The 141,404-nt window shown below is 42.6% G+C and overlaps 11 protein-coding genes and 1 non-coding gene across 19 annotated transcripts in view; 8 read left to right on the top strand and 4 right to left on the bottom strand.

Annotated features, from left to right (window-relative positions):
* Nucleotides 1-1,298, top strand: part of xkr6b (XK, Kell blood group complex subunit-related family, member 6b) — a 37,989-nt gene extending 36,691 nt beyond the window's left edge. Inside the window, exon 3 of the mRNA XM_053445511.1 lies at nt 328-1,298. Within this exon, the coding sequence (XP_053301486.1) occupies nt 328-1,298 (971 nt within the window). The remainder of the gene's footprint in view (nt 1-327) is intronic.
* Nucleotides 1,299-8,438: 7,140 nt separating this feature from the next.
* ccm2 (CCM2 scaffold protein) lies at nt 8,439-16,217 on the top strand. Of its 2 annotated transcripts, none has more exons than XM_053445602.1 (10): nt 8,439-8,845; nt 12,126-12,302; nt 12,459-12,542; nt 12,805-12,988; nt 13,458-13,594; nt 13,682-13,817; nt 14,053-14,110; nt 14,216-14,351; nt 14,443-14,581; nt 14,932-16,217. In XM_053445602.1, the coding sequence occupies exons 1-10, from the start codon at nt 8,816-8,818 to the stop codon at nt 15,234-15,236; spliced, it is 1,386 nt and encodes a 461-aa protein (XP_053301577.1). In that variant the 5' UTR covers nt 8,439-8,815; the 3' UTR covers nt 15,237-16,217. The 2 variants fall into 2 exon arrangements, with proteins under 2 accessions (XP_053301577.1, XP_053301578.1); XM_053445603.1 differs by lacking the exon at nt 8,439-8,845 and adding an exon at nt 11,066-11,321.
* Nucleotides 16,218-21,641: 5,424 nt separating this feature from the next.
* Nucleotides 21,642-27,101, bottom strand: fam167ab (family with sequence similarity 167 member Ab). Its single transcript, XM_053445554.1, has 3 exons — nt 26,993-27,101; nt 23,478-24,009; nt 21,642-21,905 (listed from the first exon to the last, which is right to left on the bottom strand). Exons 2-3 carry the CDS (start codon nt 23,832-23,834, stop codon nt 21,642-21,644), a joined length of 621 nt encoding a protein of 206 aa, XP_053301529.1. The 5' UTR covers nt 23,835-24,009; nt 26,993-27,101.
* Nucleotides 27,102-27,265: 164 nt separating this feature from the next.
* Nucleotides 27,266-33,836, bottom strand: lca5 (lebercilin LCA5). 2 transcript variants are annotated; one of them, XM_053445163.1, is made up of 10 exons: nt 33,703-33,836; nt 32,941-33,033; nt 31,353-31,773; nt 30,948-31,189; nt 30,520-30,825; nt 30,160-30,297; nt 29,951-30,047; nt 29,701-29,837; nt 29,430-29,601; nt 27,266-29,342 (listed from the first exon to the last, which is right to left on the bottom strand). In XM_053445163.1, exons 3-10 carry the CDS (start codon nt 31,738-31,740, stop codon nt 28,420-28,422), a joined length of 2,403 nt encoding a protein of 800 aa, XP_053301138.1. In that variant the 5' UTR covers nt 31,741-31,773; nt 32,941-33,033; nt 33,703-33,836; the 3' UTR covers nt 27,266-28,419. The 2 variants fall into 2 exon arrangements, with proteins under 2 accessions (XP_053301138.1, XP_053301136.1); XM_053445161.1 differs by having other exon boundaries at nt 31,353-31,747.
* Nucleotides 33,837-35,691: 1,855 nt separating this feature from the next.
* Nucleotides 35,692-42,804, top strand: sh3bgrl2 (SH3 domain binding glutamate-rich protein like 2). The gene is made up of 4 exons (XM_053445963.1): nt 35,692-35,945; nt 39,120-39,305; nt 39,771-39,851; nt 40,961-42,804. Exons 1-4 carry the CDS (start codon nt 35,901-35,903, stop codon nt 40,973-40,975), a joined length of 327 nt encoding a protein of 108 aa, XP_053301938.1. The 5' UTR covers nt 35,692-35,900; the 3' UTR covers nt 40,976-42,804.
* Nucleotides 42,805-44,041: 1,237 nt separating this feature from the next.
* On the top strand, nt 44,042-55,249 carry LOC128460694 (deleted in malignant brain tumors 1 protein). Of its 4 annotated transcripts, none has more exons than XM_053445960.1 (17): nt 44,042-44,160; nt 46,681-46,758; nt 47,072-47,098; nt 47,257-47,568; nt 47,939-48,232; nt 48,430-48,744; nt 49,127-49,411; nt 49,537-49,851; nt 50,059-50,358; nt 50,732-51,040; nt 51,239-51,553; nt 51,868-52,176; nt 52,725-53,018; nt 53,331-53,666; nt 53,752-53,859; nt 54,384-54,468; nt 54,553-55,249. In XM_053445960.1, exons 2-17 carry the CDS (start codon nt 46,707-46,709, stop codon nt 54,707-54,709), a joined length of 3,813 nt encoding a protein of 1,270 aa, XP_053301935.1. In that variant the 5' UTR covers nt 44,042-44,160; nt 46,681-46,706; the 3' UTR covers nt 54,710-55,249. The 4 variants fall into 4 exon arrangements, with proteins under 4 accessions (XP_053301935.1, XP_053301934.1, XP_053301933.1 ...); XM_053445959.1 differs by lacking the exon at nt 44,042-44,160 and adding an exon at nt 45,486-45,616; XM_053445958.1 differs by lacking the exon at nt 44,042-44,160 and adding an exon at nt 46,393-46,578.
* Nucleotides 55,250-55,945: 696 nt separating this feature from the next.
* Nucleotides 55,946-57,582, top strand: zgc:153284 (uncharacterized protein LOC751696 homolog). The gene is made up of 3 exons (XM_053445964.1): nt 55,946-56,135; nt 56,360-56,527; nt 57,324-57,582. Exons 1-3 carry the CDS (start codon nt 56,091-56,093, stop codon nt 57,384-57,386), a joined length of 276 nt encoding a protein of 91 aa, XP_053301939.1. The 5' UTR covers nt 55,946-56,090; the 3' UTR covers nt 57,387-57,582.
* Nucleotides 57,583-58,583: 1,001 nt separating this feature from the next.
* On the top strand, nt 58,584-61,467 carry rps12 (ribosomal protein S12). 2 transcript variants are annotated; one of them, XM_053445961.1, is made up of 7 exons: nt 58,618-58,675; nt 58,799-58,845; nt 59,558-59,608; nt 60,010-60,138; nt 60,337-60,439; nt 60,675-60,776; nt 61,380-61,467. In XM_053445961.1, exons 2-7 carry the CDS (start codon nt 58,832-58,834, stop codon nt 61,440-61,442), a joined length of 462 nt encoding a protein of 153 aa, XP_053301936.1. In that variant the 5' UTR covers nt 58,618-58,675; nt 58,799-58,831; the 3' UTR covers nt 61,443-61,467. The 2 variants fall into 2 exon arrangements, with proteins under 2 accessions (XP_053301937.1, XP_053301936.1); XM_053445962.1 differs by lacking the exon at nt 59,558-59,608 and having other exon boundaries at nt 58,584-58,675.
* On the top strand, nt 59,845-59,920 carry LOC128460706 (small nucleolar RNA SNORD101). Its single transcript, XR_008342239.1, has one exon. It is a non-coding gene; the product is annotated as a small nucleolar RNA SNORD101 (small nucleolar RNA).
* A 924-nt stretch (nt 61,468-62,391) lies between the features above and the next one.
* eya4 (EYA transcriptional coactivator and phosphatase 4) lies at nt 62,392-83,394 on the bottom strand. The gene is made up of 18 exons (XM_053445160.1): nt 83,349-83,394; nt 80,942-81,063; nt 77,705-77,788; nt 77,076-77,153; nt 76,310-76,376; nt 76,016-76,176; nt 75,629-75,772; nt 75,377-75,459; nt 74,034-74,208; nt 72,651-72,787; nt 72,309-72,392; nt 68,650-68,739; nt 68,246-68,304; nt 67,727-67,887; nt 66,551-66,665; nt 66,269-66,390; nt 64,050-64,150; nt 62,392-63,231 (listed from the first exon to the last, which is right to left on the bottom strand). The coding sequence occupies exons 2-18, from the start codon at nt 81,057-81,059 to the stop codon at nt 63,151-63,153; spliced, it is 1,860 nt and encodes a 619-aa protein (XP_053301135.1). The 5' UTR covers nt 81,060-81,063; nt 83,349-83,394; the 3' UTR covers nt 62,392-63,150.
* Nucleotides 83,395-114,797: 31,403 nt separating this feature from the next.
* LOC128460101 (E3 ubiquitin-protein ligase TRIM35) lies at nt 114,798-119,390 on the top strand. 2 transcript variants are annotated; one of them, XM_053445138.1, is made up of 6 exons: nt 114,798-115,421; nt 115,974-116,069; nt 116,351-116,581; nt 116,674-116,696; nt 117,322-117,440; nt 117,983-119,390. In XM_053445138.1, the coding sequence occupies exons 1-6, from the start codon at nt 115,017-115,019 to the stop codon at nt 118,015-118,017; spliced, it is 909 nt and encodes a 302-aa protein (XP_053301113.1). In that variant the 5' UTR covers nt 114,798-115,016; the 3' UTR covers nt 118,018-119,390. The 2 variants fall into 2 exon arrangements, with proteins under 2 accessions (XP_053301113.1, XP_053301112.1); XM_053445137.1 differs by having other exon boundaries at nt 117,553-119,390.
* An 18,866-nt stretch (nt 119,391-138,256) lies between these two features.
* tcf21 (transcription factor 21) lies at nt 138,257-140,028 on the bottom strand. Its single transcript, XM_053445749.1, has 2 exons — nt 139,455-140,028; nt 138,257-138,772 (listed from the first exon to the last, which is right to left on the bottom strand). The coding sequence occupies exons 1-2, from the start codon at nt 139,890-139,892 to the stop codon at nt 138,683-138,685; spliced, it is 528 nt and encodes a 175-aa protein (XP_053301724.1). The 5' UTR covers nt 139,893-140,028; the 3' UTR covers nt 138,257-138,682.
* Between the last annotated feature and the right edge of the window lie 1,376 nt (nt 140,029-141,404).

Genomic DNA, 141,404 nt, shown 5'->3' with positions numbered 1-141,404 from the left:
CATATCTGCCGTCTCTACTATTATACATGTCTTATGGAAACTGAATTGGTGTGCTAAATAGAAACTGTGTTGACTGAATGTCCTGTGATGCTCTTGGTAATAATATGCTTTTGAAAGATGTGATGGATTTGCCTCGGCGGAAATTATTGTTATACAGTGAAGTGGTTTGGCCGCCTAGTCAAGATAAAACCACAATTCTTCGGGTTATGCTTTAAACTTAAGACGAAAATAGATTTGTATTACAATTTCTGATCTAGTTTCAAATATCTGCCTCTCACTCTTAGTCTTTCTCTACTTTTTACACTTACTCTCCGTCTATATTCGCAGGTTGTTCTGCCATGTCCTCCCTCTTCTCCCTGGCCTGGGTGCTAGCCTCTTACCACAAACTCCTGCGAGATTCACGTGATGACAAGAAGAGTATGAGTTACCGAGGTGCCCTGGTGCACCTCTTCTGGCGTCTTTTCACCATCTCCTCAAGGGTGCTCTCCCTCGCCCTGTTTGCCTCCGTTTTCCACATCTACTTTGGCATTTTTGTGGTGCTCCACTGGTGTGCCATGGCTTTCTGGGTCATCCATGGCGGCACCGACTTCTGCATGTCCAAGTGGGAGGAGGTACTGTTCAACATGGTGGTGGGAGTGGTCTATGTCTTCTGCTGGTTCAATGTACGTGAGGGCCGGACGCGGTGCAGAATGGTGGCCTATTACACAGTAGTACTGTTGGAGAACGCCATCCTCAGCTCCCTCTGGTATGCGTACCGCGACCCAGCCACCACTGACGCCTATGCCTCTTTTGCCCTATGTGGTGTCTTCCTGTGCTTTGCTTCAGGTGTGGCCTGCATGGTTGTCTATTACGGGATCCTGCACCCCATGGGCCCCCGGCTGAGGGTGCTTGCCAGCTCCTGCTGTGCTGAGCTGCTGTGGGGCCTTCCGTTACCCCCCGAGGCTGAGCCCATGGCTCCCACACCAGGCCCCCGAGGCTCTCAGGCCACCCCAACACGAGGTCTGGCAGGAGAGTATGTTGAGTCAGATGAAACAGCCACGGACACCTGCCTTCCGGTTTTCCAGGTGAGGTCCACAGAGCCTGTGGATGCAGCCGGCAGGCCCATCCAACCTGAGGGTCCTCTCATCAAGATAGACATGCCCAGAAAGCGATACCCAGCCTGGGATGCACACTTTGTGGATCGGCGCCTGCGCAGGACCATAAATGTGCTGCAGTACATTAGCCCAAATGCAGTGGGCATCAGGTATAGGGACGGCCCGCTTCTTTATGAACTCCTGCAGTATGAATCTTCTCTCTGAAGGCATCGTCTCCCACAGCTCTGTCACTTCCTCTTACACACAACGATGCACATGCGTTTCCGTTCTTTCACTCTGCTCTTCCACCTCTTCAGACACCATCTCTTTCCATTTGACATTTGGCTCTCTCCTTCTCTCCTCTATGATCTTTCAATTTTCCTGCAGTAGATGTGGGATTTGTCAAGCAAGAATCTGTCGAGACAAAACCCACGGTCATGATTTATTTTCGGGGAAAAAACACAGTACAGAGAGAAAATTTTGAACCTAAAGTATCTTATGTGATATATACAGAAGTCTCATATAAATCCCTCTGCATACAGGAACTTCTGTATGAGTGTGTAGATAACATATGAATGTTTCATTATGAAATGTGTTTAATGCATTATACTGTATTGGTGATTCTACCTGTGAATACTTGTGAAGGGCACATTGTATGTCCCTGTGACATGGGACTGACGCAAAGCCTGATGGGAATGATGGAGGAGAATCTCAGAGGAGGCAGGTCTTTGCACATTCTCACATTTACTGCCATTCTTTATGTACATCATCGAAATGTATATTAATGTTTACCGAGTCCGGAGCCCGTGAAACAAAAAGCACCGACAGTTCCATCATGAAACTGTACATTTCATAAAGAGCACATATGAGTCTAAGAGAAGCAATTCAAAATGGCTTTTCACTCTGTGAGCCCACGTGGCTCAAGTCTATCCTGGCTGTGCTATTTTTGCTCAAAATCCTAAATGGTAATCACATCATGTATGGAAGAAAAGAGAAGCACACTGACCTTCAATCAGTTCCACCCACTTTCAATTTTCACAGTGCAGACTGCCCTCCAGTGGAAGTGGGCTGTAACAGCAAGCCTTAATTGGCCAGTTTTGCCCATTTGAGACAGCACAAAATATTAAAACATCAACTTGAGGTGGACAAAGAACACAATGAAAGGAATGTAGAGAGAGTTGAAATGAGCACAATGTCTTGTCAATTGGTGGGTGTTAAAATCATAGTTCAAAACATTCCAAAGACTTTTGTAAAGATTGTAGGTTTAGTAAAGGGTAGAAGGGTACACATGTTAACATGCACTTTTCTTAAGTGCAAAGACAGCCTTCAAGGAATCCTCCACCATTCCCTTCTGAATCCTAGAAAATTCTCCCTTTTCCGACCTCCCTTGTTTTGTCGTCTTACCAACAATTGTTTTAAGGTTGATCGATATATGCTTTTTGGGTGCAAAAAGACTTAGGAAAAAATATGACAAATCTGAGAAGATATTTCTATGCTATTATACTTCAGTGCGTATTTGTGTCCACATTTATAGTCATTGACATAACTATATTTTGCCAGCGCACACACTTTTTTACATAACAGAACATGTTGCAGTGTTAAAAGGTATATACTCCTCAACATTAGTGTGCTCTCAAAGAAGTGATGCTCTTATAGGTATACATGGGTGTACAGGGCGAACTGTTCTGGCACCTGCAAGTGCAGTTGAAACAAAGCCAAATCACATCTTACAGAGCTGTATTTCCAATTTATCCGCCCCCTTCCACCAGTAGAATGAGTCCCTGCAAAATGTGTGCCATCTATAGGCTCGCTGTGCCGCAGTTACACACCGATATACATCTGCCTGCTGAACCGACGGGAGCTCTCCCCCTCTGACACCCGACAAGAAGACCACAGTTCAAACAAAAAAAATACTAAAACGCCTTCCACGTCAAAAGGAGCTTGACTCACATTTCCAGAGAGGGTAAATGAACAATTCAGGAGAAAAATGAATGCATTTCACACTCTAGTGTTATCGATTACCTTAATGGTTCATCTTAATATATATTATGTGTTTTTTACATTGTACTGTTTGGCATGACTTTAGTATGTGGCATTAGTACAAATGCACCCACAGCGGAGGCCCAAGAGCCCTTCACAACACAGAGATTCCTTTATCCTGGCTCACTGGTTCACTGCTTTGCTGTGGCCGCGTTTGCCTGCTAACATCGTACTGTAAAAAAGCAGACGCCAAGTAAGTCCAGGATAAAGGTGAGAGGGGATTTTTGCCAGGGTTGGAAAAGAACACAAGGACAAATCGTGGCAAAGGGCCTGACTGGAGTGTGGTGTATGATTCCCTGTGTGGTCATGTGAGCAAGTATGCGTGTGTTGCGTGTATTGAACAACCAGCAGTCAGTACTGTTAGAGGATCTAAGTACGCTTGCATGGGGGCGAGTGTGTGCACACGCTTGTTTGTGTGTCTCCTCAGCCCTTTCCCATGGTTCTGTTCTCTCGCCGGTTGTTCGACTCCATCCTTGGTTGCTGCTCCGCCCTCTCCCCCATCTCTATGGTGCTGGGCCTTGGCACGCTCCTGTGAAACACTCTCACACTCTCTGGTAACTGAACAACGGGGTTGAGGCTGAACAACTGGAGATCCTGACATGAGAACATGCAATGAGGTACACTGCCATAACCAAGAGCTTCAACATCCAGGGTCGGCCACCCTTCAGCTTAAAAAGCGATGTTCAGCCCTGAGTAATTGAGAACTGTTGGGTCAGCTAGGGTGGAGCAAACATCCAACAGACTATATGTATAGAAATACATGTGTATGCAAACTACCAACTCGTTCATTGTTTACCATAGTAGCCAGAGTAATGCATCTCTGTTGTAGTGAATGAACAGCCATGTTAATAGTTAGTCAATAAATGAATAATGAATTATTGTTAAACTGAAAAAATAAAACTAAGCAAAATACAGGGGTTCCTCAGGACCAACAAACAGACCACTGAACCAGCTGACTCAGGGGTTTCTCAATGCAGTTCTCATCCCCAGGCATGTCCTCAAGGGTCTCCATTTTTTTCCTTAACATTATTGCATCCTGGACCACTCCTCGGCTGGGATTGTACGACTAAATTATTGTTTGCACATTTAGTTTTTTGGGGAACGGTTAACTCATTCTTATTATTGTGGTAGTTGGCTGCCTGGCATCCGTATTAAAAACACTGCAGAACTTTTTCCAGACATGGACGCGTGTCCAAATCAGGTGCAAATACACTGTGATTCATCGATTTATTTGTGTGTGTAGGACAACAGTGTTACAAAGCGCCATAGACAAGATTATGTACAATAGGTTGCATTTCATCAGTGGTGCTTAATGTCGTATAAAATGCAGAGTATTTATGCTTGCGCAAGTGTGTCATTGGAGTATTAGAAATGAATTTAATCAAGTCTACAAAGAGTCTATATGTACAAGTCTGGATTTTTATGAAACATACGCTATATTTTACATATTTCTACAGAGAAATCACCATTTTGCCACAGTGTATCTATGGTAAAAAGGATGAGGTAGAAGCCGGAAAATAAGGGGGTCTTACTTTTCATATATTTTTCTTGTGTTCTTTAAATTATACACGGGTTTCAAGAGCTACGCTAAACAAGAGTGCATGTGGCAGCCGTTCCTATACAGTTCAGTGTAGTTTTTCGGGCAGCCGCGCTTTATACCATGAACAAGGTCACGGAGATTTAACCGACAGAGATCTGTTACTGTCCGGTTACCTGCCCAACTTCCACATCCCTCGACAGCCACAACACACAGCAAGAGCGTTTGAACAGCAAGCTTGTTCTTCTCAGTCCTTGTTGTGCCTTGTCACTTTTGGGTGCTTCAATCCAGCCATGGCAGCCAGGTACGCAAAACAACAATGCCAATGTCTTTCTTTACTCGTTACATGTGCCAGCACGCTCACCAAGACGACGACACCAAACAATATTCCCTGTGTGTCTCCGCAAAAACAAATCGAGCCAAGTTCACAATCCTGTCAGCTCACACCTCATATGTGGTCTATAATTTCATCCACGTTGTCATCGACAGGTCTGCACCAAGTCGTGTGGGTACCGTCTCCAACCCAACTGCTGGTTCTTTCAGAGACATAGGAGAAATAGTAAGGCAATACTGAACATCTTCTTTACTTGAACTTAGGGTTCCTCATCTTTATTGTGTTTGAGTAAGCTGAATCGCTACAACCCAGCTAATAAAGCAAGCTACAACTAGCAGTTAGGACTGAACTGAAACACATTCGTTTTACACTGCTGGATGGGGAGTCATAAACAGGGGCCAGCCATTACACTCAACGATTTGGTCAATGATTGTTTTATACTTCTGTCTATGCCTTGACATCTTCTTCTGTCTTGCAAATGATGAATGATTTGTAGTGCCAAGACGTGAACTGTCTGTGTCGTTTGTCTCGTGTGAACAGTACATCCTCTAGCCAAAACAATAATGCCTGCAGTCGGAATAATGCCTGCACATGGAACAAGTCGATAATGACGCAACGAGCAAAGATCAGTTACATTTTCATACAATGGAATGACGAAGCAAGCCCGACCACTGATTCACTTTTGAATAACTTCATTTCCTGGTTTCCGTGCCACCTCCCAGCATGCCTCTAGAACTCATTGTGAGGTGACCCGCAGCATTTAGCATGTAAGTGCTCTTGACTGTACAACAAACCCTGATTTCTGCATTAATGTGTAGCAGCAGGCCATTGTAACATTTGACTTAGTCCAAGTCTGTATCTTTGTGTCACGATCATCTGTTTAGTTGAAGCAGATGATATATTTGGTGCATTTTCTTCTCTTAGTTTTAATCCTTTGTTTATGTTTTGTTTATAACCTGGTGCTGAATAAATACATTTAAAAGGTGCTACCACTGTGGACAGCAGAGTCCACTCTATGGCTTTCTAAGAGCTGTGCCCACTGGTTGACTGAGAGAACGCGCACCACACAAACCTGCAAACTCAACATGCTCAAGAGCTAGCACCTCAACTCCACACAGTTTACAGCAGAACTCAAATCTTAATGGTGCCATTTTAATTTCCAAATTTGCACAAAAAAAGGAACACTAGTGTTCATGTGTTTATTATGATGGGTTCAACATAGAGTATGTTTTTGTTGTACAAAGATTCAATCTGCACAATGATTTTCTTTTTCTTTTTTTTCTCTGAGAGAATGAAGCTGGCAGATAATAACATGCATTTTTTGGCAAATGCACAGGAGCACAAATGTACTTCTGCTACTGGAATCTGAGTAAAAAAAAGTATATAGAACGTGATTGTTGTGTTGTAAATTCCTGTCATCTATATGTCCTTAATCTATGTGTATCTATTTTTGTTGTTATTGTAGAATTGGCTGTAATATTTCATTTAAAAATGGATTTGATATTCCAATGAAGCGACTATGGTTGTCATATTAATTGCTGCTCATTTTTTTTATTATTGTTATAAAAAGGTGTTGGGAAATAATGCTTTGTTTATATTCTATCAATTTCTAGATTGTGTTAGCTGTTTGTGTATTTCAATCGGTATACTCCCTAGGCTTTATGATTTACCCGGGGTATTACAAAAGTTGGCACAATATCAGTGGGCAAATTCGCTACAGGCTGTAGCCTTTATATGAAAGTGTACTCATACAACCAATGTTGTGATTGAGAACCTATAAGGAATGATTTCTTTGTTGTTGTTAAATATAAAAATGTACGTAAATTGTTCCATGGAATCCCCATACTTTAAAAAAGCAAAACTGATGTCCAGTATTGTACCTTCGCCCTATTTTTGGGAACAATATGAATATTATTAATAACATATGGTGCTAAAGTTCTTTTTGTATGTTTTGGTTTTTAGAAGAAAAGAGAAATATTATGCTGAAAATGTAATGTTAAGCCTTACTGTAGATTCATATATCAGACTGTTCATCCCAGAAGAGAAAAATAAATATAGTATTTGAAAGTGCAATATATCAGTATTGTATTCACCTGCACGTCTCATGTTCTGACAGTTGAAAAAAGATGGAATATGGCACATATGAGTGATGAGTGTTTACATTCACGGGGGGCGGGGGGTAATTGTGTCCTTAACAGCTTGAGATTAGTAAAACTTTGATTTTGCTTCTTAAAATCCTGTTAAAGCTCAGGATACTCACACAGGAGTTTTCATTCCATTTTTAATATTTAAGTAGAAACACCTATGTGGTTGAACCATTACTGTGTAGGGCTTGCTTATATGGGTGCACTGGGTCACATCATCTTGCTATTCATTTTACAAACCACTACCAAAGGAATTCCGGTAGAACATTGAAGAAACAGTTAAAATATAGAAGTTCAAGGGTAATTGGATATCGAAAAAAAACACAAACAGCCCCACAGCCAAGAATACCAAATCTAAGAATTTTGCAGCTCCTTGCCTGCTCTATTTAATTTCTGCATTGCCGTCCACTTGCAGAACCAGTAGTCAATAATTTAACCCTCACAGTAACGAAGCCAATCCCGAATGACCTAAAGAGCAAAACCCCCCCAGCCGCTGCAGACACAATACCCTCCATGTGCTGCACACAACTAAGAACGTAGAGGAATAAGAAAATTAGCACACAATTAAAAAGTAACTGCTGTTACTGTAGGTGTGCAGAGCTCACCCTTCCTTCTATGCACAGACAATCAACAGTGAGTGGTCTCTTTTTTTCCTCTCACTGTATCTGCATCATTTCTGTCTTTCTCCACATGTTGCATCCGTCTTTCTTTCTCTCTGTTGATTGTCTTGAACCTCAGTTTGTATTCTTGTCCTAGTAAAACCTGGATAGGAAACAGTAATCCTAAACAGAGTGTCATTGAGATATTGTTTGGATTGAAAATTTAAATAGTCTCTAATAACAGATGAAAACAGCTGCATTTTAACATCCTGTAAGTTTTCATGTTATTCAGTGCAGGGAATAAATACTTTTATTAACAGGATATGACAGTTTTAACATAAATAATAGCTGCATTAGGCATGAATGTCAATTAATTAGATATCTTAATATACACTTAAACAAAAAAAGATACCTTAAAATATCACAGTGATTATTCTAGAAGAGATAACTCTTTTTGAAGGCACAGCATCTCACTGCAATCCGTCACTTATTATTAGAACAAAACAGAGATGAGCCTGGAGCCAGACAACAACAAAACAAACATCAGAAGTAGCAATAAAACAACTAATAACCACCTGATGTCTGTATGTTGTGGTTATAATGTGAAAGAATGATGTGTATTTGATGGTTTATAACTCGAAGTACCAGTAGCTGGGGCTGGTCGCCCTCCTCCCCAGGTGGTGTTGTCGTGCTCCAGCAGCTGTTTTGGTTTGTGCGGAGCAAAGCATGCTGGACCGCTGCTCAACGCCCAAAATGGCGGCACGATTGAAAAGTTTTGCCTGTCTTGTCCGAGTTTGTCTCCTCCTCAGATTTCCCCCTCTGCTGTTTTAACCGCACCGCGACACACAGTTTTCACATTTGGTGACGCGTCGGTGTTTCTTCTGAGGGTTGACGAGCGAGGCAAACAGCGGCATGGCGTTTCGAAACCAGCTCCAATTCGGGCATCACTTTACCAGTGCTAGGCTAGGCTAGGCTAGCAAGCTGACTGCTGTCAGATGAGTGTTGGTGAAAAGCTTCGCTGGCTATGTCTTGTCTCACCCGGACCTCCTCGCTGAGATGAATATGAAGAAGAGGACCTTTACGTAGAGATGGAGGATGATGTGAAAAAAGTGAAAAAGGTAGGTCCCGGCGTTTTAAGGTGACGCTACTTAGTGGAAGTTGCCCGGCTAGCCTGCTAACTTGGTAGCTAGTTAGACCGGGGCTAGCTAGCGTAGCTGTTAGCCGGCTAAGTGGAGTCAAACATAAAGCAGCGTGTGTTAGCCAACCTGTGGAGATACTCGTTTGAACAGCCCGACATGTTTACTATCGTTTCTCCTCAACTTGTGTTAATGCGAATGGAACTTACTGCCGGGCATTAACTTCAAGTGGAGCGTCACAGATTTAACTTGATGGAGCAAGGGAAGTTTTTCAAGTTAAGTTTAAGGACTACTTACTTTATTTAAAAGAGTTTTTTTAATACATTGTTAACATCATCTTCCACACGTCGTAATTAAATGTGTATAAATGTGGTTGGTTTTGTGGCGAATCAGCTTCAGAGAAAACTATGGACCATTGTGTTGCTAGGGAGTTTACCACTTTTACTAGTGGAGGTGGTGTTGTTGTTGTTCAGGTGTGGTTCAGTGGAGACCTGGGAGCTGAGGTCCGGCTGAACCGACCCACCACTCCTCGTTTACACCATCCAGCCCCCTCCCACACACGTACATCACATACAAATGTTGATCCGCCTGGATTTTTAATGCAGATCTTCATGTTTAGTCATTTCTTTTGGCCTTTATCTTCTTTTCCTGCTGTTAAAAGTGACTCCCTCAGTTTTTCAGGTTAGCACAGGAGAAAGCTGCATTATAATAGGGAGAAGTGAAATGTCTGAACTTTGAAGTTAACGTATTTGTTTGATTGTGCCTCTCATCATCTTTCTATTATAATAACAATAACCCAGCTCCTCTTGATTTGAGGGGAAATCTAGTTATATCCTAGTGTCAAGAAGGTTTGCAGTGGCACAGAAATGTTGGTTTCCAGCATGTCCACATATCCAACGTGTGCTGTTGAGGTTGAGGAGACACAGCAATAACAATTACCGCAATATGAACTTGTTGATGTGACAGGCGATTGAGCCGACAGAGCGCTTTTTGGATCCTTCATGAGGATTTTTACACAGGTGTAATGCTCTGAATTCACTATTCGTCCTTTGACGGCTGTAACCTGAAGCTCCCACAGCAATTATCTATATCATAGTTTATTTTATTTTGTTATGGATATTGTAAATATTGTTAGGTTGATGTAAATGGTGTCTATGTTTACATTTCTTTAATTTGTAGTCCAATATATCAAGTTCTACAGTTCCCTTGATGTCTAGCCACGCAGGTTTTACTCATTGACACAAGGTTTCTGCATTGAGGCAAATAAAGTACATTTCTATAGCTGTGTTTAGGGCTTCATTCGCTTGTTGCCAATTCATGCCTCCAAGGTCTGTGACCAAATAGGTGTTTGCACAGATTTGAGTTTACAGATGATCTTTTATTGAGTTTGAGTTTTTTGAAAAGTATATTCTCTCTCAATATTTAGCTGGTTCATGTCACATTGGTGCAACATTAACTTTTAGGCACCATGGTGAATTGTATGTACAATTCTTGTTTGTGCCACTTGGTGGTGACATTGAATAGCCTTTGGCCAAGCTGTATTTTAATACTCACTGTATGGAGCATTATGTGATCACACATGTTCATGTGAAATTAAAGTCATTAATTATAGGATTGGATTGCTAATCTTATACCATGCTTTTTACTGTGAATATGGTTGAAACAATGTAAAAGCAGCAGCATGTATTATCGTATTGTTCTTATTAAGTGAGGAAGTTTAAAAGTCCTCTTCCACCTGTTGTGACCCTGACCATAACAGCACAAATTAGAAATACAGCATCCTTTCTTATATTTCATTTGTACACACACTTTCCCCATAAATGACACTTGCTGAGGACATCCTCTGGGGTCACATGTGGTAGCTCTTGTCTCACATTTCTCAAGCATAAGCCATAAAATGTTAATGTACTTATCTTCAGGAGCTACATACTGTTAAATAATGCACTGTAGGTTGTGTTGCTCTATGAAGTCCATGATCAAGTGTCAGCGCAGCAGTCAAATAAAGAGAGTATGAGTTGAATACATTTTAAAGATGTTCGATATATTAAGTCTGTAGTGTGAACAGCATTGCAAATAAGATATATGTGGTTGGCAGAGTAGATTATATACGTCACTACAGAACGAGAGTGTGTTTCCGTGGTCGAACAGTAATGTAAATTTGCACGTTTTCGACTTTCAACACGAACAGCAGCGTGTCATCGCAGGAAGTTGTGGCATGTTCCCTTCCTGTTCTTGTGCCTGCGTATAGAGACAGTCTCTTCACTTCCTTTTGTGGGGGGTAATACCCCTCTCATACATGCTCAGGGAGAGTTTGATCCTCAGTGACAGTTGGTGGCTGTGTCTGCGTGAGTGGAGGCAGCAGGTGACTCTTTAGACGTTGGCAGGCAGGCAGCATCCGTGTCCAGGCTGTGTGCTTGACGTTGAGTAGGCGACTCTTGAATCGTTCATGGATTACGAGGTAGGGTTTCTAAAATTCTTTGAATCTAGAAACATGGTTTGAATTCGCTTTGTGCACAGGCTTGGCATCATGAACGGTTTCTCAAGATTGTTTTTACGTCCTCGTTACTATGATCTTAAATAGATCCACAGTGTTCACATGGCGCTTGTTGATATTTTGTTGCAATAGATGCAATCGAAGAACAGCACAGCTTCTACAGAAACATTTTGAAAAAGAAGGTTTATCTATTTCCCTTGTGACACTTCTGTTGTTGATGGTCCTAGGTTGATTTTTATGATTTTAAATGTCAAGGTTTTATTCCGTTGTTCGATTATCTAAAATATGGAGTGTTTGCACGCACTGCTGTTGACGTATGTGTGACACACACTGAGAAATGCAAATGGCTTTACAGAGGCTTTGTCAAAGAGTCCATCCAGCACAGTCAAGGGAAGCAGGCTCAGCAGAAATTACAAGGCACGCAAGTACCACAGTCAACAGAAGTTTGATACAGCTTCCTCCTTGGTTACTTTAGGACATATATCTTGTATCTGCGTTAGAAGGGCTTAACTGGGTTGACAGCTTGTTCCAGCTGCACCATGTGTGTATTTTTGACATAAAAAGTCCTGTAATTATTAATGATACACTGTTGGATGGCTACTGGCGTATAATTTAACATGCATGGCCTACGATGGTATATCCCCATTAACTGAATATTCAAATTGGGAAGGTAACTGGGCAACAAAAGTGCACACAAATGCTGATGTATCACCACACAGACAGTCTGTCCTCTAATTTCTCCTCGTTCTCTTTGTCTTTCTTCACTAGCCTGGTATCGTGTCTCCATTCAAGAGAGTCTTCCTGAAAGGAGAGAAGGGGAGGGACAAGAAGGCGCAGGAGAAGGCCACAGAGCGCAGGGCCCTACACACCTTTCCGCTCTCTCAGCCTGATCACCGCATCGACCCTGACATCCTGCTCAACGACTACATTGAGAAGGAGATCAAAGTGAGTGTGAGATATAAGCAGAGAAACAAAATCCTCACTTGTTTATTAAAACACTGCAGTGCTATTCAGTCAGAAGGAAAAGATGGAGGAATCGTTTGTTTTTATTATAGTGACTTTATTAAACACTTTCATATGTATGTTGTGTTTTTTTTCCAGTACCTGGGGCAGCTCACATCAGTTCCAGGATACTTGAACCCATCAAGTCGCACAGAAGTGCTACAGCTCATTGATAATGCAAGGGTAAGAATATCTGCACGAGGAGATTCAACCGTTTGTTGGTCTCTTTCTTTCTCTCTCTACTTTTACATTACCAAGATAACTAATAATAGTATTTGGAATTCATCTAATCCTTACTCGTTCGTGATAAAAGCTTTAATGCTTATACTTATTCATAATGAAGTGGTATATTTTTGTTGCCAGATAATTATTATTTCCAAAATGTAGTAATTTCTATTATAAGAGGGATATTTACACAGGGTGTGTGTGTCTGTGTGATTCTCAGAAGTCACATCAGTTGGCGGGCCAGCTGACGTCAGAGCAAGATGCAGTGGTGAGCTTGTCGGCGTACAACATTAAGCTTGTGTGGCGCGATGGAGAGGACATCATCCTGAGGGTGCCCATCCATGATATTGCTGCTGTCTCATACATCAGAGACGACTCGTTGCACCTTGTGGTGATCAAAACAGGTAGAAATGCACATAGTGGACATAATAAAATGAAGCTTTAAAATTGTCAGACTGTTGAAAGGTGCAAGAATACATAAATGTAGGAATACACAAAAAGACCTGGTTTGGATCTAGATTTAGACACAATTACACCCACTCTAGTGACACAGTTTTAAGAGTTGTCTATCTTGCCAGATCCCTTTGTTTCTTTGTTTAGTAATGTCCTTATTTGATTGCCCAAAGACTAATTCATTAGAGTGAATAATAGGAATCTGATAACGTGAAATTAATAAAAAAAACTGTTTCATTACCATCAGTCTTGGAGAGTAAGAAGCAATAATGTGAATTAGAATGAATAAATGTGACCTGATAATAGAGTTTTAATTCAGATGTTTCAGAAATATTCAAAGTAGTAAATGTCTACTTTCTTTACAATGCAGTGTTTGAATTATCACATTTAACTGTATGTATTTTGTGATTTTGTTTTCAGCCCAGGAGTCGGGAGGTTCTCCCTGTCCCAGCTCGTGTCCCGATCTCAACAAGTCTCAGACCCTGAGCTCCTTATCAGAGAGTGGAGCTGTGCTTGTGGAAGTCTGCTGTCTGCTTGTGCTGGCTGTTGATAACAAGGTAATGTTTTGCATGTGAAGTTATGTTGCCAAGCGTGTTTTGAGGAAGTAAATGGCAGTATTGGTTGACTTTCTTCTTCTCTTTTAGGCCGCAGCAGAGGAATTGTGTCTTTTGCTCAACCAGGTCTTCCAGATCGTTTACACAGAATCAACCATCGACTTCTTGGACCGAGCCATATTTGATGGAGCAACCACCCCGACGAGACACCTCTCTCTGTACAGCGGTAAGGAAAAGGAACAGATCGGCTCCCTAGAGAGAAACAAACACATTTCACAGGCATTGGCAACATTTATTCTCAAGTATGACACCTTTGTCTTGTTAAATCATATTTTGTTCAATAGTTAACCGTCATGCTGTTTTGTTCCTTGCACTACAGAGATCTTGCCATCTTTTTAAGCTTTTAACACTTCAGCACTCAACATGTGAACGTGTGAATAATCTTTTTTTGATTTTTGCAGATGACTCTTCAAGTAAAGTCGATGTTAAAGAGGCCTTTGAAGCAGAAGGCAGCACATTGTAAGTACACAAGCTTTCCATTTGTGGTCAAGAAAGACTGTGATGCACAGGCTGAGAGTTGGTTGCTCTGGATCGTCACTTACAAGAGATGCTCTCTTCTATCAGTCCTTTCCAGGTCCCGGCGGAGGCAGATGGAAACTCGCCCACAACGTCCACCCCGGCATCACCTCAGACGAAGACAGCGAGTGAAGGAGAGCTCAGCACCACTGCTGCAGAGCTGCTGCAGGACTACATGACCACAGTAGGATGACTCACCTTCTCTTCCTTTGTCCCTTTCTTTTGAGAACAAGCTCTATTGATCCTCATTTGATTTTTTTTTTTCTATCTCACAGCTGCGGACAAAACTCTCATCGCAGGAGATCCAGCAATTTGCCACACTGCTGCATGAATACCGCAATGGTGCATCCATTCATGAGTTCTGCATAAACCTTCGACAACTCTACGGGGACAGCAGAAAGTTCCTCCTACTTGGTACGACCACTTTTAACGTAACTGTGTGGCTGGTAATCCCTTGCCCTGCTTTCTTTGTGCTGAACCTGTCTGAACCCTTGAAATGCATGCATGTGTAGTTGTATTCAGATATTTTTAAGTTGATGGTGTGAAATGATGACAGTCAACAGGTTATGTCAGGAGAGCCACACATCAGAATCTTCTCGTGATCACCACTGTTTCAGATTCACTTTCATGTCTCCACACATGAAGTGAGACATCTATGCTTCCGGTTCCACTTTTCACACATGTGCTAAAAAGGCTGTTGTCACATCCCATTGTCACGTGGGAGAAACTAGTATTGACAGTATTGTGTGTGCTCCCCCCTGCAGGCCTGCGTCCCTTCATACCAGAGAAAGACAGCCAGCACTTTGAGAACTTCCTTGAAACCATTGGTGTCAAAGACGGCCGAGGAATCATCACAGACAGCTTTGGCCGCTATCGGCGCACGGTAAGCTCCGCCTCCGATTCCACCACCAATGGCAACGGAGCAGTGGGAGGAAGCGGGGACAGCGTGGCCTCGGACGAGGGCCAGGAGGCCTCCGAGGGCGATGAATGGGACCGCATGATCACCGACATCAGTAATGACATTGAAGCCCTCGGCTGCAGTATGGACCAAGAGGGAGTGACTCCCTGACACGGGTCCACGACCATGTGCTGTACCGGCAAGAGCTGAGGACTCGAACTGACGGCCACTCCTCAATTAAACAGTAGGCATGAGCTGAAGGGATCAGATGAAGGTGGTCCTTAGCACTGACCTAAGATTTGATTACTTGTATTTTCCTCTAATTGTCAAGAGGATGTTCCATAGTCCCGAAGCACTCAAGGAAAAACCTCGACTTATTACCACAAACACATGAAGTCAACAAACGCACTTATGAGGAACCTGTAGATGATGTTCAGTCACTTCGCTATTTTTGCTTTTCAGAGGGATTATCACGCGACCTCTGGTATGTTTTTAAAAATTTAGATTTTTGTACTCCTGTTATTGGCAGTATCTGCCACTGCTGTCAGCAATGTAGCGAAAACCTCGGCAGTCTTTGAGAACGGTTCTGTTTCGAATCCCCTCAAAGACACTGGAGGATCCATCTGAGAACTGTGTAAATGTGTTTGAGTGAAGCTGAACTGGTTTTGTGCTTTTGTATTACGATTGGTCAATCAGCTTCATGCATCAGAAGAACGTTGGTTTTTGTTGAGATTTCACATTTGTGCGTTTGCTGTGAGAGTAACATTTTGCTATATAAATATATATATAAGATTTGTGTACCTTTTTTTGTTTTACACTATCACTTGTTATAAGTGTTTACTCATTTATATAATTTTGCCTTATTCAAACTGACCAACGAAATGCTGTAAAGACAAATTCATTCAGTCGTACGTGACTGAGTGGGGACGGTATTGGACAAAGCCAGTTAGCTGATGGCTGATGTAACTTCTTGATTTTACATATTTGTTCCTCATGCAGGTCATCTTGTTGTGTGTGTGACACCCCATCTGTCATTGTGCCTTTACACTGCAGTGCTGTTGCCAACTGTCTGTCACATGCAGACAGCTCATTATGAACTGTACCTCCAGTTGTTGAGCAAATCATAGTTATTAAATAACATACTTAACACTGCTCGCGTGTTGTTTGATTACAAGCATCACAATGTCTAAGGACAATGCATGGCTTTCATTTACACCTGCCCGCTGTATTATCAGCAGTTTGACGTTCAATTCAGTTTGACTCTCGTACAGCAAAACTGACCAGAGGTGAAGATTTTTAAATCTTGAGTATGATCCCCTTTGACTGATCGTCTGCTTGGATGCACCTAAGCTGCTGTGGAACTTCAGCCTGAGTTTCATCAAAGCGGTCTCGCTGGATGTTGACTAATTACCCTCAAAGTTTGGGGGGGATTAGTTTTTGTAAGTCCGAGGGAGAAGAAGCTGGCAGGACAGCCGGGGGTGGAAAACATTCTGCTCTGCGAAGCCACTCACCAGGCGTTTAAACCATTTCATCGCAGATCTACCAATTTAGTTTTTGACTATCCCCACTAAAGTACACACACGGGAATCAAAAAGCTGATTGTCTGGGTTGTGTCTTGCTTGTTGTGGGGCTGAAGCTGAGGTATGACAGTGCAGGTACAGACTGGAACACTACACCTGGGCTCAAATAGCCTATCGGGCCTGAGATGCTGCCTGTCTGGAACAAAGGATTGAGATAATCAAAAAGCCTGTAATCTCCTTGAGCGGATACAGACTCTCTCACTAGACGACTCACAAAAATTTGCTCAGGAGTGTAAATTATTGTTTTTGACTCGCTGTCAGTATAATTGACCTGTGTTTACTCACCGTGTGTGGAGGACTCCTAATTGGCCTCCGGTAATTTGTCATCTTAATCCAATTTGAACCACTCATTACACTGCCTCACTCAAAGCAAATAATTATTAAATAGATCAGTGGGTTTAATTAAGTCATTAAAAGTTCCCATGCTGTTTTATAATGAGGTCACCAATTATCTGTACGCCTAGAGCCCCCCTTGATTCCTTCTATGGTGACTCTAGATCAGATGTGTGCATTTCTTTACTTGTTTCAGTTGGATAGATCGATATAGAGAATTGTTTGATTGTTTCAGGTTTTTAAGTAAGTTTTGGTTTAGTTTCATAGGGATAAAGTCAAAACAATTCTTAGGTATAGTTAATAGAAACAAGATTAATTAGAACTTAGTAGAGTGCAGACCTCCACAAGGGCCCAACAGTGTGTGCCTGGTGTTTGTGTTCATTAAGATCTTTCAATTATTTCTTGGGCTTATCTCATAATGTTAAACAAAAGTGACAAATTATATCAGAATCTGCCCCTTTTGTCTGAGTCCACACCAAAAGTTTTTTTTTTGTTTTTTCCCCCCAAAGGCTTGTGGAAGTATTCCTGATGACCATCATACTAAGCAACCACCAAACAAAACATAGAAAAACAACTTTCTTGGCGGAGGTTAGCGCAGATAACATAACTACCTGCAGAATAAAGCCAAAGTTTTCAGCTTGTTGGATGCGCAATAGGCTGAACACAGTGGAGCACGGAGCTGCTAAAGAGACACACACTTTCAGGAGTTGGTTGAGACTAAACTTGAGCTGAAAGGAGGATACATATCCGATGTATTCAAAAGACGGACAGAGATAGAACTCCAAAGCGAGCTGCTGCGTGTCTGAACAACGCACTGAACTGTTTGCTATCAAACTTGCAGATATAAGCTAGATATCCTTTTCGGCAATGGCTAAAAAAATTATTAAATGTTAAAAATAAATTCAAACCAAAACGAGTGACCTATAATTCAGCTAAGACCCCTTTTCTTCATACACAGGGCGGCTTCTTACAAAATCTGCAAGCAAGGGGCTTTTCCCTAAATGAAATGTCCACATCGTGGTTTAAAAGCTATTTTCAGCTTCTGGATATGCTTAATATGTGTCCAGGAGCTGGGCCAAGTGTTCCTCTGACCCTATAAATCTGCCTCAATACTCCAGGGGTGTAATTGTGTGGTCAAGCCTAAATCCTTGTGGGTCTGCACCTTATCCCTCCAACAAAAACAGTCTGATTCAGCTCTTATTTCCGCACTATTAAAAATGTTTTATTGCTTGTGAGATGTTTCCGAGGAACTTGGTCGGTCAAGGAAAATTCTCCCTTGGCAAAGTGTCAGAAACGAGGGAATTTTGTCATCACATCGTCTAAAATCGACATCCAAATGCATCAATTACTGCATTTTCAACCTCCGGCGTCTATTTATTTACTCTTTCTCTGGACTGTGGCGTTTTCTTTTCTGACAGCTTCGTGCTTAAAGTCAATATTTGCTGAGGCGCGATGTACCGAGACACTCCCACACAAAGACGCGGTCTGAGATGCAGTCTGGGATCCTCGCCAGTTCACCTTTCCGAGGTTCCAGTCAGCCAATCCTGCCTCAGCGTGCGGCTCAGCGCAGTCATGGTGAGAAGTGCCTCTCTGTGGTGTTACATCTGTTAAATTCCTGGAACAGAATAACACCTACATTTTGGAACATCAGAAGAAGAATAACCTGTTGGGAAGACTACAGGTAAAGATAGTATTTCAGTGAATTCATCTCAGGAGGAAAGCCCTTGCTTTACATAGCATTACCCTAAAGCATGCTTCTTATTTAAACTCCCAACATGACCTAATTCTGGCTCCAGGGCTGCGGCCACTGGTACAGTATGGTCTTCATGCCTCCACAGCAGAGATAGCGCTTGATTTCATGCCTGTCAAGTAATTTTGTCATGCAAATGAGATGATCTGGGCATGAAATTAATAAAACCGCAAACTCCGGGGACAGCTGTTGGGCAGAACTGGAGTGTACAAACCACACAAAAGAGCTTTTTGTTTTTCCATTTCTGTGGAACAAACTGTTTCTCGAATAATCAAGAAAAAAGGGAACGCTTCATGGTAAATTCATTATTACTAAATTCATTATGATGGTCTCCAGATCAGCAAAACAACTCATCAAAAACCACCTTGATTATCCCGCAGCATGTTAGGAAACGTATGGCCCCTTTGGCAGCTTTTCAGTCGAGAAGCGTTGTGGCTTTCCGCAGCAATAAGCCTCCATAAAGCTGGAGCTCATGCATGAAAAATCTCAGGCTCAACAAAGTCATTCATTACATGCCACTTCGGGCTATCTGGTTTGAGAGGGACACGGGGATCAGCTCACATGCACGAACCCATGACCCCCCGTGCTCATGTCTTCACACATACACAAATCTGTAGGAGCCTGGACCCGAGCCCCAACTGTAGACCCAACAGGCATCGGAGAAAAACTAACATGAGGATCATTCGAAGGGAGATGGTGGGAGAGCAGCTTCATGTCCTGTTCCAAAGACTAGAGGAATAATTCTACATCTATATGTTATATCTTTCTAGAAGCTACAGCCAGTGTCCTTTTTACTTAGAGACTGGATACAGAGGGAAGCCTGGGTTTGGTTCATCTTTACAAAACTAAGTGGAAAAAAACAAGAATGGAAATAGCTGCTTTATTATTTTTTTTTTTTTTTTACAGTTTTGTTGTTGTAATATCCTGTTTGCAAATACTTATATTAAGGGCCTTCTCATCTCATATTATATAATTATATTCCATATCTCAACTAATCTGAGATTATTTTATCTCCTCTTATCTCATATGTTATTTCATCTAATCTTATCTCATTAATCTTGTATCTCATACCTCATCTATCTCATACCTAATTTGATCTCATCAATTCTCATTTGGTTTCCTCTTATCTCACCTGTTGTACTGTTTATACACAGGTTTTGATGATCAGTGGCTGTAGCTTCATATTTAATGTAAAGTCATTAATCTTCAAAGTCTTTACCAAAAAGTTAAAATATTCCTGGATATCTATTAATAATGTCTCTGCCATCCTGGAGGAATCTAAAACAAAACTTGGGGAGCAGTATGACATGGGGGATATACAAATATAATCTGTTCAGACATTTTCTCAAAACCCCTCAACACCACGAAGAAGCTCATTAGTAACTCAAGGTGCTTTAGTCCCACAGTATCACTGGTGGAGGAGATTGCTGGCTCAGTGGATCTAAGAGACTCCATTGGATAATCTCTGAGATCTTTCCCTGGTTCAGCGAGCACTTTAATACATAGTGTGCTGATAACAGATTAATGTGCCCGGGTGACAGAAACGGAAACACAAAGGAAACACAAAGATCCATTGATAGAACTTAAAGCAGAACATATCCACTCTCCTGGTGGATTATTTATTTCCCGTTCCTTTGTACAAACAAGTTAAAACTAACAGCGACCCACTCAGGGTATCAGGTTCATCCCAAACTGTTTTTTTAGGTACAGTTTGTTCCATTAGATTACAGGATCAAGTCAACAGATCAAAGTTAACAGAGACCGAGGCCAACGTGTTGTGCTGGGAGGGAAAATGGATCGGATAATATTCGAGCAACACACGTCAGCATCCTTCTCATCATTACAGAGGGTTGATATAAGACGTGTCTGTTCTGTCTGTACTGCTGCTGCAAACTAGTACAGCTCTGATTAGATTGTGTTACAGCAGATGGGGGAGCATCTCAAACCCTGAAACTCATTTTCCTAGTACTTTGTTTGTACTACAATACAGAGTGGTACAACTCTGTATTACAATAGCTGACTCGAATATCATATGTTTACATTTCAAAGGCAACCCCCCCCCCCCCCCCCCCCTCCTTGTTATGAAAATGAGCATATACGTCTGATGTTATTTCCAATTATACAGCAAATGCCAACATATATCATTACTTCCTGGCTGGAGCTCAACTATTAAAAAGGAAAAAGCTAAGGATTTTGCAAGACATCCTTATTTATAAGGACTGGAAACCATCATGACTTCAGTTACTCTAGTGCAATTTTCTAGTCATCATGATCATTATATAGAACATATGATTTCCTTCATTCTGTAGAAATATGCGGCTCCCTAAATAATTGGTACTACTTGCTAAATCAATCTTTCATTATGTATATAGTGTACAGTTTGAAATCCATAATAAGGCATCTTTTTACAAGCAAAAACATTTAAAGTAAGATCCGGGCCAAATAATACTCAAAGGATGCACCATACAAAAGTCTGTATGCAGGAGACATGCGGTTGAATGTGCTTGATATTGACTTGAAGATAGAAACCACCGAAGCAAACAATCAAAGAAAATGGAGAAAAATATATCAAAGTAACAGATAACAATAAAACTGATAATGCTTGAAAATGGACTGGATCAAGCTTGAGATTTAGTGTAAAAACTTTAAATTGTATTTAAAGTCACGCTTGCCAGAAGGTTTTAAAACAGAGAGGTTGCTGTATATAGCTGCCGTTTAGCATAGAGCCATAAACCTTATATATGTTCTAACTTAAGTCAAACTCTTTTCCCTAAATCTCTTTGATTAAAAGGATCTGGCTTCATCCTCCCAAAAAAGCAATCACGCCCTAAATCCACTAAGAGATTCAATACATGTAACATGGCGGACATGTTGGACTGATAGTGTTGTACAGGATGTTGTGTTCAGGAGCCACTAGCAGAGCGAGAACCGGCGAGAGTTAATGTTCATCTTGGTGACGCCGATGAGCCTCAGCGGGGCCGAGAGGCCGAGGCCCGGGGTCAGCGGGCATTCGAACAGCAGGTCGGACAGCTCGTCCTGCTCCTCCATGCCGAAGGTGGCGTCGTTGAGCATCCTGCGGTGGAGGTGGCACGCCTGCTCGATCTTCAGCTTGTTGATGTCATTGCGGAGCCGCATGAGCTGCCTGGCCAGCTGCTGGTCCTGCAGACGCATGTCAGTCTGCAGAAGAGAGAGGACGGGGGGGGCACAATGACTCAAAGATATAATCCAACTAATTTTCATGATTGGTCAATAAATAAACTAGAATAATAGAAAGAAAAGTGTGTGACAGATGCTAAATAATCTTCACATGAAGTCTAATTAACTTACTAATCCACAGCTTTCAATTGTCATGTAAATAGATTAGTTATTATCTTAATAATTTGGTCACTTGATCGCAGGTGATAACATCTCTGTCTATGGAGGAAGCTCATGAGATGTGGTTGAAAGATCTTTTTATACGAGTTTTGTTCAAGCTGATGTTTTCAAGATTTGAACGTATCACTTGAAAAAAAAAGTTCTGATGTTTGATGATTAACAAATAATTTTTATAGATTTACTTACAGACCAGCAGCACCTCTGAAGCTTGCAAATTCTGAATGAACAAGATATAATGATTTTAAGAACTTTTTGTCTTTATTTGTGCAAATCAGTGTGCATTGGTTTTTCAGTTGCATGATATATCCTTGGATCCTGTATTTTCAGAAGTGAATTAGTGAAGCAGCATTCTTCTGCACTTCTATATATAGAAGTTCACATATACATATGCTTCACTGTTTTATTCATTGGTAATGTCCCCACAACAGATTGAACACGATCTAAACCTTTTCGATTCCCTGGAGGTCCTTGGCCTCTGTCCTTATTGTCTGACCAAATCTAAAAAGACAACTCACAGTGGGGAATCCAAAAACAACTTCCTCTCGGTTGTATCTCTTCCGTGCCCACTGTGCTGACATTTTGGATGATCACAATCATCTCTCTTGTCCAGTGTCTTTGTGCAGAATGTTTGTGGCCAAACACTGTGTGAATACGAGTCGGCTTCCTCTGCCGGTGCCTCTTTGCGTGCTCGCTCCAAGCTTCTGAAGCGCGGGCGAATGTGCGGACTAATTGAGCAGAGTGAAATGATTAGAGTCGCGGAAACTTGTGTAACAAACATCTGATGCTGCTGCCTGAGACCCAATCAATCTCTTTCACACATTTGAATGGGGCTCTTCTGGAGAGTAATTGAAAAATGATGTGGATTGTTAAAGTCTAATTAGTTAAGTAGCAGGACGTGAGTGCAGGTTTCTCTCTGGCCCGTAACCGCTAAAACATATATTTGAATAAAAGAATCTCTACAATACGTCGGCCAAGATGTCTCACAAAAGCAGATTAAAGGAAACACATGAATGCCACAACACGGATCCAAACGACACACAACGGAAACACAACCACAACGGAAGTTAGTGAGAATGGATGTTGACCATGATGAGTTACTTGCCACAGTATATGGTGCGATCTTCCTTTTTGGATGCTCCAATCACCGTAACACCTCAAATAGACAAGCATCTCATTTTAAGCAGCGAGAAATAACTCTGCTCATTTCATGGTCAACACTCGTTCCCAGTCACTTCTGTTGTGGTTTTGTTTTTCCATTAATGCTCTTCTGTGAAATGTCAAGACCATAATACAACAATAATCTCCACAATATGCAAAGACATTTATTCATATATATCAGCACATGTGTGTTGTTTATGTATAGGAATGTCTCACCAGTTCTCTCCTCAGCCAACTGAGAGCCTCGTCAATATTCCCAAACCCTTTCAGAACACCGGACGCCGGCTTGCACTGAATCAGGTCAGGGTTCACCGTGCCCTCCTTGGTCTCAGCTGGTTTCCCTTCAGGCTCCTTCAGAATCGGGTTCTGCCCGGTTCCCGACTCTTTGAATGTGTCCGCCTCCAGCCGGGCTTGCCACTCCAGGTACGAAGGTCTCCTGGTCTCTAGTCTCAGCTTCTCCGTCAAGGCCTTCAGGGTCAGGAGATGGTCGTCGGCTGGCTGGTCCTCATCCGACCCACACGCCGAGACACCAACCCCCTCCACCGTGATCTGAGGTGGCGTGGGGACGTCCATCGTAAATGGGCCGAATAAGGTTTCTCAAAAATGTGTCAAATTAAGAAAATAAAAATAGCTGGATTTCATCTGACATAAGACTTTCTTTTTTTTTTCCTTCTTGCATCTGCTCTTTGTTTTTTCAAAAGATTTTCAGCGGATCCATTGGTGTTTCAGAGGCAGATAAGGTTAAGAGCTGCAGGGGAGAGAAGAAGCATATTATGAAACATTTGCAGACGATACCACTGAGAACCATCTTCAAATGACGAGCAGCAAACAGGCTCAGTCACTGAATGACGATTTTAACGTTTTGTGATTCGGATCAGGATTGAGCATCTGGCTCTGCACGTGTCGAACATTAAAGGAGCAGCACTCTGAGGACACACCTCCGTTTCCATAGCTACAACCCAGGCACTGTCAATGAATCAGCAATTTCCAACATCCTGTCCTCGGGGATTATTCCCTGAGACAACCTGAAGTGACATACGACAGACAGTGGGACGCGATGGCTGGTTGTTTGGTTCTCTGACAGAAACCTTTGTGTTTAGAGCTGAGAAGTAGCACTGCTTAACATAATTATTTAATAAGGTAGTTACTTTTACTCTTTTGGATTGTAGACTGTAAAGATGGAGATAAGCCTGCTTCCCAAAAAGTGCAGCCAAACTGTCTCTATTGCCACCTGAAAAACCCTGCCTCATCCATGTTAGTGTATGGGACATGGACCAATCTAAAAAGTCAGAGTACACGTCAGATAAAGGTTTATCAAGAGCAATATTGATAACACATGCAGATGTTGTGCAGGTATAATGTTAACAGTATATTCCATCTTTTTTTAAGCGTGTTAGCGTTCTTATCGTATAAGAACTGGACACAAGCTACACCTGAGGCTGATCATGGGACTATCCTTAGGTTTGCATGAATCGTCATGAACGAAATGGAAATGTCGACCTGTCAGAGGCAGTGGACGACCACATCTTTTCTTTAATCAGTCCTATAAGAAGAAATGAACGTTTATGCAAAATTTCAAGGGAATATGTCCAATAGCTATAAAACGTTAACCTAAAAACCGTAAAGAAAAGGCTGGCTGCTATAGCACGGCTTAAAAGTTATGTGACATTACAGTTTTACAAGGACCTGCGCTAAATCTTTAATGCAGCCTCTTAAATGATCTAGCAAACACACACTTACAGGCCAACAGGGCAGCCCCTCTGCCAAGCGTCTCCTTACAAACCCTTACAGCACTCAATAAGTGGTTAGCGCTCACTTATTCCATAATGGGTACAGCAGAGCCGCAGTGAAGTCATTGCCCTTGTAGCTAATGATAGGCTTTGGCTGTTTTTGCAAGGTAAAATCAAAATAGACCTCATGTGCAGAGTAGCTGACTCATGAACGGGCAGGATTGGATCCTCAGTCAGAGAAACCACATTGTTACAGAGAAGGGAAATCCATGCCCTATGCATTTTTAAAGAGCCTGTAAAGATCATGCATGAACAGCAAGGCAGCCGTTTGAACTAAAAAAAAGGAGCAGCAGAGCTCAGAGGATTAAAAAGGTGGAAAGTGTGTGTAAGCAAATATTACATCATGATTTATGGTCCCAGTTATGAAGAAATAAAGGGTTTAAGGTCTATTCAAAAGTGTCTGGGTCCAAGCAGCCACTTTTGAATAGACCAGCAGGAAATCTTCATCAAGCAAAGCCAAAATGTACTTCCTGAATATCAAATTCAGCCTGGGACAAGCAGAAACACTGAAGTGGTGAAAAGAAAACTGTTTCCCAATAATCCAAATATCCAATAACTGGCATCCAAAGCTTAGAGCATCACCCAGACACACAGTGGTTTCAAAGCTGCAGAGATTGAACATCCAGTTGCAGAGTTGCTGCACCGATGACATTTATTTTTGCCGTGTTGGAAATAAAAGTCACCAAAAAACCTCATCTGGCCGAAAGGGCTCAGGAAGCCTGGCACTCCGATCTGGAAAATGCAGGAATGTCTTCACAACAAACATGATCGCGGAGCAATGGATCGGCCTCTGGTGTGAGTGTATCTCTCCCATCTAAACATTACCCTGCGTGTGAGTCAGTCCCATTCAGAGGTGCTGAGTTTCTATCTGCCGGGGTCGATGCACAGTAACGTTCGAGAATATGAGCATCTTCCATAGAAATCATTTGCAGGATCACAGGTTATAGCTCAGAGAGATGAATGGCCTACATTAACACTAAAGCTTTTCATACAGATACAAGCACCAAATTCCTGAGGCATATTGGATTATGGCAACAGAAACTTAATAACACGGTGTGTAGTTCACAGGGAGGGAGACAAAAAACATGTTGGGTATCTGGATCAACAGGTACTTTCTTCTGATTGTAGAAAAGAAGGGATGAATTCAGATTAAACAAACACAAAATCAAACCGATCTATGATACAGTATCTGGAAATGTCAGGTATTGGAATTCTTTCCGTCTTCTTTTCCTTTCTTATTAGTGTAATACAACCAGAAATCAAATCTAACTCAGGCACTTTGAAGAGAATAAAACTTCATAAAACTTTAGTTCCTTTTTCATTTAGAATTGTCCCTGTTGCTTTTATTCACTGTCATTTTTTCTCATTTGTCGTTCATTATTTATATAAATTTAAATATAACTTGAAATATTCATATAGACTAGTTATAAATTATTATAATAAAAACTTATAATTTATATAGAACTTTTCACTTTACACTTTGTAACTTTGTTTTGCAAAGTTCTATGTAAATAAAGTCATTATTATAATAATTTATAACTAGTCCATATGAATATTTCAAGTTATATAAATAATATGTCATATAAACATAACACATGCCTCTGTCATAACAACAATAAATGATCAATTTTATATATTTTTATGATAATAATTTGACCTCATAAAGTTGTGACCAGGTTTATTTATGAATAGGTAATTTCATGCAGTACAATCACGTTGCCCCACATTTGGTCCTCATTCATTTCTTCACATGTCCTACTCTAATAATTTGCGTTTGATTTAACTACTCATTTAAATTAGGTGATGATACTTTGGGATATGGTATAATACACAGGTCCACCTTCACTTCAGCCTCCTCTGGTTTCCCTGCTGCAAGGTGAGAAAGACAAACAGGCACCGCGTGAAATACACGGAACACAAACTGCGTAAAGGCTCACTCACCTTGTGAAGAGTGTCTCGCTGGAAACATGTGCTCAGCCTCCCTGGATGAGTGCAGATAGTCTCCAGCTCTGAGCCCGACTAGCCCGGCCTGCGCTGCTCCACGGTCCACTTGTTTTTGAGCAGGAGGAGGAGGGAGGAGGGGGGAGGAGGGAGGAGGGGCGGGGATGGAGGTTGCGTCAGGTCGTGGTTGCTTGGAGACGCCCCAGGAATCTCTATCAAGACTCATGAATATCACTGAAGTGCGCCACCACAGTCTGACGATTGACGATTTATTTCCTTTCACACGACAATACAACAAGTACAACTTTGTGTTACTTGAAACATTTAATATCACTGGACAGAAAGTAGAAAACATGAAAAATTCAGAATATGAAAAGTGACGGACAAAGTTTTAATTACATGTTTCCCTCATGAAAACGACCATATAACAAAAAGCTCCTAGAAACTGAGAAAATACTAATTTTTACACGTTGACTTTTAATCTTATAAATACAACATTTTATACTATATAAACAGATATATAAATAGAGCATGGTACCTTCTCTCGATTGTTTGTATTAGTGCTTATTATCTGCTCAGTGTAATACTACCCTGAAACACACCAGGAGTATTCACTCCTATAAATATGCCTAAAGAAAGCAATATCTTTTGAATGTGCTAGATTACACACAACCAATATGCAGATTATTCAACTATAATATATTTTCTGTGGGGCTTATGACATTTTCCCACAGAAAATGTATATAAACAATTGTAATAACAAACATAAACTTGCAGGAACTAACCAAAACAACCTATTTTGTGTGATTGTCAGATTTTCCGAAATAAGTCCACGTAGAGTATGATTGTCATATCGCTTGATGGTAAATTACTGAGTCTCAGAGAGGAACGAAAGTTAACAGATAAATTTTGTTCGCACAAATGTACACACAAAAATAAATAGTTCTATAATTACATATGAGCATTACAAAATATGGCAAAGCGCTGAAATGTGAAACGTATTGAGACGTATTCACTGTCTGTTCTCCTCGTGTTGGGCCTTTCGGTTTATTGGACAAGATGCAGGGATGGTGTGTGTGTGTTTGTTGTGGCTCTGCGGACTTTGTGTTTCTCAGATAAACTGACAGGAAATCTGAAATACAGCCAGTGAAACACATCTTCAAAAAGTGCAACTACAACTAAAACACGTTTTCTGTACAACCACTTTAAATAACATATTTCCTACATGATAAATTGATAAAAAGCTGAAATTTATTATCATTTGTTTTGTCATATAGTACTTTGTATACTTTGATTCTTCCCTTCTATGTTTGGTTGTTTTTCTTGATGATGGTCCTCATTTAATTTCACCCTGTGTCGGTTTCTACGTGTGTCCAACAGACGTGACGGCCGACTATGAGACCGACTACCTCTCGGCTAAATTACTTTCATAAAGTCAGTTCTTCGATGTCGTCGTCGAATGAAGGGATGGCCCGGATGGCAGGTCGGCTATCAGCTACATGTAGGATGCTTAAAGAGGACGCAGGAGGAGTGGAAGACCCTGAGTTGAAGCTGTGGAGTCTTTCCTTTCTGGAATGTACCCCATTGGTAGTTGGAGGACTACTGAGGACCCCCATTCTATTGGAGGAGCTCACACTGTCACCAGCGGGTGTGGCTATTGCTCCAAAGAGCTGCTGCATGAGACTAGACTTTCTGTCCTTGCCTGTCCCTTTTTCTGTGTCCTTCTCTCTTTCTGTCTCCACCCCTCTGAGACTAAAAACACCTATTGCCTCTAAGGCAGAGTCCCTGTCCTCTCTGGACGGAGGTGGAGGGAAACCAAAAGACCCGCGGGAAGTTGAGAGCCCGAAAGATGGCGCGTAGGCTCCGAACGCCAAATCGTCACTGGAGATTTGAGGGCGTAGTGCTCTCCTCCCCACCCCGGTTGTCGCTGCTCCACCCTCTATACCTGCTGTTCTCCTCCCTCCTACTCCGCTTCCAATACCAGCACCCAAACTGGCCGACTCCTCTGGTGCCGTGAGGCTGAAGATCGAGGAGTTATGGTTCCTCTGCTCAGGAGGGCGAGGAGAAAAATGGTCGCTGGAACTTTTGTTGGTCTCGGAAAGACTCGACTCAGCAAACATGGCGTCCTGGCCGCCCCCGTTTTGACGATCTATATCGCGCAGCCTGGCCAGCAGCTGCTCTTTTTTCTGACGTGCTTCCTCTGCTGCATGCTGATTGGTCAGAACCTCTTGGTTCCACCTCTCCACCTCCTCCTGGACATGCCCAGCCTTCCTGTTGATCTCATTCTCCTTCTGGTTCAACAGTGCACTTGTCTTCTTTCTGTCTTCTTCCTCAGATTCTTTCTCACCGCCTGTGAACATAGTCGGTTATAAAGTTAAATTAAAGTAATTTTCAGACAAAAGGTCCATGTTCTGTGTGGATACTCTTTTTTTTTTACCGTCTCTTAATCTCTTCGCCTTCTCTTCATGCGCATTCATCTCCTGCTTGAGTGGCTGCTTGTCTTGCTCTTTCTCCCCGTCTCTTTCCTTTTCCTCGTCACCCGTCTTCTGTCGTTCCCGGTTTTGATTCCTGTCTTCGGTCTTTGCCCGTCTGTCCACTCCACCAAGCTCCTGTTGACAGAAAGCGTCACAACAGGTGAATGACAGACTGTGTGCTGTATCAAAAGATGAAATGTGGATGGTGAGAGAGGTGAGGAGGAGACACTCTGCCTTGAGTGATAGGTATTCATCAGGTCCCTGCTCACTGTAATCATTGGCATCGGTGATGGCAGGGGGGGGTGTGGGGAAACCCAGACTGGACACCATATCTTGAGTCTGCACTGCCTTGCTGCTGCTCCTGCCAGGGACTGGATATGGAATCAAATCTGAGTATTTCTCCTGGTAAACATTGTTGTAAATAAGCACCAAACAACCAACCAGCAACAAAACAGGATAACAGGGATTCTAATCTCTGTGTTACCTTTCCGCTTTGTGCAGCTGTCAGCATCTGTTCTACGTGAGGATTTCACCATGCGGTTAGCATAAATGTTCGTGGCGTCTAGTTCTCTCTCCTTCTCCTGATGAGAATATTTTTTAAAAAAAAGTACATTTCATACATGCTTTTTATGCACAATCATAAAACATTTTTGTTTCGGTTATTATTTTCAGTGTTTTTCTGTGTATACGCACCTTAAGTCTGTTGGTCAGTCGTTCCAGCTCCTCCTGCAGGGTCCTGATCTCCTCCTGGGCACTGATGGTCTTCTTCCTCTCTGCAGCCAACTGCCTCTGGTAACTGCTGCTGCTCAGCTCCATGCTGCGCTCCAGCTCCTTCAGATACACACCGATTGTAAAATAAAAAAATGAGTATAAATCTCTAAACTGCATCTCAAGAAGACATGGGAGAGCTCGTACTCGGAAATGAAGACGAATGATGGTTTTGCAAACTCAATCACAGCTGCGTTATAAGAAGCTATAGCCTGTAAATGTAGTTCTTAGAACAGTTGTATTAATTGAATATCAATAAATAACTTAACTGAATAATGCATTTACCTTAACCTTGCGATCTGCCTCCTGGGCTCGTGTCTTTTCTTCCTCCAGCTTGCGGCTCAACTCGTCCCTGGCTCCTAACTCTCGCTGGTCGACCAGCTTCTTGAGCCGGACGATGGTCGTCTGACTTCTCTGCAGCTGCTCCTCGCTTTCTTTCAGCCTCCGCTCGGCCGCACGCTCGCGCTCTTGAGTGCGCCTGAGTCGCTCGCGCAGCACCTGGGTCTCGTTGGAGTGGCGCGACAACAATTGGGAAATCTCGCTTTCTGTGTCATCGTAGCGCTGCAGGGCTTTCTCCTGACGAAACTGAAGCTGCAGGACAAAAAAAGAAGACATTCCATTTTAGGATGCAACAGGTGTTGAAGATGAAGGAGCAAAGAAAACAAATACGATCCCTCACTCAACCCCAAACCAAACTAGAGAATAAGGCCTACCTGTCTGAGGATTCGGTTTTCTTTCTGCAGCCCATCAGTGCGCTGCTGCAGCTCAGCAAGAGCATTGCGTAATTCATTGATCTTTAGCAGGCGGGCCGAAAGCATCCGCTTGGTCACCAGATCCAGGTCCTTTGGGGTTGTGGACTCGTTGCTCTGTGATCGCACTCCCCTCCGATGCTGCTGTGTAAGGGGTTGGCGACCTAAACGCTGTGGACGGGACAAACCCTTGCGCCCCACACCACCTGTGAGACAGAAACACATGATGGAGAAATAAGAAAAAAGTAAAGCATTAGAAACTGCTAATAAACATCTTGTCCTCATTCTGCTGTACACTGTCATCCACTCAACAGTATAAAGTTTCATTGATCGATCATCCATAGTTGATCACTTGCTCACTTTACCAACCTGTTTTGTAGAGGGGGCTGACAGAAATCCTCTTTGCCCGCACCCCTTTTACCGGAGTAGGGGATGGCGTCCGGGATCGGGAATGTGGTGAGAGCGAACGCTCTGAGGGAGACTCATTCTCATAGTCCTCTGAGTAAAAGGAGGCACTACTTCTCCGACCCTCACCACCTGATACCTGGTCCCGATCAGGATCTGAACGCCAGGTCCTAGTTTTGGATCTACTCTCAGCACAGGAATCTTTTTCATCCTTATCCTGGATATTATCCCGGGAATTGCTTTGGTGTTTTCGGACGGATGATGCTCGGGAATCTTTACTTCTACTCCGGAGGGACTGGCGGCTTCCATCCTTGTTGTCTTCATATCGGTCAGTGGCCTTTTCAGTCTCCATGTTGACACTTTGAGAGAAAATTCAGAGTTCAGTCTAAACACAAAAAGCGTCAAAGAAACAAATCAGACTTTAAGTCATATAAGGATTTTCTGGGGTTACAAGTTAAAATGAACAAAGGACTACTTTTACAAGGGTTACACCATACATTATTTAACAGACTTAAATTAAAAATTAAACCTCATTATTTGCATTGCATAACTAAGCTTAAAATCCTCAAAATACTTCCTGAACTGTTATAAGAAGTTAGGCCAGTTGGTTTCGCTCAGGTAGTCTTTATTGTGTGTTTTGGTCACTAAGCGACAATACAAATGAGATGGAATTTTCCATGAGGCTGAATGATGTATTATATCACTATTCCACACAACCGTTGCTACGAAAGCAATACCAGCCTGCCCCTGTCTGCCTGGTGACTTATTAAACAGCCAGGTTAGCATTAGCTGACTGCAGTAGGATGAGGTACAACACTAAAATTTAAAAAATATATATTTTATCTTCCACTTAAAACATATCCACTTTTTACTGTTAGATATCAAATAACCTCATTTATTTTAAAGAATAAATATGTTATTCAAACCTAATACTGGGGAGAGAATATGCTCCTTTGTGTTTGTTTTATTTAACAGGATGTAAAAGGTCATCCATTTATCTGGCATCTTCATCAACTCTAACAATAATAGAATCACTTGATGGGCAAGTTGCTATGGCAACATCCACCCCACACATCCTCAGTATCACCATAAAAGGAAAAGAGCATCGTTATAGGTCAAGTAGGGAAGAAAGGTTGCACACCTGAAAACAAGCCTATTTCTTAAACACAATGTTAAATTGAGTTGTATACCCTTTTTTAAATTAGTTTATCTTTACGTGAGGACTTAAGATCCTGACAGGAAAATGGTTAATTTGATAAATATTAATATCATCTTAAATTATCTGTGGTTTGAATTTAATTGAATGAATATTGTAGCATCCTTATAAGCCAAGTAGGGTAGACAGGTCGTACACCTGAAAACAACCTTCTTTGTTGTATATCATTTTGAAAGTAGAATGTATGGTTAAAGATCAGGAAAATGTTTAAAGATTTGATTTTAGATGCCACTACTGATGTTTAAAAAAAAGTGTGATCAATGGGTATAGACATTTCATTCTCATTAGGAACTCACGCAGAAGCATTAGAAAAGGATGATAGATGTTAAAACTCACCATGTACATCACCCCCCAGTCGCCTCTGTCTTCTAAACCATATTTGATCGTCTCCAGGCTGCTGCTCTGTTCTCTGGGCTCCTCACAGTCTCTCTAATGTGAAAACAAATGCACAAACAGCTGCTGGTCACCAGAGGCTTACTACAGCGGAAGTGGCAGCTCTACTTGACCAGCTCTCTCTGACACGGACAGATTGGATTAAAGAAGGCCGTGTGCTACTGACAGGTGCTCTGCCATCGTTGTCAGACTGCCTGTCAAATCAGAGCATCAACACAACAGCACCTGAAGGCATCATCCGGCCCGTTGCTCATAAAACAACACGATCAGACATAGGCAAACAAAACCAGAAAGAACAACAAACAATGGGAGAGGATTGCCGCAGCATTTCAGTTTTAGCAAACATCATCATTTAAGTATTTCCACCAAGCTAACGGTGCTAGGTGAGCTACCTACTGCTGCTAGCATTGCAACAACATAGCTAGCATCAACAGGTGGGATGGGGTTTAGCTCTACGGTCCAGGATCTGCTACCGCCGACACGTAGACATGAACGCGACACGTTTAAACGAACATTTCAAGCGTTCGCAGGGTTTCCGGTCAACTTTAGCATCCACTGACTAATGTTAGCCACATAGCTTGGACTGTTAGCACGCTAACTAGCATGAACTTTAGCGAGCTCTGCAGTGGTTATATAAGAGGCAGGTACGTCCCCTTCTCGTTTGGAAGAGAACGGTCATGTCGGTTATTTTGAAAATGCACCGACCTGTAAAATATCCCCAGTGAGACAGGAGGACGCCTGTGGGTCAGAAACCGGTTTGTCGGTTCTCACTCCCCGTCTGTAGGTTTGCTTCAGTCGAGCGACAGACGCCGTACCATGGCAACCGCAGAGCTGCAGTTACACTATAACACCAGAGGGGCGCTCTAATCTTGCCCGCATACACAGCTTCTATATATAGAACTAATACATTTTAATAATACAGTAATATACACACTATCAGTTTTTATGTAGTATATATAATATTATTATTATTGACACCATAAACAATATAACACTTCCATGTACAGAACTATTACATTCTAATGATATAGATACTATCAAGTTATTGTGTAGTATATATATATATATATTACTATTTCTAGTTACATATACAACCTAATACTTCCATATATAGACCTAATACATTACAATGACATCATAGATACTATCACGTTCTTATGTATTAAATATATTGTTATTATTAGTTACAGGTATATGCAATACTAAACCTCCACATATAGACCTGATACATTCTAGTAATATTATAGATACTATAAAGTTATCATGTTGTACATACAACATATATTATCTGGTAGTAATGCAGTCTTTTCATAAATATCTGTTGGAGGGTTCATTTATGTAAGTCTCTCTTCTCTTGTGCATTTCTCAGACAAAGGGGTAGACGCCCACATCCCGTGTTTAAACAACACAAGTGTAGCACTGTGAATATATTAGTTATGTTGCTATGGTTCTGATGATAAGCATATATAAGCTCCAAGATGTTTTTCAGGTCCAAAGCATAGACTGTATATAAAGAGTTCCAAGTGAAAGTGTTGGAGACATGATACAGCAGATAAGCCAATAGTGCCCTCTAGAGGACAGAGAAGAAAGTGATTCATTTGATGAGCCACAACAGTAATATTTTTGATTCTTGATTTCCAGTGCTCATGGCACGACAACAGCGCTGCTGTATTTCCTTCGAGGAAACTAAGTCTAGCTCAATAGCAGCTATAATATTAATAATAATATACAGTATATATACTAATAACAATAATAACATATGGAAATATGCTATTTTTTCCCAAACAAATTACCAAAATCACATACAAATTGAAAATCCAAATAATGCTCTCCCTCAATGCTGCCCAAAATTAATAAAAGATTGTATTTGCAAAGAAAATGATGATTGACATCATATAGGAGCTAAAATGTGGTTACAATATCACTCCCTTTCACTAAATCTGGGATTTTTATGGTTTTGGCATTCAGACAACATGTTTCTTAGGATTACTTTTTTAAGGCTATATTTGATTATAACTGAAATGTTTTACAGGCCTTACTTTGTGGGACCTATTAATGATATAGACCAAATTTGAACACAATCTGTACCATGACCTCCATCAATGCTGCACCTCATCTAAATTAGGATAAACATTTTAATCTGAATTTTAATCTCCTTCTGGCTCCAAATCTGTACCAAATTGTGCAGAGCAATCAACACTCACTGGATCACATAGCCAGATTTGTATCTATATGATTGCAATAGTTTATGTTACAGGAGAAAATGCTCAAAAACTATATTTGTAGATCTCGCACAAGACCACAAACAAATGCTTCAATTCTAAATTCCTGAGATATGCTGCAAACAAAAATCTAATTCCACTGGACAGGAAACAACATGATATGATCTGAGTAGAAACCATAAGAACCACATTTCCCCCCTCACCTGAAAGTTTACCTATATCAAGTTAATACTTTGGAAGGTAATAATATGGAGGCTGCACTTCCTTGTTTTCACAATAAAAGCACGACAATATAATTTATGTAAAAAAAACAAAAGACAAAACAAAATTTGACTCGAGCTATTTGTTCATTATCTGCGTGGATAAGCTCCCAACGGTGAATAATGAAGTGCCATGTTTACACCACGTTGTTTGTTATTGTGAAAAGTAGTGAGCGGAAGTCCAGTGTTGTGTGTGTGTGTGGGTGCACAGTGAGCGTCAGTGTGGAGCTGCAGCAGCTGAGCGCCTTGTCTCCTACGCGATCATGGTTCAGTTTGCCTGTTGCAGACGCGTGTTTCCTCTCATCTGATGCGCAGGCTCTTCTCTCAAAGTCTCCAGCTTCAATCCAGGGAACAGAGGGAGGTCGCTGCCGCCTTCGGGTCAGATCGCTGAAGAACTGCATGACATATATTTGGGATTAAGATGGTCATCAAGGTTTACATCGCGTCCTCGAGTGGCTCTGTGGCGGTGAGTGCTCGTCGCGATCCCTTCAGATGCGTGTCCTCCTTCAGCCTGTTGCATTTCAGTGACAGGGTTTTGTTTTATATTCCATCTGGGGTGGCAGCCACCTCACCTACACTACCTTTAAAAATACATCAGCAAATAGCAAATCCTCGTAAAACCTTCTTTCTCCAATATATGGAGAGCAAAGTACAGTGTTTGGTGTGAGAAGACTCATGTACACTCCCCCAGGATGGAGACTTATGTATGCACATGTCATCTATTACCTCATAAATCACAATAAGAGCAAGCTTAGTCAAATTAGACCCAGTTTAATCAAAAATCGCAACTGTATTTAGAGCAGATTTGTGCCATATTGATCATGTGTTAGAGTAAGAAAACCCAAGTGTTATTGTATTTAGTGTTCACCTTTACACTGGGACTATCATCAGGAGCAGAAAGAGGACTAAATCCCAGGCTTTAGTCTGGAGGGATGTTCCAGTCAACTTGTTCAACCTCTGAGTAATGCAGCAAGTTTAAATCTCGACCCATAAGACTGATTTGTGTCAGTGTCCCTGAATGGAGGGCGACATATTTCTTTGAAATTATCGAAAGGCTATTCGATCAATTTAAAAGTTGCTACCACAAGATCTACTCGAGGAAACTCAGGAGAAAGTGCGTTGACGTTTTTATGAATCCGATAAGGGAACATTCTCTGGCGTCAGCTTTATCATACGTGTGGATCTGGTGCTTTTCATGTATTTATATCATAAGTTAAATATGTTTGACGTTTTGGAAAAAAGACATTTAACAAGATCATTTTAGCTTCAAAGACACTGCGACTTCTACCACTATTTTCTGACATTTCACAGAATTAAAGAGTAATGGCGTCATTAAAAAAAACACAATCCTTCATCTCCATAGTTGCAGTGCAGAGCAACATCCACATTCCGCAGAGAGAGAGAGAGTCCAGCTGATAGTGAGTTTGAGCAGAAAATGATCAAACAACACTCACGCTCGGATGCTCAGGCTCTTAGGTAATGGGACAAATGAGTAATATATTTATTTTACCATTTGGTTGGAAGAGGGCAGCGCAATCTTTGAGCGTTTGGGGAAGAGTTATTTTTAAACCTATGACACATACATTTAAAACATAGCCACACACCATCTCTGTATGACACACACACACACACACACACACACACACACACACACACACACACACACAGGCATTCATACACGCTTGAAGAGGTTCACCATTTGGGTCAGTTATGTGAGTGTTGAGCTCATGTGAATGTAATTCACTGTGAATTGAGTTACAATAGATTGAATCAAGAAGAGTGGTGAGGCCGGGTCCCTCCGCTGATTCAATCTGATGTGTGTGTGTGTGCGTGTGTGTGTGCGTGTGTGTGTGTGCGTGGAGAATAGAAAAAATACACTTTCACTGTGTGGGACGTAGAGATGGAGGATGATAAAGCTGAATAAAGTGAGAAGGAATCTGGAAAAACAAAATGCGAGATGTGTGAGTGGAAAAAAAGCAGACTCAAGGGAAAAGCATCAACAATGGAAAGACAATGGCGTCCCCATAAAATGAGCAGTACACATATTTACAACAAGCGGATTAGTGGGGCGGAAATGATCAACACAGAATGAATGGAAGTGCAAATTAGGTTATCCCCCCCCCACACACACACACACACTCAGCACTAGATGTGTGTCGGGTTCAGCCTCATCAGGTTTTACATTTAGTAATTCCTGTTGTCCTAATTACAAATGTCAGGTTGTAATGATCATGATTAAGTATATAGTCACAGCCATGTTTTTTTTTACATAAATGGTGAAATTACAGCATTATTGTTGTCTGCTGTTGTTCAGGACAAGTGTAATTGATCTGTTTGGGTTTATTTGATATTGATTATCACAAGTCCTCCCTTGCTGTCTGTCTCTTTCTGCCTGTGACCAAAGGATTATGTGCTCCCTCAACCTTAATCTAATCCCTGCATGTCAGAAAGGGCCCTCAAATAATCTACTCCCATATATTGACATTTTTGTGTTTGTATGTCTTTAATCCAAGGTGCACGTACACACTCACGGCCACACAACAATCTGTACCATTCCCTCGATAAACACAAACACACACACACACACACTCACTGGGGGCAACTTTTTCATTATTAAGAGGCATGCAGCCTTACAGCTCAGAGGAAGACGCAGGTGATCACCAGCAATGTGCATTACACTATAGACTCACACTGTAAACTAATGGATCCTTATAAAGTTTTACCTTCTGACAGATATCGTTCTCTTCAAAGACGCTCAGAATTCTTGCAGTAATCGATTAACTTTACTTGTGAGTCACAAAATGAAGCAGTTTGAAGACCACGCACACAGAGAATCACAGTTTGAGAAACTCGTTTCGGTGTGTGTGTGTGTGTGTGTGTGTGGGAGGACACCCCCCTGTCCTTAACTGTCTGTCCAGAACAATCCCTTATTGTCTTAAAGGTAAAACAATGGCTCCACTCGGGGTGATCAGGATCCGTAAACTAAAGGGCCCACTGCAGACGCATCTATCTAAATCCTCAGCAAATAGGAAAGATGTAATTCTGTATTTTTCATCTCATGCATCAAAGAAGACATTCAGAATTAAACAGTTGTCACGATGCTGGATAATACACAACAAAATAAAAGCCCTTGTTTACATCAATTCATGCTGTAACAGGGATGGATCCAAGCTTTCTGAAGTACACAATATGCTTGTATACAATATTTCTAAATATATTCAGTGATGTGTGACGGATGTTGGACATGGAACTTGAACTGTGGAGTTAGCGTGGGAGATTCTCTGCCTTTCTAAAATTATCCTTGGATTGTTTTTCCACAGAATTCGTAAACACTATCGCACACACACACACGCACGCACGCACGCACGCACGCACACACACACACACACACACACACAGAACCATGTTATCCCAGAGTACATCAGGACAGCACCACAGCTCCATCTCATAGACTACAACTGGTAAAGTTGACTGTTGAATGTGGGCTTCCTCCTTTTGTCTGTTTGCTTCTGCTGGCTTTGTCATTTCTCTAAATTCTTTCAAATTGACATCTTTATCCTCCCCTCCCTCGTTTTCTTCACCATCCCTCCCCTGCCGTCATCCGTCTTCTCCTTTCCTTCCCTTTCTCCGACCGGCCCAGTTGAAAAAGCATCAGCAGTCCATCGTTGGTTTCCTGGAGGGCAATCGCATCAACTTCCAGGAAATAGACATCACCATGCTGGAGGAGCAAAGGCTGTGGATGTACCGCAACATACCCCAGGACAAGCAGCCAGAGAAAGGCAACCCGCTGCCTCCGCAGATCTTCAGTGATGACTGCTACTGTGGGGTACGGTGGACCACTCGATGATGTTTAGAATAGAGAGGGTTGAGATTAGCGTTTCCATTCTCATAGCATGTGCTTTACGTAGATGATGGTTCAATTTAGAAAAAGAATGCCAGAAAATGGTTTACATTGAAAGAGGCTAGCACAAGGCTAAGCTATCTATGTGCTGGTGAATGAGTTCGATCAGTCGGAGGTTGCCAGTTCCTGTCCTCTACTGGGATTGCACGCTCCTCTGTAATCCTGTCGTAATCCAGTTTCATGGACGAGGCAGATTATCTGCTCGGCCTGCCGTCGTTCTCACTGGCCAAGGTAATCCACCATCACTCTGCAATGTCATGGTCACTGAATTATATGCAAAGCAGCAGTGGGAGCATATGGAGAATTTAGCAGAGTTGTTTACGTCCACTTTTCAAACTGGCGGAGATTAGGTTACACTCAACGTCCTTTTCTTTCTTCCCCCTCCCTCAGGATTACGAAGACTTCTTCCAAGCGAAGGAGAACAACACTGTGTTTTCATTCCTAGGCCTCAGTTCCAAACCCTCAGTGAAAGTGAGTGAACGTGCACACACAAAACCACACGCACGCACACACACACACACACACTGTCACTGTGCTGTGAGTCATACATCCCCCCCAACTTCCTCAATAAACACTGCCCCCATCTTTCCACAATGCTGGGTCAGCAGCTCCAGATTCTGCACAATTCCTCTGAACCAGGCGGTTGATTGATGTGAGTAAGTGTTTCATGCACATCAGCTTGTTGTGGTGAGAAAATGGAGAAGTCAGTATATCTTCATTCAGCGGCCTTGTCTCCTCACGTCAGTCTGTTTAACAAACAGCATGATGTATCTGCTGAGATGAAAATCCTCTTGATAATACTTCCTGTGCAGTCTCAGAAGATCCAGGGGAAACAGGCTCTCGTCTACCATTCTGTGGAAATTCTTTTGAACTGAGTTTTTCCCCTCCATAAAAACAAAAATAATGTTCCAGATGAGAACTCAAAAATTACTACAAACGCTTGAACAAGCATCCCAGGCCAGTAGGTGGCGTTAAAGTCTACATCCACAACCTCAAGTACATGAGCATGCTAAGTGAGCAGTGAAAAAAAAACAGTATATAGCCTCCATTGTTACTGTTGTTTTACACATACGGAGGAATACACAGAAACTGGAGTTTTTGAAAATCGGCACTTTAGAAGGCAATGACAAAAATCTCTTAAAACATTGTTTGCGCGCGGACGAGACCGAATGCCGAAAGCAAAATATCAATATCAGTGTGGACAGGCACAAAGGTATCTATAGCTGGAACTATAGTGTTGTTTTTTGACATAATACAGGGGGCTTTTGATAAAGCAACTGTCAAACAGCGAAGGAGCTTGCAGGAGCGTTAATTAGATTTTCCAACAGTCACATCCTTTCTCTCCCTATTTCTTCTCGAGGTCCAATAGATAACTCAGTTACAGAAGATAAGATTATGTGTTAACCAGCAGCACATAGTCTGGACATGTTCCTGAGTGTGATGCTCAGCAGGGAGGCTCTGATCTTCCTATATCATATATTACATTTGGTCTTTGAGGATGCAAAGTTTGATTCCATGAAATGCAGATACAGTAATTCGATTTGAGATGTTTTGCTATTTGCCCCCCTCACTGTTTCCAGGATTCAGAGTCATAGATCCAGCTGCTGGTGGTGTCACGTCCAGGAGACCTTCAAAGACGAGGACACAAACCGCACCGCTCCCTGTGTGACCCCTCCTGACTTAAAAAAAACTGTCTCAACAACATTCCGTCATCAGTGAAGTCCCAGAGACGTGTCTGACTCCCAAGATGCCACAACAACTTTACCACAGAAGAATAGTAACCTTAGGATGGAGGCGTTTGTGTGTCCTGCTTGTCTTTAACGTACTGTCATAGTAAAATACAGTGACATGAATTCGGTGCAAACAAGACGACAACGCAGCAGTACTTCAATAATGAGGTGCAGCAGAGCAGCACAAGCCACCTGAACACACTCCTGTGTTGTAGGTGCATGCCTTAATGTGTGTGTGTGTGTGTGTGTGTGTGTGTGTGTGTGTGTGTGTGTGTGTGTGTGTGTGTGTGTGTGTGTGTGTGTGTGTGTGTGTGTGTGTGTGTGTGTGTGTGTGTGTGTGTGTGTGTGTGTGTGTGTGTGTGTTTCCATCAGCAGCTGTTAATGAAGGCTCTGTTAAGTGAGGGGGAGCTGAGATGTAGCACTACATGCAACCTGAAACAACCCGAGGCCAAGCAAGTTTGTGTGTGTGTGTGCGTGTCTGTGTGCGTGTCCGTGTGTGTGTCCGTGCGTGTGCTTGTGCGTGTGTCGCGTGTGCGTGTCAGGATGCCTCCCCAGAGGTGACAGTGACACTGCAGCTTAACACAAAGCAGATGAGACCATCCTCTAATTCTGATTATACATCATGCCGTCCATGACCGTGTAGTTACTGTCATCAAATAAACACACAACTTGTTTTTTTATCACTCCACTGCCGGCGTGATTAAAGTACGCTTGCCCAGATGTCTTACACATACAAACGCACGTATGCAAAAGCCACAACACAACTGCAAAAGCCGCACAACGATATTTGTATTTTGTTTTTTCTACCAAACACACACATGACTCACACGGGGGTAAACAGCACGTTCGTAGGGATTAATTATAGCTGCAGATTAGCACACATTAGGGGCCTATTACTGGGCATGCTAGGCAACAGAATGGTGATTGTGGGATTGACTTAAAATCAAAGACAGTGCCCAGGTTTCTGATAACGAAGGAACATGTCACTCAGAGCAACAGCGGGGCTCCCTAATCCATATCAGGCTTTGAAAAACGCAGACAGGGATTTGTTGATAACATGACAAATATATGTCATCACCAGCTTCAGGCTCCCATCAAAGCAACTATAGACTAAGTGTAATATATTACTCCAAGTGTAGCGATGGAAGATCTCAGAGATTGTTGTTGCTTTGAGGCCATTGAGAGGCAAAGCTCCCAGCCTCTGATCTCCTCTTCTGCGCTTCCGCTTCTCTCTGTGTAAACTAGCGCTCTCCCTCCAGCCCTGTCGTCTGTACCCTGTGTCTTCCTTTTTTAATGTCACCACGTGGCGTTGTCTCTTCATGGCTCTCTCTCTCTCTCCTATGAAATCGTCATGGTTGGGTGGTGTCGGGTGCAAACAAGCCGAAAAAAACACTCCCACAAAACATTTCTCCTGAATGTTGTGCCATCTGAAAAAGGAGGATATGCCCTTTTTGATTAACTTCGAGTCCCACAGGACATTGCATTGTTGCTGTAGATCGTGACAGCACTCCTATTTTTTACTTTTGCCAGATCATGACTTGAATTTCTTTCAGTTTTTGTGAGACGAACATTTGTCACACCTCTGTCTGCACTTAGGTATTTCTATCGGTTTCATGAGAGCATCACACTCACTGACACCTCACCGTGTGGGTTATTTTGCACAACAAAGCCAATTAAAATACTTTTGAGTATTATCCGCCTCAGTATTTTTTTTATGTGCATCTAATTGTTTACAAGGTGTTATTTCTTTGCATATTTGATTAGTCCGTCTAAACTGCTGCAAATTTTCAAACTACATCCTGTCGATCTAAGAGGCGGAGATCATGTGTCATTCGCTCACCGCAGAAGGCTGACTTCACGACAAGTGATGCGAACACGAGCCAACAGCAACACAATAAATCTAGCTGTGGTGACGCTAGCAGCGGCAACACAACAGTGGCCCTGAAGTTCTACTCACTACAACAAACGGGAAAATTACCACAGCAATTCAAAACACACAACAGCAGCAAAACGCAAAATACAGTGGATTTATTCAGCGAAAATGAAGGCCAAGATTTCGGACTATTTTCTTTAATCTCATGAGTTGAACGTTTTTCGGCGCAAAACACCAACAGTGATAGTTTCTAAAGGTGTGTTGGGTCTGGATGACATTTTGGCTGATCTATATTAACAACTATCTGCATATAAATGCGGTTATATTAAAGAGCTGTTAGCCAGTGCCCTTTTGTCAACGTGTTCCACTTCTATTGCTCTCGACACGGACCGTTTACCTGCAGGCAGCCAAAGCCTGCTCTAACGTGATTGGTCAAAGTAGAAACAGAAACCAAAAACCCTCTGGACTCGAAATCTTGTCCCTCGTTTACAGATTCTGCAAATTCACATGACGAATCTGTCTAAAGAGAAAAACAAGACTGAAGATAAGTGTGCATAGTCATAGCTGATAATCTGATAAATGTCGGTTCATAGGTAGCGCACATGTTTACACGTGAAAGCAGCATTTCCTTCCTGTTAAAATGACGGACAGTAAATTTGTCTAATCGGTGATGACCCCTTGTAACGGACAGCAGGTACTGTCCTTTTCTCTCAAAGGTCAATGTCGCTGTGTTTTGTGATATCATTTGCTTTGTGATTTGCGAGTGTGTTATCCCATTTGTTGTTGGGATTTGCGCTTCAGGGCCGGTTGACAATAAAAAAAAATAGGAAAAAAGGAAGAACAACAAAACTACTACCGAGAGGAAAGTTTCACCTGTTTATACGTGCAATTAAACATGTGAGACAGTTTTTTCTTGTTTGCGACATGATCGTCCTGCGGCCCTTGCCCTGTGGTGTAATGGCATTTCCCATCAGACAATCGTGCATATCTTTGTGTCTGTAATGATTTACCCAGACATCAATATGTGTTTAACCCACTGTCCTCTCCAAATCTCAGTGCTCTGTTCTACTATGGCTCTCCTCAATGTTAGAGCCTCTGTTGTTTTTAGGTGGGTCGACTAAGGTTTGAAAAGTAGTTTTCTGTCTGACTGAACTGTAAAGCTGGAAAAACTGGATAAGTAAGTTTCAATTAGCATCATAAGTGTAACTTAAAGTGTTAATAGACTGGTCAACAATGGTTTTAGTTTATGGTTCAAGTCTGCAGGTACCATGTGGGTAACGTTTATACTATGGACATTGTTTATCATGTTAATATCCACATGCTGATTATTTTATAAAAGACAACCTCGTTAAATTTTTAAATGGGAGTCACGCATCCTCTTAAAGGTTCAGTGTGTAGGACTTAGTGCTCTCTAGTGGTGAAGTTGCATATTGCAGCCAACTGAATAGACTGTATACAGTACAGAAAGTGAAGCCAGTGCAGAAGTGTCTGAAAACTGTATTTGAGTCCAAAGAGACGCTAAACAACAGTTCGCATTGGGGCATGAATACTGTGTGACATTTAGGCTCCTCCCCTTCCTCCTCCATATATGGTTACTTCTTGTTTCAGAACAGCCAAAATGGTATGAGCAAAAATACAAAACTTGAGTTCACTAAACAATGGGCGGACGTCACAGTGGGTTGCCGCTTGGTAAAAACAGAAAAGGCCTCCGTACATGACCGTAGATATTAAAGGCTTGTTTTAAGGTGATATACACAAATGGAAACATCACTATAGCATATCATATTAAATTCAGTTTTTGCTGATAGAACACCCTAAATCCTAAAAACTAGTCCGTTAAAAAAAAGACATTTATATTTGGGTGATTAAAATATATAATCATCATAATGAAAAATATATACCAGGCCTAATTGTCAGTTAATTAAAAAGAAAACAAAGTACATCAGTCAGATGTGCATATATAAATCAGTGAGTATCAAAGACAAATGAGGATTTGCTGTTTGAAGGTAATGTGACGCACACTGGATCAAGGGAAGTCTCAGATGTGTTTGTTTCTGTTAGGAAGTGGTGATGTGCATCTGGAGCATATTAAGCTGAATAGACAAGTCAGTATTGCAACATAATGGAGCCCGGAACCTCCAAGTAATCGGAAAGATTGTTTTTTAACGAACAATCAAAAGAACAACATGTTGGGGAATTAGCCAAGCTGACTTTAATCCGCTTTTTTTAATCAATTTAATCAGTTGTTAACAGGTGATAAGGGATACCAATAGATTCCAAGAAAAGATGGAAACATTACTTTATATCTTTTATTTTGCATTTGATTGCTCCACGTTTCATTTTCTCTCAGCATAAACTGCGGCTCCAAAGATGCAGTAGAAGTAACATAAGCAAATTCTGGTGGCTCCCATCAGAAAAGAATGTATCTTGAGACTCCTGACATGAACTGAATGAATAATAAAAAAAAAAAAACTTACTGTTACTCAGAACTTTGCAAGAGGAAGTTATGCTTCATTCTTAGGCCACTGAGACAACTAGGTGCGGCACAAGAGCTGGATGGGTGCAGTAAGTTTGTGAGACAAGAGATCAATGTTACTCTGATGAGCACAAAACTGTCAACTCACTTTTTTAAGGTAAGAACATTAAAGCTATTGTAAATTATGATATTGTAGTGGTTTGGGCCAATTCATAATAATGTTGATCTTGAAATTTGGTGCATCTATTCATGATAGGATCTTATTCCTGATGGAAATTATTGACAATAAAGGCCTGGATTACTTTGCAGGACACTAACTAATGCTTAACTTTATAAATAGAGCCAAGGGATCACATTGTGAAAACTAAATGTAAGATTTACATTAATCAGGAGGACCATTTAATTGCACGCTAGAATTTAATGTTGTTTAATACTAATGCTTTTTCAGTGTCAACTCATCTCCATTGTTCTGCAAGCCAAAGCTCATATTAACAGTACACTGCAATGCACTGTAATGTGGAGATCATTCTCCCTGTCTGTTTATATGTATTGTATTAAGACTATAGCTTTTTTTAATAAAATAAAATGAGGAAATGGCCGTGCTACCAACCCAATATACAAAGTTACAAAAAAATAACCAGGAGTGGGTGAGTGGGGGGGGGGGGGGGGGGGTTAGAAGTCAGTGGTCAAGTTCACCTCTTGACATTCGCTCATAACAGCTCCCCTTTTGATCCGTGTTACCCTTTTTGTTTTTCCGCAGCTTATCTTCTGCCTCGTCCGTAAATCACAATTTTTTAAAACCTTTATATGAAAGCTGTTGCCTGTGTTATGTTCAACGTGGGAGTATTTTCCTGATGAATATGTGTGTATTTCTCCGAATGTAGATATTGTGCAAAACCTAAATGAAATCTCCTTCTGATCCTCCGCCTTTAATGATTGATCAAAATGTCAACAAGCATCCAGTTTGCAGTCCAAGTCCAGGCAGTTCCCTCTTTATTCAATTACTGGAAGTGTACATGGGGACTTCTATCCCCTGGAAGTTTCAAATGGGATTTATTTTTTAAATTGTGAGTTTGTTTGTAAGAGCTGCCAACACTGGTTATACATATCTTTTTTAAGGTAAGGCTTAAGGTAAGTTATGTTTTTCCTATACTAAAAAAGGTTACGACACACATTTAACAATCTTTTATATTTTTTATTATTTTTATTCTGCCATGACAGCCTATGATCTACTCCGAAGACACAAAATGGTCTTCATTTCCTCTGACAAGCTCCATTATGCTCTTTATTTGTCCATAGGTAAGTCTTTATGTCGTTAATCTGTTGTAGGGTTGTTTGGTGGGTTCCGTACATTCAAAACCACGAGATGGATAAACAGAAGTGAAAGTGGGAGAATCTGTATGAGAGGATTGTTTTTCTCTCGGATCACTGTGTAAAACTTTGATGTTGAACCATTGTGAGTCACTTGTTCCGTGCCAATTTGAAAAATAAATTGTGGATCTCACAGGCGCTCCTCCTGATAAATATGACAGCACTGACTGAAATGTAGGATATTGAGACCATAATACTACTTCAAATGTCATGACTGTCTATGTCTGTATTTCTACTGTAGCTCTCCTGAGTCTTCTGCCACTTACAGGTCAGTCAGTTTAATTATGTCAAGCCTTAAAGCCCTTGTCATATTGTTTAGATGTCGATATTTCTGCACCACGATAGAATAAAACTGCCTTTTTTTGCTTTTAAACTCGTGATGAGGCAGCCTCTGTTTTACTGTGCTTTCATATTCCTGATTTCCAGAATGTGGTCAAATTAGGCTGGTTGGGCCCTCACGCTGCTCTGGCAGACTGGAGGTCCTCCACGAAGACAAATGGGGAACAGTGTGCGACGATCACTGGAGAATTACCAATGCTGTCGTGGTGTGTCGAGAGTTAGATTGTGGGACGGCTCTCGAGGTCGTAAAAGGCGCCTTCTTCGGAATGGGGAAGGATGAAATTTGGTTGGATGATGTGCAGTGTGCCGGCCATGAGAGTTCAATCCTAAAATGCGCCCACAGACAACTCGGAGAAAGTAACTGTGGCCACAATGAAGACGTTGGGATTATCTGCTCAGGTGAGACTAAGTCCATTCGTGCATATCAGTAATTGTTTGCTTCAATTGACCCACTTTTACTTTATCAAACAAAACACTTACAAAATTTACAAAAGCAATAGTTGGAAACGCTGAAAAGACTAAGGACTCTAGTGTCTGTCTTGTGTCTTTTCGTACAAACTAAAACACAAACTAAATATTGTGATTCTAAATCAAAACTAAGAGATAAAAAAAGATATGATGAGATAGTTTGTCGCAAAATTGCCAAAATACAAAGTCATAATTATGAGATAGTAAGCCAGAGATTCGAAAGTCAACATTAAGAGATAGTAAATCGTAATTATGGAATCTTTGCATTTTATTTACATTTTCTGACCACATTGTTTTGCAGATAATGTGAGGGTGTTGAATGGAAGCAATCGTTGTAATGGCAGAGTGGAGGTCCACCATAATGGACACTGGAGTCGAGTGTGCAGCAGTGACTGGGGCATTAGCGAGGCTGACACTCTGTGCAGAGAGATAAACTGCGGAGTTCCTGTCACGCCCTCTGTAGTGCCACATTTTGACGACGCACATGACATGAGTGGCATCAAAACCTCCTGCTTCGGAAATGAGAGCAGTATTGCACAGTGCACACTTCAAGAACTCAAGGGAGCCTGTGAAGATGCTGCTGTTTTATGTTCAGGTAAGTAATACTTGTGTTCAGACTATCCATCCAGCAGACCCAGACAAACGACGGACAACCCACACTCACATTCATACGTATAGGGATATTAGGAGCTGCCAATTCTGACCTGCATGCCTTTGGACTGTGGGAGGGAATCGGTGGCACAACGAAAAACTTCTTTGGTGAAATCTAACACCCTGACATTCCCCCAACAGACAGCAAACCAATTCGACTGATGAATGGGACTAATAGGTGCTCTGGTCGAGTGGAAGTCTTCCATGACGGACAGTGGGGAACAGTTTGCGATGACAGATGGGGGATAGACGAGGCCTTCGTTGTATGCCGAGAGATGGGCTGTGGCAATCCCCTCGGGGTCAGGTACAAGGCGTTCTACGGGAGTGGCCCCGATCCGATATGGTTGGATGATGTCGAGTGCAACGGTCGTGAGAAGTCGCTCTCTGAGTGCACTCACAAAGAATATGGAGAAAACGACTGCTCCCACATTGAAGATGCTGGTGTTGAGTGCTTAGGTAACACAACATGCTTTTTCTTAGATTAGACACAGGTGACACCCCAATTTTGAATGATGAAGGGAAATAATAGGTTGTACCTCCTGTGCCTTAAATTGATTCTGAAATGGAAATCCTAGAGATATTACTTTATTTACAAAGTCCAAAGGTGATATATAGCCATTTCTGGAAAATGTGAATGCTAGTTTTCCTATGCCAAGATGTATGCTTGTAAACATATATAGCAGTAATATAATTTCTAAACTAAACAGCACAGTCTATTCTCTTTGCCACAAAGCCTATGATCCCAAAAAGCAACTGAAAATGTACCATTGCTTAAACAACATTTTTTCCCCTAACATTTCAAATATAATACTTCTTTCTTTAACAACTTACTTTCTAGAGAATCTCAGATTGGTCGATGGGAGGGAGAAATGCACCGGCCGAGTGGAGGTCTACCACAGTGGCCGATGGGGGCCCATTTGTAATAATAACTGGGGCGTTAGAGAAGCTACGATGGCGTGCAAGGAACTTCAGTGTGGAACTCCCAAAAAATCCCAAGAAGACAATTTTGGTCTGAGTGGAATGAAAGGGTTCACAAGTTCATGCTCTGGAAACGTGAGCTCTATCAGCCAGTGTGACCTTCGTGAGACGGGGACATGTGATGGTGTTTCTCTTTCATGCGCAGGTAAGACACAAGAAATAGAGATATGTGGCAGCACTGCACTAGAATAGCAAAGGTCGTACGGTAATTGAAAGATTGGAAAATGTGCATATTGTGAATATTTTTGACATGAGCGCACCCGTCCTCAGGTAGCGGACAATACAGGCTTGTCAATGGCACTAACCGATGCTCTGGCAGAGTTGAGATCCTGCAAAATGGCGCGTGGGGAACAGTTTGCGATGACGAGTGGGACCTCAGGAACGCTCAGGTGGTGTGCAGGGCTGTGGACTGCGGAACAGCTCTGACCTCCAAAGTCAGTGCCTACTTTGGTCCAGGCCAAGGAGAAATCTGGCTGGATGATGTCAAGTGCATTGGGAATGAGACGTCCCTTTTCCACTGTCAACATGCCAGCGTAGGAGACAATAACTGTGGCCATGAGGAAGATGCTGGTGTGATTTGTTCAGGTATCATCTCAGTTATTATTACAAGGTGGACTTGATTTATCTCTCAACTCAGATGAATATTTTGTTAAGGATTTCACAGCTATATCACATGTATTTCCATTACAGTGTTTCCATCAGAATATCACATCCAGCGTGAATCCACATTGCTTTCCGATGGGTCCAAATACCAAATGACTAATTGCTGATTCTCTCTGCATTGCTTCACAGCTACCATTAGACTGATCAATGGGACTGACCAGTGCTCAGGCAGGGTGGAGTTCAGCCATGGTGACCATTGGGCTCCAGCATTAAACCTTAACTGGGGAATGAATGAAGCTGCAGTGGTGTGCAGAGAGGTGAACTGTGGAGATCCTGTCAGGGCCGCAGGGTCATTTGGTCAAGGCACCGATGTTAGAGGGTATAAGATCAGCTGTGGTGGTCTAGAGAGCTCTATCACACAGTGCACGCAGAGACAATATGTCAGGACGAGCCACGATAGCATTGAAGAGGCAGCTGTCCAATGTACAGGTGAGACTTGAGGTGGAACTGAAAATTCTGTTTTGGGTTAACAGAGAATGATGCAATGTTACAAACTATATTCTATTATCTGCAGTCATTGCATTGGGCCAATCAAATTACAGAATTTACATCGACGTAAATACAGCAATGCAGACAAACGTCCAAAAACGAGAGCCACACAAAAGTGTCCCGACACCATCATGGCAGAGAGTTTATAAAGCTTGAATATCTTCTTTTAAGTTATGACTTAAGTCAAGATAAATAGCCAGCTTATGTACAGCATGATACATTTTTTTGCCCAAATGAATTGTAATTTCAGTCAGACCTTAAAACACCTAGAGTTGGACCGAAGGCCCATTAATATAAAAACTCTCCTTTCCAGGCAGTGTCAAATTGACCGGTGGGACCAATCGTTGTGTTGGTAAAGTGGAATTTTACCACAAAGGCCAGTGGGGGACTGTGTGTGGTCAGTCTTGGGACAAGGCTGATGCTGCAGTGGTGTGCAGGCAGCTGGACTGTGGCAAGGTTCATAAGATTTCCACCTTCACTGAATATGGACACAGCGCTGGACACACCTGGACCGATCAAATTGGATGCAATGGACAGGAGTCTACCCTGAATCAGTGCACACAAACCCCATTACCGCACAAACCCTGCAACATCAGCTCAGTTGCCGGTGTTGTATGCACAGGTAAGACTGAGCATTTACATTAAAATGACCTGAATCTCTCTTCAAGGACCAATAATGACCTCTGAGGCACAGCACACATGTTTTACAGAGCTCTCAGTATGACATTTAGTTTCCTTCCCTGACTTCATAACTGTTGAGTCCAACATAGAGTGCAAAAGAACAAAAAATGACACTATTTTAATATGTTTGACTTCACAGGAAGTTTGGAGGTCCGGTTGGCCAACTCCAAGGACCAGTGCTCTGGCAGAGTCGAGGTCCGACACGGGACTGTGTGGCAAACTGTGTGCGACGCAGACTGGACCCTGAATAAAGCTGAGGTGGTGTGTGGGCTGCTGGAGTGCGGACGTGCAGTGAGCATACACGGTGCCGCCCATTTTGGCCAAGGTGGAGGACCGGTAGTGGAGGCCAGCAATGTGTGTTTTGACAACGTGACAAATCTTCGGCAGTGCTCAAACAATGGTTTCAGAGCATCAACATGTGGGCATGATCATGATGCTGGCGTTAGCTGTGCAGGTAGGTGTTCAAAATCCTCACATGCAGTTGGAAAATTGATCCCAGGTAAAAGCAAGGGAGCGGGAAATAATTTTATTAACTTTTTTCATTAAACAAAAAAAATCACTCACACACATCCATAGGTGGAATTTGGAACTAGAGCCAAGAGCTGGTTGTAGTGGGACAGTGTGTAATATGCTTTTACCTGGAGTTTCTTTACGTGTATGGATGCACTCACATAAAAATAGGTTTCAAATCTAAATATTCAGTCAGAATTGTATGTAAAGTATGTCTCCAGGATTTTCTTGTCTCTCCATTTCTGTTTTCATATGCAGCACAGATTCGTCTTGTCGGGGGCTCTGGTGAATGCTCGGGCCGAGTAGAGGTTCTCTATAAAGGCGAATGGGGAACAGTGTGTGACGATGAATGGGAACTGCCCAATGCCGATGTGGTGTGTCGACAGCTCGGCTGCGGTCACGCAATTTCTGGTCCAGGAAGTGCTCACTTCGGTAGAGGCTCTGGTCCAATATGGCTGGATAACGTGGAATGTTCAGGCACAGAGACGGCTCTGACACACTGTACACATCCTGAGTTTGGAGAAAATAACTGTGGGCACGGTGAAGATGCTGGTGTCATATGTTTAGGTAAGAGGGTCATTGTAAAGCTGCTTTGGCCGTGGCCATAGACTCTATATAAAAGTGCACAACTTGAAAGCACCCAAAAGTGAAGCCTTAACATCTCAGTCACCCCCCTGGTGGTTGGCTGCAGTATAGGTCAGAAACCCTTCCTCGTCCTTGTTACCAAAAAAGAAATTAAAAAGTCATGCCAAACTTAGTTTTTCAAAAGACGCTTTCTGTCATTTTACGTAGTTCTTATCTCAATGATGTTTCTGGTATGTTTGGTTTACTTAGTTATTTGAGGATATAAAAACAGGGTGAAATATCATGATTGGCAGCTGAGAGTGACTCTCGATTGGTTGACCACATGTATAGACGGGACCTTTCCACCACTGTTCCATCCCCCGATCACCACTGTGCAGACTATCTCTCCAAATGTCATCACCACTACAAGATATTTTTGCTTCATTATTGTACAGTGGGAGGAAGAGGAGATATTTATATTCATATTCATATTTATATCCAGTCATTTGTTATGACACACCAAACTAATTACAATGCATTATCAATTTCAGGATCTCTACAGAAACCCCAGATCTCCATAAGTCCTCGGTCCTCTGTAAACTGGGGTGACCGAGTCGAAATCACCTGCACGATCGTAACAGAACACATGGGCGGGACTTTCATCCTGAAGACGATTCAAGGATCGTTTCAAATGGAAAGATTCTCCGAAAATGAGGCGGCAACCTTTGCCTTCCCCACGGTGGACTTCAGCCAGAAGGGGTCATACTTCTGTGAATATCAGAAGAAACTGGTGGGTCAAGTCATCTACTATCCTCAAGGAAATACTGCAGAGCTCTCTGTTACGGGTCAGTCATTTTTCCCTCTGAACATTATTCTTTGAAGTAGGGCTGTCAGTTTTTCCAGTTTCAGCGAATTCGACGTAGCGTCCTCCATTTACCCTGCAAAACAATGTAACATTACTGGTTTACTTTACTGACAGCTCAAGACAGCATTCAGCAGGTCAAGCTGACAATGATCGCCCCCTGCTGGATCAGGAGACAAACAGCTTCAGTCGTTTCGATTCGCTTAGAGACTGAAACGCCTCATAAAAAAGTGACAGCTCTATAGGGTGATATGTGTGTAGTGTGAGGTTGTAAAAGTGTGTCTCTGTTCTTTAGCGACACTGGAGACACCTTCCATCTCGCTGACTTCCCCTCATGCGATGGTGATCTACAGCCCTGTTAAAATATCGGTCAACCAAGGCAGCGACTTCTCCATCACTTGCTCTATTCATTCCAAATATCCCGAAGGTGTCTTCTACCTGGAAAGGTCCAACGGGAATTCCACTGAGATGAAACCAGCATTTGGCCACTCTGTCTTCTACCTGGCATACTTTGAATTTCCCGCAATAGATTTTATAAACCAAGGAGACTATAGCTGTGTCTACGCTGTTAACCTCTCGTCTACGTCCTTCATTTCCAAGCCATCAAAGTCCCTTCAAGTTACTGTTCTTGGTAAGAATTTATTAGTGTTTAAACAGCAACTTGAGCCATGTTTATTCTTAGCTATCACAACTAAATGATCCATTCCTGCCCACAGCATCTTCATCATCATCGGTTGTCACAGGAGTTGTGGTCAGTCTAGTGGTGTTGCTAATTGTGCTGGTTGTAGGCTACCTGGTCTGGAGAAGGAGACGGCGCGGAGCTGGTAAGAGGCAAACTTTTATATCACAAAACTACTGCAATGCCACCTTTCTTTTAATGTGTGTCTACCTTGTTTAAAGCTGCAACAATCAATGTTTTCAATCCCAAAAATGGAGAAAAAAATGATCTGATGTCAAATACCATGATTAGTTTAATTCAGTTGAGCTCTATTGAGCTTTTACTGTGGCTGTTACTACTGCATAGACATGGATGACATGACAGCTCCCAAAATTGAAGTGAAAACATCTTGATTGCCCCCTGGTGGCTGGCTGCAGTATAAATCAGGAGCACCGCCTCCACCATGTCAGCAGATAAGAAATAGGCCATGGCACAAGTTTATACACGAATGTTTTTTCCCCCTGATAGATGGTTTATGTATGACCCTGTATTTGTGTTTCTGATAAGTTTGGTTTTAATGGCTTATTTGATGCTATCAAATGGGCCCCAAAAAGTAATACATTCTGTAATTAATTCATGTCAAACCAGATTGACTGCCTGTGTCATGTTGATGTTATACTCACTTTTCAGGCACCACGGTTCAGTTTAGTAACAGGTTTGGTGGAGCGATAAAACAAGATGCAGATGACAGAAGCAACGGAGCCCTCAGTGGCAGGTGAGGAAAGTGCCAAAACATACACAGTCGGATATATTTTATTTGAGATCTAACAACCATTGCCACCCTCCCTGTCTCTGCCAGGGGCCAAAATACCCTGGTGAATGATGGACCTGCTCCACGTGCTCACAGCCCGGAGGACAAGAGTGTGGATGGGGATTTCGATAACTCTGTGGAAAGAGTCCCTGAAGACCTGGCTGGGAGAGTGTGTTACGAGCTTGAACCACTCGTCAGCTCATGATAACAAAATGACTCGAGGGGAAGCCTGCGTTGTGTGGTTTCAATAGATTTGAACACGCAACGTTGTTCTTAAAAAAAAAGCAGTGTTACTCTGTGCAGTTTGCACTTCTGTTGCATCTGTAACCAGAGCTCACAGTGATGTTACAGTGTACTGATACACTCTGGGGTACACGTCTACATCACAGCAGCAAAATTTAAATGTTTTTCAGGAAAAAAAAACAATCAGCTGGTGTTATGTTGCTCCTACAGTCAGACCATAGGAACATTAAGAACCTGGTTAATTCTGTTTTTAATCCTCTTTACGATTACAAATAATTGAGAAATGTACCAACTTCATATTTCCTCAAATACATGCTTTCTTCTTCAAATGTAGTTTCCCTATAATGCATATTTTCATCTTGTTGAGACGATTTTTTTTTTTCCGGTAGATAATGCTAATCACAAATCAGTTTCATGTCTTTTCCACTGCAGGGAAATTCTCCCGCTGTATTCTTGTTTGTTTTTGTGTAGATTCTGATAAATAAATCTATATTTCATGCAACACTTTCTCCTTTTCATTTGCAGAGTCTTTGATGCAGGTCACACACGACAATAGGAATACAAAAACACTGCTCAACGAAGAAGGTGTTTATTATTTTTCCCCCTTAGGAATAGGATGAAATATTGTAAACATTCCAAAATATTTGGATATTCCAAATATCCGAAAGCTACACCTTAAAGAATACATCTTCTCAGAATAATGTAAGACCAATTAAGACAATATAACAATATTCTTCCTACATTTATTTTGAAAAAATGTCCTCCCTTTATTAAATTCCTGTTTTGTGTAGTGCACTGTTGTTGCTGTTGTTGTTGTTTGTTATGTCCTGTCAGGTCTAAAATAAAAATTGTTGATCGCGAAAAAAGTGTCCCAATAAGTCCTGACAATGTAACAATGAGCCAGTATGAACAATTTCATCATCCACATGCGTTTTCCTCATGTTGTGAAATGCCAGTCATTATAAAAGTTTATGTAGTGGAGAGACAAGATCCTTTATCTGCGACACTAAAGAAGAACAAACAGGATATCGTCAAGTCAAATACAAAGCGCAGTAAATTCCTTTCCACCACTTGTATGTGAATGTCTGTTATTTCCCAATCGTTGCAGTGAGACAGGCTGCGACTAGAATGGTAGGTCAGACGAGTGGGTGTGCCCAATGCAGACAGGTAAGCCGTGTCCAAACCTGCTTACCCTGTCTGCTGCTGCAGTATCAAAACAGCAGCACATACCTTCACTAGCACATTCTCCGTCTGTCTCCTCTTCTCGCTCTACCTCTCTCTGACTGTGTCTCTTTAGGAACCCGTTGTGTCGACATCTAGGAGTTACCGTTCAAATAGCAGATATGCCTGTCAAAGTGTTTGTTACCAGCGTGAGCAGCAACTTTGAGGTAGAGTAACTTGCTCCCTTCTTTTACTTGAGGCCATATACTTGAGAGGTTAACCAAAATCTCATGAGACGTGTTGAACATCATATTCTCTGTTAATCCGTGTGCACCTTCTGTTTCTGCTCGTTGTGACCAGTCGTAATTGCTCGACAGCACTTGGTTTGAATGTGTGTGTCAAAGGGGATATGCATGAATTTAACACTGATTGAACAAACTGTTTTCTCCAGATAAAGAAAGCTCAGCAGAAAATCGAAATGATCCTGGACTCCCTGAAGATCCCTCATGTCGATGTTGACATTGCTCAGAATGGGGATGATAAGGATGAAATGAGGAGGATTGCAGGGAACCCGAAAGCACTGCCACCCCAAATATGCAACGGTGACATCTACTGTGGAGTAAGTCTCTGACAACAACCTTCATTCACACCTTCTGCATGTGGGACACAGGGAAAAACACCCTGTGGTAGTCTAGGGCGTAGACACGGGGAATGAATTATTATTATGCGAGCTACAGGCTTGCACACACAGACACACACACACACACACACACACACACACACACACACACACACACACAGACAGACACACTGTTCATTGCCACAGCCTAACTATAACCACTAGGCCTTCATCTAATACTAAGCCTTATCATCACATCAACTCACCTAACTAACTTACTAACTAACTCTCTAACTAACTAACTTTAGCACTGTGTTTTGACGTATAATCAACATTTGGCTCAGAGTTGGGAAAAGTTGTTATGGGTTTTCTTTTAGCGCCACCTAGAGGTTGACTGTTCTTGTTCAAAGACAAATACCGATATTTAATGGACTGAGCCAACACCCAGTACAGACATTCCTCAAGAATGAATTTAAATATCTTTTCAGATCAAACTATTCATCTCACTCAGTTTTATCAACAAATAGCTAGAGCAATAAAACATTCCTATCAGATTCTGCTACATTTTGTTTAAATTATATATATATATATATATATATATATATATATATATAATATTTGCATGTGAATTATTACATAAAATGCCTGTACGAGCCTCGACACAGGACACAAGCTGTTAGAAGATTGTAAACCATGCACAGCAGGCACTCTCTATAACATATTAGAAAATATCTACAAATGACCTATTTCTCTCTTTTCTTGTCTCTCTGTCCCACCCTCTTGTTCTTTCTCTCAGGACTACAAAGCTTTTGAAGAAGCAGTGGAGATGGAAGAACTGCATAAATTTCTTAAACTGTGAAGGCTCTGGGATCAACCACATCACCTTGCACACCGAAATATCTATCTAATTTGAGGAAACCAAAAACATGACCCGTAAAGTCATATATTCACATTTATATGAGGACAGATGTTGTGTTTGGTCTGAACTATAAGTGCAAGAATATGTAAATGAAAAATCCACTTTTAATCTGGGTGATTAAATTAAATCTCGGAAACTGCCTTTGTCTTTTCTTATTTTTGTGAAAGTTTGGTGTCTATCTACATGTTTAACAGAGAGGAGGTCAGCACAACCTTTAAAATGTTAATGAATATTGCAACACACACATATGAAAGGTTCCTCTAAACAATTTAATCTCGTGAAAAGGTTTTACGATATGTTAAGAAAAGTAATGTACATATTTTTGCGTACAATCCTGCGAAAATGTTCAGCTATACAAACAATCAGTGTGCATTGGAAAACCTGAGATCATATTCTTGGAGGAAAAGTGTAATATTTTAAGAAAGTCTTTGAATTAAAAAAGGTTCTGATGATTTATGGTGATTTTCGGTCTAAAATAAAATAAAATATAATAGAAATGTCCGTAGCTGGTGCTTGATAGGAGCGGTTTGAATCTATCCATCTGTTAATGTTCAAATTCAACGTTTTTCAATGAGTCATACTATTACGATATAATAATGAGCATTTATCAAAGTACTTAAAAAGGCACAAGTACTTTAGCTGAAATACAGCATTCTTAGTATGACCATTTATTTGTCTTGTAAATGTATTGTGTGCCATAGTGTTGTTGTCCTTTGTATGTTTGTGTTTTAAGATGACATAAAATACACAAAAAACACATCGACCGTCCGACACACTCACTGTCATGTTTCAAATGTATATTGATAGACAAAACATACGGTTAATAGTGGGTTGATCTATTAAGCTCGTGTAGTCTGTTCTCGTGAAATAAATTAAGTAAATAAAGTTAGTTTCATCCCTATAAAGCAAAATATTGCAGCACTATTGTACACTTTGGATGTTCATAATTTACCCAAAATTGTGTGTATGTTTGATTGACTTCATTTGTTAACAATAAAACTACGGGGGGAGGTCACAAAAAGTATTTTTCATATAAGTAGGAAAAGGCTAGAAGTGTGAGTCCTGTGTGTGATCGACCTCACTTCACACACAGTTTATCAAGCAAACTCTGCACAGCCAAGCAAACCGGATCAGGCAGAGCGCCGGACGCCTCCAGGGGCCTGCTGCCGATAAAGCAATGTCGCGCACCGATGACGTCCTCTTTACCAGCTGCCCGAGAGGAGGATCGGGTGCGTTTCTTCATCAGCGGCTCAATCCGCCGGATTAATCAAACATCTCCGTGTTTTAAGTCATCGCGGTGACATGTGCAACATGAATAATGACTCTCCTCTCTCCTCTGTTCTTCATTGCAGAACTTTTAGTCCCCCATCCATCGATATTCTACTATGGCCGAGGAAGGGTGAGCATGACGCCCAATGTCCGCCATAATGTTTTAATGTGAACCAGATACTCGGCAGGGAAACGGTGTAAAGTGTAGATCACGCTGTCTTGGACCTTGGCTCCATTGTTTGTGATAAGTTTCAGTTATTTATCTGTGAACCTGCGCAACTTAATCTCACGTGAGCTAAGTGGCTAGCCTAGCTGCAGGCTGAGTGTTGTAGCTAGCATCTTGGTGCACATGTGAGCTGTTACATCTTTCACACACATCTACTACAGTCTAATGCTGTGTAGGTGAGCTCTTGCTAGCTTGCTCTGCTTTGTAAACACATAGAGAGATGGCCTCCAATGCATCATTTCACTCTCAAAGTCAATGTTAGCTAAAGTTTAAAAAGACTCAGAGGCAAGAGTATCTGATGTTACCTTTTGAATGAAGTGTGACTGTAGCACGAGCAAAGTTTAAACGCATGCTTGCAAATTTGATGATAAAAAAGTGCATCTTGTAGATTCTTGCTAAAGTGATGTGAGGGGTTGCGGGTCACTGTTTAAAAACATGTCCTATTCTAATTGTCACACTCTAGGTGTCCACTTCATTAAATCATACTTGTAATTGTGTTAATCACTGTCTGCTAATCCTCCATTGTGTTTTGACTTGTGTGATTATGAGTGTGTGGGTGATTTTGCATAGTGGCCTGGTCCTGTATTGCCCAAAGTCAATGTGAGTGTAATTGCAGGTTACCGAGGGAGTTTGAGGTACCTGGAGGTAGTGACCTTCCAGGGAAAGGGTAAAAAAAGATATTCCAAATTCAACATGTATAAATGGCTAATTGGGATGCTGGAATCATTTAAAACCATTGAATGTTTTGTATTGATAAGAGGCCCAGTTGTCGTCAGAAATATTGCTTAGTGTTGCTTTGTTTACAGATGTAAAGCAAGAATGAAACCTCTTCCTTAAGAATACAAATTTAAGTTTAAATTTGCAAGTTGATTCCAAACCTGTCCTCGAAATGAGCTTTCTGTCGCTTGAATGATGACTTTACATTCTTTGTCGGATACCCCTTCACTCTTCAATGAGTGAGAACCGCAGTCTGACGCGCTGGAAGCTCAAATGAAATTCGCTTGACTTCACATTGCCATTTTCTGTCAAATAAGTGGTTTCATCTATGTCCTCGACCCTTTTCCATAGCGTTGCTGTTGCCGCTGCCGCTGGAGGTGTGATGGATGTCAACACCGCTCTCCCTGAAGTGCTCAAGACCGCACTAATCCACGATGGCCTTGCCCGTGGTATCCGTGAAGCCGCCAAGGCTCTGGATAAGTACGTACTCTAACGTTATTTCACTTGATAAATACCGTCTCATTGATGGGTGGGTCACTGGTGATATTTTGGCTCCCTCTACTGAACTCCATGTGGATGAAATGCCATTGTTACCCAATTCTCGTCTGAGATGTGTCATACATCTCCCCCCCCAAAAAAGGTTGTATAGCCCTTGAATTAACGAGCCTTGTCCCGCAGGCGTCAGGCCCATCTGTGCGTCCTTGCTGCAAACTGCGACGAGCCCATGTACGTCAAGCTGGTGGAGGCCCTCTGCGCCGAGCATCAGATCAACCTGATCAAGGTAAACAGCTTCCTGGATCTGGGCATTGCACCAGTCTGTGTTAACAAAAATCCTTAGACAAGACTAAATATTTCTGAATAGTTGTGAACTCACAGCTCAGTTGAAGGGGTTTTGCTATGTGTAGCCAACAGTCCGAGCATGGCTACCTTCTAATTTCACTGAAACACAGTATGAAAGCATTGCACTATATTTAGTATAAGCAGAAATTTAGATTGTCATTTTTCTTAATTTTAAGGTTGATGACAACAAGAAGCTCGGCGAGTGGGTTGGTCTTTGCAAGATCGACCGTGAGGGCAAACCCCGCAAGGTGGTGGGCTGCAGCTGCGTCGTGGTCAAGGTAAATTAAGCGCTTTTTAAAAAGTTTTCTATACTTTTTTCTTTATATGTAACAAGTCGAAACTTGCTGTTAAATGGATTAGACCTTCTTTGCCAGACAAGTCCAGGTGCTGGGCCTTGTGCCCTGCAGCTGTTTTTTAACTCCTGGCTATATGACGGCCCGGGTACGAGCCCCTTCATCTCTCTGTGGTGTCTGGGGTCCCTGAAGATGGCTACATACACAACATGGAAACACTTGCCATTATTTAATACTAGGTCATCCTGTGACTAACCTTTTATAATCTACATAACATTGCTTTGGAGTCTGTACGTCTAGAAAGTAATTGAGGAAAACTTAAATGCATTTTAATTGCTCAGTAATTAAAACATGTTGTGGTACTGACACATGGTCCAAGCATTTTCAAATTAAAGAACATGATAACATCCTGTTTGAGGATAATTGTGTTTGTACAATTAACTGGTTAGAATTAGTGTTTCAATGTGAATCAGTCTGACACCAGTGTTGCGTTAGAATGTTTTTACATTCAAATGTCTTTAATGTTTTTCAAAGATGTGAGGAAGTTGTGTGCCCAGTTCAAACATCCATTTGTTTGTCTGTCTTCAGGACTATGGCAAGGAGTCTCAAGCCAAGGATGTGATTGAAGAATACTTCAAAGCCAAGAAATGAGCCGTTAATAAACGTTTGAAACGAATCTGTTGTCTCAGTGTCCTTTTTTATAAATCATTTTACATATTAAAGTGACCACTAAGACGTTGGTCACACTAAAGTAATTGATTGTTGTCTTCAGTCTGTTCAGATGGAGATCCCATCACAAGTGGTCGGTGCCCAGTTGGTCTATCCCCACCTAAACCTGTCTCCTGGTATCACTTGTGTATCGGCTCTTTTCGCTGCTTGATGCTTAAAACATGCATTTGATTCAAAGCTGTCATTTACACCTGCTGTTCTCTGGAGGTGATGACTTTCAAGTTGAATGTTGGGGCTTTTGAAACTTGAATGACACTACAGGAACAGTATGAGGTATTCAGTTGAAAGACAACGGTTAAATAAATTGTATTGGATTTTGCTGCAACTCTTCTTCCCCTAACTGTTACCACGTCAAGTTTCAGGAGATTTTACTGTAGAATTTCTGGGAACTAAAGGTAAATTAGGCTAAATTTCTATTATGGCACTCATCTAATGGCTACATTTTCATTATAGAACTCATTAGCCAATTTTTATTAAAATATCCAAAAAAGGTGACATTTCACCTCACGCTTGATCATGGAGACTCCTGCTGTCACTGTCATGTTTCATAAGAGTTTACTGTAGAATCTCTGAAAAAATGATAAGCAAAGTTGGCTACATTTTTATTATAGCACTTATCACTTGTTCATATTAAATATATATAGCTAAAATCCTTGAGATCCTGGAAACGTACAGGAAAAGGAGCGTTTAGCCTCTGGACTGGGTGTGTTTCATGCGAGTGAAGAGACTAGATTTTTCTGCGGGATCTCACAAAAACACGATAGTGTAAAGAGTATTGTGTTTACAGTAATTTGAAAAACGCAGCATTATGGAGTACTGCATCAGTGTTACCAGTGTTAAATTTCATTAGGGAAGACAAGATGCATAAAGGTCATTTGGATAATGTTTCTCCTTTATATCTACATACATAGACATTTGTGAATAAAGAAAAGACATTCAAACACATTAAGGCACAACACATCATTACGCACATTCTCAGTTTCTCAAAAAAGGAAAAATTACAAAAAATCCAGAGGCAAAAAAAAAAACAAGACCCCAAAACATATTTATTTTCCATGACAAAAGCATCCACCACTGCCCTTTAAGTTTTAACATTAATAATTTACACAAGTTTTCTTGCACAGACTGCATTGTTGTGTTGTGATTATACCACCAGGAAAAATGAAAAAAAAAAATAATCACAAAGCAGTTATCCCTGCACACAAATTGCTGCCTGTATAGAGACGCCCTCATCGAGAGAGGATGGTTTAACCCCAGGTTACCACGACAGTCCTGAAACTAGCCTGGGTTGTCGGGAACAAACCAAACATCCTCCCAGGCCAGGGGAGGTCTTCAGCCTGTGCACGCGGAGGTCCGTCCTCAGCTTCAGGGCCGGAGGAGGGCTTCCAGCCGAGTCATCTCTTAACCCCACTGTCCTCTCATTCACCTCCTTTCTCCTCTGCTTTGCTTCTTAAGACCGTTCAGAGTTTGTAAATCCAGATGTTCAAAAAAAAAAATCACAACAATTGCAGTGTATTGTTTGTTCTTAAATAGTTATACAAAAGAAGGGGGGGGGGGGGGGGGGCTGGGTTGCTGCCTGGCTGACCAATGTCCATGATGACATTGCTTGAGTCCATATTGCTTATAATAGCTACAGGTACTCAAACTCCAGTGCTTGGTGTAACGCCAGCAGGTCAGAGTGACTGGATATCCTCCAGAAAGGCATGTTGTGCTGTGGAGAGAGAGACACACACACACACGCGTCATTTAAAACCAGCAGCACTGTCGTTACAATTCAACGCACACCACCACCTGATATCATGCAAGCTACGCTACAGTAGCTTGTAGCTGCTTGCTTTGCAGAAGCACTGCAGACAAAATCCATGCAATCCTAAAGGCGTAAAGGAACGACTCGGCATTTTTCAGAAACACGCTCATTCGCTTTTCTGCTAGTCGTCCAACTCTCTGCCAGAAAGCGAATAAGAGTATTTCCAGAAATGTCAAACTATTCCTTTAACTGTCCCAGCACCCAACATTATGAATGAAACACAAAGCTGGAGAAGAAATAGGATTCAACATCTCCCGGTATATCACTGCTTGTAATCTGCTTTCTCGTGATATAACTTTTCACCCACATGAACTACAATACCCAGACTCCACCCACAGCTGGATTACAACCAGCGTGATGGCTCTAAACCAATGAGATTGCCCAAAGCTTAATCGCTGTGTACATTTGGGCGTCCATTCATTTTCGGCTTCAATCGAGCATGACGACAATCAAACTGATTTTAGAAACACAGAATTGAGAATCTATTAATTTAGATTTTCTTTTTCTCTTAATTCCTACAGCGCAAAATGTACAGTTTAAGCCAGGCTTCAATCTCACATTTTCACTTTTAACACTTGCGATCAAAAGTTTTCCGAAAGAAAGTGAACGATCAAACAGCAAAACTGCTACAGCAAAGAAAGGCAGGCGTCGTCCAATCAGAGCTCACACTGTGTGGAGAAGGCGGGGGGAGGGGGTTCACGGTGAGGTTGCGGGTCCATTACCTTTTTGGCCGCCTGCTCCTCTTCCACACCGTCCCCAATAACAACATACACTACTTTCCTGCCAAACCTTTGCATTATGCGTTCAAAGCAACTCTCTTTTCCTGCAAAAAAACAAATAAACAAGGGGGGAGGAAGGAAGGGGGGGGGGGGGGGGGGGAATCACATGGTCAGAGGGGTCAGAGTTCAGGAAGTGGTTTGTTTACCTGGCTGGCCGCATGCTCCTCGTCCTTCCCATCGCCAATCACAACATATGTAATGTTAGTGCCAAAGCGGGAGACTATACGCTCAAAACAGCTCTCTTTGCCTGGAGACAAACAAATGGCTTTCACAGTTTTTTTTGCTTTTTTCTCTTTGTTGTTTGGATGGAAATGAAACACAGGAAGAGGCAGAGCTGCGTGCAACACAACAAAAAAACACACAACAACACCAGTTTCCCACAACACATCGCTCACTTTGATTCCGCCTGACTGGGCCGCCTCCCCAGTTTAACTCCAGGTAAATATAATCAGCCTGGTTGCCATGACAACACGAGGAGAGGATGGGCCCGTGAGTGATGTCAGCGACCCCCCCCATCCCCAACACAAATACACATGATATCGAACGCAGATAAAGTAGCTCCATATGCAAAGTGATGCTTCCAGGAATGTGAGGGAGACGGCATCTGTGTCTTAAACCTTAAGGTGGTTGTCATGGCAACCACACCGCCACGTCCGTTTGAATTACGGCAGCGTGCGGTGGAACTGGGTGTAACATAAGTGTTTAAACACACACACACGCACAGACACACACACACACACACACACGCATACACACTTGGCTTGAGTTTTTCTTCCCTAAATGTTTTGGCTCTGTGCGGCCCCTGATCCAAAGTTGTTTTGTTTCCTGTGTTCAGACTTGATGCTCAGTTATAATATAATTTAACGCTGGCCGCAACTGCGGTACATTGGCGTTACCGGCGGAGGTTCGGTCTCACAGAGTGCGTTCAGAACGTGGGCGTCCGGCCTTCACCGTCCCGTGGGTGTCACAGAGTTGTTCGAGGACAGATCGGGATTATGTGAGGTGAGCACGGATATTGAGTTTAGGTTTGAGTGCGAGCTACAAGAGTGAAGTCTGGGATCAGACAAAGCAGATTCAAAATGGCCTCAAACCCTGAGTGCTCATTTGCAAGGTCGACAACAGCAGTATTTTTATGTACCTGCATAAATTCCACTCACTCAGTCCAATCACTACTTCAATAAAAGTAGTGCAGTGTCTGTTCTAAACCTCCCTCTTTCTAATGTTAGAAAATGTTGTGTTCATCCTACCTGGTTTATCTGCGGTGAAGATTTTATAGTCAAACGTCAATTTTTTATATTGCTTTATTACATGTGTGGCTTATATATGTAACAATATTTAAATTATTTTATGTTTTCATTTATTGCACGTTGGCTTTTTCAGAGATCTGTTGAGGAACCTACAGAATCTACAGACTAAAGCTTACAATCTCTGAAGATAAAAGCTCTCTGATTCAGCACGGTATAAAGCCTTGCAGCAAAACAATGGACTTTGTGCTTTTACACGACCACGGCTGTAGTTTATCGGAGGACGTAGAAGACGTGTTCAAATTAGTCCACAGTTCAATAATAATACAAATCAAACCAAATTCCACACTGCACTTCCCTGGGCCCTCAACAACTCACAAGTTAGGTTAATTAAAAGAGTAACAGTTAACAATATTCTAGATATACACTATAAATAAATCATTGGGAATTTTTCATAGACTCTAATCTGAAAATCGACACTGCATAGTCTAAGTGTGGGGTCAAAGATTTGCTTTCCCCCCTTTCTCCCGCTCAAACACACACACACTCACACACTCACACACACACACACACACACACACACACACACACGTACTATAACTCGAAACATCCCCGGCCAACCGCTCAGTGAACCTGAGCCAAACTAAAGCCATAAGTTAAATATCTGGACGGGGAACAGGATATCAGTCACACATGGAGTAGATGAGGAGAAACATCAAAAATAATGCATAACCAACAAACACACATGACTCTAGAAGCGTTAACATATCATACAATCAAAAACATAAACACAATTACAATCTAATTGGCTCCTTTCCACGTTATTACTGTATTACTTCCACTGATGGTTGGAATGTGTATTTATGCATTAGATTATTGGCTTATGATTGATGGTGTGGTTGTGCGTTATAGTCTTACCTATTTTGGTTGCGCTGTAAATATTCTCGACAGGGAAAACAGATCCCAGACTATATAAGAGAACTTTAGCCAGAGCTGGTATGAGCTGCGTCGTGGTCACCAACACGTTTACACAGTTACTCCTGCGGGACAGAGAGGAACAGAGGGAACGGGCCGCGTAAAGAAAGGATAGATAACGGATAAATGGATCATTAATCAACGTCTGATGCTGACGGATGGCTTCACACTCTCTGTACAGTTGCACAGTTGAAAGAATACAGCAAGTGCAACGCGAAGTGGCACCTGGAGCTGATGATGGACAAGGACTTGAGTGCGTGGGTGAGCCAGGAGTCGGTCAGAGCCTCCACCTCCGCTCTGAGCTGCAGCCAGGCGTCTCTCTTGGCGGGGCCGAGCAGCCCTGAAACACAGCACAGACTCATTTAATCCCCGGAGCAGCACCAATGAAAGCACACAGAGCAGAGCAGTAGAGCTCAGGACATTGTCAACATGTATGTCCTCATCTGTCCTATAACTTTGATGTGAGTCAATTGGCTTTGGTGTTTTCTATCACAGTTTCATTGCGCCTTCAAATTGTAGATTTTGTTGTAAAAAGCTGTTATATAAATCATTCACATGGGCCTCGAAATAGAGTTTTAATCTCCTGTAGTCATTTTAAAGTTTCGACGAAGAATTACATCCATTTTTGTAAAATAAATCACTGGAGGAAACACGGAATAAATATTGATTTTAAAATTTTTCATGAAATTTGTTGAATTAAACCTCAAACATTCGGTCAAAAGCAGAGTTGTTGCACAGAAACATTGTTTATTGTCACTAAAAAGATTACCTTCCCGATTAATAGGTACATTTGTATGAACATACTGTACGTACTATGTATTAGATATTATGAATTGTGTTATAACCAGGGTTTTATCTGGGCTCCTAAAAGGTCGAAAATTCAGAATTTTAGGCCTTAAAAAGTCTTAAATAAGTTTAAATATTACGCCTTGAATAGGAGGGTGTAAATTATGTTTATTTAAAGCTACTTCTGTCATACTTAGATTAGTCTTTGTGTTGTAGTTGTGTAGTTAATGATACACATATTAGCACGCTGTAATAAAACTACAAACAAGACCAACGTGGAACTGATACCCCCTCGGTCAGAAGTATCTCAGTACCCTCAGCTGGTCTGTGGGAAAGACTATAGACACCTTCTGCTATACTTCATTCTATCTTCAATAATGGGGAAGTGTAAGTAATTCTTGGACTATGATATTTCTTCATATTTGTAGTGCTTGACAGAGGTCTTACATTTCATTCATTTTGGACTTAAAATTCCACTTAACCTGCAGAAACCCTGTTAACCAAAGCAGCTGTAGTGAGCATCAATTGAATAAAAACTCTCGGCACTCGCTCTCTTTTATCAGACACTACATAAACAAACATGGTATCCAGTGAGCTCCCGTCTGACTGGCTTACCCCCCACATTGTTTTTGTACGTGCTATACATCTCTTTGACCCGTCGGTAGCGGAAGGCCAGTTTCCTCATCCAGTCGACCCCGCCGCGGACGCCCGTAGCCAGGCACAGGTTAGCGCTGGTTGCAGCTGCATGGAAGCCATCAGTTGCAAAACTGTAAGTACTGTCAATAATAATGATATGTTTTATTTGAAAAATCTGCTCTGTTAGAACCAAAAAGATCCAATTGTTATTTTTTATTTCATGATTCAGTATTATAAGAACACAACTTCTGAATGCATTACACTTTGAAGGCTTGAGTAAAATATGCACATTTTAATTAAACTAATTGATTTAATATTACTTCAACAAAAATAAGAGTTGCAAATATAAACATATAGTCATTTATAAGTTTCTAATAATAATAATACATTGCATTTATATAGCGCTTTTCAAAGCAAGATAAGAATGAAGTATACCTAGAACATTTTTAAACAATAAATAAACATTATCAGGTGTTCATATTGTATACAAGTTCTCACCTTAAGTCCTGGCCATTGTCATCTGATGACACATCATCAATATGTACCTGATCACATTCCTGTTTACACAAACAAGAAACAAATTAAACATATGATGGATTTATTAAACAATTGAGCTCATAAAATAAGAGTAATGATCAAAATAACGTACTTAAATGTAAATATAAACGGTACCAGGTTTTTCTTTGAATAAAATTTTCTATGTAAATAATATTGCCATTGCCATTACAGCAGGTGGGTGCTACCAAATTTAAACCACTAGAGGGCAGCAGTAGTATTTCACTGAATGACAGCGAGTTTTAAGAAACTGGTGTTGTTGTTGTTTGTGGCGAAATGTAATAATTTAAGCCTTGAAGTTTTCTAAATGTGTGTGCGTGTGTGTCTGCTGACGTCTGCTCTCTCACCTCCAGGTCATTGAAGAATAAGTGTGTGTCGGCCAAGTTGAAGATCATCTCCTCCATCCTCAAACCCAACGTGACAGCCATGGGAGGGTCCTGTCCGAGGAAGAAGATATCATCAGCACGACGTTACTGTGATGACCAATTATTACCATATATTTTTACCCTCTTCCAGACTTAATTGATTTATTAAATACGCAAAATAACAACAAAATCATTTCGGGTCTTCCCAATTCAACTTCCCGATCCTCGTGCGCCCCCTCCCCCCCACAACTTGCAGAGTTGGTACGCTCCACTCATCACAGCAGATGCTGACAGACAGGTTGCACTTGTTCTGTCCCATCAACATTCCTCATGCTTGGTAGGGGGTTGTGTTTGTGGGGGGTGAGAGTAAGAGTGTCTGTCTGCATTTGTGTGTATTGCAGAAAGTAGGTACCCTCCAAGGGACTGATATGTGGTATGTGAATGGTTAGTGTGTTTGTGTGTGTGTGTGTGTGTGTGTGTGTGTGTGTGTGTGTGTGTGTGTGTGTGTGTGTGTGTGTGAGTATGTTTGGGAGAACGTGGCCTATTCTGCCAGCCCCGGGGCTCAGCTGCAAAAACCATCATCTGTGATAGGTCAGCGAGGGTCGACAGCCCGCCCGGCGATTCGCTGACGCCGTCAGACGACCAGAATAGAAAGACACTAACAGGAAGGAGAGTGAAAGTGAGTGAAGAGGGCACACACACACACACACACACACACACACACACACACACACACACACACACACACACACACACACACACACACACACAAACACACACACACAGAAACACACAGAAAGAGAGGGGGAGAAAGAGATGATCGGCATTCCTGAGTGTGAGAAAGTGCCAAAAAAAAGTGATTGCTCCATAAAGTTGAAAGCTGTGAAGTGCGTACGGCGCTCCACAAGTTAACAGCCGCTAATAGTGACAGGAGCAATTGTGACTGTAGTTCATTCCCTGCTTTTTCTGTCAGTCACACAGACAAGAGGCACTTAGCTTTGTCTCTCAGGTAATGATTACGCTGGCGGCCGGCCAGAGGAGAGTTACGGACAAATCCACGTTTGTCAAAACACTCGCAGCTGAAATGTGTTCGCTCCCTCCGCACGGTTGAATTTGGCCGCGCTTGGGGCTCCAGAAAGGCTGAGGTGGCTTTTAACTGCAACACTTTGCCAGACAAGTTAAATCAATCAGGGAGAGTTGAAAATATTACTTTGGTCTGGCGAGGGTCGCCCTGAAAAACAATTCCTCTCTCCACCTCAGCTATTATCAGCCGAGCTCGGGAAACTTGACACTTCACGATGATGTGAACATTATCGCGAATGGTTACAACAACTCCGGCAGTTTGTGTCTCTGTGCGGTAAAGAAATACGTCCATATGTGTATTCACGAAGAACATCACGGAGAAGAGACATGTCCTCAGATAGCTCCTCGTGGTTGCTATGTCAACAGCGTAAACACTATTTTTGGAGAGGTGTGAACAGACACAGCTGCTACTCCACTTCTTCAGGTCAGCGGCAGCAAACGAGGTAGAAAGAAATGCTCCAACATATATTTCAAGGAATGAAAACAACTTATTTATAATTAGTTTGCAAGTAAAAGGAACTTATGGCGTATAGTACTACACACACAAATACACACCCACACTCACACACTCACACAGCGTTGTGTCGACATGTCTTCAGGGGGCAAACCTTATCCTAACCTAACCCTAAACCTAAACTTAACCTAAACCTAATCTCAACCTAACCTTAAACTATGTCTTCACCTACGTTATAAGGACCATTACCTGGACCACACGCACACACACACACACACACACACACACGCACACACACACAAAGTTTTACAACACACCAGGGCCTTTATAAAATCCATTAAATCTGAATAGCCAAACATTAAATTCCCCAAGTACAAAGTAACTCAGTTGTGCATCAGTGCCCACAAGCCCTTTCTGTTAAAAACCCTATGTTCCGATGGTGCTATTGTGTGTGTGTGTGTGTGTGTGTGTGTGTGTGTGTGTGTGTGTGTGTGTGCGGGGCCAGTTTTCGTTCCTCTGCCAAAACAACATGTCAGAACGGACGCAAAAGCCCGCACAGGCAGAATGGTGGCGATGCTGGGGCCCACAGGAAACGACGTCACCCAATAAAAATCTGAAGCCCTGGCCACATAGGATGATCCCAGATCAGCGCCAAGAGCCATTAAAATAAAGGAAACTATAAACAGTGTTGATGTTATGAGTGAAGGTGAGACCAGCTAATAAGTCCACAGTGAAGTTAGAAACCAAAACCAGTCCAGGTAGAATAATATGCACGTTAAAATGGGATTGACTCGAGGGAAGCATGATCAAATTAATATTTCAGTTCTTAATAAGTAGTACATTTTAAGACTCATTAATTTTATTATGTATGTGGTCATCGTCATAAATTGTCCATAACTTCCATGAGGTAGTTGATGTAATGTTAATAATGTGCTAAGGTAAAGGAAGCTTTTTGTGAGGTTGTTTTATGGAAGCCGTAATAACAGGAAGAGGTTAAAACAAAATATACCGAGGTGTGTGTGTGTGTTTGTGTGTGTGTGCGGGATGGGAGTGGGGGGTTATCTAATGTTAATGTTGTCATTGGACCAATTTCCTTGTCGCTATTACCTTCAAAAATATAACGCATCGTAAAAATGTAGTGGAGTAAAAATTACAGATATTTGCTGATATATGTACTGGAGTAAAAGTGACAAGTACTTTAAAAAACATCTACTTAAGTACTGATACATGAAAATGTACATAAATACAGTAATGAAGTAAATATACTGCATAACATCCCACCGGTAAATATGCTCTCATAATAATGGTATTTGAACTAGTAAACATGAGTTCTATTCGATCCTGTAGAAATCACTGTATTATGAATGTACTCTGTTTAAATCCTATTTAGCTCATTAGTGGATGATCTTGTTTCGGTATATCTCAAGGAAACTTATATAAATATGACTGAGATTATAAAAAAAAACATCTGAAAAGTGTGAACAGGACGTGGAAATACTTCTTAGAGCCCTGAGTAATGTTTGGACCTCTTCCTGCAAGGCGAGCGATATGCAGCCTGTGAGTCAAAGCCCGGGGCTGAAAACAGTCCAAAGGTCACTCTCTGCAGGAGTGATTGTGAGGCTCATAGTCGTGAGCTCATGGCAATAACTGGAGGCGAGCAGGACGAGTGTATCAGCAATATTCTCATCTGCTCCCCTCTTGTCTTGTTTGGACTTTGGCAGCTGGACAGACAGAGAGCTGTTTAAAGAAAGGAATTAAGTGAAAGGCGATGAACGCCCCTTCAGTCCTGATTCCCAGTGAGGAATATGCCCTCGTCTCAACATGCTCTCCTGGGCCGGTCAGTAACAGGATGATGCATCACCACTCCCAGCGCCAGCAGAGCGGCAGCTACGGCCTTTTGGGATTTTTGAAAACTGGATGCTTCACTTATAAAACAACGGTTTTGCCCCTCGGAGAAAGATTCACCAAGCTTCGTTTAATCCCCATTATACCAGTAACCTGGGATTCAACGTCTGACAGGAAGATGGATCGACGGATGTAGACGCCGTCGGGTCGATTCCACAGTGAACACAGACAGACAGGGAAGGCACGCTGATGATCTTACCTTTCCATATTTCTGTGCGTAGGAGCCGGTGAGCAGAGAGTGGAAGACAATGATGGTCTCGTCCAGATCCCACACAAACACCCTCTAAGAGAGCAGAAAAGAAAAGCAGACGCATTAAAGGAGGCTTTTTTCCCCTGAAATGATACATCCATATGCACATGCAAGCTCTAGAGGACAGTGACATGGGTGGTCCCACTCTTTATCAGCCTCTCCCCCCTCGTATTTTGAGACTTAGTGAGCAGAGGGGACGAGGACCAGAGGGAATACCACAGATCCACCCAGAATGAATGGAATAGTTGGTCGGTAATGTAAGGGACGCTCGGTCAGCGGGTGTTGTTTTACCTCCAGGTCGCTATCAGGGGCAGGGGACGGGTTGTTCTTGCGGCCCCTGCCCCGGGACTTGGACCCCCCACTCCGGCAGGCCCGGTCGTCCAGCTCTTTGATGGGCGTCGAGGGGCTCTGCACCGTCTCAAAGTCCCCTGAGAGGGAACACAAACACACACAGGGACATTTAAAGACATTTTAAATTGACAAATCTGTCTTGGGGCATGCGGGCGATCACAAACTACACTCGGATTCGCTGCATTAAAGCGACAGTAATGATGCGGTGTGTGCTGCTTATCCCGCAGGTGCTCGGGAGTTGTATCCACTTCAGGAAAAAAGCAATAACTCAAGACTTTGTACACTAATAAGCCATCTTGTCAGGTTTAATAACTCAAGGTAATTGGCAGCACAGATCCACGTAAAGACAGACAGGGAGAGAGCGTGAGCAAAGGTACTACCGCTGCTTGGAGTGAGTCACGTGCACATGTGCAGATTTAACGGAGGACGCGAAAAGAAAGACAGAAACTGTGCGGTAATTCACAAAAAGTGAGGTAATCCGACGCTTCTCGCAAAAGATACCGTACATACGAGATTCTGCAAGAGCACGAACACACACACAGAATTGTGCTCCTACACACACACACACACACACACACACACACCCTCATACTAATGCCATATGCTCCCACTGCTGTGTGGTAACCAGAACCAGACTCTAAGCTTCAGCTCTCATATTGTTATGTCTCAATCAGGGAGAGAGGGAGGTGGAGAAACAGGGGAGGGAGGGCGGTGGGCTAAAGACACAGAAAGACACGGGGAGCATGTGAGCGACCGAAAGAGAGAGATACCGAGCGTAAAAACAAAAAAACAAAAAAAGAGAGACAAAAAGAGAAAAAGTGAGAAAGGCAGAGAGCGGCAGAGCGCCAGTGACAGGAAGAATGATAAGCTCCTTTAATCAGGCCTCCTGAATTACAGCCAAGACAAACCAAAGAAAAATGTGAAAAAAATATGAAGCCATATTTCTGCACATATGGGTGCACTTTAGCTCTTTATTATTTTCTCTTTCCTCCACTTTCTCCGACTTGTCTATGAAAGTGCAATATTTAACATAACTGGGCACTAATCAAAAAACCTCTCGGGCTAATGTCAACACACGCCGATTCTCCAATTAGCCAGCGTGGTGCCAGGTAACTGTGGCTACAGGCCTGAAGTCACTTCCTGTGCTTCATCATAGGCGTGGAAAACAGGGTGTTGAACTCAGTTACCGAGAAAACTGGGGTGTTTGTTTCCAAGATGCTGGGGCCACAACGCGATGTGGTGAGAAAAGCTTTTGACGATTTTGTTTGCTTATTTCGGGGCGGAAGAGTTGTTAGTCCTTGTGTGTTTCTGTTTAGCACAAACCTGGGTGAAGTTCAGCGGCCTGTCCGGTCATGGCGGGGGCGGGATCCTGCAGCTGGTAGGCCGCCGTGGAGCCCGTGCCGTCCACGCTGTTGGAGCTCATATAGGTCCCGTAAGTGGAGGCGGAATAATACTGGGCGTACTGGTTTTGGCCGAACGTCGTATATGAGGGGTAATCCTGCAGAGAATAACATCAGTTAGAAGCAAAGAAGGAAAGAAACAGGGAAACTGAGATGTTTCACTTTTCTGGGAAGGTTCAGACTGACTTTTGAAGATTTTACAAGTCTTCCCTCGCATTTCTCTAATCTTTTATTCCCTCCATTCTGTATTTTATATCTTTTTTATAACAATTAAATCCTTGTGTTGCTGCTTTTTACAGACCCAGTGGAGATGGGCACTTTTACGAGTCAGCTCTCTAAACCTGTCACTACGTCCATCTGTACGAGTCCTTAAAGTCCATAAACTGGAGCACACCACATGAATGCACAAACACACACACACACACACACACACACACACACACACACACACACACACACACACACACACAAACAGTTGGTGTGTAGTCAGCAAAGTGTGTGTGCAAACGTGCATTTTCAAACAAACTGTACACATACTTGCTTTAAATCAGTCGCTCAAAGTTTCTGTCACGCTTGCTTTCTCTTTTTCTGTTAAACTCATACACTTGCACACACACGCACACACACACACACACACACACACACACACACACACATACACACACACACACACACACACACACACACACACACACACACACACACATCCCATTCCCCTTAATCCACCCACACGGGCCAAAGCTTGACTTTCTTCCTGTAAACAGCCACATCTATCATGGTGGGACACTGAAATCCCCCTATAAGCATTTTACTACCACAATACAATTCATCATAAGGACGAAGAGAAATACTCAGAACAAAACGCTCTTTCACAAAGACTAATTCTCTGTTTCTCTCCTTAGTTTTTCCCCCCAGTTGCGACGTCACAGTGTAATTACATTTCATTTCTTAGAGCCGCCGCGAGCGAGGAAAGTTGTGTGGGTTTTGTGCAACTGCAAAACCACTTCTGGTCTCGAAATGCTATCGCCACTGCTTCGGCACAAAACCCCCGGTCTTTTGTGTGAGCCGGCGTAATGAGGAAAATGACGTCCGCTTGACCACTCAGACCAAACATGTGACGTGGTTGATCCGCTATGGCAAGAGCTCCCCTAGGAAATGAGCTGCTCTTATTGGCCTGGGAAAGTGAACGCTGAGAGTTTAAGCTGATGGACTAGCCTGCGTGCACGCAAACTGACACACGCGCACACACAGCACACACACTCGTACCTGCTGTGTGGCAGTGTAGTTGGCGGGGTTGGACACTGAGTTGTTGGTGGTGTAGAGGCCTGAGGAGGGGGTGAAACTGGAACCTGGAGCGGGATAAGAGAGGAAAAGTCACGGCACAATAAAAGTTCGGATCGTTTTTCATCAGGAGTTCAAAACTTGGACGATTCCCCCAATTTCTTTATTAACATCAGAATGCATGTGTTTTCTGAGTTGAGGTGACAAGTGGTGCAGGTTTGTTGTTGCACGACAGACCTGGCATCTGATAGGGCGAGTATGCCGTCTGGCCAGGCTGAGGCGTGGTGAAGCCGGGGCTGTAGCTGAGGCCTGTCTGCAGAGGAGACTGACTCTGGGCCAGGCCGCTCTCCGTCTTGATGCCCGGCAGCATCACCCCAAGGTCTGTGACGAGAGAGAAACATTGAATATTGTACAAAAAAGTGTGAGGAGGGTATGTTTTTGTCTTAAGATGTGAATAAAAGATAAACAATTTTTTCCTGAATAAGAAAAAACATTTAAGACTCTGTTTTTGTATTAAGTTGTTTAAAAAAAGACAAACTGACACTTTTAATATTTTTCTATTTTACATAGATTTAAAATGGGTTTAGACTGTGAGTCAGTGCATATGTGTGTGTTTGTTGGTACCGTAGCTGGACAGTCCATAGGCCTGGCCTGACTGGGAGTAAGCGGTGTAGACGGAGGACTGCTGCATGCTGCTGAACTGGGGTTGGCCGGCGTACGTCGGCATAGGAGGGGCCGCGGGCGTGGAGAGGATGTGAGGGTAGGGCCTGGGAAGGACGGAGAGACTGAGAGGTGATGAAGGTGCTGGGCAGATTAGAGCACACAGGAGCTTTAGCGGGTGAATGGGTGAAATTTGAATCGAGATATCCGATAAGGATTCTCGGAAAGCAGCCTCCGTTGTATGTAAGTCAGACTTACTTTGACGGGTAAAGGGGAGGCGAGTACTGGTGGGCTGAGCGAGGGCTGTATCCGCTGCTGGTGATTACTGAAAACAGCAGAATGATCAGAAACAACAAGGAGAAAACAAAGTTACGGACGGTGTCGACTCAAATCCTCTGTTTTCTTTCACATTTCACAAAAAATCACTCCTGAACAGCACAATTCAAGGCCCTCGGCTCGCCGGGGCTGAGACTGAGTTCCAGTAAACACAATTTGAATCATTTTGAATGGCGGGGAGCCAAGTTATTTCATTTTAGAGAGCACTGTAGTGCATGGAACCCTCAGAGTGGGCCTCATGGTAAAACACAATGTCTGTTTGTGGTCATTGAGATGTCAGAGCTCAACACTGACAAACACCCCGCTGCTTTCTAACCCTCGCTGTGTGTTTCCTAATGGTTTTCGCGGATCAGTGTCTGCGTGTGTGTGTGTGTGTGTGTGTGTGTGTGTCTCGCAGTGGAAAGGATCACGGGGTCGTGTGTGAGTCTATAAAAAAACGACAAGTGCAAAATTGTCCCTCCCGCTCCCTCATCCCTCTGCCAGCCTTTGATGACGCAATCCAAGGACAGGCCATGCTTCATGGGATTGAAGCTTTCAGCGGGCCGACCGCTGAGCCGCAGCGGATGGTGGTGTTTGTGTGTGTTTGCGTGACTGAGAAAACAGAGCGAGAAAGCCCTGAGACGACAGGTCTGACACGTGGGAATCTCTTTGTGTGTATGCAGCAAATAGGTTTATATATGTGTGTTACCTGAGCCGGCGTATGTGTCCAGTGCTGTGTCGCCTGTTGTGGTGACTGTATCGTTGTTGTTCATAGGCTCTGTTTTCACTTAAGGAAGAGGGAGAGGATCGGTGTTAGGGGAGGCCGGTAAAGGAAGTACCATCACACACAAAGAAAGCCTTATTGAGTCCAGAGCAGGAAACTACCATGCAGTTCAAGTACGGGTGCAAATGTTGTGTGCAGGGTTCCCACAGTTTTCAAATGACTTTCTGTAACCAGGTCAAAACATCGCAATCCCTGTAAGGTTTTTTATTGTTTTTGTCTCTTTTTATCCCGGGAAAGATTTGAAAATTAAAGTTTTAAAAATGTGATCATTCAAGGTAACACTTTGTTTACATCCCCAGCTAATTTGTCAAATCCTCTCCAATGTGTTGACTGGTGGGAACCCTGCAAATCTATAAAAAAAACTCCATTGTGATGAATTCACACTGTAATCCAAAGACAATAGAACACGGCACAGCAAACAAAAGAAATCAGCAATTCTGACACAAGAACGTCCCGTGTATGACGAGCCTAAACTGTATGAACCCATCACTTTTTTGCATTCAGCTTATATGACTTCTGGCCTGGGATTTACACACACACATGCTCCTCTGTACCATAGTCCTTGGAGCCCGGGGCGAGGGGCGGGCTGCTGCAGCCCAACAGCCAATCAGCCGTGTTTAGAACGGTCATAGTTTCACCTAAAGGGGTGCAAGGTGGGAAGGTTGTGAGGATACGACACACCGAGGACCTGGCGTGTCTCAGGTCAATGTGACATGGTGATCATTTTCAACACTCGTAGTATATTTGTATCGTGAAAGGTGTTTTTAACTGAATAGTTTCAAATTCTGGAAAATACACTTATTCGCTTTTTACCGAAGGTCGGAGGAGAAGCTAAATATGACAACGCACCTCGGAAGGTCATGAATTTAAGCATCATCAACATGAGGAACTAGCAGATACTACAGGAAGTCACTATACCTAACCTTGAAATATAAAAAACACAACTTGCTGCATTTTTGCATTGGTTTTCCAAAGGAAAGTGGAAACTGGAAAACCCCGTTTTGCCCTCCACCAGCTCCTGAGGGAAATATCTAGTTCTTTAGTGGCTAAATGCTTTGCTATGTTCACCGGCTGGTCACTATCTGTTTTGCTCAAAACAACAGCGTGATGCTGCTGAGCCTATACTGACCGAGTAGTGAGAGGGAGCTTTAGCAGGGGGGTTATTGAAAGCATCTGGTGATAATTGTCTGTCGGTCATGAACATAACCTGTATACAAAGATGGACGACACGTCTCCACTTTCTCCCATGATCCAAATGAAGCCAAAATATCCCAGATACGAGAGCTGCCATTTTGCACATTTGGAGCCAGAGTGTGTGCAGTAGCAAAGGGGGATGGAGCCGCGGTAGCGAGGTCCCACTCATACACAGGCTTGATCATCATGCCCCCCCACCCCCCCCAATTTTATAGCCTCAATAACTAATAACAACCAAACCTATCAGAAATATAAGCAGTCGGACACACATCGGTGTGATAAATACTTTCTAAAATGACTTTTTAGGTTGCATATTTAACCTATACTGCAGCCCACCACCAGGGGTTAATCAAGACACTTTGGCTTCACTTTTGAGGAGCTGTCATGTCGTCCATCTTTACACACAATCCATGGTCAGTGACTTTAAGTGGCATAAATAGCTTAGAAGTAGTCAACTGATCCACTGTAAATATAGAAATACCGGTTATAGCTACTTTAACAAACAGTCATAAAAGTGATATCAAAGTGCTCATCCAAATGAAGTGAATAAGAGTATTTGCCAAAACGTCGAACTAGTCCTTTAAATAACAGTCATCTCTCATCACACGACCACCTTTAACATCCAACATCTGATTTCATTTTCTCGTCACTCGCTGCACATGCTAGACACTCGTCATTACGATCAGAGGGCGCCCTTTAATTCGGTACAACTTCATTAATCCCCCCGGGGAGCAATACAACCCATCGGACGAGCCCTAATGAAGACAAATGAGTTGCTATGGAGATGGCCCACTGGCTGGAGAGCCGGCTGATGTCAGGTGAGGGGAATGTTGGGTATGTAGTTTGTTTTGGCTGCGAGCTTGCAGATCCTGCGCTGTCTGCTTAAACCATTAACTGTGAGCTCATCAAGAAATGATTTAGCATGCTCTAATATGGTCTGAATGCACCGTTAACTCCTCTCTGAGCGCGGCTATTTCTGTGTGCGTCTTTGTTTTGACAAATCAAGTTGACCGAATGCAGCAATCTCACTTTTTCCATTACATTACTATTAAAGGTGGCCCCCGTAGCCCGTTAAATCAGCAGTAGATCAAAGCCCTGCCCTCAACAAAAGCACTTACATCCAGCGCTGTTACATCAAACCGCCCCATCAAAAACAATCCCACAGCACAGAGAATGGGAGAGGGGCACATCACGGGTGACAGGAGGGGGGGGATAGATGAGAAGAAGGAGAGAGACTGACGGACGGAGAACAAAAAAGGAGAAACGGAGCGAGAGAGAGTGGGACAAAGGGAAGAAAAAGAGAGGAGAGGGATCGCTGGTGTTGACATCTAAGAGAGGGGAGAGGCTTTAATGCTCTTGTAGAGGAAATAGTTTCCAGTGGGATTTTAGGCTTGCACCCAAACATATATACAGATACACACACGTACACACACACACACACACACACACACACACACACACACACACACACACACAGTTTGCAAGCGGTTAGCAGAGGAGAGCTCCACTGTGTGTTTGCACACATTCTCCAGTGGTTAACTCGAGTGTTCATGCCAGCGCACATGTGTGTAAGTGTGTGCATTTGCATGTGCAAAGTTCTTATCTCTGCATGTTGGAAAAGTTCTGGCTGATGATTTTGCAATTGATTTCATTTCATTACATGACACTCATCTAATACCCTGCCCGAGGTGAGTTGCCATTTCAGATGAAGACGTGGATTTGTCCAAATAACACTTGCAGAGAGCTGAGTGATAAGTGGGACGCTGCTCTCATGTCTGTTTGTGTAAAGGCTGGAAGTTTGGAAGCGATGGAATTGAATGGTTCTGTCCAACAAAATCCGCTTTCCAGCAGCTAACTAATCAACGAGCAAAGTAAAAAGTTGCTGTTTACGACTCTATATAAAGATTGAACACTTTCCATCCTGCACATTTAAAGACAGAGTCTGTGCGGAAGCGATTGGGGTGGGGGTTGGGGGGGTACGGGGGTGGAGCCGCAGAGGTCCCGCCGAAAACACGCGCTCGACCAATCGTGAGTCAGTCTCAGCTGTCAATCAGGACAGAAACCGTCTTTGAGAAAAATCGATTTGACCTGTACTTTGTCCATGTCCCATCCACTAACATGGAGGAAGCTGAATTTATGACCTGTACTGCAGCAAGCCACCAGGGGGCTATCAGGATGATTTGGCTTCACTTTTGTGGAACCTTCATGTCTTCCATCTTTGTACACACTCTGCTTGTTTAAGGACGGTTATTTGCCAAACTATTTCTTATCTGTGTCCTGTGACTTCCTGGTGGCTCTGCTGGGTCCCACTCCAGAAATAACAAATTTCGTCAACTAATACCACAACTAATTTTAAAGTATTTCTGTCCGTGTATTGTTGCTCTCTGGGGTTTCAAATTTATACAGACAGGAAAGTGGTATAAATCTTTGTGTAATGAATGCAACATTATTCAGTGGTTGACTTTGATTGACTCAACCAAATAACCCCAACTAAATACTGTAAGTTTAAAGGAACAACATGACGGTAAAACTTTATTTTGAACTGTAAAACTAAACAACTGTATTCATGTAGCAGCAAACACGTCCTGCCTTCTCACCTCCTGTTCCATTGGTGGTGATGGAAGGGCTGCCGAGGCTGTTCTTGTCGAGCTTGGAGCCCGTCGAATCCACAACTCCCACGCGGTTATGAGGACTGGCTAGGTCCTGCATTTCCATAGACCTACAGGAGGGAGGAAGAGGAGGAGAGGAAGATGGGATGAACTGGGATTTTTGAATGGATAACAGATCAACAGCGATACGCCCACACAGCTGGGAATGTCCCACCTCCATTTATGACGTGAGGATGTCAGTGAACACATTGGGTGACACGCGGTGACACAGTGACACACACACACACTGAGTCATAAACTTCAAGCTTCTCCGTGCCACTTAGCTTACATGGGCATGTGCTCAGGGGCGCTAGACATTGTCTGCGGGCCTGTTTGCTCTTTTATAGAGTGTGTGTCTGTATATGTATACGTGTGTGTGTATGTGTGTGTGTGTGTGTATGTGTGTGCACGCTCACTTCTGGGCTCCAATACAAACTCACTGCCTGCCAGCATGCTTTACTTTTACAATGTGTTCCACATGCATGACTGGGACCAACCAGCAGACAAGGTGGTAATGATAAAGTGAGAGTGAGTGTGTAATAACCTGAGAGTGTGTGAGGGTAATTGGCCGCAAGTCAAAGTAAATATAGAAAGGAACAGGACGAAGGTACGTGTTTAAAGTTTTCATGTAGTACTCTGCATTTTCATATATCTATGTTTGTTGTTGATTAGATCCCTCTTGTTTATTACTGTGGCAACAACTAACGGCCAATGAGAGGTGTGAATGTTTTTAATACATTTTCATGCATGTGCACAGGAAAAAAAGATGACTCTTCATCACTGCTGCCACAAACCCACACACTGACGGGTTCTTTGGTGAAAGACAGTTTAATGTTGAGTCAGTGTGTGTGTGTGTGTGTACGAACAGTGCCTCGTGTGTGTTTGTGTGTGTTTGTGTGTGAGAGCCCTGACTCAGGCTGCCCACAGGTTGGTCACACTCTTGCTCTTGTGTGAGACATCAAAGCGAGAAATGACAGAGATGGAGGGAGAATTAAAAAAATGCGGGCTGCCGGTCTACCACTGTGTGCGTGTACACATGTGTTTGTGTGTGTGCGCAAAAAAGAGAGAGTGCACATCTGTGTGGCGGTCTGGAAGCGGTCCATCTCAATGCTATGGGCAGATAGCATCGCCACACATGACTGCAACCCGCAGTCAGACTGACAGGTATAAACATCTAGCTTTCAGCGGACGAGCGAGAGACGCGGCGAGCGGGCGCAAAAGAAGGAACGCACAAAAGATAAACACTATAAATCAACTCTCTGTGCACTCTTTTTTTCTCTATTTACAGCTAAACATCCATTGTGCTCGGCTGTAGACTAAAAACACTGATCCCTGTTTTAACATCAACAGCGCTTTATTGAGATTATCGAGCCAAGCCCCATAACTTCAAACATGATGTCCTAAAATATCCCCGCCGTACATGGCAATAAAAGTTAAGAACTTTTACAGATTATGCCTCCACTACTTCTTTTTATTCATCCCTTGCGCTCGGGTGCTTCAACACTCTTGTTCCATCATTTTCTTTTTCATCAGTCAACAGCAGGAAATGATTCTGTGTCTGCTCCTTGTCTATTTTCTTCCCCCTCTTTACTCTCTCGCTCCTCTTGGGAGGCGATGGCAGGAGTTGGTGTTTCATAAACTCGTCTCTGGTTTTCACATCATGTCTGCTCATTGAAAAAATATGCGGCACCCCATTAGAATGAACTATGGATCGTGTATCAATAAATTATGATGCACCCGTAAATAAGCCTTATTGTCAATACTGGTTAATCTGTGTCAAATTATCAATAACTCTTTTAATATATGAAATGTCAAATAAAATGTGTCCAAAACTGTAAGATAATCATTTTACAGTCACATCAAATCATCTGATTTCAGAGGCTGGAACCTATTTATTATTTATTACAAGTTTGAATAATTATAAATTTGTACTATTCTTTCTTGAAATAAATATAATAAAATAGCTGCAGGTATTATTTCTCTGATGATCAATTTATCAATTCCGCAGTAAATAATCAATATAAATGAATTACTGCATGTGTTCCATCATCTTATCCTTATATTGGATCAGTATATATGTGAGTGTGTGTGTGTGTGTGTGTGTGTGTGTGTGTGTGTGTGTGAGTGTGTGTGCACTGAAGTCTTGGGAAAGTGTTGATGACCTCATCACTAGTCGCAACTGCAGTGAAACCTCACCTCTCTGCACCATGAGCAGAGAGAGCTGGTACACACACATCGTACCCACGCACACACACACACACACACACACACACTCATATTGTGCATCTACACGCACGTGACTTTCTAAAAAACCCTGATATTGTCGTATTACGTAAACAACCACATGTGAGCGTACCTGGCGTCTGAAGGGTCTGGAACATGAGATTCACCGTGTGATTTCTTCACCTGCAGAGAAACCAGAGCAGAGGAAATGTTATGAAACATGCACACACACACACACACGTACACCACCCCACATATTACATACACACAATAACATGCAGTGTTAGTGGGTCATCCACTGGCCTCATAAAACAAGTATTTATGACAAATTATTTTAATATCTTGCTGGCAACACTTCTTAGAAAGAAGGAGAAATAATAGATCAAACTCAAATCTGATCTTGAATCACGTCAAAGTAGAGAAAACATCAGAACACCTCGGCCTTGACTTTGAAAACGCACCACAACTCAGGACCCACCGCTGAAGTGCTAACGGACATCTAAACGACAGATATCAACTTTCCCTTGTTCACCTCTGACCCTGCTCCAGCCCGAGCCCCAGCCCCTTCCTCAACCCTCAAAGAGTCGGGAGGTCACGGCGGGGTCACGTCAGGTCACCGTGCTCACTCTTCACCCTTAAACGGGTCAACGTCGACACTAAATCGAGTCTCGACTTTGGGGGGGGGGGTAACCGAGACATTTGGTCGTGTCAATCACTCGAGCGCTGGGGCTTTTTCCTTCATCACACACACACGAGGAAAAAAAGAATTGAGAAAACACACTTCAGCCTTCAGCCCCGGTGCCTCACCACCCCGGAGCGCGCCGGCCACACTGACACACAGGCTTCTTTTTTTCAAACATTAACTGTGTGTGGCTGCATGTGAGGGTACGCGGAGCGAGACAACGGACCAGCGGTTCCCTATTAAAATTCCTCTCTCTTATTTGGAACAGGAACTAATTAGAACAGTAAATGCAGGGCGGAGCGAGGGCCAATGTGTACCAGCTGCCCCGTAATCACTGTGTCAACACACTGTCGAGGTGTAGGGCACGCGCGAGGTGCCAAACACACACACACCACACATGAAAACCCACATACAAACACACACACACACACACACACGGTCCAATTCACCCAGGCGGCATATATTCAAGCCATTTACACATTATCGCAATCACAGGTAAGTATACAGAGAAAGTGCACGGCCAAGCAGACACTTAACTCCAGGTTGGTGGAAACTAGGACATTTTTGTGTGAGTGTGTGTGTGTGTGTGTGAGTTTGTGCACGTGCATATGTGTGTGTGTGTATGGAGTTATGGTTCTGATTAGAGGATCCTGCTGAGAGCGAATAAGAAGCAGCACTTAGCTGTTTAAGATAGGGTTCAAAGGTTAGTCGGTGCCCTTGTATGGATCACTTTACACACACACACACACATACACGTACACACACACAAAGTCACAGACACACACAAAAGCCACTTTCATGTCATGTTTCATGCTTTGCCGAAATTTAACAGGGCTGTCAGTCACGGCATCAACAGCATGGCCGTGAGAAACTGCAATCCACATGTAACGCGCACAGAGAGCTGCGTACAAAACGCGGGTGTGTGTGCGCAGCCCGCATGTTCGCACACACACACACACACACACACACACGCACACAGAAACACACAGAAACACACATGCCCGGCTGTTTCTGTCTCAACATGCTCTGTGAAAACACAAGCACACGCAGGCTTTGATCCTGAAAAGCTTTTATCATTGTGCTTCATCCCTTGCAGACTTTCTCTCACTGATGACATCTCGGAGCGTTTCACCTCTTTTATCCCTATCACAAATACTTGTTCCGCATTTTCAAAAAGAGAATATATATACATTTAATTAATTTAGAACTTCTGTGTAACATATTATGAAAAAAGAAAAACTGTCATGCACCTAAACCTGTTTTTTCATTTCATTAAACAATACTTTTACTTTATCCGCTACATTGTGTTTATGATCCAGTTGGGACCCATTCGAACTGCACCACACGAACTGAGCTACAGGAAAAACCTGTCGGCCAATGATAAAGCTGCATAAATCCAACTCTTCCAACTGGAGCTTTAGAAAAGAAGGAGCTCTGCATTCATACGCTCAGGGTTATTCTTCCTCTTTCCGTTTCTCGCAGTCAAACAAGCGCAATTTCATCTCCAGCGACAAAATGAAGGGCCTCTTAGTACGCTCTGAGGTGGCCACAATGCCTGAAGTACCCACTTGTGTCACCCGAGCCATTTAAATAGGCGACCTTTGACCTGGTTGGCCGGGTGACCGGACTAGAACACAGCCCGCCTGCCACTGGGACTCCCTGAGGGATAAATACAGGTACCCGCGGTAATTAGCACTAATAACAATGATTTATTTAAGGGACCTACACACTGATATGTTTGTGTTGTTACTTGCTAATGACATTTATCATCTAATGGATGTTGAAATAATGTGACCTTAAAAGGCGGTGGAGAAACAGTAGGTGTGGGTCAGAGATAAGCAAAAGCAGTTCTAGCTCTAGGTTCCTGGTTGTCCCCCTTTTTTTTAGTTTTTAGTAAGTTTAGTCGCGGAAATAAAAAATTTGCATCGACACGGTTTGTGACATTGTTTCTGGCAAACTGCGAAAAGTGCGATGTGTTTCTGGTAATAACCCAACCCATCTGCAACGGGACATCTGATACCATGCATAGAGTTGCACACACACAAAGAAATAGAGAGAGCGAGAGAGCGAGCGACGCACACACAATTGATATATGTCGGCTTGAAGACAGTCTGTTGTATTAGTTTCACTCTGCTTGTTTCATAACCAAATCATTTTTTCCTCCAAATAATCTTGAGTTAAATAAAAAAATACTGTCATTTAAAATCGTCGCGCTTTGACATGAATCGTGAACCAATTTACGCGATCAGGAAAAAAAGGGACAAAATAAAAGACGCCAGATGAATAAGATACGTTCCCACAATCCTACTTAACTTCAAAAATTCGGCAAACGTAAATTAAGAATATTAATTAATTACAAACATCTCATAAATAATAATAGTAATAACAATGTAGAGTATTCAGAACCTTACCTCTATCGGATAAAGGTAAATCGAAAGCAAAACAAACATATATTCTTTAAAAAATAAAAAGAAGTGTTAATTAATTTAACTTGAATTAATAATAGTACAATGACAGAGCTGTCACCATAATCTATTAAACCATTTTTTCCCCAAAATAATATTAAACCAGAAATCATTAACATTATGTGTCTTTCTTTACATATAGGAGTATTTATTCATTCAGGTAGTGTGGCATAAATATATAATATTAAATACACTTATAGTACAGAAAACACTACAATGCCTTATTTAAAAAATAAAATGAGTTTGAGTGTAAAACCCATTCACACACACTATCTCTCTCTCTTTCTCTCTCTCTTAAACTCTCTCTCTCACACACACACACACACACACAGACAAACACACAGACAGAGTTAAAGATCCATTCTTACCTCAGGGTGTAATCAGGTCAATTAGGAGTCCTATACTTCCACAAAGCATTACAGAGCTGTAGGATCCCACCAGCTTCCCGTCACACACAGTCCCCCTGGTCTCACACACACAGACACACGCGTGCGTCTCCAACACAAACACACCTCAGCTCCTCTCTATCTACCTGCCGCTCACTTTGCACTTATGGTGCCACGTTCCTCTTGTTTTGTTTTTGTTTTTGCTCTAGAGGAGAAAATGCATTCTTTTCTCTCTGTCTCCTTCACTCTGAACAAACATGCAGGGTTTAGGAAAAAGAGAGAGACGGCATTTTAACAACACTCCTCCTCTGCGTCTAATTCTCTGCCTCTGAGGTCAATCTACACACAGCTCCTGTCTTCTTCGAGTAATGGGGAACATTTCACTCGTCCTGTTTCCTTCCACCTCTGCCTCCTCCCCTTCTTTTTCTCTTCTCCTCCTCCCCTCTCTCTCTCTCTCTCTCTCTCTCTCTCTCTCTCTCTCTCTCTCTCTCTCTCGGCTGTCACTCACTACACACTCACTCACGCTAAAACCAAAGCACTGTTTAAATATGTAAAATGTGACTCATTGTTTTGTGTGTTTGGGTGAGTCAATCCTCAAATAGACACAAATAAACTTCACTCCACTTTGTGATTGTAGTTTGTGTATGAAAAATAAAACACTGATGAATCTCACATGGAAGGTTGAAACAAGCTGGGGCCCCTAAAATCAAAAACACGCGTGTGTATGCTGCTCTCGCGAGGTTACTTCCACCGAGTTTGAACGGTAAACATCCACGTGGGGAGGATGTGATGTTGACGTCTGGCTGTGCAGTAGAAAGTACATGCCACACCATAAACTTCACACCATGCAACTGACCCCCCCCCCCCCTACCCCCTACACACAAACACACACACCCTCAAGTCATCGCACATGTACACCTTAACATACACATCCAATCTGTGTTAATTGAAACCACACGGGCTGCACGTGTGGGTCATATGGGAAGGTTAGCCGTGTCGGAGGGACGGGCGGGGGTGGAAGTGTGAAATGGGGGGGTGCAGCGTCAACTAGGTGCACAAACACACTAAATTTTCCCAGCTGACTCGGTCTGAAGATGGCACTCTTTCACTTTTGCTGCCGAAGTGTTATCAGGGGAGGTATAAGCTCAAACACACACACATAAGTTAGCACAGCTATGCTTATTAGGATTTTGCATTGACTTCCATTTATTGTGGACAACCTATAGGTATTTTTGGTTACAACCAAAACCTTTTCTATGAACTTAAACATGAAGAATTCCCTAACCCTAACTTTCACCTAACCCCAAGTCACATCAGACCCCTAAACTTAACCAGAAGAAAAGATGTTTTTCCTCATTATGATCTTTTGAGGTCAGATACTGGTCCTGGAAAAGGTACTTAAGTAGACGCACACACACACACATACACACACACACACACACACACACACACACACACACACACACACACACACACATACAGGCGTGCACACACACAATAACACACCAACATATATACACACACTATGGGAAATGACGTGAAACAGCCACACACTTATGCGCCAAATTCTGACTGATTTTGGCTCATCTTGCCGTGCCATCAATTCAGGCAGAGCATTTCTGCCTCCACCCAATACGAGTAGTAATGACTTCATTTTCACTTGTTGTACTCGTACATTAAAACTTAGCATTAAATTAATGAGCAGCAACAACTCTTAACAGGAATAGTCAGAGTTAATCAAGTCAATCTACAGAGCTCTCTATGAACTATGAACAGTTGTCACTGGAGCTACCTCTCGCCTATGAAAACAGCTTTCAGTCAGCTTTTCACAAATGCGTAACATGGCATTTGTATTGTGTCTTTATAGGGTGGGGGGATCATAATGTCAAAGAGAATCCCCCTGTGTACGGTTAGCGTCTTACATCTGACTCTACTCTAAGATTTTCTGATTTTAAATGTACATTAGAATAAACATTTTACGTGTGATTCAGCAAATTTTTACTTGGCAGTGCTTCATAGTCTAATAAGGTTAGTTTATTGTATCGTTTTAAATGCACCACTCATGTACTTTTGGTCCAACTTGTTTATCTCTATACCATTTAGTGGCTGTGGTTATCCCACTGAGTTAAATTTAGTAATTTTTTTAAGTAAAAAGTTTGCCTCTGTTGTCTGGACAGTAACCGTGAAATGGAGACAGATGCAGAAAAGGGCCGGGTGGGAGCAGAGCCTGTGGTAGTTGCAGAACAACTCACGCCTCTGGTGATTTAAATATTATCCAACTGCCGTGTGTCAACCAGATAAAAAGTCACGTATAATGAGTGGAGAGGAAAATATGGGTTTAGGGTTTAAAACCTACCATCTTAGAATACACTAAATATGTGTGAATGAATTCTAGCAGACAGCAGGGATTGTGTGGCTATAATTTACAGCCTCTGCTCACAAAGCTGTAATTAGGTGAGGATTTGAATGTGGGTGAAGTGACCCTTTAATGTTACTGTACATGTACAAGGCAACAGAAAAAACAGCTAAGAGGCGTGACAAATGAAAACAGGCCCAGAGACCAATTTGGAACAGGGCCACTGTCTCCAACTGTGAACCGGCCACCTTTAGCTCGGTCACCAGGGCGGCAGCACGCGGGCCCCGCCCCACAGCATGTATCCCCCAAACTCTCAATAAAGACGTTGATTGATAGACTGCCTGTGGACCGGCGCACACATCTATCTGTTGCTGTACGTGCATGTCCACATGCGTCCTCGTGCGTGCGCCGGACGTCTGGGTGCACGCGCAGGACGAGCTGTCAGAACAGATTAGGGTGTTGCCGAAGCGCTTGACAACTCAAGCACTTTATTATTAGCCAGGCAGGACCCCGTCGGGAGGGGGTCGTCCAAAAACATCCCCCCGATGAAATATTTTCACAGCAAGCGGAGACGGGGAGCGAGGGAGGCGTCCCGAAGAACGCCTGATGAAATACACAAAAAAAAGAAGGGGAGAAAAGGAAAACAAAACCGTAGCGTGGTATGGGCACTAGAGCAGTGAAGTGTGCCAAGAAAGCAGGTAGTATATTAGACAGCTAAATGACAGGGGTCGGCTTTGGTTTTTGTTGACTTTAGGAGTGTTTTAAAAGTGTCCTACAGAGGTGCCTCGCTCCCCTTTAAGAGGCCCTCGAGAACAACTTTGTTCTTTAACAGCAACAACAGCACTTCATCTTCCCGTCAATGGACAGCGGGACACACTCCGATCCACTTCGTCTCATCTGTCCATGGCGGCGGTGGTAGTCCTCATGTGGTTTGAATGTATTTCATTTCATTCTTTAAGTGCATATTTAATTTTGAAAATTAAGCTAAAAGACGATTGCTTCTTGGAAGAGATACGGGATATTAAGAGCTACCATTTAAAGCCTGTATCAGCAACTCGTCTACTAAAAACCTGAGATTTTCCCAATCAGGAACTCCTTTTTAAGATTATTTTGACGCCAGAGGAAAGAAAAATCATATCTACATTAGGACATACGATGCTCGAGTATGAGGTTCTTCACACTCACTAATTTCAGAGTTTTGTAGGTCTAGATAATTCAAGATTTTTCCATGTATTATGCTCGTGGTAGTGATAATGTGTGTTGATGATCTTTCGTCATTAAAAAACTAATTTCTTAAAATGTTAACCTATAAAAAAATATAAGGTATAGCCACATACACAAACCACACACATACATACATAGTCACACACACACACACACCTGTGCAATGTGATCATCCAGCCCCCCACCACCCCACCCCCTTCCGGCCACTGACATCGGCTGCTGTGTGTCGACCACAGAACACACTCATGAAGGATGTTACTGCACCACACAAACACATCCTCCATCTCTTTCTCTCCTCCACATTCTCTCATTTTTTCTCTCTCTCCCTCTTTCTCTCCCTCTCACACACACACACACACACACACACACACACGCACCTAGTCTCACCCGATTACCTGCGTCCCCCCCCCCCTCCCTGTTCAAAGCTCTCCTCTCTACCCATTTGTATGAGTGGTTATCGGTGTGGTAACTCAATCCCCTTCCTTTCATGTAAAATACATTGTGCTGAGCCTCCTCCCACCCTCCACCACTCCTCCTCCACCTCCACCCCCGGTCCCCCCCCCCCCCCCCCCCCCCCCAAGCCCGGGGAGGTGTAAAACTATCCCTCTCTTTATGCCTCCAAAAATGCCCCTTTTTCAGGTGTAGTAGGAAGCTATAAAAGAAAGGGGAAAAAAAAGAAGAAGTGAGGGAGTGAAAGGGAAGAACAGGGTGAGTCTGTGGAGCAGGGAAGAGGTGGGGGAGGAGGAGAGGGAGGAGGGAGGTGTTTGGTTGAGAAGGTACTCTCCAAAAACATCTACCCTTCTCTCTCTCTCTCTCTCTCTCTCTCTCTCTCTCTCTCTCTCTCCCTCGCTCTCCCTCTTTTCTAGGAGTCTCTCTACCCATGCTCACATGAAATTGCCAAGAGCCAGACTTGTTGTTGCTCATGATTTGATGACGCAGAAATGAAAGCTTCTGTACCTCAGGTATCACGTGGATTTGAACCTTCGCCCGGGAGGGGGGGGGGGGGGGGGGGGGGGCTATACAGCTATACGCTGCGCCTCTACGTTGAACCCCGGGGACAATATGAACAATCCGAGAAGTGAGGGAACAACATGCAGCGCTCCGAGCCATACAGCACAGAGATGTTATACCATTCAAGAAAGGCTTATTCGGGAACGTGAGCTCATGCAGCTTAAATACAGAACCACGCTTTTTCCGGTTCACACGGTCCGCGGCGAAAAAGAAAAGCGTTACACCGATTTTCAGCCTAAAAACAACTTTGAAATCATCTCAAATAAATAAATAAGTGAATGAACCTAACTGCAAAGATCAATTAAAAAATATCTCTCACCATTCTCCAATCACACTCATTGTGTTAAAGGTGGAGTGACTGGGGCTGGAACTGCCGAGAAATTGACATATTTAAATAGACATATAAAACCACCATGTGTAATTTTTGCATTTCATAATTTGCATTTGATTGACTGTTTCCTCTTTTTCCAGTGCTTGTGCCCATGTGCAGTCTCCTGTTCAGAAAAGACAATGGTTTCTCAGTTAAACCTTACTTGTAAACACTTGTGTAACAACCTTTGCAAATCATGTACCCCTGTAAGAGCCTTTGTCAAGAGAGCGGTCTATGTTAAATTTATAGATAAGAACAGGTCATTTATAAGCTACATACAAACTGAGACTTTAGGGGGGAAATCCTGAAGCCTCTGCTCCATGAAATCAATTTTGTTTTCCAATAATATCTGAATCTCTCTGTTTCCATCACATTCTTAGCAACTTGCTGATGACCATTGCTGAGCAAGTTACTCTGTACACTGTAATCAATTACACATTAGTCATACAAATAGGTAATTAGGCCTATATTATTCTACTAATCACTCATTACACTACTTCCCCCTGAAAAAATAATCATATTACTCGAATGCATCAACGAGGAATGTGTTGCTTCCCCGCACTGCCGACACAAGACTCTGGACTAATACAAACAGGTGGGCTGTCTACACTGGACCAATGGTCAGCCACTATCCTACATATGCTACCATGGTAACTACAGAATATTTTTCGTGGATAAATTTCCAAATTTAAACTTTCAGCTCTTTGCATTACGTGATGAATTTCCTCTGTTGAAATTACAAGCTTGTAAATAATAATGGCAATGATAAAGTAAAACAAAACAGGGGTGGTCAGTGCACCTTAGCTCCACAGACATTTTCTATTCTTTATTCAACGGACATGCTGTGAATACACGTTCAGGGAGGAGAAGCAGTAAAGGAGAACAGTAAGTAAAAGCCTCCACTCCATCCTGGTGGTCTTCATAGCTGCCATTTAAATTGGCTCCTCATTGTCTAGAAGAGTGAGGGGATCACAGACATGATTTAATGCAGCTTTACTCCGAGGAGACAAATGAAAAGTCACTGATGGATGTGTGTATGTGTGTGTTTGTGTGTGTGTGTGTGTGTGTGTGTGTGTGTGTGTGTGTGTGTGTGTGTCTGTGTGTGTGTACGTACACATGCACGTGCATGTGCATGCGAGCGTGCAGGACGGTTCTGCACTGTTAATTGTGAAGCGTTTGGCCTCGACTGCCCCTGCTCAGCTAATCTGATGAGAGTGATTAAAAAAACAACTGGGGGAAACCTAAACCAGTCCACGGCTGACCAGACACACACACACACACACACACGCACACACACACACACGCACGCACGCACGCACAATGGCCATCACTCAGTTGTACAGAAACACACTCAAGAACACACAACGTGCAATGTCTAAAGACACAATGCACATGAGTAGAACGTCTTGGGGTAGATGGCTACAGAGTGAACAACTGAAATAATAAGTTGATTAACTGTTCATTTTCTTTATTGACAAAATAATGAATCAATGACCTCAGCTGCACTAAATAATTGATCTGAATGACTCAATGCACAAGTCAATAGATGACTCCATGTGGCATGTGTATGAGTCACAGCAGTCAGGGCAGGGATTAGTCTCAAAGGTAGAAGCTGTCCCAGTCTAAAGGATATAACCTTACATATACGTCCTCATTCTATTGACTCATACCTGTTTGGTCGCACTGGTAATTTAAGTTAAGGTGTTTTTTCCTACACGCTCACCTTTATTGACAGGTAAGTGCAAAAATTTGGGGAGACACGCATGAAACACGCACCCACAAGCCCACCTGGTAGCACCGGTGCAACCGAACTAATCTATCTTTAATCTATTTTAAAGTAGCTCACTGAGGGGGGTCAGTACAAATTCTTGCTGTGAGGCCAAACTTTATTTCTAATAGTAGCGCAGCTCATGAGGGTCGCAAATAAAGATGTCAGTCTGAAATCTGGGGAAATTGATACAAAATGATATATAAGATAAATAGAGTTTTTATATTTGATAAAATTATGAACTGTTGCAGCCACAAAGATGAAAAGTCGGGGCAAGAAGCTAGTGTTAGAAATCTTACAGCTATTTAAAGGGGGGGAAATGGATGTTATACTTTTTAGTGAAACTTCAAGTTTGAAAAGAAGGTTAAACATCTTTTCTGGCCTGTGTCTTTATCATCTGACCCAGCAACAAAACACTTGGGACACTATGGCTCTCAGTGGAGGACATACTGTACCTCCGCCAAAGGCCCAACTGTCCCCTTATGAAACCACATTTAAATTCACTAGATCTGGATTTGGATTTGCACATATTGCACTCATAAATACCATTCCCCTTAACATAGTCAAATTTTTCCATCCTATATCCATGAATTAGAACAATAAATCAGAGGAAATGTTCTCGCAATGTTAAAGGAAGTGAGATCACTGAATCCGCCCACGGATCCGGAGCCACACCAACATTGTATCGGTTTTCTGATTTCTGATTTATCTCCTTGGCTGAGGTAGAAAAGGATGTTATGTGTCTTTTCAGGCCTGTAATGTGCTCTGCTCTATATATATAAGTTTAGGAATTGCAGTCTGCCCTGAGCGACATGCTGTATACACTACCATGAGCTTCATTTTATGTGATCTATTAATCACCGGACAAGGACAAATTCTGAAGGTGAATTAAAACAGGATGTTGAAGGGTTGAGTAAGAACTCACACTGAAACAGAAGGGTTTTGAAATACATCCACTGGTATTCATGTGGACTCCATGTCCTCTTACTAGAACAGTGGGAGCTCCTCTCTGCTGCTGCTGTGTGAGACCTGAAGAAACACAACACCGTCCTCCTGCAGCCCCCCCCCCCCCCCCCCCGCCCCCACCCACCCCTGTCCCCGTCCCCGAACCCGACCGCAGCTACCGCACCCCACCCACCCCCCCGGCTCGGTCCCCCATCCATACCGCAGCCTTCCCCCTCTGAATGCACCGACCCCTGGGCACCTCTACATCCCATCGTGGAGAGAAATCAATGAGGTGTGTGTGCTAGTGTGTGTTAGTGTGTGTGTGTGTGTGTGTGTGTGTGTGTGTGTGTGTGTATGTGTGTGCATCAGGAAAAGAATCATGTAAGAGAGCAGAGGACTGAAAAGCAAAAAGTGCTCTTGCGAGCGTTTTGTGTGTTAAGACCGGGTCTAAGAAAGTCTGAGTGTACATGGTGGTCAAAACGTGTGTGTGTGTGTGTGTGTGTGTGTGTTTGTGAGCCTGTGTGTGTAAGTGCGTGTCTATGGCAGCAGCAGCAGCATCAATAATTAAAGCTAATCTCATTAGGGCCTCAGATCCCTTTCAGACGCTTTTAATTAAATGATGAATGGCCTCCCAGCTGCCTGTTAAATAATGCTGCTCATGACATCACAGAGTGTGTGTGTGTGTGCATGCGAGGGCAAAACATAAGGTAGATGTCCTTAAGACAAAACACATGGAGAGACACATTAAGACAGAGACAGAGAGGTACGCTCTCCCATCACACACATGCCATCTGCTCTCAGATCCAATATGCAGCCGATTGTTAGAAGTCACCGCCGCCCCGCGCGCCGACGAGAGCAGGCCGGAGTTGAGTGTCTGAGAAGTCGCAAGCTGTTCCGTCATACCAGGCCCCGAAACACTTCATATCGTCTTCCTAATAAAATCACTCACAATACCATATGTCTGCGAAGAGGGAGAGCAGTGGCAAAGAAAAGGCAGGCAAGGGCGCGGGAGTCCATGACGGGACAGCGAAGAGCTCGGGGCTGTGAGAGAGATAAAGATAAAGGACAGAGACAAAGAGAGGGAGACCATGGGCCAACTTCGAGAATGAGAGCAACAGGTAAAGCAGAGGACAGGTAAAGGGTGCCAAAGCGCCCCGGGCCTCCAGACAGTGTGGACCTGGCTATGAGAAAACTCATAATCCCTTCTGTTTCTCACTCCCCCCCCTCCCTCCGCTCTGCTCTCCCTGTCGCTCCATCCCTCCCTCCCTCCCCCCCTGCTCTCGGGCCTGGCTCTGTATCGGATTGCCGACTTCACAATAGGCCCTGAATCATCACTCCAGCGAGAGACGCTCAGGGAGAGACGAGGCGAGGCAGGCGGGGCCGGCGGAGAAGGAGAAGGTGGGGACGGGTAGACAGAGAGACAGGGAGACGGACAAAAAGAAGGAATCCGGGACAGATAGGTAGAATGTGTCTCTCTGGACATCGATGCTGGATAAATCCAGTTCAAATATCGTCACAAGGACGAAGGTGATTCAAGAGGAAATCATGAAAACATGAAAACATAAATCCAGCCTAAATCGACTAATAAGCTTTAAAATGTTGTTCTCTCTGTGACACCTCAGGCTGTCCTGTAGGTCTTCACCTTTTACCAACTACTTTTCCAGTTGCAGTTGAAAAATCAAGCCAGATACAAAGCACAGCAGAAACTTGAAATAAAAATATAATGTCTTCTTCCCTTTCATGCTTAGCTGTCCTACAGACTTAATTCCAAAATAATCATCAACAAATGATTCAGCAATTTCTTCGTAAGGGTCTAATGATTTGTTCTAAAGCCAGGGTTGGTAATCCCCGTGAAGAGAAGGCTGAACTTTGAAAATACGCAACTGATACACCCCCCCCCCTCCCGTCGGCCCTCGGAGCAAAACTGTGCCCTAAAAACCGGCCGAACAGAAACCGGTCTTTCTTTTCTTGCTATTTTTTGCAGTGGAAGTCTTTGGCTATAGTGGGACTGGGAGTTTTGGCTGCACAAATTATTGCACAAATTTGGAATGATTGGTTTGGTCTGTTTATTTCAGTCCTGAGCGTTTGCAGAGACTGGATTTTTTCAGTTTTATTGTATTTTTACGCAACATTATATATGGGGGACTTTTGGGATGTGCAGAGTACTTCACCAAACAAGATTAAAACTAATTAACAACCCTCTACCTTTAAGGGTGAATGTTACATGTCAGATTAGCAATGCATTTATCTGATTTACAGGATACAATGAACCACGTAATGGCTCTTCTTTTTGGTACCACAGCAGTCCATGGCCTCATATGACAATATGTAAAAATAAAGACTTAAAATTTGGGGAGAAGATAGCATTTGGATCAGATGTTATCATAAATGTATGTTTCTATAGTAAGAACAACAGCTGGATTGGTGCATCAACAAAGCAGATTTGTGACAAATTCAACCAAGTAATTTCTCCGGCAGTGAGATTTTATGCAGGTCTACGGTACTGATTGTAAATAAATCAATTCAATTTGAGACAAAAAAATAAATTTTATTGAAATTCTGTAATTTCATCATCAAGAAGAAAATTTAGCTTGATAAGGCAAATACATAAATTTGAAAAAAATTTGGTATATGTATGTAGAACAGAGATAATTAAAAGCTCAAATTAGTTTAAAACTGATGGTATTAGGTCAGTCCGTACAGAGACCCGGTTACAGCCCATCTGGCCTCAGCGACCCCTCCGCTACCTCTCTGATGCCGAGAGAGAAATCCAATCTCCCAGCACAGCGGCAGAGGAAGTTCTCGCGGCAGGCGTAGCAGGCAGGTTCCTCCGTAACCAAAGCACAATTGTTGCAATTTCATTTCCTTCCCAGCAAAATGAGGAAATATGCTCCTTTTTTTTGGTAACCACTGGCAGATGAGCAGAGCGAGTGAACAAAAGGTGGGCTGTGCTATCAGGGGCTCTATTGGTGGAAGTTACTGGGAACGGAGAATAAAATGTTTTTTACGAGCAACAACTTCTGCTCATCTAATTTTTGGAACAGTCGGAAATCAGTGTCATCACGTTCTTTAAGAATCGACTTCATCGTGTTAGAGCCGAGAGAAGTGGAACATCTGGCAATAATGTGATCAATAAAGCTAGGAATGTTGGCGTGAAGCGATGAGCTCTGATTGGCTGCGATTAAACAAGCGGGGTCACGATATGAGACAACCTGCACTCTCCACTCAGATGACCTCAGCTGTCCCACACCACAGAAAGAATATGTGTAAAACAGAGCAAGAAACACCTACACACACACACACACACGCACACACACGCACACACACACATATATGCTCTCACACAAACACACACCGCAGACACTCAAGCACACATATCATGTGGTTTCCTGTCTGGTGCGTTCCTCTAGAAAGCCCACGCCGGTTGCTCTGGGTTCCTAGATGGATTCTCCAGTCTGTTTGGGGGGGTTTGGACTCTGTCAGACGGTGATCGGCTCACAGGCCGTCTGTGACCCGCTGACCTCACACCTAGCTGGCTTTCCCAGGACGACCAGACTCGCTCTCAACTCTCAAATATGAGTTATAGATGACCTGAACCTAGACGAGACAGAATAGTTCCCAGTGAAAGACAGATGTTTCAGTTGTTTCATGCACCTTCAATAAACGTAATGTCAAAATAAAAGCTTTTCATGAAAGTTGGATTATTTATGTATGGTATTCACCTGGGCTGTCAGAAAACTCTAACATTCACCAGTTCCCTACGTGGGTGAATATAACACTTTTTCTGAAATTCTAATAAACCAGAGAACATACATTGTAATATTAGAAATATTGAAGAAATAATTAATCAAGTTGAGAAATGCGTTTAAAAGCTGTACTAATGAATGTTATAGAAAGTTTGGTACCACAATCAGCAGCTGATTAGTTTAGCTTAGCATAAACTTTTAGCCACTGTTTCTATCCAAAGGTAATAAAACCATCCGACCACCACCTCTATAGCCTTTTAAATTTAGTTACTACAGCCTCTGCCGAGAGATAGTCTAGCGAATAAAAACAAATGTACAAATGTTGAGTGCTGAGGTTTAATAACCTCAGCAAGGTGCGAATAAGTGGTGGATTTGTCAGCATTTGATAGAACCATGCTAGCTGTAAGACCCTGATTTAATTCTTCATGCTAAGCTTAAACTACTGAAAGGTTTTCTGCGAATCTTGGTGAAAGGATGCAATATGAATTAGATAAGAACTGATTCATTTCATTGTGAATCTGGATCAGGGGACGGATTTTCACTTTCTTTGACATGGCGATCAGGGCGGTTCCCAACATTTCCAGTTTTCTCAGGAATCAAAATCAGGTACATTTAGGGAACTGATACAAGGTTACAATAAGGCCTTGCTGGTGGTATGTGCTCAACTGAGGGCCATTCTATCTTGTTTGCTCAGCAGGTTTACTCCAAAAACTACTGAACAAATTTGTACGAAACTTGGTGGAAGGATGAGATATGGGCCAAGAGAAAACGCAAGAATTTTGGCACAGATTAAGACGCACAAATCGAAGAGTCCAGGAATTTTTCTTCAACAGTAATAGATAGATCAAGTGTTTGGTGCAGCTTGACTGAATTTGAGGGGACTTTTGGATCTCATTCGTTACTATGAGATAGTTGTTTCGATCTTATCCTCTAGGTGGCTCAGTGATGTGAAAGGGTTACTGAAAAGTTCTGCCCCGCACCAACTCGGACTTCTCGTCTTCTCCATCCTCAAAAACCAACGTAGCATCCTGTCAACATCAGCTCAAGTCTTAACAGCAGAAGATATTAGCATTTATTTTGAAATTTCACTTGTTTCAGTTTTAGATTCCATTTGTCACTATGTGACTTGATTAAATATTACAGATACTGTAAATAAATTCGGTAAAAACAGTATAAATACAGTTGGAGATCCGCATGAACAGCCGTCTGTAAGAATATCAGAGGAAAAAAAACAAGGGGCATTTTAGGATAAACAGTTTTTAAACACTCCTCTTTCTCTTTTTTTACACGCTTCTCTTTGACTTTATATCCTGCTTTGCCCTATAATGAAATCAAGAATCATAGCTTTTATTTCATGACAATATTAAATGCCCTATTTATTTCCTTCCCCCGGTGCGGCTCAGACGGAGGTGACCAGGAGTCTGAACGTCAGACCCTCCCAGCAACGCTCAGCTGTCAACTAAACATAAATCTTAAAAGAATCACTGTACACTAAGCTGAAATTGAAGTGCGCCTCGGTGCCACAACCAGGATGCCAGCCTACGAGAGGGGATGCCAGTGGGTAGCTGTTACACTCCACACTCCTGTGGTCCGTGCACATGCCTTGTCGCCGGGCAGACTGTCCATGACGCCAATGCAATCTTGGCAATCGGGGTTGGGCTGTGCTCGTATTTAGCTACTGCTGCTGCATGTAACTTTGTGTGAATGTGTCTGTATGGGGTTGTAGGGGTGAAAGAGGGGTGCAACCCGACCCCTTTTCCTCCTCTAACTCTCCCTCTTGCTCTCTTTCTGTCATACACACACACACACACACACACACATACACACACACAGACACATACACGCACACACACACACTGGGACAGCTGCCATACTCAGGGCCTCTCCCAGTGCACCAGAGGAAAAAGGCTACGGCTAAAAGGGCCTTTTTTCCCCTCTTTTTTCATCATATCACCCCCCCCCTTCCTTCATCTCTCGCTCTTTTTTTCTTCCTCTGGTGGTCATACGTTTAAATCCTGCAAGGCTCCCCGGGGTCAACATACGCTGCCTCCCCCCCCCCACACCATCTTTCACTGCTTCCTCCACAAGCCAAGAGACTGGAGACTTCAATCAGGCCTCTGTCGGATCAAGAGTCATTGAGGGACCGGTGTTTGGAGTTCGTGGGTATTTGGACTTCTGCTGCTCTATGTTTCTTCTGCTAGAAATGAATACCAATGATTTCACTTAACTTCATAATCAAACATTTGATCCAATCACTGAATCACTCTCGTCTGAACCCTCCGAGCATCACCCCAATACGACGACGTCAACAAAACAGTTATCACTTTTCCTCCGAAGCTAAACAAGTATGTGACAACAGGTGGAGTGAGACACTTAAAGGGGCTAAAAGTAGCATTACAGGGTTAACCACCATTGGCCCTGCCCTGGGCTTCTTCCAAGCGCTCCCCGAGGACCCCAGACGGCAGGCTGGCCTTCGGCAAGCAGGCGGCCAGATAGGACGCCTGACCGTAACCCAGATGATGTGCGACGGACGGGGTGGGGGAAAAGTGCCGGGTGGAGGAAGTAAAGGGACGGGGTTGACTATAAAGGGTAGAGGGGAGGGGTAGGGGGGGATCAGGTATCAACAGACAACTCCCCGAAACTTTGTGTGTGAGGTCTGCGCGGTTTTCTTTGTCACTCGAGAGACGCCTGCTTCAATGAAGTGGCAGAGAATGGACCACTTGCAGTTTAAATATTTCACAACAGGGAAACAATGAAAGGAAATTAATTGAAACCGCAGAAATTACTTTACAAATTACAATATTCATTTTCAGTTGATGGTTGAAGTAAATGAGTGAAAGCTGTCAAATAATTCCTTATGACAATTGACTGTCAACTACTCTGATATAGTTAATCAGTTAGGGGACAAAACAAGAAATTTCAATTTATCAGCTCAGGCTTAGGGATTGAGTTATGTGCATGTTTTACTACTGACGATTGTGCAAATTGATCATCAAAATTGTTAGATGCAGCCTTACATAGCAGCTGTCACCATGTCTTCTTTATTACCTCAGCCAATGAGTTTTCTCCCCTGTCTGTCCGTCTGTTTGATGGTTAGCTGCTTTGTTTATAGATTGTGCAAAAGCTACTGGACGGATCACCATGAACCTTGGTGGAGCTTGGTGGAAGGATGCAGTAATGGTCAGGGATACAGCTATTTATTTTTTCACTAATTTTCACTTTAATAACTCATGGATGTTGATGAATAATATTTATGAGTCTTTGCAATTTGGTGCAGATAAAAATGTTAATCCAAATCTAGTGAATTTAAGTGTAGTTTCTTACTGCTGGATGTTGGCACTGCCCTTCTAGTTTTCTTATACACTTCATCTCCCTGCTTTACATAACGTTACACACAATGATGTCCTCCCCAGTATTTACATTGTGGTTTTGTTTATTATTGAAATATATCTTAGTATCATTCTAAAACAACTTTTAAGAATGTCTTGAAAATTACTTTTTCCTTATGATAATATGGTGATGTTGTACTTGATCCTCAGAGTACCTTTTCAACTTGAAACTGTTGGTTGATTGTACTGATGATACTGATTTAAAGATAGATTCACAACAACTTATCAAATTTAACCGAATCAGCTTTATGTTGTAAATTTTAATATTTTTACCAAAAAGAAATCTCAGCTCTATCATCTTATAGGCCTTAGGGGTATATGATTAAAATCTGCCCTTGCTCTGAGGTCTCATTTCCAACCCGAACAATTAATCAATGTCTTTTAGCCGCAGCTCAGATTCACATTATAAATGATATCACTGCCCTATTTAAAGCAGGTGAAGTAATTGTGGAATATGGACATCAATATTTGATCTGTGGATGGCAGCAGGACAAGATGGATGCTCCTCTCCTCATCTTCTTTCTCCCCGGCTTTGTGTCTTAATAATTCACTGCGTGTGTTTGCAATGCCGCGCTCGGGCATTGTACAGTTCCTTCCGTGTGAGTGACAGTTCTCCACCGGGGTCAGCAGGTAATCCAACCCGAGGCGAGTCTGACAGAGCAACACAAAAAAAGTGGGAGAAAAACAACATACTTCATGTGCTCTGTCCCACTTCGTGCTATTATTACTGCCGAGGCTGGCAGGTCAGAGAGAGGGAGGGAGAGAGAGAGAGAGAGAACCAGGCTTGATGGAGGAGGAGGAGGAGGAGGAGATGAAATTACACCTGTTCTGGTGGCTGACTAACGACTTTGAAATGTGAGTGGACCTCGCTCGCCGCCAAAATCATTTTCCCAACAATACGGCCTGATCTTTAAACAAGCAGAACTGGGACGCTGTGCTGACGCAGAGACGGCCTGCTGAGCTGAGACACTAACCAAGCCCCGGGCCATGTGTGTTTGTTTGCATGTGTGTGTGTGTGAATGATTGAGTTTTAAAAGATATGGGAGTGACACAAAATAAACCCATCTTTTGAAAATGTTGTAATCGCGAATTGTCTTGAATTACACGCACACGTTTGTGCACACTCACCCAAGGTTCCTAAATGGATGTATATGTCCGAGTCTCACTCACACCGACTGCTGCCATATGGTTACTGTGGCCTCGGTGAACCACATCTGCTGTTTGTTAGCGCACACACACACACACACACACACGCACACACACACACACACACACACACATGGACAGACATGCATCCCTCCACTGCACCCATTCCTCAGACTTGTGTGGCCGATACAAGGTAAACTCAACCACCCCCCCCCCCCCCCCCCCCCCCACCCACCCACACTCACATGCATACAGTAGCCTTTAACTCACCATCTGTTCGTTGAGGTCCTGTGAGGCCTCCATGGCTCCTCTGGTTGTGATCCACTGCAGACTTGAGGGGCAGAGAAGAAGAGATGTAATGTGGGTCGGTGGATAGAAATCACAAGTGAAATTATTGTATTTACTGATGCACACGCCTATGAGCACCTGTACTAACTGTTCTGCAGGGACTCTGGTGAAAAGAGGGTTTTAAAAACAACCGTCTGGGTCTCACTGTCAAATTTGGTCACTCATCCTCCCATTTTGGATGTCAAAACCCATCATACTGCATATATTTGTTTTCACGTCTGTGAGCATCTGTCGGTCCGGCCGTCTGTCAGTGTGTTTATGTGTGAGCAACAGGAGACTGGAGGAGGGAAGCAGCAGCTATAACTTCAGCATATCATCTTCGGCCGAGGGTGAAGTGGAGAGATAATTGCAGAAGTAAATATCAACAATGAAAATGGAGAAGTGTAAACGATACGGCTGCCTGGCTGGCTCAGGACCACAGACACAGTGGCTGGTTAGTGTACGTAGACGGCGGGTGACCCTATTAATACTAGACAACAGACAGGTTGGTGCCTGAGTCTGGAGCGACACAGGGGCCGAGGTGATCGTCTTCTGCTTGAATGAGATGTTGCGATGAGAAAAATAAATTGCAGAAGTGACATTGTGACGTTGCAACAAAAGCCTGAAAACAATGGGAAAACAATCATCCCAACAGATCGGCCCAAAATTGCTCCTCTCGGCTTTATCGTGCAAAGGCCGCGAAGAGCGTTTGACGGTCAAACAAAAGAGTGGGCTGCAAAGACACGCACTCGCATGAAAACACAAAAGTCCTTCCCTGTCATTAGAGCTGCGGTTCCCACAAAGTGTGGTAAGAGCGGGACTGAACCATTTACAGTTTCCCCCCCGAGGAAAACCACATTTTTATGCATTTGATGCATTTCACCTCATCCAAAGTGAATACATATTTTTTCTGCACCTGCACTTTCAAAGAGTGCAAAGTGTTACTGTGGATTTATGCTATGAGGTATGGTCAGCGGGTGCAAGTATAATGAAACTATATATCATACAATTCAAACTGGTGCGTATTTGTATGATGTTGCATTCACACTAGAGGAACATGAGGGATAAAGGAATGTTTTGCGCTTTAATAATCACTGGTAAGGGTGGTTTGTCCCTAAAAACATGGGTTGCAAACATTAAATCCGAGGATTATATGTTTTTTTTCAGTTACTTCAGTGTGTGTGTGTGCGCGCGTGTGTGTGTGTGTTTGTGTGTGCGCGCCTGTGTGGACTTTTCTGGCTCGATCCTTTAAACTCACTGGCATCCTTTTAATTTTTCATAGCGTTCAGCTCCTCCTCGCCTGAAACCGAAGACAATAATGCGTCTCTCAGGTGAATTGATTTGTGCCCAAGCCTCCCTTGACCCCCTCACCTCACCCCCTCCCTCCTCTTCCTCCTCTCCTACCCCCCCTCTCTCTCTCTCCATCCCTCTCTCTCTCACCTTTGTGGAGGGCAGAATCAGCTCTCTATCTGGTCGCCTTTCACTCTTCCCTTATATTCTCCTGGAGCGGGTAGTGAACCGTGAGCGCACGTAAACCACCCAGAGGAACATTAAAGTGTTTAACTTATACAGGCTACTATAAATTTATAGGCAAGTTTAATTCACATACTATAAATTAAATGTAACACTCCTGGGCCGTATAAAGGAGTGAGCAGATTTTGATTGCCCTTCTTAAAAAAAGTAACACGTATATCATAGCTGGTGCTTCTAAAAAATGAACTAGTGTGAATTGCTGACAGCCTACATGGTTTGATGCCCACCACCTTGTATAAGTGCATGTGTCCCACTGCACACGAATGCCTCACACGGCCCTGTACAACCAGCCAGCGGTTACCTGACACTGCACAGGGAATCAATAATGCCTGCCATTTCCTTCTGGGTCCCAGAAGAGAGAATTATATTTCTCACTATGGTTATTGACAGCGACTTAAGAGACACGCATGGGGAAGTGCGCAGGAGCAGAGGGGGGGGGGGGGGGGGGGGGGGGGGGGGGGCTAGAATGTTCTGCACTGGAACGGGCCTGTACTGCGGTAATTTCACGCCGTAAAAGCCGAGGAGAGTCGCATGCAGGACAGACCGCAGCCTGCTGCCGGCTGCACGGACAGGTTGGAGTGGAGTCAGCCACGTATCACATTCGACTCAACGTTTACTGACTTCATCGCTTTTTACGAACCAATCGCTTCTTTTTATTAATTTGTATTATGGCACGGTCAGAGGAATAATCAACACAAATGTCTTTACGGTTAACATGAAGGATGAAGACACACTTCTTCATTCATATCATTAATTAGATAGAGCTGTGTGAGTAATTTTGCCTCATAAGATGTAAAAAAGATAACTAATAACTAAATGGTATTAGTTGGTTACTACAGCAAAACTATAAAATGCCAGAAACATGGCAAAATAAATCAAGAGACATTTTTTTGAAATTGGTTAAATGCAACCTTAATGCGTCAAATTCTACAGAGATGGTTTCCAGGTCTTATATTGAAATTATTTTTAAATGAATGAAGTGGAGGTGTTTCACTGAAAGAATAAAATACTATAAGTAAATAACAAAAAGAAGCAAACAAAGTGTAAAATAAATATGACATAAAGAAAAATGATTTTGGATCGAAAAATCATAAATTTACATTATTGTTTTCGAACATTTTTAAACATGTTCCAATAGGACAGTCATCAGTAGTTTTGTTCAGCTAAAAATCACGCACAGTTTCTTGTTTAAACTTTATACTAAATAGTAATTGAATTTAAATAAAACAAGGCCTGATATTCAATTTTTTTTTTTGGCTCTATGTCTGCAGGACTTTTATGAATTTCTCCAAATCTCCACCTCTACTCCTCTCACGCATTATTGCGCGTTGATTAAGTATGAGTCCTTAATGTGAAACCCGACCTGTGTGGATTACGGCGCAGCAGGCCCTATCAGATTCTGAGTCAACGCGTAACTTGTCATGTTGTTAGGGACCGGCCAATGGCCAGAGGCAACTCAAGCCCCCGAGAGCCAAGTAGGTATAAGATTCCTATTTCCCACATATCAAATATAAACACAAACTCCACGTGGGAGCAGAGGTGCACGGGGACGATGGGGAGAAAAGACCCAGTGGACTGGACCCAGTGGGAAGAGTGAAGCCCTCCATCAGTCCACTGATGAAATCTGGACAAGATGATGACGCAGTGACACTGACCTTCATGTGGAAAATAATTACCATATTAAAAAGCTATTTCATTTTTTTATCAATGGATTTTTAAATTTTTACCCTATAATACAACTTTCTCCAGGTGCAAAGAAGTTGATACAATTTTGATTGATGTAGTGTTAATGTCAAAAGAGGTTTATCTGAAATTAAAAATGATATATCACCTGAAGAGTGTTTAACCTGGATGAAGCAGGCTATAGACACCCTCTTGACTCTATTAAATCAAACATCCTTTGATTTATTACCAGCCAGGTATGTCACTTTATAACAACAACAACTCACCTAAAGACATATATGATAACATTATGATTGTGAAATTTAAACTATTTTTAATTCGCTGTTTGGTCATTAAAATATTTTTTATTTAATGCCATATTTTAAATTGTAATATTAGAGCCATATTTAAAAAAAAAGAGGCAATACCTGTGTCAGTTGTCAAGTTATCATCCACAAAGCTCAGACACGGACTTGATATATGTCGAGTAGAATTACAGGAGTGTAAATTAATAATTAAAGACAAAATAAATAAAAAGAGAAGTGACTGTACCTGTATCAAAATGACGTCCGTCCCAGCGAGAAACCAGCTCCCAGATTTCCTTCACTTCTTGGACGCTATCATGATCAAATGCAGTGTGTGCGCGTGTGTATGTGTGCGTGTGTGTGTTCGTCTGTGTGTGCGTGTGTGTGTGTGCGCGCACAGCTCTCCCTGCTGTCTGCAGCCTGTCACTGACTGGACCGAGGCGCCTCACGCACTGCTGCCCATGACCGGCCAGACACAAACACACTCAAATATGTATAAAAACACACACACTCACGAGCCGGAGCAGCAACTCGAACTTGTCTAAACAAAACAAAAATTACAAAGTCAATACGCGCACGTCCCGGGCCTCGGTGTCGATGAACCGAGATCCGCTCACTACTGCGGGGAACACCATTATTTTCAGTCCGCGTCCAAGTTGGAGCAGCAGGCTGTTCACAGGCATTACACTCTACTTCATTACTGGAGACCGGAGGCGCTGCGCATGCGCACAGCTGCCATGTGGACGCTATTGGGCAAGTGACCAAAGGATGGGAAGGGGTGGAGGGAGGGTGATTTATCTATCTATCTATCTTTCTATCTATCGTTTATTTCTATGTACATGCAATTGTTTTTGTTGGGTATAATACACACTGGAGCATACCACATTGATGGTATAGACAAGATATGGGCAGGATAAGCATGTTGCCTCTTCTTACTACCATACTCACTAAGTAATGTTTAAGTTAATGTCAATTAAGAGTCTATAGATTCATTATTTAGAGGCAAGTGCATGTATGTAGCTGTAGTTAAGGATTGTGTATGAATATCAGCATATATACATGTCTATAAAAACGTTTTTACTTCACTTGTTTTCTTATGTTTGAATACAGTTTGATTTATATATTTGATTCAATTAAGTTTATGTTTTTCCTGAGAATGGCCTATTAAAGATGAAAATGAAATAAAAAGATCAAATCAGTATATTTAATTTTTTTAGGTTATATTATATCTAATATAGAAAATATATATACAGTCTATAGATGTTTAATAAACAGTAGGGTTTGTGTCCTACTAGTACAACACTGCACTGTGGTGGATGCAGACCATAGACTGTATACAAGGATGGCCCACCTCCTCGAGAGTGAAGCCAAATAGTGTCAATCTCCCCCTGGTGGCCGACTGCATCGCAGGTTATAATCCCTGCCTCCTCCATGTTAGTGGATGGAACAAACTAAAAAGTCAGATGGTTTTAGGGAGTTCTTTATCACGCTTCTGTTTGTCCAAGTGTTACATTTTCAAGTAAGCTTGTTCTTAATTTCTCATTTGATGCTGAAAAAGCAGGGGGAAATGTCATGATTGACAGCCGAGACTGATTCTGATTGGTCAAGCGTATGTTTCAACAGGACGTCGCTACTGTGGCTTCATCCCTATGGACTCGATGGCAGCGTTCAAATCCATAATATTTTTAGGCTTCATCTTTGGATAATGTGAGGAAGTGGAGATGTGTCGTCCATCTTTATGTACAGCTTGTGACACGGACGGCTTCTGAGTTGAAGGGATGAGACAGCCACTGAAAGACTCAATATAAGGGGAGACATGACAGTCCCACAGACAGAGAGAGAACATACAGATAATATGTTTACAGATTAAACAGGAAACAATTACACACAGGCAATCCAGAAAACATGCCGAATGTACAAAACAGATATAAATAAATCTTCTGAGGGGAAGATCAGACATCACTGCTCCTCCGTGTCCCCCCCCTCCAAAAAGCAGATGACAGGTTTGGCCTCAGAGTTAAGTTTATTTGAAAAATTGCATGTTTGTTATGGCTTGTGGATTCTGTGACTTTCGGATCCCGCTGGCCTCGGCCCAGCGCTCTTTCACCATGCTGTAATTTATTTGGGATGATGATGTCAGCAGTGTCTCTGACTGATCCGCGATTGTTGTTTTATAGATGATGCTGACACACACACACACACAAGTACATTTCTCTGTCTCTCTCATGCACACAAATGCAATTTATTTGTTTATGCAAAGACTTTTCAATGTAATATTGTGGAGAATGAAAAGAGCTTAAGTTTCCCTGGCATCGTCCTCTGTACACAAACACAGAGAAAAAAGACTGATGTCCTTTGTGGCATTGGCTGGCAGGCCTAGAGAGAGAAATAGAAAGTCACTCGCACTGCATTTCCAAAGCAAAATAAAAAACAGAGGGAGCAGAGAGAAGAGGAAGCTGACATGTTCATTTTCTGTTTATCCTCACCACTTTTCGTTCTTTCATCCCTTCATTTTCCTTTTCCATTTGTCTGTTTCACTGGTCCCTGGAGCGGATCCCGGCAGCAGGCCGCAGGAGAACATGGATTCAGTATTAGCGAAGTGACCCACACGTTAATGGCTGAAAACCGAGCTTCGGATTAATCCCTCTTCACTGTCTTGTCAATTATGAGAAGGGAATAAATTCCACTGTGGTTGGATCTCCTCCATAAGAAACAATAAATACCTTGTTAGTCCGTGCTGTCTGTAGGAGTATGCATAGAGGATGTTTCTGTTACAACACCTCTGTACATCAGGCAATCATCATGAGTCTGTGCCTGTCCAAACCACGGCAAATAACTGTTGAAGAATAAATCAAATTTATGAAGTGACAATGCCATGAAACGACTTGGTTGTGTTAAGGGAAAGATCATACTTTGGTTAGAAAAATTACTTTGTTAAGGTCAGGGAAACATTGTGGTTTGAGTTAAAAAAGACTTTGTTTAAGCTTTAGTCGAGCTTCGTCATCATGGTTGCAATTAAATGAATATGTGGTTGAGTTCCAGGATTGATTGTGGTCACGCTTTAAAAAGAGAAGTATGGACTGTTGGTTGGAAAAGGGAAAGGGAACAGAGGTCTCTCGCGTTCAAGTGCAATGTTTCTCGAAAAGAGTGCAGTGACCAGGGCATAATCCCAAACTGGCTTCCCACCCCATTGGAAGTAAGTTTCTCTTCGCTCTGGGATTGTCGGGACTCAGAGTATTCAGGAGTCAATGAAATCCAGGTGAACGTTGATCTGTAATGATCAACCTCAAGATGAACAACTTCCATTATGAAAATCGTGGTATCTATTTTCCAATGCAACTTATCGCTCTAACCATAGACGGTATATTAAGATGGAGCAGGTGTCCTCTACTTCCTTCCACTTTACAGAAATAAGCCAAAAGGTCCCGGATAGGAACACAGCCATCTTGTACATTAGGAAGAGGACGTTTCACCCAGTTTTAATAGCATCGAATAACTCATCACAACCAAACCTATTAAGAACAATGGACATACTTCAGTGTAATAGGAACTGCCTTGGAGTTTTCTTTTCACTTTCTTTAATATGGTGAGATAAAACAATAGCATGGCAGAGGTGTGTCACATTACGTCACGTCAACTTTGGGAAGGCGCCTAAATGGCAAACAGTCGCCTGATGCTCAAGGAAGGAGAATAATGGTCGTTATACATTGTAGGCATTGCACGTGGTTAAATGCCCTCAGATGCTCATTGTGCATATATGTGTGTCCACGCTTACAGATATATTCAGGAATATATCATGAAACAAAGACCAAAAAGTTATTCTCTGCCGTCCTTCAACTCCTAGACTCAATACACATATTCATATGCACTTAATGGCTTACCTCTGGCAACCTATTGGCACTTGATTTTACATGCACAGTGAAATGCATGTAACTAAAACCGTCTATGCAGTAAATCTGCTGTCTTAGTCTGCGTCTGCTTTGGAATATATATAGTATAAATAGTGTTTTTATAGTATATACAGTATATCTCCCTGTGCCGTCAGTCTGCTTTTAGGGCTGCAGACACATGATACCTCAGTCTTTACTTTTCTCCTGCAATTACATTGATGAGCTTCCCTAGGAAAAAATTACATGGAATACACCTCGCTCCACAGGTGCCCCATCCAAATAGAAGGTAGCGCAACAACAGTGTGAAGCAGAAGATCCTTCTCGGGCTTCCCACCTTATTTAAAATAACAAATTTCTTGCTTGTGAATGTGTACAGTGAACCAAAAACCTTTATGACATGTTGTGTGCGTGTGTGTGTTGAGTGTGGGCATGGTGAGTAAGGGTTGGAATGATATGATATTAATATCAGTTTAATCCTTCAGTAAAAGTAAGGCCTAACCCCTGGTGTCCGCCTCTTCCTCCTCCTCCTCCTCCTCCTCCTCCTCCTCCTCCTCCTCCTCCTCCTCCTCCTCCTCCTCCTCCTCCTCCTCCACCTCCTTCTCCTTCCCCGCAGCAGACTCAGGCCTGAACCCAGCTCAGTGATCGACACATTCTGGCAGAATAAATTAAAACCTCAAGCTCTGACAGAGCCCAAAATAGCAGGAAGCTGTCGCTGACCTGCAGTCTCTAGTGCCACATGTCAGCGAGCTTAAAAAACTTGGCAGAACATTCTGCACAAAGGAAGCATGTACAGGTGTGTGTGTGTGTGTGTGTGTGTGTGTGTGTGTGTGTGTGTGTGTGTGTGTGTGTGTGTGTGTGTGTGTGTGTGTGTGTGTGTGTGTGTTTGTTTTTCTCTATTGATATGAGTCGACCGGCTCTGTTGTATGTTAATGCTTTAACTACATCTAATGCAAAAACTCCATCCGACATGTATTTTTTTTAACAGATCCACATGCGTTAATGTTTATAACTTCTTACTAGATCAAGTGAAAACCAGTTTCTACTTGTTTAATTACACTGAAACCACTTTGGAATTTGAAGACAGTGGCAGATGGATCTATTTTTTTGTCCAGCTGTTCTCCGGAGGGTGAAGCTTGGGTGGGTGGGGGGGCTTAGCCCCAAGATGTTTAGTGGCGTAGGACTGCAGGGCCCTTTGCCAAGTCACAGAGCTCCTGGTTCTTGCCAAGCTGGGGGTGGGTGAGAGAAAATGCCATTTAGCTGGCTGGTATTTATAGATATGCAAGGAACTCGTGCTCAGGCCGGGCCGAGGTGCTGACGAAGTAAAACGAGAGGACGCTTCCAGAAGTCGAGTGTCAGGGCACACAGATAAAAATACCCGGTGAAAGATGGGGCTGGTCATTAGTGGCGCAGTCTGGCATGTGACATGGCAGCATTTCAGAGGTGATTTATGATTATTACTACAGCTAACCTATACATCTCCCTTTCCTGCCCCCACCCTCCATCCTAAATTGGTTTTCTAAATGTAATGGTGCATGGGGTTTATTTCAGGGGGCCGAGTACACAGTGTGGGGGGGGGGGGGGCATTTCAGACTTTGGCAAGGTGCCACTGTTGGATTTCAGATTTGACATTGATATTGAAAGAAAAACAGGCGCAATATTGACTTAATACGAAGATGGTGGTGCGTGAGACAAATGCATGTTGGTTTAATGTTTCTGACAATGTGACAGAGATGCGAGTGAAAGCTTTATTCTTTATGACCATGAAAATATGATGCAGATTGGCTGGAAATACACGATGACTTATTGCAGGAGGTGTCAATCAATCCTTCAATCAATCAATTACTTCCGCTCAAAAAGGATGATAGATGAGTGGGAGGAAGAGAACGAGGGGTGAAGGCATGTAATGAGCTCATCACAGGCCGCTGCCTTCCATAATTGCCGGAGCGAGCTGCCACGGGGAGGAACAAAGGGAACAGTTAACACATCGTAAATTCCTGTAATGTTCGGCCATGACGTTTACGCTTGGGCTACATCTTGTTTTATTTTTCACCCCCCCTTTACGAGTGTCCAGTCACAAACAGAGACACACTTGGCGCGGTAAAAGAAAACATGATATCAATTCGGCTCTTTCTGCAAAAGTTTAATTGTGTGTGTGGTCTCCTGTAAACAATTAATTTTTTTCATTTGCATCATAGCAGCAGATTGTCTCACATGCTTTTAACTTCCACATGGAAGGAAAAACAGGCTTAATCTTAAATGAAGACATAAAACATTTAAATGAAGACATATGCCCTCACAGAATGATTGCTGGTATTAACATGCAGCTCCAGCCATAATTGGAACTACATATTATCTTAAGGACATGAGTAATGTCTTCTTCTCCTCATTCGAAAATAGTGTACGTTGAATATCAAGTCCAGATTTAGACGTGTATAGTGTTACACAGACAGGAAAGCTGCGTGGGTGAATTCTGTTAATACACACAAATATGGCACTTCTCTCCAAGAGTCTGCCGAGCGGCGCTGCAGAGTCTCGCTGAATTCCTTCCCGGCCTTTTATCCCTCAAGGCAAATGATGGAGCATATGTCTAACTCGGCGAGATGGTGATCAAAAGTGTGTTTGAGAGCGGTGGAGGGGGAAAAATGGAAAGAGCCAGAGAGACAGAGAGAGAGAGAGAGAGAGAGTGTGTGCGATTTTGTCCCACTTTGAGATTCCTAAGAGAGAGTATAATACAATACATAGTGTGTGTGCCAAATAAATGTGTACGCCATGTGTAAGAATGCAACATGCACTGTGTGTGTGAGTGTGTGTGTGTGTGTGTGTGTGTGTGGGGGGGGGGGGGTAACAAAATTAGTTTACCATCAGCTGTGCTCTTGGTCCCAGCCTCTGTCCAGTATTTCTTCCAGCTCCCTCCACCTAATGGCAGCTCGGGGCGGTTTTTACTGCGTCACCCTGGGGAAGCTACTGTGGCCAGATCCAGAACACTTGGCTTTATGTGGATTGAATGTTTTATGGTTATAGACATAATATTAAGTATAGGAACAGTCTCGCAAGAATCCACCCCCGCGCCACTATCCTCAGGCCTAATAATTACACCAGCCGAGGAGAGGCAGTGGGAAAAGGGCATATGGCCGTGTGAGAGACATTATCGCGAGGTTATGTAACCGAGCGCACACTATTCACTGTTTCCTCTGTGAGAAATATGGATGGGCTGATCACTGACCCCTATACTGACGGTGGAGGTTTTCATACAGTGACAAATCATATCAAACCAAACTGAAGCAAAAATGACTGAGGCAGAAGTTTGGCAACCTTTCGTTAAAGCGTTTGGCCAAAAAACACTTTAATATTTTATTGTTTTTAATGTACTTCGAGAGTCTGAAAAATGACAACTTTGTAGACAAAACTGCAAAATATTTTTTCTCTCTCAAGGTAAATATCCTAGAATTTTTTTTACTAGTACTTATTCAGCCAACAGTTGTATCCTAATCTGTCAAAATACTTTGCATGAAACTGTTGATCCAGGTTTAACAGATTAACTAAATCTGGTTTAGAAAAAAAAGGGAAAGAGAGAGAGAGAGAGACAGAGAGAGAGAGAGAGAGAGAGCGAGAGAGAGAGAGAGAGAGAGAGAGAGAGAGAGAGAGAGAGAGAGAGAGAGAGCTGGCCACATGTGTCCTGTCATGTTAAAACAGTTAGCCTTTGATAGCTATTGCTGCGGCGGTCAAGGGGCAAATCGTTTGTGATTTTCACTGCTGAGAATCTGATGCACGGAGCTTGTGTGCACATGTGCTACAGAGAGAGAGGGAGAGAGAGAGAGAGGGATAGAGAGAGGGAGAGAGAGAGTTGTTATTCTGGTGGCATTCATTAATTACAAAGACAACTGCATGGAAAAAATATGTATATGTATATTCCATCGGTTACAATTATTCAATACTCTCCACATTACTAACATCTTTATCCGCCATGCATTTTCAAAGTCCTGATAATTATGATAATATGGTGCTGATCAGCCAGAAGATTATGAATAACAACGTTATGCTTGTAATAATAGGACTGTTCAGTCTTTTCTTGCAAAATTACGCCTTTTTTTTCTTGTAATATTACAACTTCCGACATTATTCTTGTAATATTAAGACTTTCATTTGGTACTTTTGTAAATTTACAATTCTTTTTCTTGGAAAATCACAACTGAAACCATTTTTGTAAAATTAAAACTTTTGACTTAATTCTAGTACTTTATTCTCTATATCTCTGATTTTTTATACTTTTTAGTAGCCCTGACAAATTCTCAAAATACGAATGTAAAATAAAATCTTCCTCCTCTTATTTTTTTTAATGAGTGGCACCGATAATCTTCCATACAGATATTCTTCCAAATTAGGAAGAGTGAGTGGAAGTCAGCGTCTTGAAGCTTCTCTCTCTTCCTTGAGAAATCAAGGAATTTGACGCGCATGTTTGTAAATTGCATGTAAAGATTAGAGTTCAAAGGAGATTATTGATATGAATCTGCGAACTGGCTGAATTTATAGAAGTGAAAACGAAAGTGAAGTGCCTGAGAGTGCGCACCAGAAAGGAAAGTGACAGACAGAGTCAATATGGCTGCTAACGTATCACAGTCTGAGGAGGCTTGCACTTGCCCGGTGTGCAGGGACATATTCCAAGACCCCGTGGTCCTGCTGTGTGGACACAGCTTCTGTGAGCCCTGTCTTCAGGAGTGGTGGGGACAGAGCGCAGTCCAGAGGTGTCCGGTCTGCATGGACATCCTGACGATGGCTCGGCCCGCGCGTAATTTTGCGTTGAGGGACCTGTCAGACATCGTGAGGCAGGAGGCGAGTCAGAGAGCGACCTCAGGAGCTCCGGATGTGTGCGAGCTGCACAACGAGAAGCTCAAGCTCTTCTGTCGGGACGATCAGCAGCTCATCTGTCTGGTTTGTAGATATGCACAAAAACACGAGAAGCACAACTTTGCTCCCATCAATGAAGCAGCAGAGGAGCACAGGGTGAGCAGCTGTTTACTGTTTGATTTGTTGTTTTAAAAGTGTGAAGTTGTTAAGAAATGTTTATAAATGATTCTTCCTATAGGCCGGGGCAATAATACAATATTGATAACAATCCCAATATAATTTTGTTATAATGTTGTGCATCGTGTTAGCAACAAGTGTACAAAACACTACAAAACTAGTGCAGTGCTCATTCTAAACGTCCCTGTGTGGAATGGGCTGTTGGCTTGGCTTGTTGTAATGCTGCTTTCGGACATGCAATGAGCTCCGGATAATCTCCTGACATTATCCAGAGTGTGAGAGAGCAAATGTCCAAGTTAGAGGCTGTAAACGATGTCTGAATTCAAATTCGAAACAACTTTCATTTGTTCACCAAGGGCAATTCTAAGGTACAAAGTCAAATCACAAGTAAAAACAAGAATGAAAACAACCATGACATCAGTGCAATGTTCACGTACAGTTAAAAATCTGTGCAGTATGCCAAAATTTGCGTTGCTTCAATCTGAGCCCCAGATTACCATGTAAAGTAATACGTTTCACTTTTGTTTTTAGATCAATATCAGGAGTCAGCTGATGCATTTAAATTCCAAGCTGGGATCATTGAAAGCACATCAGCTCAACTGCAATAAAATGGCCAGCCACATAAAGGTGAGACACAAACATAGAGTTCACAACAGAGTCCGATATCAGCTGATATGAGCCTGTCGCACTTATATTGGTATCGGCTTTTATGCTGATTCGAAGAACTTTGACTTTAAGGAATACAAAAAACAGGCAGAAAACCTGTGTATGTATTTTAAACTGATAAATATCACGCCTTAATTTTTCATATTCGACATCTGCCCCCATGAATCCATATCGGTCGGTTCTAGGTCATAGAGATAACATGGCATTGTCCGCTGTCATCAGAAAAATGCATTTTTCCTCAGCTCCAGGCTCAGCAGACGGCGACGACAATCAAAGAGGAGTTTCAGAAGCTTTACGAGTTACTGAGGAGGAAGGAGGCTTCCCGCATTTATGCACTGGAGAAGGAGGCGGCGCTCAAAAGTGACACACTGAACCACAGGATTGTTCGTGTGAATAAAGAGATCGCTTTGCTCACAGATAGGATTGAAACTATTCATCAGGAGCTTAAAGCTGAGGACCTGGCATTCATGCTGGTAATTAGTGATCACATGTTCTTGTGATTGTAATATTGAACATCTAACAAATTTATTGGTATTAATGCGTTATAATTTTTTCTTTTTGACAGAATGTCAAGTCCACTTTGGAGCGGTAAGTGGCTTCTTTGTCTATCTCAGCCTTTTTTCATTCCATAGTAGACAGTAGGGATTTGGCGATTAACCGATTTTACGATAACCACGGTTTCAAAACGTCACCGTATCATAACCGTAAGAATTGTGAAAGCTATGATATCTAACTATGGTGTCCTGCCTCTCGCGTGTCCCGTGAAACGTAACTTGTCAAAAGGGAACTGAAGTAACAGCCTTATTTCCACCAGCGCTGGACAAAAAAGTCCGTCAGAGGAGTTCAAAACGAGGGGAGAAATCCTTGTTTATTCATTACTTATATTATTAGCTATATATTGCTTGTTGTGTCTCTTTTTCCTTTTATAGTAGCGATAATCGTGAAACCCTGAAACTGATATTTCCTCTGACAATAATCGTGGCACCAAAAATTATTATCGGGACATATATATTAGACAGCTGCCACAAGCAATATATTGTATATTTTATACATTTTGTGTTATCCACTTTGTCCCCACGCCTTTCGCCTAACTGACCTTTGGAGCCAAATATCAGCTCACCACAGTGACATCCTTTTGTCGTTGTTTCATTCGAGTACATTGCTCCAAACTAAAATACTATCTACTATTTCTGGCTGCCTAATTTTCTTTCAGATCAGAGTGCAATGTGCAAGAGCCAGAGACTCCACCAGGAGGCCTGATCGATGAGGCTGAACATGTCGGAAACCTGCTGTTCAAAGTGTGGGACCAGATGAAGAATATAATCAAATACAGTAAGCAATGCCTTGTTGTTTCTGGCATACCATATTTTGAGGTTTTAAATTATTGAGAAAGAAATGCCTTAAAATCCGTCCCACAAAAGTCTGTATTCATGTTTCCATCCAGCCCCTGTAACTCTGGACCCAAACACCAGTGGCACACAACTGATTCTATCAGAGAATCTGACTCATGCATTAGAAAGTAAGGCGGCTCAGCAGCTTCCTGACAACCCAGAGAGAAAAGGCCCTCGCATTGTTCTCGGCTTTGAAGGATTTACAGTTGGGATACCCAGCTGGAGTGTGGAGGTGAATGGTTGTTGGGCTGTTGGTGTGGCTGCTAAAACCAAGCATGCAACCCTTGCACCAATCTTGGGCATTTATACAGATGGTCCTGAAGGACCATTGTTTGACTTTAATACTGACAAAAGAATAGATTCCATTTCAACAGATGTATTACCCAAAAATATCAAAGTGAGGCTAGATTTAGTCCATAGAACAGTTTCATTTTTCGACCTTGATAGGGAAAAATGTATACACGTTATCTCGCTCTCTTCCAGAGAGAAGCTTTTTCCATATTTTCAAGGGACTGTGAAAATCTTTCCAGCTGGGGTGAGGACAACCCTGATGATTGATGCCTCTCATACAAAATCGACTTACCCGGAAGTCAAATACAGACCCTGATTTTGCTCATTAAGAAAGTGATGTATGTATGTATTGATAAAACTTATTTACTGCATTATAACGCAATTGTCCAGTCAGCCAAGTGGCAGCAGTGCAGTGCATAATAGTCTGCAATCAGAAGCTTCAGTTTATGTCCACAGCAAACATCAGAAAAAATTCGATCTCAGTGAGTTTGACATGGGGATGATTGTTGGTGCCAGACAGGCTTCATGTTTGAGTATTTCCAAAACCCATCTCCTTGGACTTTCACACGCGTGTTGGGTTTACTCAGAAAAGTGCGAAAAACCTCCAGCGATGATGTTCCACCCAGCGGTTCTGATGGTCGGACTGGTTGGAGCTAACAGAGGAGGCTATCGTACCTCAGAGAACCACTCTATATGTGTGTGGTGTGGAGGAAGGCATTTCAAATGGTTTAACCTTGAGGTGGACTGGCTACAGCAGAAGAAGACCATGCTGGGGCAGTGGGCTCAAGACCTGAATAACATAGCTCGGTCTGATGAATCTGGATTTCTGCATGAGGCAAAGCATGAACCCAAGGACCCAAAGTGAGTCAGTGTAGGATGGACACCAACAAGCTGTTAATCACACAGTATCCATGCTCCAATGTATACTTTGATTTATCATCTATTTGACTCTCAAAGGGGACAGTAATTTACTGAATGAACATTTTGCTGCAACGAAGAGGACATGAAGATAGCAATTGTACAGGAGCCGAGAGGTCACAACCCATAAAAATACAGAAAGGCATTCGATTAGTGACGTTATTAAAGTCTGCTGTTGGTCAGTGGTGATGGAACTTCACAAAGCCTTGATCTACAGACAGGTTCATCACTTTTTTTGGTCCCCTCGAAACATTTCCGGTGTCGTTTTTTATGTATTTGCACGATCTCATTTGGCCACCATGCAAATGAGACCCTGATTTCCTTATGAAATTGTTAACTGACGCTATATATGAGGTGAGAAGTAAAGTCATTTTCTCATCGATTTTTTTTAGAAACACTTGTTTTGTGCAACCAGTCGAGTCGCCCTCTGCTGGACAAGTTTCGGGCTAAATATATTTATCTGCTTGAGGTTTGAACGTTTGAGTTTTTGAGTAACCTTTGGTTTATTTTTTTTATTATGGTCTGAAGGCTAATGCAATGACTTTTATCATGTACATGTCTCATTTATTTTGGGTTTTCCTGCCTCGTTTGTTGTATATCTGTTGGAAATAAAATACACTTAAAAATATTTAATAGGTTTAAGCAAGAGAAAAACAAACAAATAAACAATATGCAGCTCTGAGCCAGTCTGAATGTCTTCTTTGGGAATCTCCCACTATCCCCATAAGGTCCCAGTGTGTCTGCCTACGTGCACAAATAGCATGATGATGAATCATTGTGAGGCAATACCTAATGTCTCTAGTGCACTGCCATCTTTCTCTCTCTCTCTCTCTCTCTCTCTCTCGCAGAGTGTGTGTGTGTGTGTGTGTGTGTGTGTGTGTGTGTCTGAATCTCCACACTGATACTGAATCTCGGTGGTATTACAGCTGGAATGCCTGCTATGTTTTTTCTACTAATGAAAGAATGAAGGAAAACAAACAGAGGGGCCAAATTAAAAGAGAAAAAGGGTCGAGACAAGAAAACACTGCAGGAGAAGAGGAAATCGAGGGAACATGCATGGGCCCTCATACGGCCTCTCATTCAATATGTATGCCTCTGCATGTTTTACATGATGAGTGTTTCTCAGGCCAGTTTTCTCAGGGCTAATGAAGGTTGGGGATCAGGGCTTGACTGACACAACATCTGCTCAAATGTGGTCTTAAGGGGATTTTCTTTCTCCCCCAGATTACCCAAGATAAATTTCAATCTTCATAAGTCTGTCTTAGGAGAAAGCTGGAAGAGAAGAAGTGTCACTTTGAGTGATTACTCTCCCATTCATTTAATTAGGCAAAGTGTATTTTTCCAATTTGACATTCAGAATTGCGCTTTCTTTTCATTCCTTTACCCATAATTTAATTCTAGAACATATAGGGAGAATTTGGCTGCCTGACATATACATTATTTTATAAGTAGGCATCTTTAATGGGTTCCATAAATGTGGAAACTTGAGTTCAACTGAGCAACAATCTGTTAGATTTCAGGTTGTAGAATAAAAGCTTTTCCCGTGTTTTATTTATTTACCCCTCTACCTGCATATCATCATTCTTCCCTGTTTAAACTGTTGCTTTATCGGAAAGGAATGACAGCAAACCAGTGTATCCAACCCAATCCCCTTTGAATGATCCATCATGGGCTGTTGACCACAGAGCACCAGAGAGCCACTGAGGTGAATACGTCAGATGTTATTTTGACTTTTCTTAAGTGCCATTTTTCTACCAATCGGCTGAAATAAACAGTTTTTTTCTGAGGAATTTCAAAGAGCTGGCAATGTTTTTGCTGCTGGGCGGGAAATTAGTTTTGTCCGAAAACATTACAAAGATAATCAATCACGTGGAACATGAATTATTTTACTCCAATGAGCTAAAAGTCCAAAAGCAAATTGTGTGTGTATATATCTTCTATGGGGGCATCGTGTGTGTGAGTGTGTGCGAGTGTGAAACTCATAAATCATGCGTGTGCAACATGAAGGAGGGCACAGATTGAATCATGACAAGGGAGATCAAAAGCAGAGGAGAATGACAACATGGTTCTGAAGTGGAGCCAGAACAGTAGGACGATATCAAGTTAGAAATGAAAGAAAACAAGACACAAACAGAAGGAAGGGGCAGATGTGCCAATCGCCTGAGGGTTTGAGACACAAGACATAATGTACGTTTACTCTGTCCAGCACTTGGCTCCGCTTCTGAGGAGAAGACGTGTGTGTGCGTGTGTGTGTGTATCTGTATCAGTGTTAATGTGTGTGTGTGTTGAGGAGTAATTTGCAAATGCGGACACGTAAATGTGAATGAATAATGAGCATAATAGATTGTAGACGAGGCCGCTATAAGTTTTGTGCCAAATCAGTGCCGTCAGTGTACACAGCGTAATGTATAGATACAAGATAGAACGCACTGAGACACATACACACACACACACACCAACACACACATGCACTTTAATGTGGTTGTTTTTCCATCTGCTCCTTGTTTTCTGGTCCCTTTGGTCAGTTTTTGCTCATGTTATTGAGGTCTGGATATCTTCAAGAAACAGGACTCCATGGGTATGATGCTGTCATCTCTCTCTCTCTCTCTCTCTCTCTCTCTCTCTCTCTCTCTCACTCTCTCTCACTCTCTCTGATTCTCTCTTTCTCATTCTCTCTCTCGCTTTATTATTTTGTTTGGCATTTATGTTTCGTTTGGAGGCAATCATTGAAGAATTTGAGGAACACGTGTCCTCAGCAATCATAATCAAGAAATCCCTCCTGGTCTCTCTCTCTCTCTCTTTCTCTCTCTCTCTCTCTGTCTCTCTCTCTCTCACACACACATACACACATACACACACACACACACGCACACACACACACACACACACACAAACACACACACACAGAGGCCTGATTACCACTCAGTCTGGTCTTTATAAAGTTATAGATGCAGATTGGACGTGTCAGTCAGGACCTCACAGGAGGATGCTGGGATATTGGGAGAAATGTTGAAGGAAGGAAGGATGGATGGATGAGGAAAGAAAAGACGGAAAAAAGGAAATGTGTTTCTTAGAAATGAATGGAACCCACGCCGTTAAAAATTTGAAAAATTAAGCTGAACTTGAAAGATTGGTTTTACACGTAAGGCCCGTTTTAGTTTTCGACCAAATATCTACACATAACAAAGCAGTTACAGCTCTCTCTTATTCTACACACACATACACACACACACACACACACACGCACACACACACACACACACACACACACACACACACACACACACACACACATCCTCGATGGTCAGGTGCTGTGATAAAGTGCTGTCTGGTGTTCTCTCACTCGCTAAGCCCCCTGAGAGTAGATCAATACTCACTCAGCATCAGGTTACCTCTAATGTCTTCATGTTTTTAACCAGGCAGTGTGTGTGTCTGTGTGTGTGTGTGTGTGTGAGTGTGTGCGTACATATGCCCCTGGTGTGACCCAAGTTATAATTATCATTAAATGTCAATGAAGGCAATAGGAAGAGCTGGACTCTGCAGATAAGTCCCAAAGCCCTGACTCACAGCGCCCCCTAAGGACACCTGTTAGAAATTGTAGCTGCAGTGAAGTGAAGGAAGGATTTACTTCAGCCAGAGTAAAGATCTGATATTGAAGATGTTGTTACTGAAAAGCAATGCATCACTGGCTTTTGACTTAATTATTTACAAGAGGCGCTTTACCACATATCCCCTCTTCCATTATCTGCCTCTGCTGTGTTTCAATTAAACAGGTATATGCTTATTGTAAAAGGGTAGTTAACAAAAGGTATCCTGACCCCACGGGTAAGGACTGTATCTATATTTTGCCTTGGACGGTTAGGATTCCTTTTGCTAATCGATGTTGCCTAATTATTTAAATTACTGTCATCGGTGGAAAAGCCAAATCTAAGCATAATGAAAATGTTGGGGACACAATATTCCTTAATGAAATGTCATGTCAATGTTGAACTACAACAACCCTGTCTGCTAAGAATTACATTCTGGAGGAACTGCTGCCCAGATTATGTCCAACCGTTTGGCTTTCAGTCCAGCTTCACAGAGTTTGTTGGGACGCTATCGAGGAGGATGGAGGACAGACAAAGTGCTAATGACTTTGTAGACTGAGGGATTTAGGCCTTTAAATGATACTCTAAAAGTAAACAAGTTTTTATCTCATACTTCAAGCCATTACCCACTCTCTTTTTCCCAATTAAAACAAAGCTAGGGCCAAATCATGAACTTTGTCGACCTTTCTGGACAGAACTGAAGCACTCTAGGGGCCAATCACATTTCAGCCGGGGCTGGTGCCCTCCCCAGCCCTGCTCCTGGATCCGCCCCTGCACCGAGTCTCCTTTTACCCCGATTGTTAGATATCCGAAAGGGTTGTTTCAATTAAAATGTGTAAAACAGATGTAGATGTCTTAGATAAACATCATATAAGGAGACAGGGTTGACCACAAATAGCATCTGCAAACTGTGAATGAGGTTTACAGTGGACACTTTTGGGAATAGATTCAACATGGCTACTTGGAACGTTTGAATTATTGGGTTTCATTTCTTGTCTGACTTTGGTGTAGCCGCATAGCTACATTCTCAGGTCTCAGCAAATCATTTAGCGGGCGCATTGTACATGTTAATGATAGAAATGAAACCACAGCGATAAGACTCACGTTGTATGAAACAGAAATTTCCCTTCAATCGATTAGAAGAGGAGGAGGTGGAGGAGGCAGGTGTAACTGTTGCTAAAAAGCTGAATACAAGAGCGTGATAATTAGAAAAAGAGAAGAAAGTGTTTTCCCCTGCTCCACCCTGCCCTCTCCCACCTCCACCTCTCTTTATCCATTCCCTCATCTCTCCATCCCAATCAATCTCTCCCTCCCCCCCGCTAATGCACTCTTTCATGTGCTCTCCTATTTCTCCCTCTCTCCCCGCTGCCCTCTCTCCCTCACCCTGATGTCTCATGGCCCTTTTGTAGGCCCTCTACATTTTTGGGGGTAATGTGATCGTCCCCATTTCTCCCCAGGGTGGTCCGCTCCTCTCATTCAAACAACAAGCTCGAGCTGAATGGAGCTGGCAGGGAGAGGGGAGGCAGAGAGAGAGAGAGAGAGAACAAGACTGAGGGAGAGGATGGAGAGGAGGTAATGTGTATGTATAGCAGCCATTAAATCTAATCCTGTCCATTCATATATCCAACCAATAGGTAAGGTGAACATATGTGATGCATTTCATCAGGCAAGGGGACTGTGTCTGTGTCTTGTGTGTGTGTGTGTGTGTGTAGTACTATACCTGTGCCATCTGTTTGGCTACATCCAGCAGCTGTTTCCGACTTAGCGTCGCCCCAAAGCAACATTTCAAATTCAACTTTTTTTAACACAGTGCATCAAAAGAAGTCATCACTTCATTAATTTCGTACTTTAAATTTCATTATTTTACTACCAAAATGAACGTCCTTGTAATGCAAGCATTTCATTGTCGGAGCTGAAGACTCGTCAAAGTCAAGTCAAAGTCAACTGTGTTGTCAATTCTGCCACATGTGCAGGACATAGCCCGGTATGAATGGCTGTTTCTCCCTGATTCCCGGTGTAAACATAAAAGTTGACCGAACATAGAGAGTAATTCTGTGAGCTGCTTCTGCTTGTTTTTTGTCTTCTATTGTTTGACGCTGTCTTGACTTTCTGCAACTAATACCAAAGTCTGAACCATTCAAACAATTGTTGTCACACCAAAACCAAGTTGTTTGATCTGGGTCACGACCACCTAGTTTGGTCAAGATAACTTTTCCAAGCTGTGGTCCGAGGCACCGTTCACACTTGTTACTTTGGTTCTATTAAACTGTAAAGTCCAAAGGTCCGGACCAAACAAGGTAGATGTGAAAGTAAGTGATGTTTCTGAAAATGTTAGTTTCCTTTTAACTCTGTTTTTGGTCCCCACCAACTCCTCTGTGCCTCTTCAGCTGCTCGATGCTTGCTGGACTCCAGCTCCTCCCGAGCTCTGTCTTTCTTCTGTGTGGTGCTGGGCAGCTACGGCATGTGGCAGGTTCCTCTGGTTTTCCACTGAAAACAGCTGCTCACTGCTGTTTTGAAATGAGATTGATGAAAGTGGTAAGAGAAATTGGACTAGTGGGCAGCAAAAACCAAAACAATGTGCCGAAAGAATGCTACGGCTGAGGGAAACTGCAGTCAGGTGATAATGCAGAGGGTCAATCACTTTGAAAAACGTATTTCATACTGCACACAGTCATTTTGAACAATTTTTATAATAATAGTCATGATTGGTGCAGCTTAAAAGGGATATATAGTTTATATTTATGGACACTTTTCCAAGATCATATGCTTTAAATATCCGTTTTCTTGAAACAACTCAAATTATCCTCACAAAGAAATCAATGTGTATATATAAAGTAAGTTGGTTTCTTTGGCTCATAAACCGCCGAATGAAAAAAAAGAAATCTTCACCTTGGCAGCTGGAGCACGCGGAGGTAAAAAAATACACGTTCCGCATTTCTGTGAACAGTTTGAATTGGCTCCCCTTATAATAGCTCAGAATATTTAAAAGCATTTTAGAGAAGCCGGTGCTCTGGTCGTATCCAGCAACCTTTCCTACCGTGAATTCATTTTGACATCTGCAAAGGCGCCCACATGTACAGAGGGACTAGAACACTGTCTTACTGAAGTCTGGAGTTTTTTGTTTTCCTATTTATTTTTATCAGCGTCTCTGTTTCAGTCTCATCTTTTCTCTATTTGACACATCGTGTTATTGTTCCTCCTCTCTAACCTTCTTAATCTCCCTCCCCATCATCTCCCCACTCTTTAATGCCCTCGGTTAACACACACACACACACATGCACGCACACACACACACCTATACATACCACTGCGGTGCCCCAGACAGCCCTCCACAATGTGGATGCCCCAAGGGAGCTTGAGTAACTCAGTCCCCTCTATCTGCCAACTGCTGTGTCACAAAGGGGCTCAAGTTACACACACACACACACACACACACTAACACACACACATGCACAAACAAATGCACTCATTCACATAATTAAACACACAGGCCCATACAGATACACACGCTCGATATTTAGGCATGCAAATACACACGCTCATATGATACGCACACGGACACACACACAAACACTCAGTAGATATTAAGCCAAGTCTCTTCACTGCCGTCTCCACATTGAGAGAGAGGATTAAGCGAAGGGGGGAAAAAGTGAAACTGAGCTAATGTCCACCAGAGCTGCAAGGCCTCACACACATCCACTGCTCGCACAACCCCAAAACACACACTCGCGCTTGCCAACAATGCTCCCTGACAAAGTTATTTGAAGGACGCAGTAATTTTGTCACCCTGGATTAAGTGACCTTTTCATCAGAAAACTGTGCGTTCAAAAGAAAATCATTTTATCCTCACTTGTCACCTCTCTCAGTGCAAATGTGTTTAACCATGTCTTAGTGTGTGTGTCCACGATGTGCTTGAGTTGGAGGAGGTTGTTGTTATTGGCTGCGGGACTCAAGTTCAGCTCCAGTTTGGCTACGAGCTACAAACCTCAGACGCACAAACACACACACACACACACATACACACACACACTCACACACACACACACACACACACTCATGCGTACGTACACACAGTGGTTTGTTGAAGTGCATGGAGGGAATGCTGTGGTCACACCTGGGAATGCTCTTTCAGCTGACCTGCCTAGCGTTTTCGCTCTCTTCATCATTTCCTTTCTCCAGAGGTGGAAAGTAACAAATTACCTTGAGTTTACTTGGTGTTTACTTTAAGGCAGAGCTTGGCTTCAGGAATGAGCAAACCGAGTGAGTCCTGTCATTTCTGAGTAAGTTGATTTGTAAATAAATTGACTTGTCAAAAAATCATGATTGCAAACTTTGACAGCTTTTTGATAGAATTACAAACGTGTAATTTCCCCCAAGAAATACCATTTAAACAATAAAACATTTTTGATAAAGGACTCTTAATAATAATAGATATACTGTAGAATCTACAGTGTAGATACATCCCAGCTTGACCTGAGCCTTTATGTCTGGAAAATGCATGTTCATCCCTTCTCTGGGTTTTGCATTGAGTTAAATGGAGACTCTAAAGTGTCCGAAGTCGTGAATGTGATAGTGAATGGTTGTTTGTCTCTTTGTGTCGGCCCTGTGATACACTGGTGACCTGTCCACGCTGTACCCCACCTCTCGCCTGTGTCAGCTGGGATTAGCTCCAGCTATCCCTCCGCGACCCTCAAAGGATAATCGTTGCAGATAATGAATGGAAGGACATACATAAAATATGCCTGTGACAGCTTGGGATGAAATTTGACTTGTCTATTTGCAGTAAAAGCCTACTCAAATAAAACCATGTACATAATTTGATTCTCATTATAAGCTCATGAGTTTTAGTTTTTTTTAAGTTTTTGACTTTCTTGCCAAGAGTTTGATGAGAATATTGACACCACCAAGTCAGTAAAGTAAATATCAACCTGTAGCCAACAGCTGGTTAGCAGCTACTCTTCCGCTGTCCAAAGGTAACAAGATCCTGGCTACCAGCACGTCTAGAGCTCACAAATTAACACATTATATTTGGTTTGTTTAATCAGCTTAAATACAGTTGAATGCTGTTTTAGGGGTGGAGGCTTTCTGGAGGCTTTAACACTCACAATGTATCTGTACCAAGCCGAAGAAGAAATCATACCGAGTCCAACACCAACCCGACCAGAGCCTGAGGTTTTCCAGGCACATGGAGTGTACAAAATTAAGTGGATAACCCAGCCAAAGTGACCAAACCTGACCCGAACATTATTTAAATTCTTTGTCCGAACCCAGTCCGACCCCAACAGGATTGGGTTGAGTATACACACTCTAACTCAAACACACATTCTTACAACACTCAGCTTCTTTCCATCACACACCAGACTGTTGCGCAGCTGCCAGAGGCAGTTTGGGGGATAAGCATCTTGCCCAAGGGCACTTTGGATTGTGGGCAGGAGGATTCGGAGATTGAACCACTGAACCCCTGGTGAATAAACGACCCTCTCTACCCCCTGAGCCACAGCTGAGTCCAGTGAGCGAGTACAGTATTATGTACAGATTAATTCATCTAGCCTAAGTTTTAACTCACTCACTCATCACTCCTCTGTCCCTCCTCCCTGCTACTACTAAAGGGAATATCCCTTTATTGGTAATACTATAGTTTCTATTAAGAGTACTCAGTAATACCCCTCTTCCCTCAGTTAATGGAAGACACCAGTCACACACACAGGGCTAGACACAGCAGGCTGCCATCACAATGTGTAGGATGCACATAGTCTCACAGTGTGAATTTTAATTCTGATTTGATTGGAATTAAAGTGGTTTTAAGCCAGAGTTAATGGGTTTAGACTGGCTCTAATCCTGGTTTAATGAAGGCCTTGGTGGGCTGCTTGCCTCTTTCATCGTCCTGGACTTCGGCCCATCCTAATCCAAGTGGTGAATTAATCAACCACTTTAGGATAAGTAGAGGGAGTGTGTGTAGGGAGGTGCTCTGTGTGTGTTTGTATGTTTTGAAAAGCATGTGGCAAATAACATACAATACATGATATATCAAGATTGTCCATATCATGACAGATCTGGTCTTATGGCAACGCGGGGGTCATTCTTGACTTTATCAGTTGCATCCATAGTGTGTATTTGTGTGTGTGTGTGTGTGTGTGTGTGTGTGTGTGTGTGTGTGTGTGTGTGTGCATTCTTAGCTGTGCTCACCCCGGGTACATGCTCACTGGCTCACTCTTCTCTCCATCCCTATGTAACCAGAGCCAGCCCTCCCCTGTCAAAAATAAAAATCATTTGTCCGCTGCACGAGTGTGTCCATTAAAAATGCATGGTGGAGGGAACTGGGGGCCGCGGGGGGAAGAAAGCCGATCCGCGTCTCTCTCCGGAAGGGCATCGGAGTACCAAGGTGGACAAATGGCATCTAGAGAAGAAGGGACGGGATGGAGAGGCAGAACGGATGGACATGGTGGCTGAGGCCTTCCCACCCAGAGAACTCACTCCAAACTTGCCGAGGAAACACTCAACTTTCGCGGTCTAGGGAAAGTGCGTCTTTATCTTTCCCGGTGACGCGCGGACACAAATAAATTCAAACCATAAAACGAAAGATGCATCCCGGTTGGAATTAAAGGCACGGATAATAGAGGAAGTGTCACACTGGGCTACTTTATTTAGTTAGGAATCCCCTTTGGGTTGTTTCTCTCTCATAAAACAAAAGCTCCTTCACATTTGGAGTTCGTTGTATTAACCTTGTTTTTTTCCTGCTACCTCCCCAATGAGTTGTCCTCTTAGTCGTGGTCACAACAGATAATGACACGGAAGGATTCTTGCATGATTCTTTATCATTTTATTTAATAGAGAATCATTGAAGGGAAGAAATGTATCCTGGCTATACAGCAATTCATCTATCCATCAGTTTTTCCATTAGCTGTGCTGCTTATCCTCTGAGGGTTGCTGGGAGTTAGCTGGGCCGACATACAGAGACAAAGAATCATCCATTCACCATCACATTCACACCCACCGACCGAAAGTCCACGGAAAACCCACAGAGTTACGGGGAGAACATGTGATTTCCACACATAATGGCTCAGAGCAAGCAGGGATAAACTTTTTCTATTCAGTTTTTCTTTTCAGATAGTTTATTACTATCACAGAGATTATGCAAAAACGTATTTCTAACATGCTTCCTGATTTAATACTCTCTACAAACCACTGAATTAACTGACTTGACGTTACTTGGAAGAAATGTACAGATTTTAATTCGCCAAGGTGGAACTCGACGTGTCATGTGACAAGTGAATCTGCTATTTCCTGATGGCGTGCACGAGCCTTTAGTCTGAGCCAAGTCAACAACAATATTTGTACTATGACTATGCACTGTCGCCTTTGTGCTCAAAGCCGAGAACCTGGCTGATATTCGGTCATACTCTGCGTCCACTATAGGAGCAGGCATGGGAGTCGGTGGGCAGCTATAAATATCGGGGAATATGGGAAACATAAGGTTTGAGTTGAACTAAATTCAACTGGACTTAATTCCCTCTGCTCTCCATCGAACATGCACGTTTTTCAGGCCTTAGTGTTGTGTGGTCTGTGTTATTTCCCCATTTTAAAGCAGGGGACTCAAAGATTTGAGTCGTTCCTACTCCCTGTACCTGTCAGTCTGTCTGTGTGCAGCAGTTTCCACCTCTCAGAGCTGTCAGTGCCGATGAGAACTGCGTCACTCTGCTCACCAATTACACCTGTCGAAATACTAGTGTGTGTGTGTGTGTGTGTGTGTGTGTGTGTGTGTGTGTGTGTGTATGTGTGTGTGTGTGTGTGTGTGTGTCTGCACTGGTGTGTGCAACTCATTAAGATACTGGGGGATCATACTGTGGATCTCTCACATTCACATATTTTCATCTATCAGGTTAAACCTAAAAACGTGTTATCTTCTCTCTCATATCCATTATTTTCTACGGCTGACTCTCTCAATATTTCACCCTCTCTCTTCCTCTCTTTTGGGACCCGCTGTTTTCTTTACTCCGTCCCGTCCATCTGCTTCTTATAACACCGAGGCAGTCCGATCTGGTTTGCAGAAACCCCCTCCGAAAAATCAGGCATCTATTCACCTACATCCAAAATAGCCCCTTTACTTCATCAAAATAACCCTGCTTAAGAAAAAAAAACCTTTCCGAGCACCATTTCAATAGGGTGGTCAAATCTGGTCCCAATTAAAAATGGGGACCCCCTAAATTTCCTTCACACCCAGCTTGAGGAAGACCCCAGATTAGAGGAATATTTTCCTTATTGCCGACTTTACTTTTTTGCGGAATTCCATCGGCTAATAATTGAACCCATGTGTGCTTGGTATTCCGGGGTGTTCCCATTCTGGTGGATAAAAAATGGCATGTTGTTACAGCCATTGGGGCAGGCGCGTTTTTTTTCAAATCCATTTTTTTCTTCCTCCTCCTTCTCCTCCTCTTCTCCTCTTCTCCTCCTCTTCTTCTTCTCCTCTTCTTTTACTCCTCTTTTTCTTCACCGCAACCCTTGGATCGTTGCTTGGAATTAATAGAAGAGGGGGATTTTTGCCTTTTTTAAGTCTTGGTCAGATTTCCATGTGGGAAGAGGCGGAGGCCTAATTGAGATCAAATAAACAAAAAGTCACCTGTGAATGATTTCAGCTTATAATGAGACGCATGCTCGCTTGATGGAACATGCGCATGAGGCCCCCACTTGCCCATGCACACACACACACACACACACACACACACACGCACACACACACACACACACACACACACACACACACACACACACACACTCAACAAACTCGACCAGCCCAATTCGATAAGCACTAAAGCAGGTGTTCTTATCACTCCCATACTCACACACACACACACACACACACACACACACACACACACACACACACACACACACACACCAAGGATTAGCTACGGCTTCTCATAAACTCCAGGACTCAACAGTGAGAGCTTGTGTTCTGCTCCCCTATGCAGTGACCCATCATCATCCTGCTCCCTCTGGCTTTGTGAGTGCTCGGCTCCAACCAGGAATGAATGGCCACTTGTTAAATAAACCCAGGACGCTGCTGGGGTATCACAGTTGTCTGCGCAGTATTATTTTAAGTGGTAATATTAAGAAAAAGGCATCGGGAAGCCGTCTGCCTCTCAGCTGTTCCGCAGACGGTTTCTCTCTTTACCTGTGAGTGGTCTGCGGAGAGGGACTGCGGGAGCTGGACTTTGATTCATGTCTTCCTAATTGTAATAGACCTGAATCCTCTAAAAACAACACAAGGATAATTCTTGTGCACACACAGACACACACACACTTACACACTTAAACACAGGTACTGAGGCTTTTTGGGCACGCACGCTCGGAAACACACATACTCCACACGTAGGTAATTGTGCCCACCTGGGAAAACATCATTTAGTCAGGCGCCCCTTCCTTCTACTAACACTGCTCTTACAGCATGGATACGTGTGTGTGTATGTGTGTGTGTGTGTGTAGGAGACCTCCTTTGCCCTCTTCTTGTTTTTTAATCCCAAATTGCATTTGACTATTAACACCCCTAAGCCCCAAACCCTCCAATTACAATACTATATTTTATAAGCCCACCAGTCTAAGGCTTTCAAGGAATTTACTGTTTTTCTTTTGCAGCTCCAACAACCAACCAGGCGGCTGCAATAAAAATCAACCATCCATCCTTAGTCTCCCAGACATCAGATAAAAATGTCTTCTCCACTCTAAGTGCAATCTCAGAGTCCATAGATATTGATTTTATTTATTGTAACATAATCGCCCCGGCCCGAGCTGACAGCCACCATGTTGGGGTCAAATTCCTTCACAGTCTGCTGAATGTAAAGTACTGTAAGCGACATAAATCTGTGTGTGGACTTCAAGGCAAGAGACACAAACGCCTTTCTGAGCTTGTGTTTGGGTTTTCGCACGTGAAATTTATTGTTTTTCACTCCTGTGTGGTGTATTGGCTCAAGAGGAGGAGGATGGATGAAAGCACCCGTGCAAGGTGGAGTGAGAATTCATCCGTTCTACTTGTCTGCCTGACAGATATGTGTTTGTGAGTCGTGTTGTCTGAGCTTTGATGTGTCTGTGATGAGAGAAGGGCTGTGACATCACTTTTAAACATTAAGCGTATATAACTTTTTAAAAAAGTAACGTCAGATGGCTTTTGAGGTGAATTTCCACAAAAATCTGTGAATATAAATGTCAAGTTTACACGATTAAAGGAATCTTTTTTCATTAGAAGATTGATAAAACTGTAATGTCTGTATACTGTTACATATGCAGCTGATGCAAAAATACAGATAGCTTAGCATGAAGACGACAGAGGAAGAATCACTCAGCCATTGGGTTTATGAGGTAAAATAAATTCAAGCTACACAAAATTCATCAGTTCATTCATTCAACCTTTATTATAACTTGGGAATAAAAGAAGCCTCATTTGCAATATAGCAGAGTACAGAAAATAAACAAAACATTTCAATAGACCATGAAAAAAACAAATAAGTAACAGTAAAATAAGCAAAATGGTAAAAACAGGAGCAAACGTAAAAGCATTGGGAAAAAATATACTACATAAACTTTTATTTCAAGCTAATAAATCTACTAATATTGAATGAATTAACTAAAAGAAGAACAGCTAGAGGTAAAATATGGTGAGATTAGAAACTCAAATTCTAGGATTAGATTGTTCTGCTATTCCACGCTGCAGGTGCATAATGAAAAAACTGGATTTGCCAAGTTTAGTAAAAAAACATTGGCACCAAAATCCAAATCTTGCCATCTTGACGTCAAGGGAGACAAGTGAGTGGGAGATGAGGACATAGACTTGGCCCCAGAGACGTCCCCTGCATTGAGGTAAAGGCCAGGGGTCTCGTGGCAGGCACCTGCTGCTGCTCCTTTTAATAATCACTTACTGATGCCAATGATGACACACACACAGGAGTGCGGGCATGCCAACAAACATGGGTAGGTGATCTGAACAGGCCCCAGCTATCTTTGGCATCTCCCCCTGCCCCGCCGGCCACCGTGCCAGGCTGCCCAGGCGGCAATGCCACCTGACACGAGCTGCCACCACCAGCAGCTGCTGCCCAACCTCAGTCACGTTAGCGTGTCTGCCAGTTGTTTAAATGCATGATGGACATTTACATAATTTAAAGCAGCACACTGGCGTCCAGCACCGACTGTGTCTAATCTTTTAAAAAGCACCAGGGACAAATTGGTCACGGCGGTCGGCTGTCTTTCACCAAATCATTTACATAAATTTAGTGTTTCAGACATTTCTACGCTGTGATCCGTCATCATCTTACATCAAACATGCAGTTTTATTTATTATTCACTTGTGTTCTCACTTAACCCTGAATATGACCCTCTACTTTTTGCCCTAACTGCTTTTCTTGACACAAACACACATCTTCTCATCATAGGGGATCCTTTTCTGCCATCTACTGGTTTAAAGAGATACTAAAGATGACTAAACAGTAAGTGATGGGAATAGCTCTGTGATATCTGAGATTGTGCATCACTGGATAACCATTGTGTATTTGAATAGTTGGTGAAAACACAACTAGAGGCTGTGGTTGAGGAGAAGTTTATGTTTAATTATCTCCATTCATCCTTCTCCTGCCATACAAAATATGATAGACTGGTTTTGTAAGGCTGCCCCCTTCAGGTCTAAATATGCAACGTCATGATTTCAGTGTTGTATGAAATTATATGGATATTCTCCTTGACATACATAAAAACCAGATGTTTTGTTGCCCTGTTAAGTGTTTGGCTGAGTTTGGGAACTGTTGCATGTGTTTTCCATGCACTGTTTACTTAAACAGTGCAATCTGGTATCAAGTTTGACAAGGAGAGATGATGGACATGGAGGAATCCCAAATGGTGATAAAACCAAATATAATTATTCAACTACAAATTGAAATAATTGCAGACATCATCCCCACACTGACGTCTTCTTGACACTGATCAAATATACCACACTTTTGCTAAGAGGTCTTAGCAATGGATTCAGGTAAGAGCACTAATGACAGTTTTGCAGACATGAGCCCCAAATGAAAGCAGATGGCAATGAGTTTTATTTATTAATTTTGTTATAAAATAATCAGATCAAATTAAAAGTACAGGAAAGTCTATGTCTAAATATCAATGGGGCCTTTGCCTGCATGTAACAGCCACCAGTACTGACAGATATCCTGAGGACTATCTGGAATTGGCTCAAATGACCTTTTGTAACAGCCTGTTGTTGATAATACCTTTGTGCCATGTCACCTTTATACAGTAAACACACATGCTGCTGCTTTCACCTATAAAAGGAGCCAAGCCACAGGCACCTCCATTTTAAACTAAAGAGACGTCACTGCAGCATTATGAGAGCAGCTTCAGTTTTGCTGTTCTCGTGGCTCTGCCTGGTGGCCTCAGTGCCTATTCCTGTGGAAGAATTAATTGAGACGGTGATTCAGGACAAGACCCAGCCTGACATCTTGACAGAGGGGAGCAGTCTCAGACACATGGTGGTGGAGCTGCAGGTGGAGCTGAGGAACATGCAGGCCAGGCTGAAGCAGGCAGAGATACAGGCAGCTGAGCAGGAGTTGGGCCTTCTCCAAACTAAAACCCGCTGGGAGGAGCTGAGGCAGGATCATGCTGACATGGAGAAGAGACTCAATGCCAGTCTAATGCAAGGAGAAGAGCTGAGGCAGGATCACGCTGACATGGAGAAGAGACTGAATGCCAGTCAAATGCAAGGAGAAGAGCTGAGGCAAGAAGTGACAGGTCTCAGTGTGAGGCTGGAGGCCAGTGAGAGGCAAGTAGAAGGGCTGAAGGTGGAGCTCGGAAACAACAGAGTGGAGCTTTCTACCACACAAGCCAGAGTGACTGTGAACAGAAACGACCTGCAGCTCCTACAACGAAGGTTGGACGACCCATACACTATATGGGCCACACGCTACTGAGCAACAAGTGGATCTTATAATCGAAGACAACGCAAAGGGGGCGTTTCATGCTGCCTTGAAGGACTCAGAAATCGTGGGGCCTCACAGTTCACCAGCAGTTCTGAAGTTCAGCAAGGTCTTCACCAATGTCAGACACATAATGAAAATCAAATGATGATTGTAACAAGTGCTAAAATGATCTGGTCAGAGAATGTAAAATAAGAACAATGAGTGTTTATATTCATCCAAATAAAAACACTTTTATTACCCGTTATCTGAGAATAGTATAATTTTATTAAAGTGTTTTGTATGGTGGCCCTGAGGGTCAAATCACAATGCCATTTACAGGAAACACAGCAACGTGTAATTTTGTTTTGTTTTAATTATTTTTCAGAGTCATTAAAGAACGCTCCCATGAGTGATGGTTGACAGACAGGGCCGAAGATTTTTCCAAAAACACTTTTATATTTGATCCAGTAGGTGGCAGTCTGAGGACGCCATAGGCTACATGCACAAATAGCTGCATCAAGGAGAATAGGGAGAGGCTTGAAGGGAGTAAAATGACATGTGAAGTATAAAGTGATGTAACCTTTTTCCGCTGAGGGCATGAGGAGATCTTCAGAATCACATCTTCATAATACAAAACCTTTAAAGTTGATCCAAAGGGGGAAAAAAAGAATGCAGCTGTATACGTCCATAGCTGAGATATCAGTGTGATGTGAATGTGTAGACAGCCCCAGAGAGAGGGGTCGGAATGTACAGTGTAAACTGTCGATTGAAGCCCCTGTGATATCACACTGGGTTGACCACATCAGCCCTGGTAAACAGTGATGCCAATATAAAGTAGTGTCAGTAGTAAGGGAACAATGAGGGCCGACATGTTGGGATCAGCTGGAACACAGTGTGATTTCTGTCCTCCCCTCCGTCTCCGGACCTTTTTCACATCACAGTTTTGGGCAGTTGTCCAACAAAACAATTAGCAAGTATGGGAATCCCGGCCCTGCTCTCATACAGAGGCCCTCCCTCCTTTCTCTCTATCTCTCCTCCTCTCTCTCTTTCTCTCTCTATCTCCTCCTCTCTCTCTCTCTCTCTCTCTCTCTGCAGCTGGCCCCAGGGGAGAGGCGGCCAAGTTTATTTTCACCACGGTGGTCCCTTTGGGTTGGCGGCGAGGCCTCTGCCACACCGCCGCTGATGTATTAGGTGCGGGTCCTTGAAGAGATGTCGGTGGGACTCTTTTATTACAACAGCACTCAATCTTATTGTTGCTGTTGAAGGATACGTGGTAGTGTCCTTTATGCACGAAGTGAACAAGTGTGTTTAAAAGTCCAACATGCAACATCATCCTTCCTATTGTCGGTGAAGAGAAGCTTTAATGAGTAAAGCAACAGTACAACTTGACTGGTGAATATTAATGGGAATACCATAATGACAACTGATGGGAAATCTGTTGGTGAAGAACTTGGTGTCAAACAGATAAAAAAAACTAGTTAGAGGTCCTTGAAGGACTATTTTCCATAGTCACAAATGAAATGTCAGGAATGTGAATGGCTGTCAGCTTAATATGGAAACATTTATTCAATCGATCATTTTGTGCTTCTTTTTTCTGTTACAATAACCTGATAAGAAGTGCAGGATTATCATCTTTACTAAGGAGGTTATTTTTCCATCTGTATTTGTTAGTTTATTTGATTGTGAGCAAGATTAAGCAAAGAAAAACACCTGATACAAATTACCAAAAAACTAAAGATATGGTAAAGGACAAAGAAGAACGATCATTGGCGGCGGTCTAGGTTCAAAGTCTCAAAAGCAAATACTAATCTTCTCAAATCAATAATAGATTATTGTATAATTGGATTATCATTACTGAAGCATAACTATAAGCTACATTTTAGTGTTTTTCCAGGGCAAACCATGACCTGGGCTGTTACCGAAGTGACCTGAGCCGAGTTTGCTGTAAAATATCTTGACTCTAGGAATATTAGAGCTAATTTTGGGTTAAAGACACAATCCCACATATAGAATAAAAGTATCAGAAAACTACTTGAGGAAAGTACCTTAAGCAATAAGCAATTCCACAACTTGGTGCTACATGCATGCGTATTGTGTAAAGAAGAAGCTCTCAGCTACTCCCTAAAACATGGTAAATGTATGTGTTTCGGAGGATGAGTTCTGGATTAAAACATGAATAATAAACTGTAGCCAGGTCAAGGGGTGGAGTGACAGAGTGTGGGAGGGATAGAGCAAAGATCTGGACCAAAAACATGTTGATCCATGTACAGTCCAAGGTCCACACATCTTCAGCAGTGTCCTTTACCTCCATCCCAATAAACCACATTGAGAGAGAGGGGGAGAGAGAGAGGGGGAGAGAGAGGGGGGAGGGGGGGCGTGTGTCAGACTGCATAAATAACTGTCTGCGTGATGTAAACACAGCGGTCATAACCCGAGCGAATTAAAACAACTGGTCTGGGCGGGATTAAAGCTCAGCGCGCACTTTTTCTACAGCTTTAAAAAAAAAAATGGTCCCGGGACATAACTCACACTGCTCCTCACGAGGCTCAACTCTGATTGGCTTAATACTGAATATAAACTTTCCAATAAGCACTAAATAGATTATGTGTACACCTAACGTTTTTTAGTTTTCTTTTAAATAAAAATATGAAGTCATTGTTTTAATCACATAGGCCTAAAAATTGTCTGACATTCTTAAACATTCAATTAAATTACTCTGGGATTTCCAAATTACATCTCCAACTTTATGGGGACTTGTTTAAATAATTCCAGAACTTAAGTTGCATGTTAGGGTCCCAGATAATCTCTGAAGGCAAATGTTTGTTTGCGTAATGACCACGGCGTCTACTGTTATCTATTAGAAACAACAGAGGGAGACTTATCTGCGCTTTGTTGGTGCTCAGGTTCTGCTGATTCTGACGGAGTGGACTGACGAGAGAGGTCAGGTCAGAGCGTCGGCCCACACACAGAAACAAAAACAACACTAAGAGAAAGGTGGGAACAAAAGACATGCAGCACACAAGGTGTAAAAGTGGTACAAATATATATTTATACACATGTAATCTGTACAACCATATGAAAATTCGCGCGTAATTGCGCACAGCCATCATCCATCGTAATGCAGCTGCCAGAACAGGTCTGCACCAGTACAAATGCATCTGCAGAGTATTAACAACAACAACAACAAAAAGCAATTTAATGCACGTTAATCTTTGAACCAGCAAAGACAACAATGAGAGACATTATGCATTTAAATAAATTCAGCTTGGCTTTATACGGGAACGAAAGAGAGAGAGGACGCACTCTCTCCGCGTTATTCCCACTCAGAGTCTGCAGAGATGAGACGGGTTTCAGTTAATGTTCTGTCCTTTGTTTTCTTTTCTTTCTTTCTCTTGGAAAAAGCATCGTTCCTGTAACCAAACGTGGCCCGTGGAGGTGTCCGTCTTTCTGCATCACGAGGCCGTTGTTCCACATAACCTCGTCGCGTTCAGCATCTCCTTCAACTCGTTCTCCGGTTTGCCTGCGACCATGAAAGGCCACGTCTGCGGAGGAGAACACCACCAGGTTAGGTCAAACACGCAAACAGAGAAAAGAGTAAAAGAATAATAAAATAAAAAGAAATTGTCTCAATAATTTACTTGAATTCTGGGTATTGCTTTTTGAGCTATATCACCAGTACTACATTGTTAATGCAGAAATATACATAATATTAATAAATATGTTCTAAATAACTTTATAATGGTGTGACCTGGTTTAAAAACATTTTCTATATCACAATAAAAGTTCTGCTAGGATAGTTCAAAGAGAATTAATCACAAGAGCTTTTCTATATTATTGTGTTTTTATTCGCTGCTTTACATCGGAGGCCTGTATTTCTTGTTCTGTGAATTGATTATTGATCATGCAAATCGAATATTGGTAAGTCTATGTCTGTTTTTATAAACCAATCAGGACGAGAGTATTTACTCCCATCCATGCACCTGCTTAATGATCACACACGACTCTCACCTTGGTGCTGAGACATGTGGAGGCCTTGTGTGAAGGCCACATTCCAACCCTTATCACTTTGAAACCTCTATTTGAAAATTAAACTGAGTAAATGAGATAAAGCCATTGGAAAAAAATAATTCACTCTTTCTTCAGAATATTGGGCCAAATCTAATGAATCTTAAGAAAGAAAAAATAGCATTCTGTTCATAAACTACCAGATGTGTTTCATCTCACCAGGTTGACAGGATGGATATATCCGTTTTCATATTTGTCGTTGGCCAGTATCTGCCGGAGGTGCGCGATGTAGCTGGACGCGAGGCGCAGCGTGTCCAGCTTTGAGAGCTTGGTGTCCGATGGTACCCAGGGCAGGGTGGTCTTCAGCCGGGAGAAGGCCTTGGACAGGACGCGCATCCTGGCTCTCTCCCGCGCGTTGGCCGCGTTCCTCTGCACCTGCTTGCCCTCCTGCTGCGGCGCCACACCCTTGGGCGCCGTTTTGCGCGACCCGGTCTTCCTCTTCTTGCCCGGCGCGTCTCTGCGCTCGTCGCTTGCGCAGGGCCCCTCGCAGTTGGAGCTGTCCTCCGTGCTCTCGTTGGAGTCTTTGCCCGAGGAGGCGAACTTGAGGATGCCGTCCAGGAGCTCGTCGTCGACATCGCTGAGGGAGCCGGTGGACATGGTGAGCTGTCTCCGACCGGAGCGGACTCAAAGCATGGGAGCAAAGGCTGATGCAGGGTTATGGACAGGGTGGGACGCCTGCGGGGGCGATGATGTGTTCATGGACTCCTGACCGTGCGAGGAGAGGAGCAAGACTTTTATCTCCAGGAGCAGAGAGGGCGTTACCTCATGCTGGGAGGAGACATGGGTGCTGGGCTCTCTGGGTTTCCAGGGCCCCAAAGGAACCCCGAACACAGAACATGCGGTTTATTTCCAGCACAAATGGGACGTTAGCCAGACCCTTGATTATTTTTGAGGAGATAACATGGCTTTGTCACTGTGATTTCTTATTTTTAGACCCTCTTCAACTTTTTCAAAAAGTCAGGGGTCCTTGAATTTTACTATTAGAGGTTTTGTTTGAATGATCTCTAGGCTATTATAAAATAAGGAATTAAAAAGGAAGTAAAGAAGAATTGGTTTTACAGATTAGCCTCAAGAAACCATTCCACCATGGAGTGTAAACATGACAAAGCAAAAATCATATTAGGGTTAAAAATAAAACCATTTTCATTTCTTCTGTTTCTCTAAGTTGTCTTATATTATCATAAATTAAGATATCAAAGTTGGAAAATTCCAACATTTTATTCGTTATTATATTTGGTTGCATAGATGTCAAAGTTATAATCATTAAAAAAATAGGAAAATCAAGTATTTTTACCATTAAATTAATTGATTCATAATAGTACAATCATATTTTAGACTTTATCTTAATACAGCATATTGGGGTATTCAGTAGCCTCACAGGAATCATGCAACTTTCAGCACATCTCTCCAGTTCAACAGGATAAAGTGCAAGCACAGGGGGGTGCACGTCTCAAATCACAAAGTGGCGCCTCGGTCCCCTCTGATGTAATGGATACCCGGCACCCACAATCCCCTGTTTGGCCTTCCACATCATTCCACACTGATGCTCCATGCACTGGTCCACTCAGGGCCCAGTCCAAACAACACGGCCTCCGCATGGAGCTGCAACAAGAGAACGCGGTTCTTAGTCATGTGCATCCTGTTCACTATATTCATTATTGTGAGCGATGAGTTAGTTTAGTTGCTGTGATGCAGGATGGTGTGTGTGTGTGTGTGTGTGTGTGTGTGTGTGTGTGTGTGTGTGTGTGTGTGTATGTGTGCGTGTGTGTGTGTGAACAAGCTGCCCTCGCCTGCACAGCTGAAGCATGTGCAAGGATAAGAGGTGTGTCTCTTGAGTGTTCACCTCTAACCCCTTTGCTTCCGGTGTCACAGCGGATTTAACCAGGCACCACTGCTACGTTTTACCCACCACAATGACTCGGGGAGATGCAGCAATGTTTAAAAGTGCTGATGAAGGCCGTCTAAGACAACGATCATGTTCGCCTCCCAGCTGACCCAGCGACTCATTTTGTGCAGTCAAAAAAGCAATCAGGTCCCCTTTGATTATTCAGTGGCTTCAGGAGGTTCTGTGCTGAAAGAGGAAAAAATAAAATTTGCTGCGAGTGGATC

This window comes from Pleuronectes platessa, chromosome 17 (genome assembly GCF_947347685.1).
Source record: "Pleuronectes platessa chromosome 17, fPlePla1.1, whole genome shotgun sequence".
NCBI classification, from domain to species: domain Eukaryota; kingdom Metazoa; phylum Chordata; class Actinopteri; order Pleuronectiformes; family Pleuronectidae; genus Pleuronectes; species Pleuronectes platessa.
This window is presented reverse-complemented; position numbering and strand designations above follow the sequence as displayed.

Bases quoted from the DNA above. Each gene is read 5' to 3' on its own strand.
- ccm2 (XM_053445602.1), top strand. From the start codon at position 8,816: ATGGAGGATGATGTGAAAAAAGTGAAAAAG. The intron at 12,303-12,458 runs GTGAGTGTGAGA...TTTTTTTTCCAG, and splicing joins ACATTGAGAAGGAGATCAAA to TACCTGGGGCAGCTCACATC. The intron at 12,989-13,457 runs GTAGAAATGCAC...TTTTGTTTTCAG, and splicing joins CCTTGTGGTGATCAAAACAG to CCCAGGAGTCGGGAGGTTCT.
- fam167ab (XM_053445554.1), bottom strand. From the start codon at position 23,834: ATGGACGTCCCCACGCCACCTCAGATCACGGTGGAGGGGGTTGGTGTC. The intron at 21,906-23,477 runs GTGAGACATTCC...TCTCTTCTGCAG, and splicing joins GTTGGCTGAGGAGAGAACTG to ACTGACATGCGTCTGCAGGA.
- lca5 (XM_053445163.1), bottom strand. From the start codon at position 31,740: ATGGAGACTGAAAAGGCCACTGACCGATATGAAGACAACAAGGATGGA. The intron at 30,826-30,947 runs GTAGGCCTTATT...TTTGTCCTGCAG, and splicing joins AAAACCGAATCCTCAGACAG to CTTCAGTTTCGTCAGGAGAA. The intron at 29,343-29,429 runs GTAAAAAAAAAA...CTATGTTCACAG, and splicing joins GGCGAAGAGATTAAGAGACG to GCGGTGAGAAAGAATCTGAG.
- sh3bgrl2 (XM_053445963.1), top strand. From the start codon at position 35,901: ATGGTCATCAAGGTTTACATCGCGTCCTCGAGTGGCTCTGTGGCG. The intron at 35,946-39,119 runs GTGAGTGCTCGT...CGACCGGCCCAG, and splicing joins CCTCGAGTGGCTCTGTGGCG to TTGAAAAAGCATCAGCAGTC. The intron at 39,306-39,770 runs GTACGGTGGACC...CCCCTCCCTCAG, and splicing joins GTGATGACTGCTACTGTGGG to GATTACGAAGACTTCTTCCA.
- LOC128460694 (XM_053445960.1), top strand. From the start codon at position 46,707: ATGGTCTTCATTTCCTCTGACAAGCTCCATTATGCTCTTTATTTGTCC. The intron at 48,745-49,126 runs GTAACACAACAT...CTTACTTTCTAG, and splicing joins TGCTGGTGTTGAGTGCTTAG to AGAATCTCAGATTGGTCGAT. The intron at 51,041-51,238 runs GTAAGACTGAGC...TTGACTTCACAG, and splicing joins TGCCGGTGTTGTATGCACAG to GAAGTTTGGAGGTCCGGTTG.
- zgc:153284 (XM_053445964.1), top strand. From the start codon at position 56,091: ATGCCTGTCAAAGTGTTTGTTACCAGCGTGAGCAGCAACTTTGAG. The intron at 56,136-56,359 runs GTAGAGTAACTT...TGTTTTCTCCAG, and splicing joins GCGTGAGCAGCAACTTTGAG to ATAAAGAAAGCTCAGCAGAA. The intron at 56,528-57,323 runs GTAAGTCTCTGA...TCTTTCTCTCAG, and splicing joins ACGGTGACATCTACTGTGGA to GACTACAAAGCTTTTGAAGA.
- rps12 (XM_053445961.1), top strand. The intron at 60,139-60,336 runs GTACGTACTCTA...CTTGTCCCGCAG, and splicing joins GCCGCCAAGGCTCTGGATAA to GCGTCAGGCCCATCTGTGCG. The intron at 60,777-61,379 runs GTAAATTAAGCG...GTCTGTCTTCAG, and splicing joins GCAGCTGCGTCGTGGTCAAG to GACTATGGCAAGGAGTCTCA.
- eya4 (XM_053445160.1), bottom strand. From the start codon at position 81,059: ATGGAAATGCAGGACCTAGCCAGTCCTCATAACCGCGTGGGAGTTGTG. The intron at 76,177-76,309 runs GTAAGTCTGACT...ATCACCTCTCAG, and splicing joins CCTCCCCTTTACCCGTCAAA to TCTCTCCGTCCTTCCCAGGC. The intron at 64,151-66,268 runs GTAAGACTATAA...GTTTTTTTGCAG, and splicing joins TTACAGCGCAACCAAAATAG to GAAAAGAGAGTTGCTTTGAA.
- LOC128460101 (XM_053445137.1), top strand. From the start codon at position 115,017: ATGGCTGCTAACGTATCACAGTCTGAGGAGGCTTGCACTTGCCCGGTG. The intron at 116,582-116,673 runs GTAATTAGTGAT...TCTTTTTGACAG, and splicing joins AGGACCTGGCATTCATGCTG to AATGTCAAGTCCACTTTGGA. The intron at 117,441-117,552 runs GTAAGCAATGCC...GTTTCCATCCAG, and splicing joins GAAGAATATAATCAAATACA to CCCCTGTAACTCTGGACCCA.
- tcf21 (XM_053445749.1), bottom strand. From the start codon at position 139,892: ATGTCCACCGGCTCCCTCAGCGATGTCGACGACGAGCTCCTGGACGGC. The intron at 138,773-139,454 runs GTGAGATGAAAC...TCTCCTCCGCAG, and splicing joins ATATCCATCCTGTCAACCTG to ACGTGGCCTTTCATGGTCGC.